At 62.6% G+C, this 132,875-nt stretch overlaps 2 protein-coding genes and 4 long non-coding RNA genes across 11 annotated transcripts; 3 read left to right on the top strand and 3 right to left on the bottom strand.

Moving 5' to 3' along the window:
* Positions 1-13,393: 13,393 nt before the first annotated feature.
* Positions 13,394-16,480, bottom strand: LOC124093288 (uncharacterized). 4 transcript variants are annotated; one of them, XR_006851906.2, is made up of 4 exons: positions 15,886-16,480; positions 15,105-15,639; positions 14,214-14,820; positions 13,394-13,857 (listed from the first exon to the last, which is right to left on the bottom strand). It is a non-coding gene; the product is annotated as an uncharacterized LOC124093288 (long non-coding RNA). The 4 variants fall into 4 exon arrangements; XR_006851905.2 differs by having other exon boundaries at positions 15,105-16,145; positions 16,239-16,480; XR_006851904.2 differs by having other exon boundaries at positions 15,105-16,480.
* Positions 16,481-35,087: 18,607 nt separating this feature from the next.
* Litaf (lipopolysaccharide induced TNF factor) lies at positions 35,088-65,669 on the top strand. The gene is made up of 4 exons (XM_046445671.2): positions 35,088-35,231; positions 58,907-59,128; positions 61,475-61,631; positions 64,968-65,669. Exons 2-4 carry the CDS (start codon positions 58,912-58,914, stop codon positions 65,074-65,076), a joined length of 483 nt encoding a protein of 160 aa, XP_046301627.1. The 5' UTR covers positions 35,088-35,231; positions 58,907-58,911; the 3' UTR covers positions 65,077-65,669.
* A 5,178-nt stretch (positions 65,670-70,847) lies between these two features.
* On the top strand, positions 70,848-72,874 carry LOC124093282 (uncharacterized). The gene is made up of 2 exons (XR_006851903.2): positions 70,848-71,971; positions 72,655-72,874. It is a non-coding gene; the product is annotated as an uncharacterized LOC124093282 (long non-coding RNA).
* A 6,782-nt stretch (positions 72,875-79,656) lies between these two features.
* Positions 79,657-81,716, top strand: LOC124080694 (uncharacterized). The gene is made up of 3 exons (XR_009225121.1): positions 79,657-80,392; positions 81,051-81,448; positions 81,622-81,716. It is a non-coding gene; the product is annotated as an uncharacterized LOC124080694 (long non-coding RNA).
* Positions 81,717-103,787: 22,071 nt separating this feature from the next.
* Positions 103,788-106,761, bottom strand: LOC131424240 (collagen alpha-1(II) chain-like). 3 transcript variants are annotated; one of them, XM_058579908.1, is made up of 3 exons: positions 105,318-106,761; positions 104,500-105,229; positions 103,788-104,364 (listed from the first exon to the last, which is right to left on the bottom strand). In XM_058579908.1, the coding sequence occupies exons 1-3, from the start codon at positions 105,610-105,612 to the stop codon at positions 103,959-103,961; spliced, it is 1,431 nt and encodes a 476-aa protein (XP_058435891.1). In that variant the 5' UTR covers positions 105,613-106,761; the 3' UTR covers positions 103,788-103,958. The 3 variants fall into 3 exon arrangements, with proteins under 3 accessions (XP_058435891.1, XP_058435892.1, XP_058435890.1); XM_058579909.1 differs by having other exon boundaries at positions 103,788-104,957; positions 105,150-105,229; XM_058579907.1 differs by having other exon boundaries at positions 103,788-105,229.
* Positions 106,762-123,747: 16,986 nt separating this feature from the next.
* LOC131424242 (uncharacterized) lies at positions 123,748-127,781 on the bottom strand. Its single transcript, XR_009226944.1, has 3 exons — positions 127,273-127,781; positions 125,499-126,674; positions 123,748-125,339 (listed from the first exon to the last, which is right to left on the bottom strand). It is a non-coding gene; the product is annotated as an uncharacterized LOC131424242 (long non-coding RNA).
* Between the last annotated feature and the right edge of the window lie 5,094 nt (positions 127,782-132,875).

Genomic DNA, 132,875 nt, shown 5'->3' with positions numbered 1-132,875 from the left:
TGTCCTCAGGCTCTACACCCGAAAGCCACTTGTGTCCCCTCTTTCTCTCCACCAGAATCCAGACCCCTGGCACAGGGACAGCAAGGGGCCCAGGAAGGCCTGGAAGTAGATATGGGGGAGTGGGAAGCAGCAGGATTTACCCCCAATTTCCCCTGGGGACCCTCCCTTTGACTCCAGAACTGAGAAGAGCCTGGGAGGGAAGGGGAGGCTGGGCCTCCTTCCACGGAATCCATCCAGCCTCCCCTCCAAAGGCAACTGCTGGGAGAGCGGAGATGAGCCCCAGGTCCCGGAGGGCCACCACCGGGAGTCCTGGGCTGCTCCCAAGGCCCAGTTCTCAGGGCTCTTATCCACAGCTGGGCCTGAGCACAAGGGGCCAGGGCTGGGGGCTCCCCACCGAGACGGAGCCACAGGCTCGCCCACCACCACAGACAGGAGCCGTAAGCTGCCCAACTCTGCCATCCCAGCTCTGCAACCTCGGGATACTCGATGACCCTCTCTGAGCCTCAATTTCCTTATTTGTAAAATGGGAATAACTGCCCTACTTTGTTAAGAGATCTAGAAGTGATTTACACAGGAGGCCGAGTGGTCTGTAGCTGGGCCTGATCTGGGGAGGTGCTGTTATAACCATTTGCTCTTTTGGTGACCCTGTCCAGGCCCTGCTGGGGATATGAAGATGGTGTGGTCCACCCCAGGAGCTTGCAGCCCCCGGAGGAGGCGGTTGACCCAAGCTTCTAGAGAGCCTCTGTGCTAAAGGTGGTTATTTAGACAACACGATTTACTAAACACCTACTGTGTGTCCAGCAAGCTGCAGTGTGATCAACCGTGACCCTGGGTCCACGGCAATCACAGTCCACTTCCAGGAAAAGCTAGAGCCACTGGCCTTGCCGGGAGGAGACCTCCCAGGGTCAGCTGCAGCGAGGCTGGGACACAAGCAGTGTGTCCAGCTCTGCGTCTGGCATGGGTGGGCAGGAAGGTGGGGCTCCTGTGCCCAGGTGCCTCCTTTGCCTGCAGGAAGGCCCTGTCCAAGGGACCCAGGTGCGAGTGGAACCCTGGGACTCGCTCAGACCCGAGTGTGACTTGGGGGTGTCATAGCCTCATATTGCTGCAAAACAGACTCCCTGGATGCCTGCAGTCCACCTGCAAGCATTTACTTCTCGGAGATTCTGCGGGGCAGGATCCAGGAGCAGCGTGCGGGTGGTTCTTGCTCAAGGTCTCTCAGACCAGACTGCAGTCACAGCTTGACTGCACCAGGGCCCGTGTCCCGCGTGGAGCCCCACGTGTCTCAAAATAAAAAGTAAAAAGGACTGGGATGTAGCTCAGCGCTGGGGCACCCCTGCGTTCAACCACCAGTACTGCAGGAAAGAGAGCAGAGAGACAGAGAGACAGAGAGAGAGGGGTGTGGCTTTTCTTTTATTTCTTGGTACTGGGGCTTGAACCCAGGGCTGCTTAACCATATCCTCAGCCCCTTTTATTTTGAGACAAGGCCTCGTAAGTTGCTTAGGGCTGTGCTAAATTGCTGAGGCTGGCTTTGAACTTGCAGTTCTCCCGCCTCAGCCTGGTGAGGCACTGGAATCGCAGGCGTGTGCATCCACTCCTGGCTATTTATTTTTAAATGGCAGGGTCTGGGAAGAATACTTTTCATAGAATTGATTCATTATTTGAGATGGGTCTCTATGTTGCCCGGGTTGATCTTGAACGGCTCGGCTTAAGCGATCCTCGCGCCTCAGCCTCCCAGCTGCTGGGATCACAGGTGTGTGTCACTCTGCCTGGCTCCCGTTCAGTCATCAGATATTCTTGAGCACTGACAGTCTGTGCCAGCCATTGTGTCAGGCCGAGAGGTCCAGTAGAAATGGCAGGAGAGCCACAGCGAACGTTGGCATTTTCACCAGGCATGGAGATGCACACCTATCACCCCAGCAATTCCAGAGACTGAGGCAGGAGGATCACAAGTTCAAGGTCAGCCTCAGCAAATTAGCAAGGTCCTGTCTCAAAATAAAAAATAAAAAGGACTGGGAATGTAGCTCAGTAGGAGAGCACCCCAGGGTTCAATCCCAGTACCTCCCATCAAAAAAAAAAAAAACAGAATTTACATTTTCCAGGGCCACAGTAAAAAAAAATCAAAATGAGATAGGTGAAATTAATTTTAATAATGCATTTTCCTTATCCCAGTATTTCAAACACAATATATGGAATCAATACAAAAATCATCATTCCTACCACTGCTGGGAACCCCGCGCCTTGCTATGCTAAGTAAGGCACCCTCTGTGTACAAGACTCTCAGTGAGGAATCCCACACCCTTTCTTGTCTGGTGTTCTGTGGTGGCCAAGAGAAAGCACCACCAACCAGGTGGCTCCGACACAGGAAGTCATTTTCTTTTTTTTTTTTTAATATTTATTTATTTTATTTTAGTTTTTTTCGGCAGACATAACATCTTTGTTTGTATGTGGTGCTGAGGATCGAACCTGGGCCGCACACATGCCAGGCGAGCGCGCTACCGCTTGAGCCACATCCCCAGCCCCTAGGAAGTCATTTTCTCACAGTCCTGGAGGCCGAGTCCAGGGTCAAGGGGTTGGCAGGGCTGGTTCCCCAGGCCTCGTCCTGGGCGTGCAGATGGGCACCTCCCGGGAGTTCTCACTTGGTCTCTGTGCACACGTGCCCGTGTCTCCTCCTCTTTCCATAAGGACACCAGTCACGTTGGGTCCATGGGGGCTCGTTTTACGTCAACCACCTTTAAGGACGTCACCTCTAAACACAGCGAGCGCCACCCGGAGGCCCAGGAGGTCAGGACCCAGTGGACACGTCTGGCGGGGTGAAGAACACACCTGGCCCACCCACCCGCGCCTTCCGACCTCCCAGGCCTCTTTCCTCTGAGGCCCTGCCTCCACGCTGACAGCCCCTCTGCTGTGCGCACACCACCTCTCGGTGGTCGCCGCGCCAGGCAGCGGGGTTCCAGCTGGAGGGTTAGAGGACAGCATGGACTGGCCTCCTGCCCTCTCCCAGAGCAGAGACGACCTCAGGAGGTGACCGGCACGGTGCCACCCACATTCGGGAGCAGAGCAGGGGGCCTGCTGTCCCCTCCTGCTGGGCTTCCGAGAGACGTGGGCGCACAGCCGGGTGGGAACGTTCCCGCCTTCCTCGCCTGCGTCTCTTGGAATTTATTCCTCATCGTTCCGCACAGATTTCAGATTTCCACGAATAATCTGAAGCACATGAAGGCCTAGAGCTGCCGAGTGGCAGAAGCTGGCGGTGAGCACCCACACCGGCCTCTGTGGCAGCCCTGGGCGGCGGGTGCTCATTTCCAAAACCACGTGGATGACAGGCAGGAGGTAAAAGCTACTATTTCAGAGAAATGGCAAGTCCTGGATTATGCTACTGCCAAGCGGTGGGTCGGGAAGATCTCCTTGTTAAGGTTAACATCATAATAAAAGGCTGATTATCCCGCTGGGTGTGGTGGTGCCCACCTGTAATCCCAGGAACTAGGGTGGCTGAGGCGGGAGGATCCCAAGTTCAAGACCAGCCTCAGCAACTTAAGGAGACCCTGCCCTAATAAAACTGAAACGGGCTGGGGTGCAGCTCAGCGGTGAAGCTCCCTGGGCTCAGTCTCCAGTTCAAAACAAAAAAAGACTGATATTCAGTCTTACTGTAACATCATATTAAAGTGCACTTGGGCTCGGTGGCCAAGTGCCCTAAGTTCAATGGCTGGTACCCCAAAAAATAAAAAATAAAAATAAAAATGAATAAAATAGCAAGAAAACAGATGTTTGAGAAAAGAGCTAGACTGGGAGTCGGCCAGAGCTTCCTCCCTCAGGAGTGGAGAGTGGGCAGCCCCAGGGCTGCTCCAGGTCTGTGCTCTGGGGGCTGGGGGTGTGGGCAGGACTCGGTGCCCTTGGATCTCTCTCTGGGCCACTCAGAAGAAGCCGCTGGACGGGAAGTCGGTGCCAGGGACTAAGATGGAGCCCTCCTGCCGCCTCCAGGGTGTGAGTCGTGAGGTGGACCAGGAGACACTCCTGGGGCACTGCCTCCAGAGCCCCTGTGTCCTGGCCAGCTGCGCCCTCCTGTGAGTGGCGTCCGGAGCCTTTGACGTTGGGGCCATGGGCAGCCAGCGCTCTGCTGTGGGCCCACGACTCTGCAGTGAGGCAGATCACAGGACACAGGGCCAGGGGCACCTCGGGGGGAGCCAGCTCTGTCCTGGACCAGCCCGCCCACCCGGGCAGCTCCTCGAGGAACTTGGCTCTGGGCTCTGAGCCGCCGTCCCTACCCAGGCCAGCTCCACCTGGGACCCACCTCTGCGTCTCAGTCCCCAGCCTTGGTGTGACTCCTGGGAGCTGGGCGCTGGCCTGGGGCTGTGGCTGGGCGGAGCGTGCAGGACAGGGGAACCAGTTCTGAGCAGAGTGGGCCCCTGGCCCACTGATCCTGTCCCTCAGAAAGACCCTCCTTCCCCTGGAGGGAAGGGACGCAGCCCTCCAGCAGGCCCTGAGCTGTCCTGGGCGCGGCTGAGGGGAGCGCGCGGCTGAGGCAGATCCGCCCTGGGTCCTCCTCCTCCTCCGCTCAGAGCCCTGGGACCACTGAGACCCTCAGCATCCTCAGCATCCAGGCTGCTGCCTCCCTCCAGGTGCCTTCTGCCGCCTCCTGCTCCTCCCTGGTCCAGTCCTGTGCAAGCTGTTCCCAAGGCCGGGGAGGGCGCCCTGCAACCCTGCGCTGTCTCCACCTCCTGCGCGGCTCCTGCCCTGCCCAGGTCTCACCCTGTGTCTGTGGTCCCCACCAGGCTACGCGACCCCCAAAACTAGGGCCAGACTATGGCAGCTCTGTACCCAGAGACCGCGGCTTCTCTGTGATCAAAAGCAAGTAGCTGAAAGCAGGCAGGCGGGACGAAGGGCCGGGGCCAGCCCCAGAGTCCCAACCTCTCTGGATGGGAGATGGTCACTTTCTGCATTGGCCATGCCCATAGTTGGCGTCAGCAGTGTGGCCCGGCCACTCCCGACAGGGACTTATGGTCCTTCCCCATGGTGGGTCAGGACCAGCCGGGGCCTCGGGAGCTTTTGCTGTGGAGACTCACCAGGAGGTGCCCAGGGCAGGCAGGACCCTGAACAGTGGGTACCGGACAAGCCTGGCCAGTCCAGCCCCGAAGTATGTAGGGACTGGGGCAGGGCACACAGTGCCCAGCAGCAGCAGGCCCCGGCTTTCTGGCTCCCTACCCCAGTGGGGAACTCGCCCACGTCACCCAGCAGGAGCCAGGCCACCCGGGCACCTCCGAGCCCCTGGCCACCACCACCTCTGATCAGCCCAGCTGCAGGCGAGCTCTGCCCTCTGACACCAGGGACCATCTCGGGGGCCCGGTGTCCTCCGGAGGCACCCGCCTCAAAGCCCAGGTCAGACACAGCCATCCAGGAGGCGTCTGCCACGTCCTGGGGGTGGGACCGGACGGTGACTAAGAGCAGATCCAGCCGTCACAGAGCTGGCTCTCCAGAGGGGAGGCCACAGGTCGGGAGACTCCAGAACTGAACGGTACCGTGAGGCGCCACAGAGTGGAGGGGCCTGCATTAGAGAGGAGGTCTGGGGGGCCCACCCTGGGGACGGAGCACTGAGGCCCGGACGGTGCCGAGGAGCCGGTCCTAGAGCACTGCATTCCACGGGAGGGGACTGTCCTGCCAAGACTTGGGGGCTGGGGTCACCAGGGGCAGGCCAAGCCTGAGACAGGGACCTGGAGAGTGTGCCCTGGTGAGCCACAGGGGCTTCTGAACAGGGCGGCTCTCAGTTCCCCAAACCCACAGAGTGTCCCTTTCCCCGCGCCCAGAAACCCCACCCGCTTCCTTGTCAGACCTTTCGGGGTCTTCCCAGGGTCTCTGTCCCCCTCAGCTCCGTGTCAGGGACTTTCTGGGCTGGAATTCCCCGTGGGTGTGACCAGGCTCTGCAGGAGAAGTCTCCATGCTGACCTGGGCTCCTCTCCCACAGTGGCCTGGGGGTGCAGCAGGCCCGCCCCTCACCCCCCCAGTCCTGTGAGGGCCACTTCACAGGCCAGGACACCAGGCCTGCCCCTCACTCAGGACCACAGGGCTCAGAAGGCAGGGCGGCCAGGCCAGCTCCTCATGGCCCCAAAGGCCGGTCAGGTCCTGCTGGGCCTCCTGAGGGTGGTGGGAAGGGGCTTGTGCAGCCTTCTGCCCTCCGGAGCAGCCCCTTTCCTCCCCCCCCCCGGTTCCAGGAGCACCACTACCTGCCCCTGTTGGCCTTGCAGCGACTTCCACACCCGCCCCATACCTCTCCTCCCCCCGGAGAGGAGGAGACCAGACTGTGGCGGGTGTCACTGATCAGGGGTCTGCGGCCTCTCTAGGACACACCTCACAGGACTGCAGTCCCTGCCGCGGATCTGAGAGCCAGACACCGGCCTCTGGGCCTGCCCCAGGAGCAGCGGCAGGGGATGGCCTCTGGCCCACACCTCTGCCCTGAGACAGTCCATGAGAAGGCTCGAGAGTGGGCCACCCTGCCCGCAGCGTTGGGGCGCACTCTGACATCGATGGCGAACCGCCTGAAAGGGGTGAATTGTATGGTAGCAAGTACCCAGATAGGCCTGTTAACACCACGTGGGCCCTGCGTCTACCCTCCAGAAGGTGGGGCTCAGACCTGCTCAGGTCAATAAAAAGTAAAACAGGAAATCCTGCAGACCCCCAAAGAGACCCCAGTGACAACAACCAGAGGTGCTGTTCCCTAGCGCTCTGGTGCGCTGGGCCCTGATCCAAGCGTCGGCCCCGCGGCCATCACCACTGCCCTGCCCAGCAGACAACACCCCCACACACCTGATGGATGGGGGAACTGAGGCACGTGGTGGGACCGTGACTTGCCAATGGTCACGGGAAGGAGGCATCAGGCAGGGCTTGAACCAGCAGTTTAGCTCGCCCTCTCCCCAGTTCACAGAAATCAGAACACGACGGTATGACCACTGACCAAGAGAGGGGGCCGCGCACATCCCAGTGGGATTCCCTCCGGGGTCAGCCCTGGTGTGGGCCCAGCAGAGCAAGAAGGGGGCGAGTTTGGTGCTGCCCGAGGCTCTGGGCCCCTGGCCACGGCCTCTGCCGAGCCCCGGAGGTTTCCTGTTTTCCCTTCCCACTTGGAGGCTGAAGGTCCCACGTTAGAGGAAGCGGTCAGAGAGGTCAACGGGGTCCAGCGGGAGACGCCTCAGTTCCAGCCCTGGCCCAGCACCTCCCAGGGCCCAGTGACTCCGTGTCCTTGCCTGTAAAACAAGCCCTGGCACACCCTCCCGCCAGGCTCCTCTGAGGACCAGCAAGCCTCAGTCCTCTTCCGAGTCCTCAGAACCCCGATCAGAACGAGTGGCAGCCTCTGCGCCCTGGTCCTCGATGTGACCTCCACTCTGCCACTTCTGTCGACTTGTCTTTCTGGGAGCTGGAGACTGAACCGGGGCCTCACACCCACCCGCCGGGCCAGCATCTCCACTGAGCTACACGCCCGCCCGCCGGTCTCCCCAGCTTCTGGAGGACAGCAGGCCTGAGGTCCTCACGTCCATTTCTACGTGGAACCGGCCATTTATCCCAGCAGCTCTGCGCCTTCTGGTGGTAGACGGGAGTTCGGGAACACAGTCCAGACAGCTGGTGCTCGCTGCTGCTGGGTTGTGATGGCAACTAGGGTGAAAGGTGGAAAAACGGATCGTTCTCCCATTTAAGATCACAAGGTTTTATTTACCTTCTTTGCTTTTCTTTTGTACACTTTTTTCCCTACACAGAAAACTGTAGTTTTTAACAGCTTTAGCACTTTTTTTTTTCTGATACCAGTGATTGAACCTAGAGATGCTTAACCACTGAGCCACATCGCCAACCTTTTTATTTTTTATTTAGAGAGGGGTCTTGCTGAGTTGCTGAGGCTGGCTTTAAACTCGTGATCCTCCTGCCTCAGCCTCCTGAGTTGCTGGGATCACAGGTGTGCGCCACAGCACCGGCTGCACAATTTCTTATTTATCTTGTGTTAGAAAGCTAAAGCTTCAACATAGCAGGACTAATATAGTCACTACTGATTAGAAGACTGCGTGCAGTTTGGGATTTCATTGTTTCGTGGAGATTCTGTGGTTCTTTGGGTCAAGTCCGTTAGGGATACAAAATCAAAATGCTGGGTTGTTTGTGCAGTGTTGGGATCCAACCCAGGGCCACGAGCACGCTAGGCAAATGCCCCACCACTGAGCCATGGCTCCAGTCCTTGCCTGAGTCCTTAGGGTGCGAATAAACCACCACCACACGCTGCGCTCCATGACCAGAAGGGGAGAGAGAGGACGTAAAGCAGGAAGAGGACCTGCCCTTTCCCTTAGAGGCGCCACAGGGAAGATGCACTCCCTTGACATCCCCTTTGGCAGATGCAATCACCTGCCACACCTAGGTGCGAGGGAGGCTGGGAAATGTCATCTGGACTCTGAGGGGCACGCTCGCCCGCAGCGGAGGTTCTGTCACTACGGAGGAAGGTGGGAGCGGACGCTGGGGACCATCAGTCTCTGCCGCTGGGGGAGTCTGGGGACGCAGGGGCAGGGCAGGGCGGTCTCGTCCCCAGTCCTCTTACCTGGGTGGGCCTGCTGTGCGGCAGGAGCAGGCGGGGCTCCCCCACTCCTCTCTCGTGTGCGCCAGGCAAGGATCCCACCTCTGGTCTGCACCCCCAGCCCCGGCTGTCTTTTTTGATCCTGTGCCACATAGTTTGGTGACCTGGCTTTTGTGCGCGGCGGAGGGAGCAGGGTTCAGGATTAGAGAAACTAAGGCTGAGAGAGAATCCAGCTCCCACTGATGAGAAAGACAGGGTGACTCCCTACTGTTCCCGGAGATAAGGGTGGGCTGGTCTGGCACCCGCGTCCACCTTCCCAGGAGGAGACTGCCTGCATTTCCCAGGCAGGACGTGGGTACCAGTGTCCAGCCTGCTGACTGACTGTGAGCCTCTCTGAGCCCTGGCTGGGGGGTCACCTCCTGCAGACCCGGGGAAGCCCAAATCTGGTTCAGACTTGAGACACTGACCTGGGTTCACATTCTAGCTCTGTCCTGTGACCTGGGACAAGTGGCACCACCTCTCTGAGCCTCAGCCTCTTCTGTGCGGTCGGGATGAGGCAGAAGCTGCCTTCTGCCTACTGTGGCGAGGAGCTGCGGGAGGCCGCCTGTGGTGCCCGCCCCGTCCCCGTCCTCGTGCAGAGTGGGCTCTCGGGAGAGCTGTCCCCAGCTGAGAATAGTCTCCCTGCTCCTCCCGGGAGGCCTGGTTCCTGCCTGCTGTGCGCTGCAGCAGCGGGGTGGCCGGACCCACACTGCCGGGGCATGTCTCAGGGGACGGCTAGGGGTGTCCGTCCCCAGGCACCACAGTGCGCTCCGCACTCCCGCCCGGGGCGCCTCGAGTGCCCAGCTCACCGTGTTGTTGGAGAATCGCTCCATGTGAAGACTCTGCCCAAGAGGACTTCTTTGTGCGGGAGCCAGGTTGAGGGGTGCCCACAAAATCCATTTGCTTGTGGATAGTCGGGGAACCCCCGGGCACAGGAGCCAGACCACTGGGCTCCACATCCTGAGTGTGCCGTTTCTGTCTGTTAAGTGGGGTCAGGGGACGGGGGAAAGTGAGCTCAGAATCCTGCCACTGTCAGGGCCGGCTGGACAGGTCAGCAGGGTTAAAGGGTGGGCAGGCGTGGCACCCCCAAGACAGCAGTCAAATGGGTGCTGCTGAAGATCATTTGTGAAAAGGTGAGTCTATGATCCGTGCACGTATAAGATGAACATGTCAAAGACTTTGGGGGAGTTTCCGGGGATAGAACTCGGGGCAGTTGACCCCTGAGCCGCATCCCCAGCTCTACGTTTTGGTACTTTATTTAGAGACAGGGTCTCGCCGAGTTGGTTAGCACCTTGCTTTTTGCTGAGGCTGGCTTTGAACTCATGATCCTCCGGCCTCGGCCTCCTGAGCTGCTGGGATGCAGGCGTGCACCACCACGCCTGGTGTGTCAAAGATTTTTGACTCATTAACTGGTGAGGAAACTAACAAGATGTCGCTGCCAAGTCAAAGACACTTGGAAACACGGCCATCGGGAGGACTGAAATGAGGCAGAAACAGCTGCAATCGACCGCATCTCCACAGATGCCTTCATCGGCCTTTTTCTGGACGAGCCTCTTTGGATTTACAACCAGTTCCCTCCAAGTTGAGGTGTTGTAAAATAGCCAAAGGTGCCAGAAGGCCCAGGAACTCAAAGGGTGCCCCAGGGAACAGGCCACGCAGCCCCGGGTCTGACGGCTGCAGCTGGGCCCCGTGGGTCCCCAGGGCCACAGTGGTGAGTGGGGGTCGGGCTGGGAGGGAGAGGCTGCTTGGGATGAAGCCGGCAGGTGCTGATGTGTGGGCCCGGGGAGCCCGACCTCGGGCAGGAGGGTCTGGGGACGCGGGAAGGCCAAGGCCAGCGCTCAGCCTGAGGGAGCCCCTTCGCCTGGGCCGGGTCCGCACAGGGAGCCGGGGGCTGGTGAAGACGGAGAGCAGGCCTGGGGTCCCTGCCGTGACCTCCCCGCTGGGCCACCTTGGACATGGTGTGTCCTGATCGTCCTTCCTCACGTCCTGTTACAAGGGCAACGCAGGGCGACCTAAACGGCCTCTGAACGTTTACCTGAGGCACCCAGAGGCCGGGCTGTGTGACATGGCGAGTGGCTTTTGCTTCTGTGGGCCTCAGTTTCCTCGTCTGGGTTTTCTACCAACCTCCTCGGGCCAGTGATGCTGACCGTGGGTCGACTCGGCTGGTCAGGGACGCCCAGAGAGCGAGTGAGAGGTCACCTGTGTGTGCCACGAGGGGGTGTCTGGAAGAGAAGAGCCTCTCCGTCAAGCTGAGCCAAGAGGCTCTGCCCTCCCCCACGTGGTGGGCCCCTCCAATCCAAAGGGGACGGGTACAAGGGGAAGCTGGCCTTCTGCTGCCCCTGGACACCGGGCTCCAGGACTCACACGGGGCCTCCTCCCCCTCCTGGCTCTCAGGCCCCGGCTCTGCCTGAATCGCACCCCTGCTTTCCCCGTCTCCGTCTTGCAGACTGCAGACCTTGTGACTTCTCAGCTTCCGTCATTGTGAGCCAGTTCCCATAAAAAACCTACTGGTTCTGTTTATCTGGAAATGAGACTCATAAGGGCTGACGTGCGGCTCAGACCAGATCATACTGGAAAAGGAACCTGGCATCCACTGGCACTCAATAAATGTTGGCCTCGTTGTCCTCAAGAACATCACAGTCGGTTCTGTATAGTGGTGCCCACCTGTGATCCCAGAGACTTAGGAGGCCAAGACAGGAGGATGGAAACTCGGAGGCCAGGCTCAGCAACATAGTGAGACTTTGTCTCACAACAAAATTTTAAAAAGGGCTGGGGATGCAGCTCAGTGGTAGAGCGTCGGCCTGGCCTGTGCATGGCCCTGGGCCAGCCCCAGCATCTGGAGAAGAAGAGAAGAGCACAGTCTTGGCGGTGTAGGGGGGGGGGGTCTGGGGCCAGGCAGGCCTCCTCGGTTTGGGTGACGGTCTGTTGCTGCCCCTTGCCAGGGACCTCGGAGGTGTCCCTCTGGAGCTCCAATGTGCTCATCAGCTTGATGGGGCCGCCCCTCCCCTTGGTCAAGTCCCCAGGAGTCCTCTAAGGGCGGCGGGGTGCAGGCCAGGGATGGGGGTGCTCTGGCTGAATCATGGCCCCCCCACACCAAGCCTCTTCCCTGGACCTGCAAGTGTTGTTCTCCCTGGCAAGAGACTCGCTGATACCGTCAGGGACCTGACTGAGGGGTCCCCGGGTATCCAGGTGGCCTGAGAGCCTAGGGGGGCCCAGCGGGTGAGGCCCCGGGGAGGCTGGGGCAGCGCCGCAGGTAAGACAGAGGGGACATGACGAAGCCACGCAGCCACCAAGGACGGCGGCCGCTCGAGGGTGGGGGAGGCTGGGACGGGTTCGCGGGAATTCCAGACAGAAGCAGGCCTGCCCACAGGGTGCTGCTAGACCCCGAGTGGACGTCTCATCTCAAGGACCGCACAGGGATGAGTGAGTGCTGTCTGAAGCCCCTGATCTGAGGTCACTTGTTACCGTGACCACATCGGGTGGAAATCCTGACTCCATCCTCCTGATCCCCAGCGGGAAATGGTCTTACCAAGTGGTGAGGAAGCGCGGTCAGGTCGATTAGGTCAGGGAGGGCCAGGGCCTGGGCGGGGCTGGGTGTGTGTGAGTGTGAGAAAGCAGCCACCACCCCCAACCCTCTGGGAACACACAGGGCCCCGCCCTGGGGCTCAAGAGCTCTGGGGCCACAGCAGACCTCAGGCCCTCCCTGACCCTTGGTTTCCTTGTCGGCCAGCCACAGAGGTTGGACTGGGGCCCCATGGGCCTCACCCCCCCCCGGGCCACGGCGCCAGGTGGCAGGCCCACCTGAGTGCTTGCCTACTAACTGTCCCTGGATCCCAGAGGCCAGTGCTGCGTCGGGGTCTGCGTGAGCTGGGCACCTTGCAGTGTGACCGAGCCACTCGGAGAGCTCTGGAACGGCAGCCCACGTCCTCCCCGTCCCTCTCCCCCGTCCCTCTCCAGCGCAGAGATGTTCCCGGGGGCAGCTACACTGAGCTCCATAACAGAGTGCTGAAGGAGGGGCGCTGTGTCCCAAGCCCCGACATTGTAAGAAGAGAAACGGACGCCACGGGAAGGCAAAGGACAGACCCCCAGGGAAGGCCACGTGAAGAAGGAGGCAGAGACGGGCGCGCGGTGGCCCAGCCAGGAGCACCTCAGCCACCGCAGAAGCGGGAAATGGGAAAGGAAGTGCCTCCCCTGGAGCCCCCTGGGGGTGGCCTGCCTGACCACGTGTGATTGTCCCTGCTGCCCCCTGAAAGTAACAAGAGGGGAAGGAGAGGGGAGTGGACATGCGAAGGCCTGACCCTGGGGCCTGAGGAGCTTCCCCTTGGGGACTGAACCCTGGGGCCCTTAACCACTGAGCCACAGCCCAACCCTTTTTAATTTTGTGTCTTGAGACAGATCTCACTAAGTTGCTTAGGGCCTTGCTAAGTTGCTGAGGCTGGCCTTGAACTGCATCCTCCTGCCTCAGCCTCCCGAGTCTCTGGGATGACAGACGTGCAGCACCACATCTGGCAAGGGGCTTCTTAAGGGGCAGAGGAGAGAGAGGAGGAGAGGAAATGAGACAAGTCCTGGCCAGGCTTTGATAAGTGCCAGGACTGTGCATTTGGGCCCTTGTTAGTGACCTCTGGGAGGAGAGAACAAGGGTGTCAGAATCTAGGGATCTGGCTATGTGTGGGGGTAGGACTAGAATAGCTACTCGGGGAGCACCGTGGGACTTTCCGTTATTTCCCTGGGAATTTCATGGGGTCTTTGTGGTGATTCATGGCCCTATGTACTTCAGAGGTGCACTCTTATTCTTTTCAGCAAGTTTTTATAAATAAATCTATATTTTATTTTTTAGTTGCAGCTGGACACATACCTTTATTCTACTTATTTAGTTTTATGAGGCTGAGGATGGGACCCAGGGCCGGCACGTGCCAGGCGGCGCTCCCCAGCAAGGGTTTTACGTCTCCACCAAAAGTATATTTTTTAAAAATTCACGTGCATTTTACAAATGACAAGCTTTGAACTAAAGTTTGAGGATTTCTGTAGACACTTGAGGCTCCCTGAGTAAGTGGTGGGGCTGAGAATGGAACCCAGGTCCACCTGAGCCCAGGGCCTGGCTCTGACCATCGGGACCCACTGCGAGCCGCCCTTCCCGAGATGGCCTGCAGGGGGAGGCAGAGAGCGAGGGAGGCGCTGAGAGGGCGTCCAGAGGCCCGCGGCCGGCAGGGGGCGCTGCTGTCGCAGGGCTGGGCGCTGGGCCGCCTGGGCTCGCTGAGCCGGTCCCGGTGGTACAGAGGGCTCCAGGTCTGGTGGCGAGAAGGGGGCTGGAGCGTCTCAGGACCCTCCCCGCCCTGTCCAGGGCTTCTGCAGGGAACCCGAGTTCTGTGGTCTGTGGGGCCCAGCACCCTGGAGAGGGACTGCCTTGGAGGCCAGAGGGCTGGGAACGTGGCGGGTGGCAGAGGCCTGCCACGCGGCTTAAGGCTCCAGGTTGGCCCCAGAGTGCCCTCAGAGCAGGTCCCAGATGTCAGCCCCTCCCCGCCCCCTCCCCAGGCGGGGTGACAGAGGCTGAGGGGTCCTGCAGGTCCGCCTGGCCCCGCGCTGCCTGACCTCGGCCCTGCCTCCCCAGGGGTGAGGCCCACTCAGGGCAACGACAGTCACTCACCATCCCAAGGGCCGTCACTCCCTCCCTGGGGGGATCTGGCCAGTCTTGGGGACGTGAAGTGTGTCCTTGAGGGGGTCGCTAGGTCAGGGAGCTTCCTTTGTTCCAACGTGTGTGGAAGGGGCCCTCTGGGACTAGGACTTCAGAGTGTCACCCGTGGAGAGCGGCCGCTGGGACTTCCCAGTCGGGACACCCCGGCTGCGGGACTTCAGGCGCTGGCGCGTCTGCGACCCGGTGCTGTATTTCCTTCCTTCTCTGTCGCCTGTCACTTTTGCTGTTGCTCTTGGTTCCGTGTCATTACCGGGCTGCAGGCCACCCGTGTAAAGAGCGTCTTCCTGTCTCCCCCTCCGACCCGCAGACACCGCTCGGCCTCACGGCACAGGCGACGCCGAGCCCATCCCAGAGTGCCCTCCGCAGGCCTCTGGTGCTGAGCCCGCCGGGCCCTGGGCAGAGGGCGTAGGGCTGGGCGCAGGTGGCCTCCTGACCGTCTGAGACCTGGAGGTTCTGGGGGCAGCCGTGGGTGCCTGTGAGGTGCTCCCCACGGCCTGGTGGTGTCCCCGGGGCACGATGGTGCTGGTGGCTGGGGCAGCAGCAGCTTTGGGGGGCACAGCTGGGGGCGGGGTGGGGGAGGGGAGGCAGGCGCTGGAGCCTCCGCTGCTCCCGGATGGACGGGTCCCCACGTGGCCTCTCTGAGATTCACCCCCCCCCCAGAGGGCTGAGCCTCCCTCCAGGGAGCGGCCTCCTGTGTGAAGGCAAAGTGCCACCAGGCCTGGCACACAGGGGGCCCTCTCCTCTGGCAGGTCACACGTGGCAGCCAGAATGTAGGGCTGGTGACACTTTTGCTTGGTTGTTTGTGTGATTGCAGATATCCTGAGCAGAGTTCCAATGACTCACCTGGCTCAGCCGGATGGTCAAGGTCAACTGGAACAGTCATGAGTCACCTGGAACACCTTGAGGTCTGTGGCCTCCACGTGACGTGCCGTGGCCATGGGAAGAACTCTCTGCCTCTCAGGTCCTCTCCAAACCATTACCCTGGTCACTAGGAGAACAAGCCAGGCCGGGCGCGTGGCACACAGGAGGCTGAGGCGGCAGGGTCTCAAGTTCGAGGCCAGCCTGGACTGCCCAGCCAGACCCCGTCTCAGAATAGAATGAAAAGGGCGGGGGATGTGGCCCAGAGGCGAGCGCCCCTGGGTTCCATCCGCGGGACTGCAAAAAATAAAGAACAAAGCAAAACACAAGAGGAATCCAGATGGAGACCCAGTCTCTAGGTGGGGTCTTAGAGCAGAGGGAGGGGAGCTTCTCGAGTTGGTGATCACGGAGGGCAGTGGCGGAAAGGTCCAGGTGACACTTCATCCCAGGACAGTCGAGGAGACAAGCAGAGCAGATTCACGGAATCAGAACCCCAGGTGACAGAGGGGGCTTCCAAAATCTAGAACCAAAGACGCGGAGGCAGCCGCCATTTTAATGCTCAGATTTGGTGACTGCTCAGCGGCTCCCGGGCCTCCCTGTGGGCCTCCTCCTCCTGGGCTTGGCGCAGGCCCCGGGCCCAGGGTCTGATCCTCTCCTGGCACACAGGGGGTGGGGCGCCCTCTCTGGCAGCTCCTCTGCAGGTTGGGAAGGTTGGAGGGGGGTCCCCGAGGCCGGCTTTGGGGAGGGGTCTGTTTCTCTGTCCCACCTTGTGGGTGCAGGAGACAGAAGGACAGGGTGGAGGCCAGAGAGACTGGGCCACCGAGGTCCTCTGGTGTCCTTCGGTGCAGAGTGTGCAGCATGCCAAGTGGCACACCCCGCGGCGTGGCTTTCTGTCCCCAGGTTACCGTGTTGGTTCATTAATTGTGCTAAGGCACCCAGCTCATGGGAGACGGCGTCATAGGGGAAGTTGGGGGACGGTGTGTGGGAACCTTCTACTACTGTCCCAGTTTCTCTGTGAACTTGAATCTATTACCAAAGTAAAAATTTGTTTAAAAAAGGGAGGGTGCTTAGGAGATGATTAACTTTTTATTTTAACCTGGGAAGACATTAAAACCTCACCAAGTGGAGTGCAGTGGGGCACGTGTGTAATCCCGGTGGCTTTGCGGCTGAGGCAGGAGGATTGAAAATTGGAGGCCAGCCTCATCAATTTAGCAAGGCCCTAAACAATTTACTGAGACCCTGTCTCAAAATCAAAAAATAAAAACAAAAAGGGCTGGGATTTGGCTCAGTGGTAAAGCACCCCTGGATTAAATCCCCAGTTCCAAAAAAAAAAGAAAAACCTCACCAAGCCACATCCCTTCTCCCAGTACCTCATAGAAGATGCTGGGAAGAGCAGCCAGGCCTCCATCAGGGAAGCAGGGTGGGTGAGCTGCTGGGTGGACTACTCAGACTCTCGCCTCTCATCTTCTGGAGGACCCAGGAGATAATAGCTCTGGAGAAGGTGGGCACAGAGAGAGACGGTTGGAAACCCAACGGAGCTCAGCAGGTGCACTCAGAGGTCGGTGCCCTCCATGGGGGAGCTCTGGAGCCTCGGGTGCTTGGGCCGGTGGTGATGGGCGGGTGGTGCCCTGCATAGATGACTCTCAGTTTTAAAACGGGTACAGCCTGGGACAACCCGACAGTGGATCACTCTACCCAGCCGGAGGGTCATAGGCCCCGGGGACCCTGGAGAGCACAGGCTGTCTGAAGGGGTGGCAGCAGCCTTCACAGCCCCCCAGCTCCTGGTCAGGAATGGGGGGCAGCGGGGGCACCCGGAGACATGGCACTGAGTGAAAGGAGCCAGGCACAAGGGACAGTTGCCGTGACCTCCTCCTGCGAGGAACCCCTGAGGGCAAACCTGCAGAGAGAGGCAGTTAAAGGTGCCCGGAGCTGGGGGACGAGCAGCCGGCGTCCTGCTCATGAGCCTCGGGGTTTTAGAGGCCATGGAATGTCCTAAACTTGACCTGGGGATGGTCATATCAATCTAGAGATAAGGTGGCACAGGCCTGTGATCCCAGAGATTCGGGAGGCTGAGGCAGGAGGATGGCAAGTTAGAGGCCAGCTTCAGCAATTTAGTGAGACTCTGTGTCAAAATAAAGAACAAAAAGGGCTGTGGATGTGGCTCAGTGGTGAAGTGCCCCTGGCTTCAAGCCTCAATCCCCAGGACCTAAAAAAAAAAAAAAAAAAAAAATCCCACAGGCAAAGGGCTCAGGTACCTTGTGCCAGCTCCGCCCCCTCTCCCTGTGCAGCCTGGAGCAAGGTGCTGGCCATCTCTGGGCCTCCACTTCCCACCGGGAGCCGTGGGTGATGAACCAGGCAGTGCCCAGCCAGGATGGCTGATGGTTCCATTACGACAGCCGGTCACATTTGCCCAGCCCGTCTGCTCACTGAGACTCGGAATGACATGTGCCAAGGATGGCCGTCAGGCAGGAGGCCTGACAGACTGTGGGGACAGCAGGAGCCAGGCCGATCCCAGCACAAACTCACAGAGGTCTGCAGCTGACCCCTGTCAACCTCAGTTAACAGAGGGCTTTCGTGGGCCCAGAGTCTGGGGTGCTTGTCCCCCTGCTTGCTGTGTGGTCTAGGGCCAGTCACTTCACCTCTCTGAGCTTTAGATTCTGCAGGTCTTAAAGGAAGGTGGTAAGACCTGTGTCACGGGATGGTCGCCAGGATTCAGATAACCGGGGAGACCTTGGTTGGTGCCAGCACAGGGCCTTGTGCATGCGAGGCAAGCGCTTCACCAGCCCAGCTAGATCCCCAGCCCGGCAACTGCTGATCCCTCCAGGCCTGTTTCCCGCCTGTGATGAGGGTGTAACGAGGCTGCTGCCGCCCAGCCCAGGGTGACTTTGTCCCCAGAAGACACTAGACATTTTGATAGGTCTGGTATCTGGGTCTTGGATGCTACTGGCACTTGGCGGGTAGCGGCCAGGGGCACTGCTGCCCGTCCCACAGCGCAGAGGCCAGGCCCGGACAGTGGTCCACCCGCAAGGGGCATCTGTCCACATGGTCACCACAAGGTGGAGGCTGAGAAGCCCTGGACGGACTCAGACCCTTGCCGGGGCTCCCGGCGGCTGTGGAGCGGTCGACCCTGGGAGGGGCGCGGTGACCGGGACCAGACCACACACCTGGCCTGCACCGCGGGCGGCACCCACCCTCGGGGTGCTCCAGGGAAACAGGCAGCTCTGACGGGGACCGCAGTGACGAGACCGTGACCGACACCTGCGCGTCCCCTGCCACAGGCTGCGGCTGGTGCTGGCCCTGTCTCCTCCTCCTGTTGCCTCCTACTTCGCAGGTGAGGACACGGCCCCGTCCAGCCGAGCAGCAGCTCCGTGCGCGAGTCACCAGCTGCAGGGCGGTCCTGTCCTTCGAGCTCCTGGATTGGCTCGGAGGTGGAGGCATGTGACCCGAGATGGGCCAATCAGAAGCCTTCCCTGGGATCGTGCCAGGTGGAGCCAGCTCCGCGGCGGGAGGTGGAGGCAGAGGTGGAGGCCCGGGTGGAGCCGCCCGGGGACGCGCAGGGTTGGGATCTTGACTGTCCTCCAAAGACCCGTGTGTTGGAGGTGCGTCCCCGGGTGGCGGGTTGGGGTTGGTGACAACTGTGAGGTGAGCCTGGAGGGAGGTCTCTGGGCACTGTTTGAAGGTACTGTGGGACTCCAGCCTCTGCCTCCTCCTTCCTCCTCCTGGCCCGAGCTGAGCTCTTCGGCCCTGCCCAGATGTGGCGCCTGCCACCGGCCCAGAGCAGCGGGCCACGGTGTCAGGGACTGAAACCTCCCCGAATGGTTATCTCCGGGTTTGTCATGGTGACAGAAAGCTGAGGGACACGGGGCCAGAGGCTGGGGACAATAACCAGAGAGAGACCTGGCGCCCAGTCCATCCCCGAGAGGGAGCTGGCCAGTCCCTTCCCTCTGCTTTGGTGGGAAGAGGAATGAGAAGAGAGTCCGGGAGCCATGGTAAGGTGTCAGGGGTCACGGTCTTGACCTACAAGTCTGCCCCTGGCCGAACCACCGCCAAGAACGAGGGGGAACAGAGAGGAGCCGGAAGGAGGCTCACAGGGGGGACAGGGCGTGCGCTCTGACCTGAGAAGTCACGGGCTTCCCGGGGTGAGCCTGTAGCTGGCCTCTTGCCCCGTTCCTGGGAGATGTCCCCAGCACCGCGCACTGTGGCTTAGCCGCCACGACAGGTGCCGTAAAGAGAGCTGTCATGTTCTCAGAGGCCGTGATCTAGGAGGACGTCCAGTCCCTGCTGAGAGGCCAGGTCAGCCCGAGGCTCTGGAGGGGACTTGGTGTCCCTGCATGACACTTCCGCACACCCCCCAGCCCTCACCACGTCTTCCCAGAAGAGCTGGGGACCTCCAAAGGCACCGCTCGCTCCCCCATGGCCGCGTCCTGGTCCTCACAGAGGCTCAGAAGGGGCGTGGGTGCCGGGCTTTACCCTGGCTCTCCCCTGGGTCACTGTGTGTACCTGACCGCTCCTGCCCATCATGGTGCCCAGCCCCCTGGCCCCGGGTCCGGGTCCCCTCCCTCCGGGATCTGCGTGGCCTCTTCTTCGGAGACACCCTCTCCTGTGACAGTGTCAGTGGCACTCCGGTCCCTCTCAGCCACAGGCGTCCTGGATGACCCCTTCCCGCCCCCAGCAGGACTCTGTGGGTGCGCACCTGGGAGGGCCTCCTGCCCCCTCTTCTTCACCGACCTCCTCCCTGGGGCTGATCCTCCCAGTGGACGAGGCCCTGGGGTCAAGGCCCGGGCCGCCTCTGCCTGGGAGCCCTGCCCTGCAGGCCCAGGGGGCACCGGGGCCACCTGGAGCCCAGGACGACAGAGCGGCCAGCAGGGCCCTGCGGTGGGTTCTGCTGTCGTGGCCGCCCAGCCCCCCACCCAGCGCCCGGCAGGAACCCGCCTCCCACACTGGCGCCAGGAGGTCTTTGTGGCCTCATCTACCTGCGGCTGCTGCGTACCCCCACCCCGCACTGGGGGGCGCAGGAGAGCAGCAGCGTCATCCTGGGCATCGGCCGGCTGCCAGGCGCTGCCCACTGCGTTCCCCCTCCTGGGCGCTGAGGCTGGGCGGCCTGGTGGCTGATGTGGGCAGCCGGCGGGGACCTGGCTGGGCTGTCAGGCAGACACACTCGTGTCCCCCGCCTGTGGCCAGGGCTTCCTCTCCACCCAGTGGCTGACTCCCAACCCTCAGTGACCCTGTATCCCAGATGGAGCCCGGGCCTCACCCCAGCCCCGCGTCCCTTCCCACCGTCACACAGCCGTGAACCTGGGCCAGCCTGGAGGCCCTCCAACCCTGACTCTCCAGGAGGAGCTCAGGTGCGAGTCGATGAGACGGGAGGGAAAGGGGACAGGGACACTGTCAGGAGAGGGGTCCTGTCAGAGAGGAGGAGGACGGGGCTCCCAGGGGACTTTCCAGGTCCTCCTCTTGGCTTCTGACAGGCAGCAGGGGACATCAGACTTCCAAGTCCCCACAGCCATGACAGCTCTAGGTCCCCGCGGCCCACGCCGACCAGTTCCAACCCGAATCTGTTCTGGCCGGGGTCAGAGGGAATTGTCCCTGTCTCCCTGGTTCCTTGCGTAAGGGTCACAACGTCCCCTGCCCCTTCAGGGCAACCTGTGTCCTCTTATCAGCCACATCTGAGCGTTGGGGGCTCATGTCTGCTGCAGGCGCTGCCTGGGGACAGTGGCATGTCCTGTTCAGCGAGCAGCAGGGAAGTCCCTGGGCTGGGATGTGGCTCAGCGGGAGAGCCCTCGCCTAGCGCCCGGACCCGGGTTCCATCCTCAGCACCACAGAAAAATAAAGGCGTTGTGCAGTGTCCATCTACACCTAAAAATAAATATTAAAAGAAAAGAGAGGTCCCCCAGCCCCCTGCTCCCACCACTCACGTCCGTCTGTCCCCTGTCCTAACCCTCACCCACACACGCCAGGCGCTGTGCTAAGCCTGGGCATCCAGCCGGGAGCACCCAGCGGGGTCCTGGTCCTCACAGAGTGGTCAGTCTAGTGGGAGGAGCATCAGCCAGAGTCATGGGGGAGGACCTCATCCAGATGGGGCCAGTGGCCTCCAGCTGAGGCTCGAAGGACTTCTGGCCGAGCTTCTAAAGGGAGAACATTCGGGCAGGGGGCAGCACAAGCAAAGGGCCTGAGGCAGGACAGGGCTTAGGAGTCAGAGCTCCAGGAGGGGGTGAGCCCGGGGCCAGGCCTATCTGTGTGTATACGAGTGTGTTTGCATCCACTGATGAAAAACTCACTTCAGGAGGCTGAGGCAGGAGGATCATGAGTTTGAGGCCAGCCTCAGCAACTTAGAGAGATGGGGATGTAGCCAGTCCTTGGTAGAGCCCGACTGGGTTCAGTCCCTAAGTGCCACAAAAAATAAATGAAACAGAAGAGTGTCTCTCCTGGTCTGGGGCGTAGCTCAATGGTGCAGTACTTGCTTGGTACCTGTGTGTCTCGGGTTGGATCCCCGTCACTGAAAAGAAGAGCCTCTCTCTGCCTCCGGGTTCTGCTCCTCTCTGTGCTGCCCCACTCCTGGCCGTCCCCTTCCTGATGGCTGCAAAGGTGGCCCCCGCAGTCCCAGCTGTACCCTGAATTCAGCTGAGCAATCCTGGCGGCCGGAGAACACTGATCTCCTAATAGTTCCAGCAAAAGTCCCATGACTCATGGGTCCAGTTGGGTGGCGCACTGACCCTTTGACCAATCACCGTGGTCACCACATGCCCACCCCGGAGTTGGAGAGGATCAGCGCTACCAGAGCGGCTGAGGCTGGCCTTCAACTTGGAATCCTCCTGCCCCAGCCTCCAGAGAGCTGGGATCCCAGGGGTGGCCCCGCGCTCAGCTGATTTCTCAACATCTGAGGCGCTCCTTCTCAGGGCGTCTCCCTGAGGGATCGCCCGCAGGAAGAATGCAAAACCTGCCCTTGGGCAGCAGGCGTGCTTGTCCCGGCCACCTGCCAGCCTGGAGGAGCCAGTGACCCTGCCTGCCCAGGACAGAAGGCAGAGCGGGCAACTCTGCGTTTTCAGCGCATCTGTGGTGGCTGTCCTTTAGTACGGAGCTCTGTCCTGGGAGACCCGGCTTGTCCCCTCCCGTCCTGGCTGTTACCCGTACTGTGGCCCCCCCCATTTCCTTCTTGGTTTTCCCTCCCTCTCCCTCCCGCTGGGCGTCGGAGCAGGCCTGCGCATCTCGCCTGCCTTCCACACTGTGCCCCACAGCCACCCCCTTCTTTTGGTGCTGGGGACGGAGCCCAGAGCCTCGGGCTGCCCTTTTCTCTTTTAAAAACATTTCTCCTCAATATTCTCTTGCGAAAATGTGCAAACCTACAGATAAAGCTGAAAAACTGTGTCATGAACATCCAGGGACCCACCCCCCATCCGTCCATCCACCACCCCTTCCTCTGTTCTCTGTCCCCCAACATCTACCCCCCTCCCCTCCCCTCCCCTCTCCCACCCCTCCCCCTTCCCTCCCCCTCTCCTCCCCCTCTCCTCCCCTCCCCCCTGCCCTCCCTCACCCCTCCCCTCCCCTCCCCCTCCCCTGCCCCACCCCTCCCCTCCTCTGCCCTCCCCCACACTCCCCACCCCTCCCCCACCCTCCCCACCCCTCCCCCTCCCCTCCCCCTCCTGCGAACCCTCCGCCATCCCCTTACCCAGCCTATTTCTACGCATTTCAAAGTTGCTGAGGTCAACACCCTTTTCCTTCAAGCACTTCATCCTGCACTTTAATAACTAAAGGGAATCTTTAGAATAATGTTTTCAATGCAAAACAACAACAACACACACACACACAAAGGAAGCAGCCCATGTGCATCTGGAAAGAGGCTGTGAGAGGTAAAAATATCTGTGATTTCTGTTGGTGACAAAGTCATAGATCCTGCTCACACTGCCATGGGTGTCGTGAATCAGAGTTGAAGCTAAACGCAAAAGGTCAGTTGCAGGTTAATGAAATGAAGGCTTTGGGGCCTGAGGACGTGGCTCAGTGGCAGAGCGCTTGTAGTGTGTGCAAGACCCTGGGTTCCATCCCTAGTACTGGGGAAAACGTATTTTTTTCATATCCGAATTCGTGGATCTTCTGATTTTTTATTTTTGGGTGTCAGGGGTTGAACCCAGGACTCCTTAACCACTGAGCCACCTCCCCAGCCCTTTTTTATTTTTTTATTTCTTGCTAAGTTGCTGAGATCGGCCTCAAACTTGAGATCTTCCTGTCTTGGGGCTGGGGATGTGGCTCAAGCGGTGGCGCGCTCGCCTGGCATGCGTGCGGCCCGGGGTTCGATCCTCAGCACCACATACAAACAAAGATGTTGTGTCCGCCGAGAACTAAAAAAATAAATTCTCTCTCTCTCCTCTCTCCTCTCTCTTTAAAAAAAAAAAGAGAGATCCTCCTGCCTCAGCCTCCTGAGCTTCTGGGACTACAGCCGCGTGCACCGTGCCTAGCTGGATCTTCTGATTCTGAGGACCCCTACCCAGTTCTTGTCTCATAAAAGCCAAACAAGTCAAAACATGAACAGTGGAGAATACTGAGCACTTGCTACGTGCGTTATCTCATTTAATCTTTGCAGCAAACCTACAGGGCTGCACTATTATTGCTTCCTTTTCACAGCTGAGAACACCAACTCCGAGCTGCAGCTGGTGGGTGACAGGTAACGGAGCTGTCAATGGTGTGAATGGCTGGCCCTGTCTCTTGGGCGCCCCTTGTGGCCAGACTCTGTGCTGCACCCGGCAGTGGGTGATTGCCTCCCGCCTTCCAGCAGGGGAGGAGGCCCGGGAGCAGGGGAGGAGGCCCAGGGCAGCGGAGGAGGCCAGGGAGCAGGGGAGGAGGCCCAGGGAGCAGGGGAGGAGGCCCGGGGGCAGGGGAGGAGGCCAGGGAGCAGGGGAGGAGGCCCAGGGAGCAGGGGAGGAGGCCAGGGAGCAGGGGAGGAGGCCAGGGAGCAGGGGAGGAGGCCCAGGGAGCAGGGGAGGAGGCCAGGGAGCAGGGGAGGAGGCCAGGGAGCAGGGGAGGAGGCCCAGGGAGCAGGGGAGGAGGCCAGGGAGCAGGGGAGGAGGCCAGGGAGCAGGGGAGGAGGCCCGGGAGCAGGGGAGGAGGCCCAGGGAGCAGGGGAGGAGGCCAGGGAGCAGGGGAGGAGGCCAGGGAGCAGGGGAGGAGGCCCAGGGAGCAGGGGAGGAGGCCCGGGGGCAGGGGAGGAGGCCCAGGGAGCAGGGGAGGAGGCCTGGGGCAGCGGAGGCACTTGGCCACTGAGGTGCTCAGCCCCAGCTGACGTGGGCTGGAAGAGCAAACTCGTGCCCGACACTGTCACCTGACCTCAGGCTGCAGCCCTGGAAGGTGGGGGAGCCCCTCCCCGTCCCCTGTGGCCACTTCTGTCTGGGGCCTGGCTCCAGGGACAGCGACAGGGCCAGAGGCTGCTGGGCCCAGGGCCACTGTCCTCTTGAAGTGGTGGCCTCAGGTGTTTGTGGTCAGATACACAGAACAGCCCCGGGCGAACCTGAGAGGTGACACAGGTGCCTGTCAAAGGACCAGGAAGGCCACTGTCCCCGCGTGGGGGGAGGGGCACAGGGCTGGCTCGGGCTGGAGGGTGTGAAGCTCATCTGCCCCGTGCTAGTGGGTGAGTGTGCGCTTTGCACACTCGCTGTGCCCCTCCATTCTTACATCTGGACGTGTGTCTGTGCACGCCTGTGTGTGACAGGGGCGTGTGTCTCTGCACGTGTGGGCACAGAGCTGCCGCCTCTTTGCTTGTGAGCATTTACTGGGAGCCTCTGCGCGAGCCTCCGCTGCCCGCAGCCTCCCTGGTGCAGCCGCGGGCGCGTGTCCGCCAGCTGGGCGTCCAGAGCTTCCGCGGAGCAGTCGGCCGTCTCTCAACCACCCTTGACGTGGCTGGGCTTTGTCTCAGTTGGCAGAGGAGAGGACCAAGGCACAGAGAGGACGAGTAACTGGACGGGGGGAGCGGTGAGGAGCCAGGCCTGGCCAACACAGAGGTGGACCCCGGGGCCCAGGCCGCCCTCCACCTGCTCCTGCTGGCCTGCTGTCAGCCCGGCCTGGGGCAGAAGGGCCAGCCCTGGCTCATGCGGAAGCCTGGTCAGCCTCCGCGGGGGCAAGTGCGTGGCGCGGGACACCCAGCCTTCCTGCTCCTGCACCTGGAGGCTGACACCTATCTCCCAGGAGCAGGCCGGTGACACCAGGACCTGCCCACCCAGATCTGCCCCACCTGGACCTCCCCACGTGGGCCTCCCCACCTGGACCTCCCCACACCGGCCTCCCCACCTGGACCTCCCACCTGGACCTCCCCACCCGGACCTCCCACCTGGACCTCCCCACCTGGACCTCCCACCTGGACCTCCCCACCTGGACCTCCCCACCCGGACCTCCCACCTGGACCTCCCACATGGACCTCCCCACCCGGACCTCCCACCTGGACCTCCCCACCTGGACCTCCCCACCTGGACCTCCCACCTGGACCTCCCCACCTGGACCTCCCCACCAGGACCTCCCCACCTGGAAGGGCAAAGCCTGGTTCTTCCCAGGCGGCTCTGGGAGGAGGAGCATTTGACACAGGTCACACCTTGTCTCTGTCCCCTCTTGTCACTGTGAGCTCTGCATGGAGGCCCTGAGGGACCCAGTCTGCCTGCCCCAAGCCCTGGGCGGCCACCACTGCGCTTCCCAGTCCCCCACTGACCCAGGGAAGGGCGGCTACCCTCACAGGTGTCCCTGTCCCCTCCCCCTCCCTGGGCCCAGGGGAAGGACAGCCCCCACCTGCAGCGGGACAGCTCTGTGGGGATCCTCGCGGCAGGCCCTGGGATGGGGCCCAGCCTCCCCCAGCGGGGTCACGGCCTGCTGACCGCCTTCCTCCCACCACCTCCTGGCTCCTCGCTCTTCTCCCCCGGGAGACACCCCTTTCCCAAAGACCACCTGCACTGACAGTCCCACCTCACATCCCGCTTCTGGGGCTGAGCCTACGTCACGGCTGCTGCCCGGGCTCCACTGCCCCCCTCAGCCTTTGCAGCTGTCCTCATCAGGTGACCTGGGGGCCCCTGGGGGGGCCAGCCAGGGCCTGGTGTGAGGGGCCAGGCCGCTCTCCCAGCCCAGCCGTCCGTGGGCCGCAGGCTGGGGGACACTCGCAGGGTCCCGCTGGAGCCCAGGGGAGACCAGCAGGCTCAGCCCTGCCTGGCTCCCTGGGCCGCCACCCGAGGGCTGCCTGGGACCCGGGGTGACCGAGGACAAAGGAGTGGGAATGTCCCCCTGCCTCGTGCCTCCCTCAAGAGCTGTTGGCTTCGGCCAGCCCAGACCCAGCCCAGAACCAGCCCAGACCCAGCCCAGACCCAGCCTCGATCAGGACGGTGATGGACTCCAACTGACACTGGCTCCTGTTGTTCTGAGCCACTGGGAGGCTGCAGTGCCCGAGGTGCAGGCATGGCTGGATCCAGGGCTCAGGCATGGCCGCCCGCGGGACTGCCTGGCTTGGTTCCCAGGTGGGCTCTGGCCACCTGGTGCCACCTGACGGCAGAGGCGGCACTTAGAAGCTGCAGGCCCCATCCCCCGCTCCCAGTAGGGAGATCCTCGGTGCAGGGTCTCCAGCCAGATGTGGGGAGCGGTCTCCTTGGCCCTGCCTGGGTCCCGTGCCCCTACTGAGGCCGTCCCTGAGGCTGGGTAAGCCGCAGTCCCTGGCCAGCCCGGTCGGTCACCTTCGAGGCACCCTGGAGCCTGGGAGGGGCGAGGACCCGTGGCCCTTCCGAGGTATTAGATGCTGTCCACAGCGGTCCCGAGGCGGACAGAACCCGACAGGAGGTGGCTGGTGGGAGGACTTGGGGGTCGACTTCTGAGGGGCAAAAGCCCCCCCAGGAGGAGTTTGATCCCGGCCTTGGCAGAGTTATAAACGTGATCTTTGTCACTGAGGAAGTCAGTGACACTTCAGCGTCACTGCCACTCACAGTGACACATCCTAGATGCTGGGACTTTCGTCCATCAGCCCACTCTGTGGAGCCCCTGAGGGAGTGACCAAAGGCACGGGATCTGGAGTCACCTCCTGGGTTGACATCTTCCCTCTGCCGCTGTGTGACCTCAGGCAGGTCACTCAATCCCTCTGTGCCCATGTTTCTTCATCTAAAAAATGGGATTGCGATGTTTCCTGCCTCCTAGGGCCGTGGGGGTGAGAGGAGGCTCCCCGAGGGCCACATCTTGGGGCTGCAGTTGGAACCGGCACTGGCAGCAGCTCGTTGGCCGTGGAGGGGTGAGTAGCCACAACCAGAGGGCCAGCTGCCAATACCCCTGAGCCCGGAGAGGGCACGTCTCCTCTGCTCCCTCGGCCACGGAGTTCCCGCAGCACCCGCTCGGAGTCCTCAGAATCCGTCTCAAACCCAGTTCCCCCAAACCAGGTCGAGAGCGAGGCTTTAGGTGCAGGCAGTTTGGGGGGGGCGTCCCCAGGACACTCCGTCTGGGTGCCTGACCACCCTGACCTTGGGCATTGCGGCCAGGCTCCCTCTCCAGGCTCAGGGCATTGGCAGTTGGCCCATCAGTGAGCGCCTTCAGGTCCTGGGGTGCAGGCATGTGATGCTCCAGGGGCTGTTGGCTTCCTCCCCTGCCTGTCTTGGGCAGCATGACCAGAGGGTCACAGTGGAACCCAGCCTCTTGGGCTCAGGCTCAGAATCTTCAGCGTCACTGCCCCTGCGTCCTCCTAATCAGTGTCACACTTACCAACCGGCCAGCCCAGTGGAGGTGTGAGGCAATGGCTTGTCTCCTGATGGCAGGGGTTGCAAAATACTGTGACCGAGTTTTCCAATCAATGACACACTCCTTCCTTAAGGCACTCGACGGCGTCTGTTGAAAATTTGTCTGGATAAATACACCAACCTACGGTGACAGTGAGTGCAAATAGAACCCCCTGGAGATGTGCAGTGCCCAACCTGTGCAACTGTCTCCACTGCCCTTTTAGGAGCATGGGACTCGGCTATTGTCACACTCGCTGCTGTGGAGGTGTGTGTGATTTTTTTTTTTTTTTTTTTTTTTTTTTAAAGAGAGAGAGAGAAAGAATTTTAATATTTATTTTTCAGTTTTCGGCAGACACAACATCTTTGTTTGTATGTGGTGCTGAGGATCGAACCCGGGCCGCACACATGCCAGGCGAGTGCGCTACCGCTTGAGCCACATCCCCAGCCCCGTGTGTGTGATTTTTTAATGCTCAGCTTCTGGCATCCCTTCTGGGGACAGTAACTATTCATCTCCACTTCTACTCGGGTGGGACTGATCTTCTCCAACCCCAGGGATGGGCAGTGGTCCCTAACTGTAGTGATTGGTCAAAGGGTCAGCAGGGGACCCGACTGGACCAATGGGATTCAATCTGAGGTTCTCCGTCAGCAGGATTGCTCAGCTGACGCGGGATACACCTAGTTCTACTGTCAGCCACCTTTGGCCAGGAGTAGGGCGTCACAAAGAGCAGAACGGAGAGATGGAGACAGACCGGGCACGTGGCACCTGTAATCCCAGCAACTCAGGAGGCTGAGGCAGGAGGATCACAGGTTTGAAGCCAGCCTCAGTAACTGAGCGGGGCTGTAAGCCACCCAGTGGGACCCTGATCAAAATAAAAAACAAAGCGGGGTCTGGGGATGTGGCTCAGGGGTAGAACCCTCCTGGCTCAGTCCAAAACAGCGCTGCCAGGAGCCCCTGTGCCCAGGTCAGACTCCAGCCGTCCCCGTCTCAGCCTCCCGAGGAGCCCCACAGTGACCGCCCAGGCAGCACTCCCCGCCACCCTTGCTTTCCTGGGCGCTCACCCTGTATCCAGGGACTGAACGTGGGGGCCCTCGGCCACTGAGCCACGTCCCAGCCCTATTTTGTATTTATTTAGAGACGGGTCCCACTGAGCTGCTTGGCTCTTTGCTTTTGCCGAGGCTGGCTTTGAACCGCAGTCCTCCTGCCTCAGCCTCCTGAGTGGCTGGGATGATGGCCTGAGCCACTGCGCCTGCCCGGACTCTGATTCCTGATTGACATTCTGAAGGGGGCTCAGGACAGCCCTAGCTCTAGGGCCCTGTGAAGATGCACAGCCCGTCTGGAGGGGCCTGGGCATTGTCCCTGCCTGAGGGCAGCGGGGAGAGGCCGCGGAGGCCGCAGCACGACCTCCATCTGCACCGCATTAAAGAGGTTCCCAGGCGGGGGTGGAGCAGTGGTCCCCCCGGGACTGCTGGCTCCTCCTCTGCTCTGGCCGCCCAGGTTTGTTGTCACTTGGCCTGAGCGGGCGGGCCCCCGGGATTTCTCCCTGCCCCGGTGGGCAGCAGGGAGGAGGCCAACGGCCTGGGGTCTGCGTGTTTGAAAAGCTGAGTGTTTCCTCTAGGTCTCCAGACGCCCGAGGAGGTGGCTCCCAGCTGGGGCCCTGAGCAGGTCAGGATGGCTAGGCCTGCGGGGGGCCTCCTGCAGGAGGTCCCCCCTGCCCCCCCCCCCGCCGGCTGCAGGGGCGTCTCCAGAGCCCCCCCACCCCGCCCTCTGCGTGGCTGCACCCACGGCTTCCGACGAGGACGGGCCGGGGGCCAGAGTGGGCCACTGACTGCCGGTTGGCTCCGTTTTCCGTCACTCGATACCGTTTGAGCTGGAAATTGCAGTTTGGAAGGTCGCACAGGAAACTCTGGGATCTGGGTTTTCTTTTGATAAAAATAAAAAATAGGATCGTCGGTCCCCCAGAGCCGGGCTGGCTTCCCACCCTGACCCTGACGGTGTTCGGGTCCTGTGGGGACCGAGTGTCAGTGGCCCCAGGGGCAGACCTGAGCCCGGGCCCTGGGCATGTGGGTGCAGGGGGAGCGGAGAGGGGGAGGCAGGGAAGGGCAGTGGTGCCCAGAGCCTGCCAGTAGGACCCTGGGCTGCAGCCCCCGGGGACATGTGCGGGACTCTGGGGCACGCGTGGCGCCCGCAGCCTCAGGACCAAGGGACTGGGACCTACTCCTGAGTGTCGCTGGCTCTCGGCCCCGGGGCCACCTGTGGGCCCTGCAGAAGGGCCAGTGACAGGGCGTCCAGCGGCTGCAGGGAGTGGGCCGGGTGCTCCCTCCCTCTCCTTCTCTGCAGCGCCCCCCCCCCCGCTGTCCACCGGTGGCAGGAGCCCGAGGTCGACTCCCTCTTGTCCCTAACTTGTGCCTCTGGTCCTCCGAGAGTGACCTTCCAAGTGGGACAGTGGGGCCTGGTCCCTTCCATCCGATCTGCGCTGGTGGACACAGCCTCGCGGCCCCCGGGCAGCACAGCACCCGGCGCCGGTCCTCCTCCCGCAGCCTCCGCGGAAGTGCCTGCCCCCCACGCGCAGGCCGGACCCGTCCCGGCAGCCGGAGCCCCCCCCACCCCGCGCGGGCCAGTGGTCACCGGTCACCGGCGCCAGAGGACAAAGGAGGGCGCAGTGCCCGCCGGCGCCGGCAGGGGGCGCGCGGCCCGGGCCCCACCGAGGAGGCTGCCTCGGCCCAGCGCAGCCCCGGGGCCTCTCCATCCCGGGTCGCGGGGACGCGGTGGCCGTCCAGCCCTCAGTAGCCACCCAGGGGTCTGGGTGCTGTGCCCGCGTCACTTCAGTCCCTGCTGCTGCTGTTATGTCAGGGCTGGGATCAAACCCGGGGCCTCACGCTCGTCGGCGTCGCTCTTCTTCTGCTAGTGGCCGGCCGTGTGTGTGTGTGTGTGTGTGTGTGTGTGTGTGTGTGTAAATAAGGGGCCTCTGATCAAAGCCGGGGCGTGGCGAGTGCAGTGGCACAGCCGCTGGTCCCAGCTGCTAGGGAGGCTGAGGCAGGAGGACGGCGGGTCCAAGCAGCCTCGGCGATTCAGAAGGCCCTGAGCGTCTCCAGATGAAAAGTAAAAAGGGGGTCTGGGGTCGGCCCAGAGGCAGCGCTGGCCTGGCACGCCCGAGGCTCTGGGTCCATCCTCAGCACCACATAAATGAAAAATAAAGACGCTGTGTCCACCCACAACTAAATAAATATTAAAAAAACAAGACAAAAGGACAAAAGGGGGCTGGGAAGTGGCTCAGTGCTAAGCACCTGGGTTCCGTCCCTAGGGCTGTGACACCACGGGGACTCTATCGCACACAGGTGCATTCGTGTGTTTGCGGCCTGTGCTGCGGTGACCTCGTGAACACACACCTGGTCTTCCTCTCGGTTCCCTGACAGAGCACGGTGGCAGGCATGGCCTTGGCTGGTCCCAGGAGCCCTTTCCACGGCACCTGAGTTCCCGAGAAGAGGTGACCTTGGAAGCAGAGGAATGGCCAGTGGCCAGTGATGGCTCAGCCGGGCCCAGGGGGTGCAGCCTCTGCAGACACGCTGACCAGGTGGAGGACACCGGGTGCTGACGTGTGGAAGTGCCCGGTGGGTGGCACACGGGGGGGGAGCTCCCACCCACCCAGTGCCCTGCCTCCTGGGCGTCCCGTCCGCGGCTCTTCCTGATTGACCCTTGATGACTGACCGAGCTCTGGTCTAACAAACCCAGAAGGGGTAGCCAGGGGCTCGGGAGCCCTGGTGGCCCGGGACGTGTGCTGGCATCTAAGTGGGGGCCTCTGGCACCGAGCCCCTGCCCGTGGGGTCTGGGGCCAGCTGTGGATAGTTAGGGTCAGCTCTGAGCTGCTCTGTGGGACCCGTGGCTGCTGTCCAGGGACGTGGGGACCATGCTGGTGGCCCAAGTGCTCTGTGGGCACAGTGCCTCAGGGGTGCCTCTGGGGTACCCTGTTTGCTCAACAGAACCCAGGAAAGTGCTGTGGTCACTATTAGTGTGTTGTGGAGGGTAAGAAGGGACACGGCGGGGGTCAGGAGGCGTCCTCAGGGCAAGGGCCCCTGTCCCCACTCCTAGCGTGTGACGTCCCGGCTATCAGGTGGTTTGACCAGACTGGTTCTTCCGCAGCCCTGAGAGATGAGCTGTGGCCAGTGGCTGCTGGACCCAGATGGGGGTGAGCTGCAGGTTCCCACCCTCCAGTCACAGGCTTGGGCTTCTGTCCCTCTGCCCCATTCCAAGGCCACCTGGTGTCCCCACACCCATGAGCCACCTCATTAGCATACAACAGAAAGTCACCAGGAACTGGGGGCACAGACCAGCCGCCTGCTGTCCGCCTGCTGTCCGCCTGCTGTCCTCCCACCCTGGACTTTGCCGGAGGCCCTGGGGACTCGGGTCCTCTCCGCCCACCCCCTGCACTCCCCTCCCCAGGGCTCCAGTGTCCTGCGGTGCCTCCCTCTTCTCCTTCGTCCCGGGGCCAGGGTACCGAGGGTCCACTGTGGCCACGGGCTGAGCTGGGGGCTGAGAAGCAGCTATTTCAGAGGCACGTGAAGGGGCCCCAACGTTTGTGCCCGGCTCCACCAGCAGCAGGTCCAGGGCCCGGAACCTGTGTGTCCACTGCCATGAGATGCCAAGGGACTCCCCGCTGTTTAGAGATCAGCTCCAACTCTGTGACGGGTGCCCCACTGGCCATTCAAACTCTCAGAAGATCCTCGCGGTGGCCAACAGGTGGAAACAAGAAGAGGTGACCTTGGAAGCAGAGGAATGGCCAGTGACCAGTGACGGGCTCAGTAATGCCTGGGCCACAGATCAGACCAGCAGTAGAATATTATTCAGCCATGAAAAGGAATGAAGTCCTACCCAAGCCACCACCAAGATGAACCTTAAAAACACCATGAGCGGGGGCTGGGGATGTGGCTCAAGAGGTAGCGCGCTCGCCTGGCATGCGTGCAGCCCGGGTTCCATCCTCAGCACCACATACAAACAAAGATGTTGTGTCTGCCGAAAACTAAAAAAATAAATAGTAAAATTCTCTCTCTCTCTCTCTCTCCCTCCCTCTCTCTTAAAAAAAAAAGATTTAAAAAAACAACACCATGAGGGTGACAGGGACAGCCAGATGTGGAAGGTGGGGACACATGAGGGTGACGGGGACAGACAGATGTGGAAGGTGGGGACACATGAGGGTGACGGGGACAGCCAGATGTGGAAGGTGGGACACCAGGCGGAGGACATAATTCTAGGAAACAGGCCCACTGGGCTGACGCCCACGTGCTTTCTTTTCTGAGAAGCAGTTTACCTGCCACCCCGCCTGGCCTGGGTGGACAGGACACGTCACATTCCTCTGCAAACTGCCTCTTCTCTGCAGAAGGGCAGGCCCCGAGTCACGTGGGCAAGAGGAGCCCAAGTTACCCTGAAGGGAGGGGCCTTCAGGGCCTTCAGACCAGATCCCTGCACTCAGGGAGATAAGGGTGACCCTCCTGACCACTGTAAGACTGTATGCGTAGGGTCCAATCAGAAGCCGGGTGCCGTGGCGCAGCCCGTCATCGCAGCGACCCCGGAGGCTGAGGCAGGAGGATCTTAAGTCGTAGGCCAGCCTCAGCCATCAGCGAGGCCCTGAGGAACTCAGCGATCCTCTTGCCTCAGCCTCCGAGGCCTGGGATCACAGGCAGGTCCACCACACCCCGCTAGGGGAAAGGGTCCTTTGGTTGAGCACACGGTCAACCCGGGGCACCGCGACTGCAGAAAGAGAAGGCTTTCCTGTCCGCTCACGGGCAGGGGGCCAGGAGCTGTGAGCTGGGCCCCGCCCTGCTGGGGCTGGGGGCCGGGAACTCAGGCGGAGAGGCCGAAGCGGAAGCTGCTCGACTGCGTGGCCCACCATGGCCACTTCACAGGTCACACGCTTCCTTTGGGGGCAGTTAAGAGATTTGGAGCTTGTGACGTCATTGGCCCAAGGGCCTGGCTGCTTCTGCCCAGGCGCGTCTTGAAGAGCCACTTCCACACCACAAGCACCGCTAGGGAAGGGCCTGGGGTCTCCCCTGAGGACTCCAAGGACCCTGAGGACGTTATGCCCATGTCCAGGCCTTGGGAGGTTTCAGCCTTTGCACATGTAACTAAGGATGTGTGTGTGTGTGTGTGTGTGTGTGTGTGTGTGTGGTCCTGCGCAATGAACCCAGGGCAGCACACATGCTGGACATGACCCCTGAGCCTCACCCCCAGCCCTTTACAAATTCATTTTGAGACAGGGTCTGGCTAGGTCGCCAAGGCTGGCCTCAAACTGGTGATCCTCCTGCCTCAGCCTCCCAAGTGGCTAGGATTATGGGCACGCACCATTCCGTCTGGCTTCAAGGTGCCCTTTCCCCACAGCCTTTTCTCCAGCCACCCCTCATGTCTGGGTCCCACCAGTTTGAAGCACCAAGAGGTCGCCTGGACCACACCTTGGATGTGAGGTCCCGGAGGCCATGCCCGGCCTGCTCCTCTCCCACCCCAGGGAGGGTTAGCCCTTCACAGCGGCAGAGGAAGCTGTGACTCAGGCACACCGTGTGGTGGGGCAGGTCTGGGCAGGCGCAACTACACCCAGACCCAGGTGTGACTGAGCTACCAGGGCATCAGGGCAGGGCGCCCGGGACTCGCCATTTCAAACAGTCACTCTATTGCTTTCTCCCGGGCTGGGTGACCCTGGGGGGCCATGTAAGTGACCTTTTCCATCCCCTGGGGACCCAAACCAGGGTTAAGAACCTGACAGGCTGGCCCTCCCCGGGAAGGGCACCCAGGCCCGGGGCACGGCCCACCGAGGCCCGCTTTTGCAGGGACGAAGCTCATGTCTGGACACGGAGACTCGGGGGTGAGGAAGAGGGGACGCGCAGGTCTTTAGGGCCAAGGGGAGGCCGGGGCTGCAGGTCCAGCACAGCTGGGAAGTGGACTCTCTGGAGAGGCTGACTCAGGCCCCAAACATCCCCTGCCTCCCAGGAGTCGGGCAGAGGGGGCTGGGCGGCGGCCGGGTCAGCTGGGCAGGACTGGGCAGGACGGTGACCTTCCACCAGCTCCTCCCCCGCCTGGCCACAGGCGCAGGTTCCTCTAAACACAGGTGTCCCCAGGAGAGGCCCCGAGGTTCCCACGGAAACGGGTCCCAGCCCTTCCTTCCCCGTCCCCTAGCGGCCTGCAGAGGCCGGGAGGGGAGGACAACGCCCTCCAGGAGGCCGGAGCCCCGGAGTCCGGCGTCACTGGCCTGGAAAGTCACCTGACGTGACTCACGGGAGTGGCCTTGCACAAGACGGTGTGGGCGGCGCCGAGCCCGGGGCTGTGCGACCCTCTTTCCAGCCTCCCGTGGACACCCCGGGCCAGGCGGTGACTTCGGGGACACGCCAGGCGGTGACTTCGGGGACACGCCAGGCGGTGACTTCGGGGACACGGGTGTCCCTGCGGGGCGGGGCTGGCAGGAAGCCACGGGGACGCGCTGGCTGGGTCCCTCTGACTCCGGGACCGGCCACTTCCCGGCGACGGTGGGGGTCGTGGGCGTGGCCTCCGGGGGCGGGGCGGCGCCCGCCAATCACAGCCCGGCCAGCGCGGACTCGGGGCGCAGGGCTGGAGCCCCTCCTCCCGGGCGCCCGCTGGGTCGGGCAGCTCGGGGTGCGGAGCCGGCGGAGTGATCCGACTGTGCCCATTTGTGGCTGGATCTGGTTTCCGTCCTCCACACACAGACTGAGTCATGCTCTCCCAGCCTCGTCCAAGAGGGGCCCTGGCCACACAAGCCGCCTGGTGCCCCTTCTGCTGCGTTGTGGCCCACCCTGAATGGGAGCAGAGCTCCTGCGCACTGGGACTCCATATTTGCGAAGCGCGGCCTCTGAGTTATGCAAGTGCACAACCAGGGCAACCCGACAGGATGTGCTGTTCCCACTTGTAGATTTTGGGTTGTTTTTTGTTGTTGTTGTTTTGCTTTGTTTTGTTTTGTTTTTGGTATTCGGGATTAAACTCAGGGGCGCTCCACTACTGAGTCACATCCCCAGCCCAATTTTTGTATTTTATTTAGAGACAGGGTCTCACTGAGTCGCTTCCAGCCTCACTGAGCTGCTTACAAGTCGCGATCCTCCTGCCTCCACCTCCCGAGCCGCTGGGATCGCAGGCGTGTGGCCTTGCGCCCGGCCCCACTCGTCCATTTTGGCAGTGGACGTGTTCTTTGTCTCTCTACCCCTCCCGCTGGGCTGCCCTGGGCGCCGTGGGGTCCTCACCTCCAGGGAGGGCCCTGGGTGGCCGAGGGCCCTGGACTTGCACAGAGGGGCTTTGATCCTGGGCCGAAGTCTGGGGGCCCAGTCCCCTCCCTCTGCCGGGCAGCAGGCTGGGGCAGGAGGAACCAGAGTGAAGATTCCCTGCCTGCCCACCCGTCCACCAGGTCCTCTCCCGATGCCGCCGCCAAGCCCCCGCCCGGGGTAATCCTAGAACCTAATAGAGCCGCTGGCTGCTGGCCGGCGCCCGGGCAGGTCCTGCAGAACACAGGCCTCTTTCTTCGGCCGAGCTGATAGAGATCCTCTGTTTTCCCGGGGACAGGTTTCTGAGGGGCCATTGTGTGTGGACAGCCACTTGCACACTTGCTTCTTTGTGGGGTCCCCTGCCACTCCGTCCTGTGGGGTGGATTATTTTGCAGGGTGACTGCCACATTCTCCTGAGGTCCCCAAATCCACATGGAGCAGTGGGGACTCGGGGAGGTGAAATGGATTCCAGGGCCCAGGTGTTGGTGGCCATGGGGACTCCTTTGCAGATCACTGGGGTCATCTGGTGTCTTGAAACTGGAAATGCCAGCTGGGACCCAGGCCTGGGACAGAAGACAGGACGGGACTCCTGCGTCCAGCACTGGGGCAAGGGGACAGTTGTGGTTTTCCTTCCCAGGCCAGGAGAGCCCTGACCTTTCAGATTTCGGGGAATCTCCCATCCCAGGACGGAGCCTTCTGGAGGGTTCTGGAGTGTGCAGGAAAGGTGGGCAGGGCAGAGAGTGCGGGCAGCACCGGGCACCCCCCTCCACCCACCCTGTGGCCCGAGCAGGCAGGGACACCTGGTGTAGCCATTTTGCAGAGAAGGAAATTGAGACAGAGGGTCCCAGTGGCGGGGCAGGGGGTGGCAGGGACTCCTTCTCTGCCTCCAAAGTCCTTCTTCCCCGACAGCTAAACTGAGCTGTGATTCCCACATCACCCTGTCCACCCCGGGGCCTTCAGCACCTGGACCTGGACCACAGGTGCCCGTGGTGGGTCCCAGCACAGCTGCCCCGTCTTGCAGACAGCCCTCTCCCTTCAGCCCCCGCCCTGCCTCCTGTCCTGCTCCGCGGGTTTGCCTGTCCCGAGCCTCCTTTTGTATCAACACAGCGGACAGTCACCTGTGGCCTTCGGGCCTCCCGCACCACGTGAGCTCCAGGTTCCGGCCGAGGTGGCCTGTGTCCGCCCCTGCTCACGCCCCACGGCACCTCATGCAGGTAGACAGGGTGTCTCCGATCTGAGGAAGGAGGATGGACGCTAGGCGTCTCTGCACCTGCCCTTGTGGACGGCGCTGCCACAGCCCCCACGAGCAGGTTTCCTGGGTCCTGCATTTTGGTCCTCTCTGTCCCCACTCTTCAGCCAGCGACTCAGATTCCCGCCTCCAGGCCCACTCTGCTGGTATATCCGGACCTGGGGACCCCCTCCTTCGCCTCCCCCGTAGAACCCCTCTTGTCCTTCCAGCCCGAGCCCCTGCCCCCTTCCTTTGGCTAAAGTTCTCCGCCGTGGAGACCGAGGTGCTCAGGCTGGCCGGCCTCCTGTGCTCTGTCCTCAGGATTGCTGTGTGGTGTAGGGCCACTGCTCAGCCTCTCTGAATCCTGTGCCCTCGTCTGTGATGTGGGAGTCTAGTTCTGACCCCGTGGAGCTGCTGTGAGCACCGGCAGCAAGAGAGCTGCGTGTCTGAGAGACGTCTCACTTCCCCCCAGAGTGATGCGGGTGGAGGGGCCAGCACCTGGCGGACTGCCACTATCTGTGGGGCCAACTTTGTCCGACAGCTGTGTGGCTGGGCCACGCCCTGGCACCGTCATGAACCACCCTTGTCCTGCCTCTCAGGAGCCAGGGACTCACTAAGTGGCCCAGGCCGCCCTGGAGCTTGTGACCTCCTGCCCAGCCTTGCTGTGGTGGGGTTCGGGAACGCCCCACTTTCCCTCTCATGTGGGGAGTGGTCCCCTGGGTGTCCCTGAGGTCACCAACACTGAGCTGTGTCCCCAACTGCCCCGTGCATATGCCCAACGGCACCGTGGGCCCTGTTTTTAAGGGAGCACCTGCAACCTGGGCAGTTAGTTCCCAGGAGAAAGCACCGTCCTGCAGCCTGGCTGGGCCACCGAGGGCCTGGTTCCAGGGTCCCCGGGTGGAGGGGCGAGCCCCTTCGGGGGACGGTCCCCTGGACCACCCTTGTGCTCAGGCCTGATTCCTGGGGCTGAGGGGAAGTCCCTCTCCTCCTCCCTCCCTCCTGTTCTGGGCACTTCCCACGAGCGTGACGCGGTGGCGCTGACCTCCGCACGGGCAAGTCCTTGGCAGGGCTGAGGCCTTCCCTCCTGGAGGCCGCTTGGCCTCTGCTCTTCTCCTCAGCAGACATCCTTCTGGGAACTGGCCCGAAGGAGATGACCCTGAAAAGGGAAACGGGGAGGCCCTGTCCAGAGGGACCTCCTGTGGCCTCTACAGGACACCAGGGCTCGGGGCGTGTCCGCGGCGGTCGGAGCGGATTCTTAGGGGGGGTCTGTAGAAAGGGGACACCCTTTGTCCACAGGGACACACTCAGGGACAGTGCTGAGGCCACATGCTGACACCCAAGGGGGAGTGAAGGCCAAGGGCCTCCCTGACCCCAGGCTGGCCTTCTTCTGTGCTCCACAGGAAACGCGCTGCTGGGTCCCCAGGGTCCTCCCAGTCCAGGGCTCCACTGGGCCTCGGCCTCGTTTTCCAGACTGAAGCCTGACACCTGAAGACGCATTTCCATTTGGGGCGATCTGTGGGTTCTGGAGCAAAGAGAAGGAAGTGGGAAGAAGGACGGGGAGGGAGGCGGCACTGGGAGGCAGAGCCCCGGGCAGGGAGTTGGTCTTTTTCAAATCAAAAGCCTGTTGGCAGCTCCAACAGCACAGCCCCTTCCCGGGACTGAGGCGGGGTGTTTATTTATCCTCCAAGTCTTTAAAAAGTTCTTTATTTTATTGCAAAAGCAATACACACTCGTTGTTTAAAACCAAACATCACAGAACTGTATAAACTGAAATCCCTGCCGCCCTCCTCCTCTCCGCCTTGGTTGTCTGTGTTTTTTTTCTTTTAGATATTTTCCACTTCAAAGTCCCCCCACAAAAAAAACCCAAAACTTTCCCCCCTTTTTGTAGCTACAGGATACAGTGAAAAATAAAATGTGTCCTGGGCACGGTGGGGCCCGCCTGTAACCCCAAGGCACTCAACAGGCTGAGGCCAGGACCCCACGTTCCAGGCCAGCCTGGGCCTCTCAGTGAGACCCTGTCGGGGATGGCTCAGCGGTAGGGCACCCCTGGGCCCGTCCCGGTACCTAACTTGGAGGCTGGATGGGCCAGCAGCCGTGGTCATATGGAAATCTCAGGCACTGGGGGCCGCCTGGGGCGCTCTGTTCCACCCCGTCCCCTTCCGTTCCATTTCATCACACAGAGGGTGGCCGTGGTGACTCAGTCCAGGGACCTTGTGCCCCTGCAGGGGACCTGTGGAGACCCGGGCTAGCTGCTGCAGGTACTCGCTGTTTTCTGATCTGGAACTCGGCTTTGCACTGAAGGTCTTCACGGCCATCTTCCCGTGGCGTTCCCAGCACCGGGCAGGCGGGCCGGAGCGGGTCATGCCATGTTCTTTGTGTGTGTGTGTGTGTGTGTGGGCACTAGGGACGGAACCAGGGACGCGCCCCACGACTGGCCCACGACTGGCCCACAACTGGCCCACGACTGGCCCCACGACTGGCCCCACGACTGACCCCACGACTGGCCCACGACTGGCCCACGACTGCCCCACGACTGGCCCACGACTACGCCCCACGACCGACCCCACGACTGGCCCACGACTGGCCCACGACCGGCCCCACGACTGGCCCACGACCGGCCCCACGACCGGCCCCACGACCGACCCCACGACCGGGCCCACGACTGACCCACGACTGGCCCACGACTACGCCCACGACTGGCCCCACGACTGACCCCACGACTACGCCCACGACTGGCCCACGACTGGCCCCACGACTGGCCCCACGACTGGCCCACGACTGGCCCCACGACTGACCCCACGACTGGCCCACGACTGACCCCACGACTGGCCCACGACTGGCCCACGACTGGCCCACGACTGACCCCACGACTGGCCCACGACTGGCCCCACGACTGGCCCCACGACTGGCCCCAGCACTTCTCACCGTATCGTGAGACAGGTTCCTGCTCACTGCCCAGGGGCCATGGCCTGTCCCTGGCCCAGCCACCAGGCGCTCTTCCTCCTGAGCAGGTTTCCGGGAGGTACCGCCTGCCCCTCCTGACCCGCAGCCCTTGGTCTGTCCTCTTTCTCCGCCTGCTGAGGGTCTGGCACAGGTCTGGGAGGGCTTTAGAAATGTCACTTCTCCTTTCTCTTCCTGTTTCGTCCCTTGAGGGCTTTGGGAAGGGGACCCTCCACACAGACTCCCTCCTTTCTTCTTCTTTTGCCTTTCTGGGTGCTGCGGAGCTCTGGAGACGGGACCCACCCCCAGCCCTGTTTTGCTTTATTTTGAGACCGGGCCTCACTAAGTTTCTCAGGGCCTTGCTAAGTTGCCGAGGCCGGCCTTGAACTTGCGACCCTCCTGCCTCAGCCTCCTGAGTGGCTGGCTACCATCGATGGTCATGAAGATGGATGAATTGGCCAAGAGTGGTGGGGCACGCCTGTAGCCCCAGCTATTAGGGAGGCTGAAGGCAGAGGGATCGCAAGTTGGAGGCCAGCCTCATCTACTTAATGAGAATGACTCAACAGTAAAATGGAAAGGGCAGGGGCAGCTCACGCGACAGCTCCTCCTGGCATGCGGGAGGCAACAGCCCCAGCCCAGAGCAGAGCAAGACAAAACCCCAACGCGATCCCGGACGGACGGAAAGCGGAAACCGGCTGGAGCCGGGGCTGGCTCGGAGGCCTGGCGGCTTTCCCTCTCTGTGCCAGCCGAGCTCAGAGCCCAGGGCCACAGGCTCGCGAAGAGCTCTGAATGAGGGCTGAGGCTGAGGCCCGGCTGTCAGGCCTCACCCCCGGCCCGAGTCCTGCCACCGGAGGGGACTTCCAGTGCCCATGTCACGGCCACTTCTTAGACCACTTTCTGGAATCGCAGGGACTGATCGCCCCCAGCTGCCCAGCCCTCAGGGGGCTGGGCATTCACAGGCGAGCGGCCCCAGACCCACCCTTCTCCACCAGGCCTTGGGGACAGAAACTGGCCCTGAACTGTGCGGGCAGCTGGTGCCGGTTTCCAGGCTGATGGACAAACACTGGTGTCCAGGTTCAAATTCCAGGAAACACACGCGGGCGCGCAGCCCGAGCCTGGGAGAAGACCCGAGGGGGGGTCCCTCGCGGCCCAGGGGAGGTGGGCCGCGCCCTGGAGACAGCGGGGCCTTGGTGAATGTCCCAGAGAGGCTGGAACCCAGAATGCTGGGGTCCGTCCCGACTCTGCCACTGGCTGGGGGGGGGGTCCGGCAGCTCCCAGCCCCTCTCGGGGCCTCAGCTGTGAAACTGGGGGAGGCTGGCAGAGTTCTCTTCACACGGGGAGGCAGGGGCTCCGCAGCTCACCCAGAACTGCTCTTTTCCTGTTCTGTGGATCGGCACTCTGGGTGAGACAGTGTTGGAGGGAAAAATCCTGAGGGTCTATGGCCTGAGAGACAAGGTCCCGGCCATACAGAACGCTCCTGGTGGCTGAGCATGGACTTGGAGACAGATGTCCGGTTTCAAATCCCATTGGTAGCTGTGTGATCTTGGACAACTTGCTTAACCTCTCTGGGCCTCCATTGCCAAATCTATAAAGTGGAGCTGATCATATTTCCCTGACAGGGCTGTTGGGAGAACAGTGTCTGCTGGACCCTGTGACTGTTTGCTGGATTGCAAGTTCAAGGCCAGCCTGGGCAACTCAGCGAGACCCTGTCTCAAAATACAAAAATAAAAATGGGCTGGGGATGCAATTCAGTGGTAGCGCAGCCCTGGGCTCAAGCCCCAGTACCACAGAGCAAGCCAGCAACATGCCGGCTTGCACTTGACCCCTGAGGCCTGCACAAGGACCACTGGACTCAGCATTCAGGGTCAGCACCCCATCTGGAGAACAGCAGCTAATGGGGCTCACTCAGCAGGCCGGGACAGGCTCAGCCTGCGTCTGCCTGGGCTGTTCTCCTGGGCCAGGTGAAGATGGAGGCCGACTGCCTGCTGTCTTAGACCTCCTCCCTTGGTCGGAAGCAGGTCTCAGGCAGTCCTGGGAATAAGCATGGGGTGGGTGCCCAGTTCCCCGTGAGCTTCAGATAAACCAGAAGCAAATGTCAAGTTTAAGACTATGCCAGGCAACCACACTGGGGACACATTACGATTCTGCTGCATGGAGGGTGTATTTTACTAAGCAATCGTTTGACGTTTATCTGAAATTCGAATTTACCTGGGTGCCCTGTATGCAGCAGCCCTACCTGAGGCCTCCCTCTGCCCCATTTCAGCTCCAATTTGGCAGCAGCAGAAGCAAAGCCTTTGGCCATGAGCAGGGCCAGGACCGGGCGTCGGGTCTGGGGACAGGGTGGACCTGCACCACCCCAGCAAGCCTCTGTCATGCTGGCTGGGTTTCCCGGTCTTCCGCAAAAGTCTGCCGCCTGAGTCTGCTGAGAAGGGATTGTGCGATGTGTGGGGAGCATGTTTTGGAAATGGAAAGGTGTTTTGGAAACACTAGTTTCCAGATTTGGTTGTTAATGGGCAACACAGACCAGTCAGTGGAGGGTGCTTCTGGCAACTGGATTCCTTTTTTGAAAATTAGTTTTTTAAACTAGCAATTTGTGTTTGTGCATGAAACATAAGAAACCAGGGGGGGAAATCCCTGATTCCATCACTTGGAGACAACTGTTTGTAGCATTCTTGAGAAAGGTGGCGCTTTCTTCTGTATCTCCAGGTGTGCGTGTGCTTCCCTTCTTCTCAACAAGGACACAGGCTCCCTTCTACCTTCTCTTAGGAGGCCCGCTTTCCTCTGAGTGTCGTTGTGGGCCTCTCTGCTGGTGGGAAGACGGGAGCCCACTGCGGGGGTACCCACTGGGGCAGACGCTGAGGCAGGGGCCACTGACTTCCAGGGTTCTCAGGGAGGGACTGAGAAGGGACTCTGTGGTCACCGGCCACAAAGAAGCGAGGCACCTCCTGCCCTGCTGGGGCTGGACCAGGCAAGGCCACAGCACAGCGCCACGGGGCCCACCCCGGCCCCTCGGGGCCCAAGGCGCCCTCATGGGCGCAGTCACCTCCCAGATCTGGAGGCCCACTTTCCAGACGGGGAGGGGAGCCGAGCGCAGAGGTGACTTGCCCCAGGCGCAGGGCCGTCTTTACGGAACTCAGCTGCGGGCGGGAGGGCGGCGCGGGACGCGGCCTGGGGCTGGGGGCTCCGTGGGGTCTGCAGGAGGCCGGCGGGGGGCGGGGTGCCAGGGGCACAGGGTGGGGACTCGCGCCGGGGCAGAATCGGACGCGGGAGAACCAGGACCAGCGAGTGGGGGTCTCGGAGGTCCGCGCGAGGGCATCTGGGGTGCAACGGGGGGGGGGGTTCGACTGGCTGCGACCTGGGGGTGTCGCCAGAGCAGTGAGCTATCGGAGGGCTCAGGGAAGGGCCTGTGGTGCGGACAGGGGTACGGGGAGCGTGTAGGTGCGGAGATGGGTGCGAGGGCCCACCCGCGCCGCAGCTGTGCGACAGGGACCCTGGCGGGGCGGCTCCTGGCGGCGCGCGGAGGCGGGAGAAGCCGGAAGCCGGCGAGCGCCCTAGCCCCGCCCCGCCCCCGACAGGGCCCGCCCCCCGACAGGGCCCGCCCCGAAGGCCCCGCCCACACCAGGCCCCGCCCACGACAGGCCCCGCCCCCTCCCGCGCGCCCTCCTCCCGGCCGACCGCGCGCCAGCTCAGAGCTCCCGGCTCCTCGGCGGTGCAGGCGGTGAGTGCGGCGCGGGCGGGGAGCCGGGCGCGGGGGCAGCGGGCGGGAGCGGGGTCCCCGCGGCGGCCGCACCTGCCAGGAGCCCCGGGGCGCGGCGCCGTCGGTGGCCGGCTGCCCGAGGGTCGCGGGGCGCGTGTGGGATCGAGCCGGTGGGGGACGCGGGGGTCGGCCGCGCGGGGTCCGGCTGCCTCGCCGCGGTCCGTGGTGTCCCGAGTTGGGCTGGGGCCCGGCGGCCCGGAGCGCGGCGAGCGGCCCCCCGAGGGCGCGGCCTGCCTGCCCCGTGCCCCTCTCCCGAGAGGAAGCCCCGGGGCCTTTCAGGAAAAGGCGCGATTGGCCGTCGGGGCGCGGACTCGGAGCTGGGTTTCCAGCACCGTCTCCCGCGGCTTCGGAGAGAAAAGCCAACCGGAGCCGGCGGGTTTCCCACGCCCGGGACTTCTCGGACGGCCGGCTTCCGCGCCCGAGGGCGGTGTGCCCGCAGGCCCCTCCTGGCGGGGCCATCTGAACGCGCCCAGCGCCGCCCACCGCCCCGGGGTAGATGCTGGTGGGACCGGAGGGGCACAGGTTGTCAGGTCACCAGCTGTCCTCCCCTCTGGTTTCCAGGTCAGCGTGGATCTGGGTAGTTTGTGTTCTACTCGCAGCTCCTAAGGGTCAGGGGGAGGCGAGGGGGACAAGGAAGGGCCATGCTTCAGGGGTCAGGCCGCTGGACCTTTGCCGGTCCTCTGGCTTCCTCATTTTTCCGGATCATGGAGCTGATGTCATTGACTGTTGGATCAAGCTGTCGTCGTTGGGAAATCCACTTTCAGGAAGCTGCCCACAAGGGGTACATCCTTCCCCTGGGTGGGGAGTTGGCTTCCTGGAACCCAGGTTGGGTCCTTTTCAGTAAAATGATGATTTGCATGACTGCGAGCCCAGCCCCTCCCCTGCCCCCACCCTCTGCCCAGCCTTCTCAGAGTGGTGTTTTAAAAACAGGACCAACCCAGGGCCTGCACCCAAGGTGGTATGTGGAATGACTCCCGCGTTTGGTTTTATCAGGTTGGATCAGGATCCAGAGGGCATCTGATTGCCTTACCTGTCATGGAGTGCCACCCCTTGGCCTGTCACCTAAATGTGGACCCAAGTCTCTAAGAAACATTTATTGTAGTTCACCTTGGGAGAGGCCCATCTTTCTCTTTCCTGTTACTTGAAGGCATTAATAATGGATGCTTTCATTCACATTTGAAAAAGTGTCTTGTTGTAATGTTTTCGTGGATTAAGTGACTCAGTGATTGATCTAAGATGTAGGATCAATTTCTTAAGTCTCTAAGACACTAGATTGAAGTAGTTCCCTGTTGTTGGCAAACACATTTCCCTTTGTTCTTCCTCTCATGGCTTTCCTGAGCTGGCCATGGGGAATAAAAAGTGCTCGGTGCACAGTGCTCCTGGGAGGTTCCTGGTCCTGAAGCTCAGGCCAGGGATGGAAGGTAGGAGTGCACTGAAGATCCAGGGCTCGAGGAGAGGAGGGAGGGGAGGGAGGTTTCTTCCTGGTGGGTCTGAACCTGTGTGCACTTGGTGCAAACAAGCAGAAGAGTCTCAGCAGAGCTGCAGAGGAGCTGCCCACCAGCCCAGGGTCAAAGACAGTAAAAGGGGAACCTCACAGAGGAGGGAGCTGGGAGCCATTTCCAGGCTAAATTAATTTTCAAGATGGACAGGGCTTGCTCTGCTGCCGATAATCCAATCCTCCTTGCTGCCCGAGGAATGAGTAATGCTGCTTTGAAATTGGGCTGCTGCTTCTCGGGGACTTCAGATTCTCCCTGAAGAAGAGTTTTCCCCCAAGCCCCAGTGAGGGTGCAGAGAAAGGGATCCCTGAGAGGAAGCCCTGAGAGTCCTGGCACTGTGCCTTGTCCTGTGTTTGGTTTTGCTGTGACTGCCACGAAGGTACCCAGGGAGCCAGGTGGTCTCAGGCAGACAGATGTCCTTAGCCCTGCTTCTTGAGGTTTCCGGAGCCGTTGGCCACCCGTTGGTATTTACTTGCTGCAGAAAGTTATTTGAGGTCAAGTGGCACTTTGGTGGGTCGTCATGATTTCATCTTCTTGTTTGAGCTGTCATCGAGTGACACTGGGCACGGGCCACAGCAGCTTTGGAGCTAATGAAGATGACCCTTGGCTGCAGGTCCCTTCAGTAGAAGAATTCTGTCTAATTGCTTTGGGCTTCGGCCTCCCCATCCTAAGGGGACAGAAGACAAGTTAGAGAAAGCATCACAGGTTCATGGATCAAAACTTTATGTGACAGGAGGCTTCTGAAGTCCAGAACCAAAGACCCAGGGATGACTGTCCGTTTTTGTGCTTATATTGGAGAAGAGATGGACAGGTTCGCAGGAACATGACTGGACAGGGGGTCCTGGCATCTCTTGCAGACGGGAGGCGGGGGATTCCTGTCTGGCCAGCTCTTTGCAGGTTGGGAAGGTGATAGTGGTGTCCTAGGTCCTAGGGTAGCTGGCTTTGGGGGAGGGGTCTGGTTTCCCTGACCCACCTTGGGGACCTGCCTGGTGTGGGGGGAGCTGAGGAAGGAGGACTGGACACTGGGCCTGGAGGGGGGAGACTGTGTTGCAGGCCCCTCCCCTGTCCTTCAGGCCAAAGTCCACAGCAGGTCTGTGTGCCACGCCTTCCTGGCAGAAGGGGAGGGGTGCTAGAGATAGTGTCTGGGTGGTGACAGTTCTCTGTTCACTGTCCCTCGGGGAGTTCATTCATTAGGATCCAGAGCCTGAGGCTTCAGGGAGAATAATGATGAGAATTCAAGCTATTTAGCTCCAGGAGCCTTAGAATTGAAAGTGTTCTGGGGTAGAGAGCTTCATGTTGACCGTCTTAGGTCTTAACGCTGAACCCAGCAAGATCAAGATCATTCCTGGTTTTTTTTTGGTGGTAGTGCAGATTGAACCCAGGGGTGCTCTACCACTGAGCTGCACCCCCATCCCTTTTTATTTTGAGACAGGGTCTTCCTAAGTTGCCCAGGCTGGCCTTAAACTGGCAATCCTCCTGTTTCAGCTTCCTGAGACCCTGGAATCACAGGCATGTGCCACCATTCCCGGCCCCTGGCTTCATGTACCAATATTAAAAAAAAAAAAAAAAAAAATCACATTTAAAACTCAGGAGGCTGAGGCAGGAGGTGGGCAAGTTCACGGCCTGGGCAACTTTGGGAGACCTTGTCTCAAAAGAAAATGAGAAAGGCCAGGGAAGTAGCTCAGTGGTAGAAGATGACTCTGGCATGCTCAAGCCCTGGTGGGAACAATCCAGAAATATTCCCCCAAGTGTGGAAGGAACTGAGGAAAGTCAAGCCTACTCTCACCACGTGCATGAGACGGCACCGCTCCCTTATTGGGTGGCTTCTGCCTTTTGTCTCTGTGCTTGTTTTCCATGTAACTGTCACCAGGGTATGCAGGGTCGTACTGCTGCAGGCTGACTCATGTTTCATCAGAAGCCATCATCTACGTGCAAAGGGGGGTGTGGTTTCACCAGGAATCCAGAGGGAAGCGGCCCACTCGGATTGTAGGAGCAGCTCCGTGGCCCCGGTTTCCACTCCACAGATCAGGGTGATCTGTAGTTGGGCCACGCTGGAGCCCGGCTTTAAGCTTGGCCCTGCGGAAAGGCACCGAATTCTCTGAAGGATTTCACTGTGAGGTCCATGTTTTTGCCATCGATACTGAATTTGAATCTGTTTAGGGTCAGGTAAGCAGTGTCTCTCTCCCTTCCCCAGAGAAGACGGGCAGCCCCATTTCCCCTTGGTGTTGGTCCTTCCTCCTTCTCCTTCAGGGTCAGTGTCTTTCACTCCCTGGACGTCCCTGGAACCAGACGCAGGTTGAATTCCATTGCAGAAATCTGTGTGTTTTCGAGATCACCAGCCAGCGGCCCTGGGCTGCAGAATTTTAGACCCTATTTGATTTCACTCTGCACAATATGGAGATGCCCAGGGTTCATCCTAGCCGGGATCCATCTGCTCACATTGTTGTAAGAACTTGCTTCTCCCTGAAAGATCCTGAAAGACCAGACCTTGGTGGCCTCCCCAGCATCCTCCTCCTTGTTTACAAAGGAGGCTGTTTTCTGAGCGCTGACCGCTTGCCTGGGGGTGTCTTCCTTTTGCCCAGGGCCTCCCTCTCCTGGGGTCATGCCTGTCATCTGCATATTCATGGACTCTGCCTGGGGTTTCTTTTCTGGGGCTGGGGGGCAGCAGGGCCCAGTGGAACTGAATCATTCTTTTTCTTTCTGGGAGAATTGATCTTAGAGGATTAAGTTGGTGGTTAAAAAGCTGCTTTATCTCCCCGAAGGCCTTGGCCTTTTTGTGTGTTGATCTGATATCTGAATCTAGAAGGCAGCAGGGGCTGTATTTATAGAAGCATTTACCACCCACATGTGGCCACAGCGACTTTGTGGGGGTTTTGACTGAGAGTTTGTGGGGGAACGGAAATGGGTGATGTCCCCAGCTTTGGAGGGTCCTTGGAAACCCTGCCTTTTGGCTGAAATTCTGGGTTTTCTTTTTCTTTCTTTTTTTTTTACTTCCTCAATCACAAAAGTTAGAATCCTTCCCTTCCTCCCCCACTTAATCTTTGGCATCTAACCAAAGTATACTTTTAAAATACTGAGGGCAGGGGACAGAGCTCAGTTGGTAGAGGGCTTGCCTCACATGCATAAGGCCCTGGGTTCTTTAAGTTTTCATTTTTCGTTGAGCTTGAATGCCTTTGGATGAGAGCAGTCTCTTCCAGTTCACCTTATTGTTTCCAGTGTTTAGAAGTGTGACCCTGGAGGTAGTCAAAGTCTTGCTTATTTATCTGGCACTGCAGATTCAACCCAGGGGTGCTGTATCATCAACCACGTCCCCAGCCCTTTTAACTTTTTATTTTGAGACAGGGCCTCGCTCAATTGCTGAGGCTGTCCTCCAGCTTGCAGTCCTCCTGCCGTAGCCTCCTGTGTGCTGTGACCACAGGTGTACACTGCCACGCCCGGCAACAAACTTTTTTTAAAAAATATTTATTTATTTTTTAGTTTTTGGCCAACACAGCATCTTTGTTTGTGTGTGGTGCTGAGGATCGAACCCAGGCCGCACGCATGCCAGGCGAGCGCGCCACCGCTTGAGCCACATCCCCAGCCCCCGGCAACAAAGTTTTAACGCTGGGATAGTTTTCACTTCTGTACAGTGAATACAGAGAGGACCTCCTGCCCCACGCACTTCCCAGTGTTCATTTCTGTTTTTCTGTGCCAGAGTCCTGTCCGGGAACCGCAGGGCCTTTGGTTATTCTGTCTCCCAGTTTCTGTGGCCGTGACTGTTTCTGTTCTTCTCTGTTCTTCATGACCATGACAGTTTGGGGAGTATTGATGAGGGCTGTCCCTCAAATTTGGGTTGTATGATTTGTTTTGTTTGGGGTATGGGGGAATTGAACCCAGGGGTGCTTTACCACTGAGCCATGACCCCAGCCCTTTTTATTTTGGGACAGAATCTCGATAAGTTGCATAGGGCCTTGCTAAATTGCTGAGGCTGGCCTCCAACTTGCAATCCTCCTGACTTGGCCTCCTGCGCCAGGTCACCACTGTACCCAGCTGTCTTCTGTTTCTTCTCCTGAGTACACTGGGGTTGAGTGCTGGGGATGAAGACCACAGAGGTGAGATCCCCTTCTTTCCCCACCCATGAGAGGGGACAGGATAGTGATGTGCACAAGGCATCACCAGGGACTTTGCCTTCCTTACCAGGGTAAGGTGGCCTTGGCCAGTTTCTCCATCATAGGACTCCCCCTGTCCCTTTTCATAGGTGATTTTCTTGTAAGAGCCACTTAGTCCAGCCTGGTCTCCAGAGGGAGGCAAGAGATTGGTGAGAGATCCCGTTCCCTCTGGTGGAGGGCTAGCCACACAGATGATTCAGTCGGTCTTTGAGGAAGAGTTGTTTTCCCCTCCATTAAAAACTAGACACTTTTTTCTGTACTGGAGATTGAACCCAGGGGCACGTAACCACTGAGCCCCCCCAGCCCCCCCCTTTTTAAATTTTCTTTAGAGACAAGTTCTCTTTGAGTTGCTGAGGCTGGCTTTGAACTCCTGATCCTCCTGCCTGCAGAGCTGCTGGGAGACCGGCCACTGCGCCCTGCGGACACTGTCCTTTCCTGTGCTGGGCCTTGAACCCAGGGCCTTGTGCCTGCCCGAACGTGGGGCGTGGACGTCGCGGGGCACCTGGAGCCCCTCTGTCCCGTGTGCAGCGCCACACGCGGAGTGCGACCCTTCCCGGGGGACGTGGTGGGGGGGACGTGGTCGGGAAGGGAAGCCGGCTGCCCCGCGGGAAGCAATCGGAGCCGGGTGGGCGGGGCCTGCCCCTCCAGGTCCCCCTGCCCCCTCCAGGTCCTCCTGCCCCCTCCTGGTCCTTCTGCCCCCCCCTCCTGCCCCTGCCCTCCTCCTGCCCCCCCTGCCCCCTCCCGGTCCTCCTGCCCCCTCCTGGTCCTCCTGCCCCCTCCTGGTCCTTCTGCCCCCCCCCATCCTTCTGCCCCCCCCTCCTGCCCCCTCCCCCCTCCCGGTCTCGGTCTCGCAGGTCCTTAAGTCTCCTGGTCCTCCTCCCCCCTCCCGGTCCCTGCCTCCCTGCCCCCCCCCCGCCCCTCCGTCCTCCTGCCCCCTCCTGGTCCTTCTGCCCCCCCCTCGTCCTTCTGACCCCCCCCTCCTGCCCCCTGCCCCCTCCCGGTCTCGCAGGTCCTTAAGTCTTGCTGAGGGCAAAGCTCTTTTCCATCGTTTTCAAAGCTGCCCCAGGGGACTGCCCGTGGTCACGTGGAATTCGGCCCAGCTGTGGAAGTCAGCAGATGCTCCTGCTGGGCGCAGACTCCCTGGCCTGCTGACCTCCCTCTCAGGAGGCAGGACGTGGTCCAGGGTCTATACCTCGAGCATCAGGCAGAGCCGCAGGGGACAGTCTGCAGGCTTAGGATGAGCAGGGGGAGGGTCCCAGCAGCCCTCCGAGATCTAGAAACTTGTGCGACCTCGGGGCAGGGGCAGTGGCAGCTTAGGGGGAGCGATTTTGGGGAGCTGGTGGGCCTAAAGAGCAGGTGACAGCCCGTGACAAAGTCCTTCTGCATGTGGTGTTGACCTTTGGTCCACTTCTGTGATGACATCTCCTTGATGTCATCTCCTGGATGATGAGGTTCCTGGGAAGGGGTCCCGGGTCTCTGAGTGTTTCTGGAGACTCCAGGCAGAGAGAGCCTCTCCCCGGGCCTCCAGGGAGCCAGCAGGCAGGAGGCGGTCAGAGAGGCCCTGGGTCTCTTCTGAGCCCAACACTGTGGCTCACACTGTCCATGGAACCTCTATCCCTGGGTTCTGTTGGGGTCCAAGTCCTCTGAGGCTTTGTAGAGCAGGTTGGGGTGGGGCGGCCCCTGGCCCCTGGCTGGATGCTGAGGAGCCAGGGATGGGACAGACCACAAAAGGCAGAGCCAGCGGCTCTTCCTCCTCCTCCCTCCTTGTCTCTCTCTCCATCTCTCTGTCTGTCTCAGAGAGAAATGTGGGCTGATCTCAGAAGGTCAGAGGCTTTGGGGTAGTGTTTGCAGGGTCCGTGGTCTGCAGGTGGGGGGACTGGGCGCCCAGTGCTGAGCCCTTCTGGAGGGCACCCAGCCGTGGCCCAGCCTTGATGTGTGTTTCCCTGCCGCGCTGCTGGGTGCCTTTGCTGTGGGTGGTTTCTCTGGGTCTGGAGGCTTATTTTTAGGCTCTGAGCTCCCCTTCTTGGCAGGAGCGAGTGCTTTTTTGGGGGGTGGTTTCAAGTTGCTCTTCAGCTGCTGGTTCTTGGGTTGGACTAGAATCCTTCTGGGGTCTCCCAAGGCTTCTGGCCCCAGAGGACTGGTGTGCCGCCTCTGGGCCTCTGCCCTGGGGCTCCCTGCCTCCCTCTGCCCTGGGCCTCCAGCGCTCTTACTACTGACCCAGTTTCCCCTTGGTGGCCCTTCCATGCCTTCCTGTCAGCTCACTGCTCCCCACATGGCTCCCACATCCCAGGTGGCCCAAAGCATGAGAAGAAGAGCTTTGTGTTGATAACGGGGCGCTGCAGTGCAGATTTGGGGTGCTGCCTGCAGTGGGAATGGTAGAACGCGCTCCTTCTAGCAGACAGAGCGGTCCCCCCCCCCTGTATCCCCAGGGGGTGGGTTCCAGGACCCCTCAGGTACCCAAGGCCATTGGCACTCAAGTCCCTTATATAAAATGGCCTGGAATCCCAGCTACTCTGGAGGCTGGGGCAGGGTGGAAAGTTCAAGGCCAGCCTGGGTAGCTTAGTGAGACCCTGTCTCTAAATAAAAAGTAAAAAGAACTAGGGCTCTGGAGGCTGAGGCAGGAGGATCGCAGGTTCAAAGCCAGCCTCAGCAACTTAGCAGGGTCCTAAGTAACTCAGTGAGGCCTTGTCTCTGAATAAAATATAAAGAAGGACTGGGGATGTGGCTGAGTGTTAGGGCACCCCTGGGAAAATAACTAAGTAAAATGACAAAGTATTTACATATAACCTACGCACACTCCTGTCTGCCCTAAATCAGCTCTAGATCGCTATAATGAAGGTGATTATAATAGGTAATCAATGCAAAATCAAGGTAAATAGCTTTATGCTGCATTGTTTTGGGAATAATTGACCAAAAAGCCTGAACACATTGAGTACCGATTTTTTTTTTCTTCCCAAATATTTTCAATTCTCGGTTGGTTGGCTCTGCGGATGTGGAACCAGTTAGGACCCGGAAGGCCAGCTGTGATTAGAAGCTTTAGTCACTCTGCAAACAGGGAGGTACCCAGGCCAGGTGCCGGGTAGGGACATAAGACCCAGCCATGGGACGAAGGGCTGTGGTGACCTCACTTTCACCAGGGCCAGGAAGGATCTAGAGGGAGGGCGGGGCAGTGGGTGTCCTTGGTCTTCCTGGCTCCTGAGCCCGGCGCCATCTCCTGTGTCTCGGGGTGTTGCACACCTGTCCTATAGAGCCGCGCAGGGCACACAGGGTGGGTGTCCCCACACTGTTGGAGTTTCCAGGGGACGGCCTGCAGGAGGGACCGCCTCTGCCTGGAGCAGTTCTTCGTGCTCCACTCTTCCTTGTTCGCGGGGTCAGCTGACCGGCCGGCCCTGCTGAAGGACAGTGGCCTCCAGTCTTCTGTTATCAGCAGCCTCGCCCAGCGCCCAGCACTGTGTCAGGCACTGTGTCACTGCCCCCGGCTTGGGTCACCTTCGGTGCAGATTGCTGGAGGGGAGCTCTGGGGCCAGAGGACTTGTGGCACCTCCCACTAGCCCTGGGGGAGGCCTGTGTGCTCCATCTGCACCCCCAGCTGCAGATGTGGGGTTCTTCCACAGGAACGGATGAAAAATGGGATCACGAGCTGGGCACAGTGGCACCTGTCTCCATCCCAGCAGCTCGGGAGGCTGAGGCAGGAGGATTGCGAGTTCAGAGCCAGCCTCAGCCACTTAGCAAGGCACTTAGCAACTCAGTGAGACCCTGTCTGTAAATAAAACATTTTAAAAAAAGGCCGGGGGACTGGGGCTCAGAGGTAGAGCGCTCGCCTAGCAATGTGTGAGGCACTGGGTTCGATCCTCAGCACCACACAGAAATAAAATAAAGATATCGTGTCCACCTATAATCAAAAAAATAGATATTTAAAAAAAAAAAAGGCTGGGGATGTGGCTCAGTGGTCGAGCACCCCTGGGTTCCATCCTCAGTACCAAAAAAATATATATATATACATCACAAGGTTGGTTGTGGTTTTTTAGAATCTTTAATTTCATAATAGTTTTGAATTTATAGGAAAGTTATAGATTAAAATTAGTACAGAAAGTTCTGCATAACCTGAGTCTGTCTTTCTTTTTTGTCTTTGGTACTGGGATTGAACCCAGGGACACTCTACAAGAGAGCTAAGGTCCTGCTAAGTTGCTGAGGCTGACCTTGAACTCAGTCCTCGGCCTGAGCTCTGGAGTAGCTGGGATCACAGCTGCCACCCGGCCCTGCCACCAGACGGCAGGGAGGTAGATGACCTGAAAGAACTTGGTGAATGTCCACGCCTGGTTGATCCAGGCTCCTGTTTAGGAGGAGGCCATTTAGAATCGCAAAGCGCCCAGTGACCACCTGGGAGGTCTTTTTAGTCCCCTCTGTCCAGGGCGCGTGGAAGCCTGCGGTGAACGCGTCTCCTGTGTGTTGGGAGGCGGTGAGCGGGGAGGCCTGGACTTGAAAGGTGGGCTTCGCTCACTCCTGGTTCCCTCTGGAGTCTGACCTGGGGGGCTTACGTGCTGGGCTGCCTGCCCACTGTGGCGGACCCCCCGGAGGCGCTCTGGTGAGTGGGTGTGGGTACCAGCTGCAGCCTTCTCACGTTCCGCGTGACACTGGACCAGAAGCTCGGCCTCTCTGAGCCCCAGTTCTGTCACTTGTCAGTGGAGGTGATCATAGTGAGTCCTGTCTCGGTGACTTGCCGTGGGGGTGACGACACGGCCCCTCGGGGTGAAGTAGGGGCCCTTTAAGTTTCATTTTAGTGCGTTGGAGGATCCAGGGAGCAGAGAAAGGGGTGGCCAGAAGATCTGCCCAGGCCAGCACCTCGGAGTCAGACAGGTGCCTGGTGAGGTGGCCGGCCGCACGGTGCCGCCCAGCTTGCCTCACGTCTTCCCGGCTGGTGCCCAGGACCTGGCCTGCAGGATGGGCTCCTGGTGGTGACACCAAGGCGTGACCCAGCGACAGAGTGGACGTGGACAGAGCCAGCCCCAGCTGTGGTTGGCCCCAGGACAGCAGAGGGGACGGTCCCTGCTGCTCCCTGTAGACTCCTGAGGTTGTCATGGAAAGACTGGAGGTGCCCGGAGAAGAATGTCCACAGGTAGGGGACACCAGGTGGCGTCCATGAAAGGTCAGGGAGAATCCAGGAGAAGGCGCCCCGGCGGGGATCCCAGGGAGTGCAGGGGTGCCTGGACAGTGGGCGACGTGGACAGAGTCTTGACGGTGACGGTGACGGTGGCGTGTGGCCCTCCCAAACTCAGCTCTCCCCAGCAAAATCTGATTTCTAGGTATTTCATTTCTCTTGTGGGGCAGAAATCAAGTTATATTTAAATTAATTAATTAAATTTAAATTGGAATTTGATTTTCTCCTTGGGGCGTGGCAGCTGGCCCACAGGCTGAGGACACTGCTGGGACCAGGATCCGGGAGCCACTCGCCCCCAGATGTCCCCCAGGGCCTGGGATGAGCCCGTCACCACCCACGACAGGGCCCTTCCTTGCGCAGATGGCCCAGGCTGGAATGGGGAAGGTTTGCCTAGAAGGCCCTCAGCATTCCAAGCTCCGCCTCGGCAGATGGGAAAGTGCGGCTGGCCGGCGGCAGGTCAAAGTCCAGCTCTGCGGGTCACCAGGGCCTCCTCTTCCGCAGCGGAGGTCCCCAACCTCTGGGTCTAAGGCATCTTGGAAATGTGGCCCTGGGCTGAGAAAGTCCCACCAGCGCAGGCCCCAGCTAGGCAGCTGCCCAGGTCACATGCCCGGGGCCACGGCTTGGGGTCCCTCTGGTCCCGTTTCCCATATCGAAAAAATAGATCTGGAATGTCTCTCTCCAAATTTGGAAATGGCTAATAAAAGAGTCGCCCAGAAACGGAGAAGACAGACTCTCTTACCCTTTTTATGTTCTCTCCCACTTTGGGGAGGGGTGGGGAGGCGGGGTGGGGAGGCTGGGCACGGAGTCTGTTCTTTAGGTGGACAGTGGAGGGCCACCTCAGGGTCCTAATGACAAAGGCAGACAACTGGGATGGGCGGAGGAGACCCTTGTTCCTTTATTCCCCCACGAGGCTCCCGTAACTGTGGCCACCTGGACTCCACCTGGACTCCACAGGGACTGCCCTGCCGCTGGGCCACCAAAGGGAGTCCCGGGGCTGCATGTGCGTGTGGCAGGACTGTGGCTGTGCTGTTCCGTTCCGAGGCCTTCTCCAGTCTGTCCTGAAAAGGGGCAGCCATTACCCAGCTGTGCAGGGCCCTGGGCCTGGGCCGGCCTGAACCTGGGCCTCAGGGCTTTGGGTGGTGACTGCGGGAACCTGGGAGCCTGGGGAGGGCCTGGGGACGATGGCCTGGCCGAGGGCTTGAGCAGGTCCTTCTGGGGCTGGGAGAGGGTGAGTAGGTGGCCTCCCGTCCCCTGGGGGAAGCCAAATTAAAACGACCGTGGTGGTGGCCGGGGACAGGCAGGACAGCGGTTCCTAGCTTCGGGGCCTGGGCGGAGGAAGGCTGTGGAATTCATTTAGAAAGCTTTTAAACCAGCCGAGGCCTGCGGGCGGGTGTTCACAGCTCTGGCTGTGGCCCTTTTTTTCTGGAATCGTAAGTGCATCTGCTGCCAAAGCTGAGCTGGGAAGGGCCGGGGTCTCGGAGATCCAGAGAGAGGTGGGACGGGGTGGGGGTGCTCGGGGCAGGAAGCCGAGCGCCGTCCGCCTTCACCCTGCCTTCACCCACACCTGGGTGTCACACAGTGGTGGCCGGGTCCCCTCCTCCTGGCGGCCTGCGCAGCTGGGAGCCTGTTGACCCGCCGTCTGCACAGCCTGGTCGCGGGGACCCTGTCCCCTCCTGCAGCCGCAGCCACAGTGATATTTTAGGCACACGCTGGCCTTATCTGCCCTTGTCATTTTGTACATGACTCAGTGCTCGTCAGTCGCGTGGGCTGGTGTGGGCCTGCCTTCCTGTGACAGGAAGGGACGCGCATCCTGCACGGCTCTGAGCGCTAGGGAGGTGGCCGCTGACCTGCTCCTGGGCTGGGAACTTGAGCGAGGCCGTCGCTGGGAGCGTGGTGCTGGGGCCACCGGGAGCTGCGCCCGCTGGGACATGGCTCTGGGGCGGGTGGCTGTGCTCCCGGTTGGGCGAGCCGCCACCCGCCTCCCCTGTGGTCTTGTGGAAGTCCCCCTCTGCCCTCTGCCGTCTTCCTCTGCGGACCCGAGGCCCGTCGCCCCGTCTACACCCGGGCTGGGGGCCTCCCTGCCTCTCTCACAGACCTGGCCATCTGCCTCCCAGGCTGAGTCCCTCTGTGACCTCCATGGCTCCCGTGGCTCTTAGCACTCTTGTGAACAGACACGACGGTGACGCGACGTGTTTAACAGGCGCTTTGTAAAGAGGCCCCGGGAAGAGGTGAGGTTGACAGTATGTCTCACAGACCTCCGTGGACCTACACTAGGGTCCAACACAAAGCATCATCGTCCTCCGGTACTGGGGATCGAACAGAGGCGCTGCACCGCCGCGCCACATCCCAGCCCCTGGGTCTTTCCTCTGGGGACTGGGTCTCACTGAGCCGCCCAGGCCGACCTGGAACTTGGGATCCTCCCGCCTTAGCTTCCCAAGTCACTGGGTCTGCTACACCAACTTGTGGAGTTCAGAGCCCAGGTGTGATCTACGTCGACACCCCACGTCAAGTTGGAGCTTTTGGCCTGTGCTCAAGCGTTCACCAGACTTATTTAATTTCTATTTTTCAACATTTATTTAGTGAAGGTGAATGCACAGTGTCTTATTTATTTATGGGTGGTGCTGAGGATCGAACCCCGTGCCCCACCCGCAAGGCGAGCGCTTCCCCCTGAGCGCCAGCCCAGCCCCGAGTTCCCCAGACTCCCTGTTGAGAACCAGCTCGCCCACCCAGGTTGTCCAGACTGAGGTGAGGAGCTTTCCGAGGGTTGAGTACTACGTTGGGTGTTTGGTGCCGGGTTCCCTTAGGTTGATCCTGTACCACGGAGCTACACCCGCAGCCCCAGTTTTTAAATTTAAATCACTCAAACTCAGATGCACTGGCCGCGTCTCGGGCACACGTACACACCTTGTGGCTGCCACTGCACCAGCCAGCACAGCTGGAGATGATGCAGGTCCTGGAGCAGGAGGCTCCTCCAGGATTCTCCCCCTCCCCCTGGGCTTCCCGAGACTGGGGGGAGGCGCAGGCTTGCCCCGCGCCCAGGCGCCCGCCCTCCGCTCCCGTCTCTCCTGAGACACGTTTGAATGGCTCTTCTCACACAGCGCCCTGGGCCCTGCCCGGCTGGGAGAACAGCCACACAAAGGCCAGCACTGTCCCCTCCAGCTGCCACACACCCTGGCCCAGGGGTGTCATTCTAGGCGGCAGCCGCTCTGCCAGGGTGGGAGACCGTTTTTTTTTTTGCCCTCACAGCTGCCCGGGGCTTGCTTCCCTGAGTGGACCTGGCGCGGGCGTGTCGGCTTTTTCAAAACCCACGTGCAGAATAGGGCGGGCACGCGTCGCCTGGCACAGCCTGAATCTGCACCAGCAAACCTGAGTCGCCCCAGGACTCCCTTCCACCTCCGTAGACTGTCAGCGCGCCCACGGGTCCCCCCACGGGTCCCCGTCTCCTGGGCACCGTGCACTTGGGACATGGGCCTTCTGCTCGGCACTCTGACCTGGAGAGTCTGCGGCTGGTGTTTGGAAGACTTGAAAGAATTAGTGGGAACCACGGGGTTAAAAGAAGAAATGGGGGCTGGGTCTCAGAGGCCGGGCCCTCGCTTCGACGTGCGGGCCCTGGGTCCTTCCTCAGCACCACATAAAATAAAAAAATAAAGTCACTGTGTCCACTACAAAAAATAGATAAGAAGAAACGGCCAGGCGCGGTGGAGCACGCCTGTCATCCCAGAGGCCCAGGAGGCTGAGGCAGGAGGATCATGAGTTCAAAGCCAGCCTCAGCAAAAAGTGAGGCTCTGAGCAACTCAGTGAGACCCTGTCTCCAAGTAAAATGAAAGTAGGCTGGGGTCGTGGCTCCGTGGTGCGTGCCCCTGGGTTCAGTCCCTGGTGCCAGGTGTGGACGGCGACCTCTCATGGCGGGTGGTCTGTGGTCATGGTCGCGGAGGCTCTCATGCTGACTTTGCTCTTGCCTCTGGAGGCCCTCGTGGAGAGCGTGGGTCTTGCAGGGACACTGCCCCTGCTCTTGGACAAGGCTGGACACGTCACTTCTTCATAGCATGGGGACGGCCCTTGAACTTCTCACCTGGTGTCTTCTGTTTGTGTTTTAGATAAGATGTCGGTTCCAGGACCTTACCAGGCAGCCCCTGGGCCCTCGGCACCAACCGCACCCCCGTCCTACGAAGAGACGGTGGCTGTTAATGGCTACTACCCAACGCCTCCTGCGCCCGTGCCTGGGCCGACCACGGGGCTGGTGGCCGGCCCGGATGGGAAGGGCATGAGTCCGCCTTCGTATTACACCCAGCCCGGGCCCGTCCCCAACGCCAACGCAAGTACGTGGCCCCCTTGCTGTCCCGAGCTCTCCCCCCGGCCTGTGGCCTAGGATCAGGAGGGTCAGAGTGCAGTGCTGGGCAGGTGACTCCGTCCCCGACCCCGAGAGGTCACGTGGGGTTTCAGACCCACGCTGCGAGGCCCCTGGGTTTTGAACTGGGGTGGAACCCAGGGGCGCGCAGCCACCGAGCCACACCCCAGCCCTGTTTTTCTTTTTATGTTTATTTTTTAGTTGTAGGTGGGCACAATACCTTGATTCTGTTTCTGTGGTGCGCTGAGGATCGACCCGGTGCCCCCGTGCCAGGTGGGCGCTCTACCTCAGAGCCCAGCCCAGCCCTCCCCTCTCTACGTGGTAGTCAGGGCCTCAGCCTCCCCAGGCCCAGGAGTTCTCCGACCTGCCCCCGCACCAGCCACCCCAGGGGGATTTGGGAACGGGAGCTTGTGGTTAAGGACCCACTCTTCCTGCTGGGGCTTGAGAGCCCCCTCCCCTAGGCCAGACTGTCCCCTAGGCCAGGGTGTCCCTAGGCCGGCGCGTGGGAAGGAGCAAGGCTGAGGTGGCCCAGGAGAGGCGGGTGGGCAGCACCCTCCTCCGCTGCCCTGCAGGGCTCCCTGCGCCAGGTCTGATCCAGGGAGCGGGAGGGGAGGGTCAGCCTGCCCAGGTCACTGAACGTTGTCAGCTGCTCATTTGTAGGGCAGCGTTGGCAAGTGTCCACCTCAGTGGGATGTTAGGAAGGAAATAAGGGTCCTGAGCCCAGGGAGAGCCTTTACCTGTGCATCAGGCAGCTGTACTGGGGAAGAGGACAAGTGACCACTGTAGGCGATCAGTACACCGTGATGAGCGGGCACGGTGGCACACACCTGTCCTCCCAGCAGCTTGGGAGGCTCAGGCGGGAGGATGGAAAATTCCAGGCCAGCCTCAGCAACTTAGCAAGCTCCTGTATCAGGACTGAAGAAACGGACTGGGGTGTCACTTGGTGGTAGAGCACACCTGGGTCCAATCCCTGTGCCACCAAAAATGAGTAAAGGAACAGATTTTGTGGTGATGATAAATAACTTATTCCCGAACCAAAAAAATAGTGAGTCGTCTTGGCAGGCTTCAGCGCTCTCTTCTGGGAGGAGGACCTCGCTCTAGGTCAGTGCTCTCTGGGCAGTCCTTAAGTCCCCCCGAGCAGCCTCACCCGTGGCCTCCTAAGGATATAAAAAGGAGAAGAAGAAGTCACTTGACCAGAGAGTCGGGCCTGATAACTTGAGTGCGTAGCAGTTCCCTTCCCAGAGCCGTCTTCTGACGGCCACGTGCGTGTGCATGTGTCCCTTACGTTACCTCAGACGCTCCCCTCGTGACCCGGGCTGCAGCCCCCCCCAGAGCTGGGTGCATGGTCCCTGCTCTAACGACTGCCCCGTCATCGACCCTTGGACTCCCATCAAGGGTCTGTGAGGCCCGGCCTGGTGGCACACGCCTGTCGGGGGGTGCTCCCGTGCACTGCATCGGGCGGACCTGGGGCAGGGCCCGGGATCCCGCCGTTCTCGGGGACTCTGTGGACAGGTCAGTGGGAGGACCTGCGGTCTCGTCTCCTGGTGAGGCCTTGAGAGCCCTGGAGTGAGGTCCTAGGCGCTGCCCCATCCCTCTACCGCCTCCTTACGTTTTGTGTGTGTGGCACCTGGGACTGGAGCGGGTGCTCTCCCCCCCAGCCCCCCCAGCCCTTTTTATTTTTTATTTTGAGGCAGGTCCACTCGGTTGCTGAGGGCCTGGATGAGTTGCTCAGGGTGGTCCTGAGCCTCTACCTCTCGGCCTCTGGGATTGCAGGTGTGGCCACTGCCCGCTGTCTCCTCCTTTACTGTGAAATCTCCACGACACAAAATCCTTGACCTTTAGGAGGCAGCTCTGTGGCCTCAGGTAGAGTTGTGCGGCCATCCAGACCACCTGTGTCCAGACTGGTCATCTCCACAAACCGAAATGCCCCCTGGACACTAATATTTATTGTCCTGCCCGAGGGGCCCTGGCGACGGCCGAGCCTCGCTTCTGTATTTGACTGCCCTGGGACCTCCTATAAGTAGAATCACGACATTTTGTCGTGGCTGGCTCGTGCCACCTTGCCCGATGTCCTGGAGGTCATCCACGTTGTGGCCAGCGAACGTGGGAGTCTCCTTTTTTGAAGCTGATGTCCACCACGTGGACTGACCACGTTTAGCTGATCCGATTGCAAGCGGACAGACCCCCCAGCCTCCGGGGTGGGCCAGGTGTGAGGGCGTGGCTCTGGGCGTGGCCAGCTGCGTCTCCGCCTCTGGGGCGTGGCCAGCTGTGTGGGCCGCCCTGGAGCCCAGCCAAGGTGTCTCCCTCCTCCCCACAGTTGCCGTGCAGACCGTCTACGTGCAGCAGCCCGTGACCTTCTTCGACCGTCCGGTCCAGATGTGCTGCCCGTCGTGCAGCAAGATGATCGTGACCCAGCTGTCCTACAACGCGGGCGCCCTCACCTGGCTCTCCTGCGGGAGCCTGTGCCTGCTGGGGTGAGTCCTGCGCGGGGCCGGCCGCGGCTGCGGTGGACCCAGGGCCTGGCCCCGTAGGCCGTCGCTCCTCCCCTGGGCTGCACCCACCCCGTGGGAAACGGGGTGCAGACCCCGCCGGCTGGGAGCCCCGCACCTGAGCGTCCGCCCCTCCTGCAGTAGGGACCCACGGGCTCCTGAGCGTCCGCCCCTCCTGCAGTAGGGACCCACCAGGGACCCACGGGCTCCTGAGCGTCCGCCCCTCCTGCAGTAGGGACCTACTAGGACCCACGGGCTCCTGAGCGTCCGCCCCTCCTGCAGTAGGGACCCACTAGGACGCACGGGCTCCTGAGCGTCCGCCCCTCCTGCAGTAGGGACCCACTAGGACGCACGGGCTCCTGAGCGTCCGCCCCTCCTGCAGTAGGGACCCACTAGGACGCACGGGCTCCTGAGCGTCCGCCCCTCCTGCAGTAGGGACCCACTAGGACGCACGGGCTCCTGAGCGTCCGCCCCTCCTGCAGTAGGGACCCACCAGGGACCCACGGGCTCCTGAGCGTCCGCCCCTCCTGCAGTAGGGACCCACTAGGGACCCACGGGCTCCTGAGCGTCCGCCCCTCCTGCAGTAGGGACCCACTAGGACCCACGGGCTCCTGAGCGTCCGCCCCTCCTGCAGTAGGGACCCACCAGGGACCCACGGGCTCCTGAGCGTCCGCCCCTCCTGCAGTAGGGACCCACCAGGGACCCACGGGCTCCTGAGCGTCCGCCCCTCCTGCAGTAGGGACCCACTAGGACCCACGGGCTCCTGAGCGTCCGCCCCTCCTGCAGTAGGGACCCACTAGGACCCACGGGCTCCTGAGCGTCCGCCCCTCCTGCAGTAGGGACCCACTAGGACCCACGGGCTCCTGAGGGTCCGCCCCTCCTGCAGTAGGGACCCACTAGGACCCACGGGCTCCTGAGCGTCCGCCCCTCCTGCAGTAGGGACCCAGCAGTGCTCACATCTGCGCAGGGTGAGGCCCTTAGGGTTTCTGATTCTTCTAGAACTTCACGACCCACCTGATAGTGGGTCTGCTGACTCTGAGAAGCTCTAAGGGTCTCCGCACTAACCCAGGTCTAGTGGCCTTCAGAACTCTGTCCCTCCACCACCTGGCCACTCTTCCCGCTGCCTCTGCGGGGGATTAGTGAGCACTCCGCCTGCTCCGAGGGCGTCGTATCTGAAGATCCTTGTGTCTGTTCTTGGAGAGGAATTGGAGGGAACACGTGAACCCCACCCAGCAGGTACCGGGCCTCTTCCCGGCCACGGGGGCTCTTGGGAAACCACCGCCGTGTTTTCCCCTGAAGGAGTGTGGTAGGAGTTGCTCTCAGGAGCCCTCTGCTCTTGGGCAACTGCCACGTTCCTCATCGTGTGCTTGTGACATTAGGGCAGGAAGGAACAGTATTTCTCTTCCTTATTTCAAAGAGGGGCTCGCAGCCCCAAGAGCTTACTGCCTTCCTTGAGCTCATGCCCTGCTGGGAGACCAGCCTGACCCTTGCCATCTGATCCCCCGCCTGCCCATCGCTCCCCCATTGCCTGTGGGTTTCCCTCCCTGGACAGAAAATGCTACAAAGTCCATTACCTCGGGGTGTTTGTGTAAAATGAAACTTTGCCGGCACGGCACGGTGGTGCGTGCCTGTGATCCCAGTGACCGGAGGCTGAGGCAGGAGGTCAAGGGCAGCCTCAGCAACTTAGTGAGGTTTGAACAGTTTAGAGAGACCCTGTAGCTCAGGGTGGTAAGGCTCCCTTGAGTCCAGTGCCAGTCCCCACACAAACAAAGCCAAAACCCCTAAAATAAACAAAAAACCTCTGAAATATCATCTTTAAAAACAGGAAGACACAGAATAGAAATGAAGATTGCAAGTCAGCCTCTGTGATCTCGCTTTCGAGATTGACACCGACTTTCTGTTCCTCCCTCTGTTTTCTTCTTAAATGTGGCAGAGTAGGGCCAGACCCCTTCACACCAGCTGTGTGACAGTGGGCAGGTGACTGTGCCTCTCTGTGCTGGCTTTCCCCATCTGTAAGCTTGCCTTGCGATGTGTGGTAGCGTAACCTCCAAGTGGTGTGGCTGCCTGGATTTGAACTTTGTATTCTGAGGCAGGGAGGAAAGAGGAAGAGTCTTTCACAAGACGGTTTCCTCCTCGGAACGTTTCTAGAACCCGGCTCTGCCTTCCTGCCAAGGGTTGAATTTTATCGACATTTTTGGTGACTTGGCAACTGCCTTTCTATCCTCTGCCTCTAAATGTGACCACCGCGTTGACCACCGCAGCAGAATCACACAGTGTTTGTCTTTTCGTGATTGGCAGTGACCGGGTTGGTTCCAAGGCTGCAGGAGTCCTGCTGTGTGTGTGGACGGTGGTCACCTGCGGTCACCTGGGCTGCGAGGTGGTATTGGGATCTTGGTTTGGTTGCTGTGTGAAGAGATGGATGGGACCTGGGCCTGGAAATGGGCCCACGTCTGTCTGAAGGCAGCCAGCCTCACTTGTTCGGAGATTCCCTACGGCAGTTTTCTTGCTCCAGAGCCGAGTTGAGTCACTGGGTGTCACCGTGCAGGCCTGTAGTCCCAGTGACTTGGGAGCCTGAGGCAGGAGGATCACAAGTTTGAGGCTAGCCTCAGTAACTTAGCAAGACGCTGCCTCAAAATAAAATAGAGAGGGCTGGATGTGGCTCAGTGGCAGAGCACCCCGGGGTTCAAGCCCTAGTACCATGAACAAACAAAAAGTCCCCAACACCTACTGTGTGCTTTTTACAAAAACAAAAACAGATCACCGACCTCCCATCTGAGATTTTGAAAGATGCTGAATGCTCCCAGATTTGGAAATTGGCCCCGGGGAGGCGTGGTGTGGCTTGATGTAGGAGTCTCCTGACCCCCACAGACCCTTAAACTACTCTCTCACGATCCCGGAGGCCGAAAGCCCAGAGTCAAGATGGCAGTAGGGCACGCTGCCTCCAGCCACTCTTGGGGAAGAGCTGCCCCCGCCGCCCCCCGTTTCTGGTGGCCCAGGTGCTCCTGGCTGTGGCTGCTACACTCCAGGCTCGGCCTCCACTGTTGGAGTCGGGCCTTTGTGTCTCTTGGCCTTTCTTCTCTGCTGAATTGCTGAGGCTGGCCTTGAACTTGTGATCCTCCTGCCTCAGCCTCCCGAGTCTGGGCTTACAGGAGTGCCACCGCGCCGTTGAGCCTTTCCTCTTCCCAGGAGGCCCGTCACTGGGTTTGAGGGCCCATTCGGATGACCCCCTTTCTTAGTGCCCCCAGGTTCCCAGGTGTCAGGACGCCGGGCACCACCCCACCTGCCGCGGCTGCTGACGTGTGGCTCCTTTTGTCTCCCCAGGTGCGTGGCCGGCTGCTGCTTCATCCCCTTCTGTGTGGACGCCCTGCAGGATGTGGACCACTACTGTCCCAACTGCAAAGCCCTCCTGGGCACCTACAAGCGCTTGTAGGACTTGGGCACCCTGGAGAGCGTGCGCTGTGCCGCAGGAGGCCACCCTGGGAGAGGCTGCCCGGCCTCCTCTCCGCAGAGTCCACCTTTGATTCTTCTTTTGGGGGGAAAACGTCACAAAAGTCCAGATCTCCAGACCCCAGAAACTGCTGCTTGGAGTCCGCCCAGGACAGGCAAAGACGGTGACCTGGAGCTGGCTGGTCCCAGGGAGCCCGCGACCCCAGGTCGTCCCGAATGGCTGTGACCGCCGGCCGCCCGCCATCCCTTGGTGATCTGCCACCGGCTGGCTCCTCCTCCTGCCTCAGTGACCTTTCTGGCGGTGGCTGCAACTCCGAAGCCCGCCTGCCTTACCTGAGAGACTGTCCTGCCCGCTCCGTGCCCAGTGCCCAGCGGCCTCCCCTCCTCGAGGACAGGATCTTGCCTTACAACTTCATGGCTTGGCTTTTAGGTTCCGTAATCGCAGACTCCTTTACAGTCAACTCACTTTAATTCCTTAATCTTTTGTTGTTAAGTGCAAGGAAAGGCCATTGACGCCCACCAGGCACACCGCGAGGCCCCAAATGCAAAATAAAAGAAAAACGAGGCTTTCCTGTCCTGCCGTGCCGTGTCTTGGTGCAGATCTTGGTGCACACACGTCGTAGGAGGGTCCCGTGGCGTGGTTTGATCGTAGTGATGGTTTTCAACCTCCCTGGACTTCCCACACTTTGAACCTGACTTTTGTGGGGAGAGCACTGGGGGTTGAACCCAGGGGCACTGACCACTCAGCCCCGTCCCCAGCCCTACTTTCTATTTTATTTAGAGACGGGGTCCCACTGAGTTGCTGAGCGCCTCACTTTTGCTGAGGCTGCCTTTGAGCTCACGATCCTCCTGTCCCAGCCTCCTCAGCCCCTGGGAGGCAGGTGTGCGCCACGGGGCCTGGTTGAACCTGATCCTGAAGGAGGGTTTATAGAACCATTTTCTGTAACTATGTGATGGCATGATTTCCAGAGGGGGTGCCCCTGGTTCTGGTTCTGAGACCGGGTGTCCCTGGGTTGCCCCGCTGGCCTTGAACTGCTGCCTCAGCGTCCTGCCTCACCTCCGAGCCGGGACCAGGGCGTGAACCACCTCTTTCTGATAAACAGACAAAGAAGGGGTCGTCTTCTCCACTGTCTACGGGCTTCCTGTGGTTGGGGCCCCCTCTGGGGTTCCCCGTGGTGTGGCCGACATGCAGGAAGGCCACGTGGCACAGGCCCGTGCTGCCGGGCTGAGACCTCGGGCCCGGGATGTGGACACCATTTCTCACATCGGGGGATGTGGTTTGAGCGGCAGGTCAGAGTGGGCCTCCGTGTCATCCTTGTGGTGCACACCTTGAGGCAGAGGGGGTCATTTCTCAGGCCCCGGGTCCCCTCCCGTGACTGGCACCCGGAGAGCAAACCGAGGCCTGGAGGGACATCTGCCTCGGTGGACAGTCAGCGTGACATGGCTCTGTGTGTGTGTGAATTCTGAGCGTGCAGGAATCGCCACGCTGTTCTCAGCGAGCACCGGCCCCCACGTCGCTCCCTGTGCTCTCGGCTTTCAATGCAATAAAGTCTCTGGTTCGTCCGTGAACTGCCATCGGTTCCTCTGGGAAGGGAAAGTGCCTGTGGGTCTCCGGGGGCTGCCGCAGAGAGCCCTGGTGTGCTCTGTGACGGCGGAAAAGTCCTCGGGAACCGCACTTGAGACTGGCTGGATGTCCCCGCGTCAAGATGGGGGGGGCCGGGTGCCAGCGCGTCAGGCTGGACGTTGGCCACGATGGCAGCCAGCCGTGGCTCTGGGTTTAATGAGATGCACACGGAGAGCCGTCTGCATTCAGCCCTGAACAGAAGACGCTTTGTCAGTTGATCTGGGTGGTGAGACCCTGGAGGCGGGCCCTGGACCGGCCAGCCCGTGGCCACCACCCCCACTCCCTTTCCTACCTGAGTCGTTCTGGAAGGGGCAGGGAAATGATGGCATCTGGGTGTGGCTCAGTTGTCATCAAGACCCCGACTCCCGGTTCTGGAGAACGGCTGCTCCCCAGGCCCCATGTGCCGGTGTGGCCTTGGGTTGGACAGAATTTGGGGCTCGCAGAGTTGGCTGTTCCCCTCACGGTGCCCAGGTGACCTCACGGTGCCCAGGTGACCTCCAGCCGACTCACACCAGGCGGCGTCCTCAGATCAGGAGCTGCCTCGAGGCTCCGCGAGGCCTCAGGGGGGCCCTGGGCCTGAGTGTGAGGTCCCCCCACCGGTCGTGGTTATGTATCTGGGGATCAAAATGCCCCCCGGCCGGCCACCATTTCTTGGGGACCTTAGGGTCAGTCCGATGCCAACACCGGGTCACAGTCAACTTACCTACTGGGACCTCAAAGAAGAATTCTGCCTTTTCATCCACAAGTGGCCGTCACCTGTCACCCCCACGGCACGGCCAGGAAAATGCCTTCTCTGGGACAACTGGTTTCCCGTCGCCACACGTTGCTCAACTCTTTATGACCGTGGCCTCGCAGCCTCCCGGGCTTGGCCTCCGAGCTTGGCCTCCGTCCGCACAGAGGGAGCCTGGCAGAGGGAGCCTGGCGTGGCCTTCCCCGAGGCCTGCTCAGGGGTGACCAGAGGGACACAAGGAATTGGAAAGGATCCAGCGAGGGCCGGGAGTGGGTTCAGGGTTTTATTTGTTTAATCTCAGAATTTTAAAGGAACGAGATTTAGAGCAATTAAAAAGAAACAAACCAGTTCACAGCCCAAGGAGCAGCCCGGCAGGGTCCCTCATGTCTAGGAAGGTGTCCCCTATCTAAGGACTTGCCCCCTTTTTGGTGTGGGGTGGGACCCAGGCCTGTGCATGGTACCCTGCGCCCAGCACTCACCCGCCAGCCTCTTCCCTTTCAACAGACGGTGAACCCTGTCCCCACTCAGGGACTGCACCCCACTGCCCACAGCCCCACGGCTTGTTCCTCTACAGCTGCTGACCCTGCATGGACATGTGGCTGTCACATGTCATCCAGAAGTGACAGTTAGGTCACATACTGTCCACCCATCTGAAGCCCGTGGCTGGCCTTAGGGTTGAGCCTGGGTGTGTGTCCTGTGGGTGTGACATGCTCCCTGCCCTGAAGACCCTCCACTCTGCCGTCCGTCCCCCTTCTCCAGTTCCCGGCCACCGGGGACCTCGCTGTCTCCAGCTCGGCCTTTTCCAGAAGGTCCCACGCTGTGCTGGGGTGACACGGGAGCCCGGCAGGAGGAGCCAAGGCCAAGGTCAACCAGTCTCCTGGCTCAGGTGGTCCTTGGTTGGCCTGTCCGCCCGGCTTCAGATACAGCAGGGACTGGGCAGCTGGTGGGGGACGGGGAGGGACTCCCAAAGCCAGAAGCCCCCCGGGGGGGGGCGCAACGCAGGGACACCGCAGGGACACCGTGAGTGGTAGCCGGCTGGAGGCTCCTCACCCTCCATGCGTCCTTCATCCTTGGAGATGGCCTCGGTGTCCACGCAGAGGAGTCTCGAAGGCTGACCATCAGGGCAGGCTGTCCCTGGCGGCGTCTGATTGCGTCTCTCCCTCTCCGACTGGGGTCATGGCCTCTCTCTGAGGAGTGGCAGCTGGCAGAGGTACCGTGACAGGTGATCTCAGGGGCGAGTGACTCCACGGGCCGCAGCGGGAGTCCCACCCGCCCGGTCTCCTCCTCTGCCCGGAGGGTCTCGGTTTCTCCCATGTGTGCCCTGGAGGGTGAAGACCCCCTCTGGAACTCCCGGGAGCATGGTGACCTCGCCATCCCCAATGGGGACATTTTGGAAAAACAGGAAGTGGTGGCACTTGGCAGCCGCTTCATGGGAGGGTGGGTGTCACTGCGGGACGGTTCCAGGGCGTAAAACAGGGCGGAGGCGAGAACACAAACAGCTTTTTCTAAATCTTGAGACCTCCAAGTTGCCCGGGCCTTGAACTTGAGGTCCTCCTGCCTCAGCCTCCGAGCCGCTGGGATCACAGGCACAAAGGCTTCCTAAAGTCGTCCCCTAAGGGGCTGGACTGGCTCAGCACCAGGAAAACGAGGGCGTTGTGCTGTGTCCACCTACACCTGGAAGTCGATGTTGACAAGTATTTAGATAAGGGAGTCGCTCCTGTGACTTCAAGTTCGTGTCTGAAACCAAAGCTGAAGGACCACCCCCCCTTCCAGGAGGGACCTGGTGGGCTGGGCTTCGCGCTTCTGCCCAGGAACCCTGACCCTGGACAGCACAGCCCTCTGAGCCTAGCGAGTGACATCCGCGTCACCGCCACGGTGGCATTGGATCTGCGGGCTGCAGCATCGCGAGGGAGATTGCAGGGAGCGCCCGTCCAGGGACAGCCCCAGGGACAGCCCTCTTGGCAGCTGACCTGCTCCGACCTGGTCTTCTCTCTGTCCTCCCTGTTTTGTGGGGAGCCTCCTCTGTCTCAAGTCTCCGGTCGGGTCGTTTGATCAGGGAGCAGGTGGTGAGCACACAGGTGGCACGTGCCGGCTGGGCGTCCCCACGGGGTCGGAGTGGGGGGACGGGTATCTTCCCGGATAAGGGGGTGTGCCTGCGAGGGGTGTCTGCGGGTGTCTGTTTTGGGGTGGCCCTGTCCCCGGAAGCCCCGGACCTCCAGCGTGGTCACCGTCCAGGGGCCCTCGGGCCATCCTGTGGGGAAATCAGTGAGTCACCGGCAGGTGGCGGGTCTCGTGGGTGTCAGGGTGTCCCTTCTCCTTGCTGGGCTAAGCAGCTGGCCCGGCCTCCCCGCCCACGGCGGCTTCAGGCAGGTGAAGCCAGTGGGGAAAGACTGCTCCGCCTCAGGGGCGCGAGAACCCCCCTCGCTGGGCCTCGTCCCGACCCGGGTCAGCCCAGGTGCCAGGGGGCAGGGGCTCGCCTGTGCCCAGGGCAGCCTGCAGGGACCTGGCACCGCACCGCGGGCGGGAACGGTGGGCGGAGCCCGGGCTGTGCCCGCCTGCCACTGCTCTGTCCCCAGCTCCAGCCCTAGACCCTTTTGCATCCCGGGTCACTGGGTCACCAGAGTGTGCCACCACCACTGCACGGGGCAGGTGACGATTTTTGCACTGATGCAGCCGAAGGCCTTCTCTTTGGGTCCTGGGTAAGAGGAATGAGTGCCTGGGAGGGTCAGAGTCCCCAAGAGCGTGTTGATGAGCCCGCTGCTGTGGTGGCCCTCGCCTGCCGCCCAGCCACTGGGGAGGTGGAGGCAGGAGGACCCCAAGTTCCAGGCCACCTCAGCACAATCGAAGGCCCAGACGGTGTTCAGTGAAGAGAGAGAAGCACTCTTGCGCTGGTTAGCTGTAACCCCCTGTCTGCCCCACCCCACCGCTGTGTTCTGTCCACTTTATGCCAATGGAATCGTGCGGTGATGTCCTCGCGTGTGGTCCCAGCCGCAGCCTGAATCAGGGCTGCGTCCTTTTTGACGCCCAGGTAGTATTCCACTCAGCTGTGGGTGGTCACGCCTCTAACAAGGCCCGGCTTGGGGGGGAAAAGCCGCCGTTCTCCAGTTGCTGTTCATTAGTTGTTCAAAAGTAAATAACGGTATTTGTCACTAAGACTTTCTGTTGTTATACAGCTTCTATATTCTTTTTAAAGTCACGTGATAAACCCAGGTAGGAGCTTTTGAAGATGAAGGGGGGTGTTATCAAGGACTTTGGGGACACCAGGCCGGCCCAGGCACACCTGGGGTGCCCACGCCCCTCCCCTGGGCCAGGTGGGAACAATGAGCGGCCGGGGGCGGGTGGGTCGGGGAGGGCCTTTCCAATAAAGCCTGCCCGGGATTCGAGGGCAGATCCTGGCGGTGGGGAAGACTGGCCTCTGGGAAGCGGCTCTCCTTACTCCAGGTGGGTGCACAGTCGGGCTGCGGGGCGAGGCTCAGGCCCAAACTGCCTGGCTGCGCCCCTAGTTCTGGTGCCGACGACCCTAGGTCCACCTTTTATGGGGGGAAGAGAAGAACACCCCCTGGGCCCCTGCCCTCTCTGGCCCAGCAAGTGCCCCTCCCCCTACAAAACGGCCCGGGCCCTTGGCGGGTTGCGGGAGGCAGCCCAGCGCCCCCTGCAGGCTGCCAAGTGCCCTACGCTGGCTGCACCCTGCCTCTTTATCTTTGGAGACTGGTCTGGCCCGGAGCTTGGATCCTCCTGGCTCAGTGCCTCGGATCCTGGTGCCCCTCTGTCCCCCACTTCCCGAGCCGTTTACTTGGGGTTCCCCAACAGTGAGCCCTGCGCCTCTGGAGAGCCCACCTGACCCTCCAGGGCCGCCGTCCCAGCCCCAGCCCCCTGCTTGCCCTGGTGGTGAGTGGTCACAGGCTGGCGCCTGCCTCTGGGCGTGCTCCTGGGGGCGTCCCCTGGAGCTCAGCCGCGTCCTGGGTCCTTGATCTTTGAGAAATGTCCGCCAGGAATTAGTCAATTAGTAAGCGGGTCTGCGGGTGCCCGGGGCAGTGGCCCGTGTTTATGGGTCACCATCATGGCAGAGTGGCAGAGAGGGTCAAATGGAACACCTCCCATGGCCATTTAATCCCCCAGTGAGCCCTTCCTGGGATGTTCCCAAGTCTTGCTCCTTTTCATGGCTGTGTCGTGTTCTGCTGCATGGATGAACCTTACTTGGTTTATCCCGTCGGTGGGTGTTTGGGCTGTTTCCATCTCTGAGCAAATACAAACTGAAGCGGCTGTGAATGCCCCCTCAGGAGTCCCTGTGCACCCGCTTTCTCTTGGGCAAAAACCTCAGGGAGACTGGAGCAAACGGTAGGTGTGTTCGGCCTTTGAAGCAGCACATTGGTTGCTCTAATTTGCATTTCCTTTATTCCTAGGGCTGAGCCTCTTCTAGCACGAAGCAAATCCATTTTTCTGTGAAGGATGCTCCTGAGCTTCCTTATTGAATGGTGTGTCTCAAGGATGCGCCTCGCTGTTGCCGTTCCATCACGTGATGACGTACGCGCACTTGGTTTCTCTCTGCCTCTTTATTGCTACTTGCAGGTTATGTGGAGCCGAAAGACACTTTGCCTGTAATTTCCACCCGTTTTATTCTGCCAGTGAGGACTCGGGGTGGCGCTCAGTGGTAGAGTGCTTGCTTAGCATACAGAAGGCCCTGGGTCCGATCGCCAGCACTGCAAAGAAATCATCCCTATTTTTTCCCCAATCAGTGAATAAGCCAGAGAGCTCAAGAACGTTTCTGAGGTCACACAGCTAACTGAACAAGGAAGCAAAGAGCCAGTCCTCACTGGCTTCCCCAGGGCTTTCCAACGCTGTGACAACAGCCCATTAGGAGCAGCTTTCTCCCTGTCAGAGGTGCAGAAGGGCCAGCCCTGGGCTGAGACCTTCCCCTGCACAGCGGCTGGCTCTGCCCCTGCTGGCCAGCTCTTCTCTGCCCAGGGGCCATGGCGCTCTCTCCCACGTCCCTAGCTCTGCACCATGGCCATCCCTCACGCTTCAAGGCTTCTCTGCTCTGAAAAGGCCCCGTCCGTCTGTGCTGCCCCGAATGTTCTGGACAAGGCGAGGCCCTCAGGGCAGTGGCTGCCCGTTTGGGGAGGGAGGGTGACCGGGGCGGCCTTGGGTCCTGGTAGGCCCGTGACACTCCTGTCACACCTGTCACACCCACTCTTCCACATTCTTAGGACCTCCAACCTGAAGAGCAAGTCCCGGTGGAGACCCTGGACCTGGGTGAGCCCCACTCTGGACGGAGGAGATGAGGGATGGCCGGGCCTCCCGCGTGCTAGGAGCGCTCCACCCACCCAGCCACTCCCCAGCCTCCGTTCTTTCCTCTTGATTCTCCTGAGAACTTAAAGTGGCTCTTAAAATGAATCTCAGAAATAAAGGGCTTCCTCATCCCGCGGACCGTGGCCTGTGCGTGATGGCCAGCCCAGGGCCTGCCCCAGGAGGGACAGGACACTAGCTGTGGCCTGGGAAACAGGGGGGAGAGTACCGGCGCATCTCCGAGGGCCTGGCTGCGAGTCCTGGTGCTGCGTGACCCCGAGTCCCGGAGTCCCTGTGGCCCTGCCGTGGGGGTCCTTGTCTGGCCGGCCCGGGCAGCCTCGGGGATGTGACCCCAGCAGGCAGCGGGGTGGCCCGGAGGACGTGGCCTCCCCCACTTCCAGACCTCAGACCTGGGACTGCGTGGAGGGCTCCCCTGGGATGCGACTCTGTTGTCTGAAGACGGTGACAGCAAGACGGCCAGGATTTGGCTCAGTGAGACTGGATGGTGGAGGGACTCGGGCCTTGGGCAGAGACGGGGGAGAAGATGGAGGGGAAACCGTGACCTCTGAGCAACCTCCAGAGTTAAGAGCAGGCACTCTGGAACCAGGCTGGGTCAGGATCCCCATGAGCTGTGTGTCTGTGGGCAAGTGGCCTACCCTCTCTGTCTCTCCACTTTGTCTACCCTGGGATGACGCTCACTTCACCTCGCACGGTTGTTGCTGGGGAGTGAGTTGCATGGCTTCGCGCACAGGGGGGCTTTCCCCATGTTTGAGACAGTCTCCTGATGGCAGCGCCATTATCATATGGTGATTTTTATTTTTCAGTCACAAGGAAATCTCTCCTTCGTCAACTGCTTCCAGAGATTCCCAGGCACAGTGACCGTTCCTTTCTGACCCGGGCTGTCCTGGAGCCCTGGACGGCTTCTGCCTGTGAAATGCATTTCATTTCCCCCCTGGCTCCTGGCTCCTCTGGAGGCCCCCAAGCAGGTGGGCCCAGGCGGCTTCTAAGTTTCCAGCCCGACCGTGAAGGTGTCTGAGCTGGGAGCAGGTGTTATTGGTTTCAAAACCAATAAGGGCTGGGGTATCGCTGGGTTGGCAGAGCCGTCCCTCAAGTGCACAAGGCCCAGCACCGCCCCCCCCCCACCCCCAGAGCCCAGCTGAAATGCATCAGCCATGGACGTCCCCCAGGCCAGTGCGTCTAGCTGACTGAGAAAGTTCCTTCCCTGGACACAGCGGTCAGCCTGCACTCCCAGGAACCCAGGGGGCTGAGGCTGGAGGATCACAATTCAAAGTAGCCTCAGCAATTCAGTGGGATCCTGTCAACAAAACGGAAAGGGCTAGGATGTGGCTCAGTGCTGAATGCCCTGGGCTCCACCTCTGGTCCCCCAAAGGCTGTTTATCAGGCACGTTTATTTGGGGGGCGGGCAGAGAAGGAGGCTAGTACCTGAGCCCTGCAGGAGCTCCTAGGTCACCACCACGGGGACTGAGAACCCCGAGTTCAGTAACGGAGGTGCAGGGTGGGGAGTGCTGGAGGTGAGGGAAGTCCTGGGGGGGGGTGCTGGAGGTGAGGGAAGTCCTGGGGGGGGAGTGCTGGAGGTGAGGCAAGTCCTGGGGGGGGAGTGCTGGAGGTGAGGGAAGTCCTGGGGGGGGGAGTGCTGGAGGTGAGGGAAGTCCTGGGGGGGGAGTGCTGGAGGTGAGGGAAGTCCTGGGGGGGGAGTGCTGGAGGTGAGGTAAGTCCTGGGGGGGGAGTGCTGGAGGTGAGGGAAGTCCTGGGGGGGGAGTGCTGGAGGTGAGGGAAGTCCTGGGGGGGGAGTGCTGGAGGTGAGGGAAGTCCTGGGGGGGGGAGTGCTGGAGGTGAGGGAAGTCCTGGGGGGGGAGTGCTGGAGGTGAGGTAAGTCCTGGGGGGGGAGTGCTGGAGGTGAGGGAAGTCCTGGGGGGGGGGAGTGCTGGAGGTGAGGGAAGTCCTGGGGGGGAGTGCTGGAGGTGAGGGAAGTCCTGGGGGGGGAGTGGTGGGGGTGAGGGAAGTCCTGGGGGGGGGAGTGCTGGAGGTGAGGGAAGTCCTGGGGGGGGGAGTGCTGGAGGTGAGGGAAGTCCTGGGGGGGGAGTGCTGGAGGTGAGGGAAGTCCTGGGGGGGGGAGTGCTGGAGGTGAGGGAAGTCCTGGGGGGGGAGTGCTGGAGGTGAGGGAAGTCCTGGGGGGGGAGTGCTGGAGGTGAGGGAAGTCCTGGGGGGGGGAGTGCTGGAGGTGAGGGAAGTCCTGGGGGGGGGGAGTGCTGGAGGTGAGGGAAGTCCTGGGGGGGGAGTGCTGGAGGTGAGGGAAGTCCTGGGGGGGGGAGTGCTGGAGGTGAGGGAAGTCCTGGGGGGGGGAGTGCTGGAGGTGAGGGAAGTCCTGGGGGGGGGGGAGTGCTGGAGGTGAGGGAAGTCCTGGGGGGGGGAGTGCTGGAGGTGAGGGAAGTCCTGGGGGGGGAGTGCTGGAGGTGAGGGAAGTCCTGGGGGGGGGAGTGCTGGAGGTGAGGGAAGTCCTGGGGGGGGGAGTGCTGGAGGTGAGGGAAGTCCTGGGGGGGGGAGTGCTGGAGGTGAGGGAAGTCCTGGGGGGGGGAGTGCTGGAGGTGAGGGAAGTCCTGGGGGGGGGGAGTGCTGGAGGTGAGGGAAGTCCTGGGGGGGGGAGTGCTGGAGGTGAGGGAAGTCCTGGGGGGGGAGTGCTGGAGGTGAGGGAAATCCTGGGGGGGGGAGTGCTGGAGGTGAGGGAAGTCCTGGGGGGGGAGTCCTGGGGGGGAGTGCTGGAGGTGAGGGAAGTCCTGGGGGGGGAGTGCTGGAGGTGAGGGAAGTCCTGGGGGGGGAGTGCTGGAGGTGAGGCAAGTCCTGGGGGGGCCTGGGGAGGGTGCCAGCAGGTGCCAGCAGACCCCTGGCCTCCAGCCCCTCACCCCCATTCTCTGAGGACTTGGGCCTGCAGTTTTGGAGACCCCCACCTCTGGGAGGGTGCCCCCCCCCCCGCCGTCCCCCCCCAGCGGAGGGAACAGGCCTGAGCAGAGAGCTGGCTGGTGGCCTGGAGGCACATAGCAGGACTCTGGGTGCCACCGAATGGGACACTCTAACATGCCGATGGGCAACTGTGTGTTCCGATGTCGCAGATTTAGAAAACCAGGGCCGCACGGTGGCCCTCTGCCCCGGGGACAGGGAAGCGGCTCCCTTCTCCAGGGGGGATCCCCCTCGCTCCCTGGGGTGGGGACAGCACTGCGCTGGGCGCTTCTGATTGGCTGGAGCTTTGCCCTGGAGCCTCCCCTCACCCACGGGCTGAGCGCTGTGGGGGGGAGCGGCCGGAGGGTGAGGCTGGGGGTCGCCCACGGTTGGGTTGGGGCTGCGCTGCTCTGGGCGCTGGCGGGAGGGAGCCACCCCGGGTAAGGACGCCTGGCTGTCGCCTGCCCGGAGCAGCAGCACCCCGTGCCCTTTCACCTCCCGCCGGAGCTGGGTGTCGGGGGTCAGAGCTCACGGTGGAGCCTCCTTCCTGCATCCTCCGCGGACTGGGGCGCTGCGGGACCCGCTCTCCAGCCTGGCGCGGGCAGAGGGGCGCAAGGGGCGTGCCCAGCGCCCGAGGGTCTCCTCCGTGGGGCGTGCCCAGGGCCCGAGGGTCTCCTCCATGGGGGAGCTCCCGAGGGTCTCCTCCGCAGGGCCCCTGAGGGTCACCTCCGTGGGGCGTGCCCAGCGCCGAGGGTCTCCTCCGTGGGGCGTGCCCAGCGCCCGAGGGTCTCCTCCGTGGGGCGAGGGGAGCTCCCGAGGGTCTCCTCCGTGGAGCGCGCCCAGCGCCCGAGGGTCTCCTCCGCAGGGCCCCCGAGGGTCTCCTCCGTGGAGCGTGCCCAGGGCCCGAGGGTCTCCTCCGAGGGGAGCTCCCGAGGGTCTCCTCCGCGGGGCCAGGCTGCGCGCGAACCTGCCCGGGTCTATTTACTGCTGTGGTCTCCGGGGCCACCTCGCAGCGCCCGGCGAGCTGCACCCCTGAGCCACAGCCCTGGCCCCTTTCCTGGTTCTAAAACTGTAAAAGGAAGAAGTTGACTTTCATTTATTGGGGCGCTGCGGGTTTAACCCGGGGGCTCTGTCGCTGTGAGGTGGCCGCCCTCGCCCGTTGCCCAGGCTGGACTGGAACTTCTGATCCTCCTGCCTCGGCCCTGAATGGCTGGAGATGAATTTTTAGAGGGTGTTCAACCTGATGGGGATGTGATCACAAGGAGGACCTGAGGGGCCTCTGGCCTTTGAGGTTCACTTGCATTTCATCCTGAAGCACATCTAAACTGAAGGCTGTATCTTCACTGTAAGTCTCCCTCTGCCTTTAGGTGTCCCCCATCCGGTGTAGACGGGGTCCGGGTTGTTCTGAACACGTTGGGTTTTCCCACAGCTGACTGACCTCCAGTTTCCATAGGAGTCAGGGTGAGATGACCACTGGCCCTGGCACTAGCAATATTTCAAAGGCTCAAGAAGCCCCATGTGGCTGCGGCTGGACAGGGCAGGCTGCTGGAGGGCTCCTCATATTTCAGCATCTGATGCTGCCCGGCGCGCAGTAGGCAGTGGGCTGAGTAAGTGAGTGAACCCTCACCAGAATGGACACCTGCAGAAGTGGACCTGAGTCTTGTTTCGTCTCCTGGCTGCAGAGATGACCTTGATTTCAGTCCCTTCCCCATCTCTCCTTACAAGTCAGCAAGAGGACGGTGAAGACGGACCACCCCCAACCCCGTGGGCTCCGCGCCTCGCTTAATCCACCAGGGATCCATCATGAAATGGCCTTTGTTTTCCTGAAACTCTTTATAAAATTAAAATGTGCTTCTTAAGGGCTTGAGAATGGAGGGCACAGACCTGGTTCGGGCAGATGGCTCTTGGGACAGGTCCCCTCCGAGAGGTCTTGGCAGGTCCAGGCTTTGGCTTTGGCCCTAAACCAGAGGCAGCGGTCCCCACCGAGCAGAGGCCGCACCTGTGCTTCGATTGTCGATTTGGTTCCCAGGGGCTGCGCGGTCAGACGCTGAAGGGAAGCGGGAAGAGGATTGGGCCGAGTGTGACTGAAACGCGGTTCTATCTATTGATACTTGAACGCAAAGAGGGTTTTGTTCCCTGAGCCAAAGTATCAGGGAGAGAGGAATTCCTGCCCGAGATCACGCCTCGCTCAGTGTTTCCCAGGGTCCAGGTGAGATGGCAAGGGATGCTCCCCCAGGGTGGGGAGGGGCCCAACAGGCTGGCGCAGGCTGGGCGCTTGGGAGGAGGGAAGCTGTCGCTGAAGAGCCCTGGTGTGGACAGGCTGCGCTGACCAGCCGTGAGTCCCCCGGCAAGCTGCTCAGGGTCTCGGTGACTTTGTCTGTAAAAGGGGAGTAATGACGGCACTTCCTCGGGGACTGTGCCGTCATTACTCCCCTTAATGAGAGATTGTGAGGCGCAGGGCCAGGGCCACGTGGCTGGGTCACTCGTACCCTTTCAGCCCTTCTCGTCTCCGTGGGACCAGGTTCTCTCCCAGAAGCTGGAGGATGAACAAGTCAGCTTAGATAATCTGTTCTTATTCTTTACTGATTTTTGTGCTGGGATTGAACCCAGGGCCTTGAGCCTGCAGCCAAGCCCTCCACCAACTGAGCCGCGTCCCCAGCCCTAATGACAGCTTTTGACAAGGGCTCCAGAGGGGTGCCGAGCTGGACAGGCGGGGGCCTCCTCCGGACACGGTGGGCACCCTGGGGAGACAGGCTTGTGCCCTGGCTTGTGTCACCCGGGACGCGGGCAGCGGGGGGATGGGCCTGGGGCGGGCAGAGCTGCCCTCCTTGGCGGGAGGGCGAGAGTCTCGGGGTGTGGCCGGGCAGGCAGAGGCCAGTTCGTGGCGGGGACTTGGTGGGGCATGTGGAAGACGGGCGGCTCGGCAGCCAAGCTGGGAGCAGTGGGGCCTTGCGTGTGTCGCACGGGGGTGAACCCAGGGGTGCCCTCCCACTCCCCAGCCCGCTGCGTTTTTGAGACGGCCTCTCGGTCAGTTTCTGGGACTGGCCTTGGATTCGTGACCCTCCTGCCCCAACCTCTTCAGTCCCCGGGGTTACGTGGGCCTCTGGGGCTCGGGGTGCAGCTCGGGGGCAGAGCCCTTCCTACATTCAGGAGGCCCCGGGTCCCGTCTCCAGCACCGGGGGGACCCCATCTGGCTGCTGGGGGGTGCCTCATGGACACAGAGGGTAGGTGGGAGGGACTGCAGCTGTCCAGGTCAGAGAGGAGGTACGCTGCCTGGGCCCACGGCCACGGAGGTAGAGGTGTGTGAGTGGACAGGTGGGTGGGCAAATGGATGAGTGGACGGAGCGAGGGAGGGCAGGAAGGGCCCGTGGGCAGAGGGCGGGAGGCCCGCGTTGCTGGGGGCCCTGAGGACGGGCGCAGAGGGAGGAGGGCCACAGACGCCCAGGTCACCGGTGGAGCTACGAGGAAGTGGGGCCAGCAGCCAAGACGGGGACGAAGGCTGGGCCAGGCGTAGAGGGCACTTCTGCCCCTGTGAGAGCCTGCGTAGCTGGTGTCACCTCTTGTCCCTCGGTCCCCTGGGTCCTTAATGTTCTCTTCCAGGAGCAGGTTGGTGGCCCTTAGGGCACGGTCCCTGCCTTTCTGGCCTCGCCTGGTTGCAGACCGTGGGCTGGACGGGTGCCTCCTGCATGGATGGTGTTGGCGCGGGCAGGTGATGCAGCCTCCAGGGACGCCTGGTCCCACCTGTGTCCAGGAGCCTGACCCAGGAAGGGCAGGGGGCGTGGGGGAGGGCAGCTCTGCAGGGGGTGACCCGGGGCACCTCAGGGCCGGCCAGCTCCCAGGGAGCCGAGCTGGGAGGGGCCAGGGCTGGCCGGCAGGGCCTACAGGAGCAAAGGACAGACCCAGCGCCTCGAGCCACCCCAGGCCCAGGCTCGGTCCTCGGTCCTCGGTCCTCGGGGCTGCAGGTGGACAGCCCCTCACCAGCCGGGGACACGGGGCATCTTAGGGCAGGTGAGAGAACCTCCCCGGGCGGATTCCTCCGACGGAAGCCTCTCTGAGGTGTGGTCACGTCTCGGTGAAACTGAGGTGAACGTCCGTCCGGCCCAAGTCTGCAAAGGGTGGCCCCCCAGTCGGGTTTCACTGTGCTCTCCCGGCCCCAGCAGATTCTGGCCCCTCTATCTCCCAAGTCGGCTCTTCCCCCGAGCAACCTCTAGCTGGCCAGCTTCAGGCTTTGTCCTCTACAAGGGTCGGGGACTAGCCCCACTCCTGGTGCATGCCCAGCAGGCAGTGTGTGAGGAGCCAGACTCCCAAGGTTCGAATGCTGGCTGTGTGATCTTGGGTCCATTAGTCAACCTCTCTGAGCCCCAGTTGCCTCCTCTGTAAAGTGAGGAAAATAAGGACTACCTACTTCCAAACTGGTTACGAGGTGTGAGTGAGTCAACGTAGATCAGTGGTTCTCAGCCTGGATAGTTGACCCCCTCCTGAGGGACATTTGGTCCTCCTGGATGCATTTTTGATTGTCACAACGGGGATACGTACTGGGACGCAGTGGTAAGGCCGGAGAAGCTGCTGAACCTTCCTACGTGCAGAGCAGCCCTACAACAGACCCCCGAGGTAGTAAAGCGCCCCGACTGAGAAACCTGGTGTGTAAAGCGCTCGCTCGGAAGGGGCCCAGCCCAGACGGCACTGGCCAACACCCGTCTCCTGGTACGACGTCGGGGTGCTAAGCCGGGGACCCAGTGGGAGCAGGGAGGTGGGAACCAGGGAGCCTACGGACAGGGCAGGTGCCGTTGGGGGCCCTCCAGGGTCAGCTGGACCCCCTCCCGTGGGCACCGGATACGCCTGCCCCTTTCCCCCCAGCACCAGCCTGCAGGGGCCCTGCGGAGGGAGGCGGGCGGGGCCTCCAGGCTTGGTCATCCTGGACGTGCTTGGCCCGTGCCAGACGGCCTTACGGGAGGGTGTTCCGGGGCATCTGGGAGGCCACCTTGACAGTGGGGAGGCCAAGGGGAGGCCACAGCCCTCAGAATTTCCAATCTGTTAACCCAGAGAGGAGTCCCCCGAGGGGACTGGTGCTCAGCAGGTGAGGACCCCAGAGAAGATGGGCGAGTGGCGCCGTTTGGGCTGTCGGAGGTGCCTTGGTGGGTCCAGCAGGGGGACAGGAAGCCTCAGGAGGGGGTCAGGCCGCTCCAAGGACAGACGGGGTCAGATCTGCAGGTCCGTGGGGTGGGAAGTTCACACCAAGGTCCCTGGACAAAGAGGTGGTCAGGGCTGGAAGCACAAGACCTGGCCACTGGCCCTTGTGTACGGGTGAGGTGCTGGGTGCTGGTCTGGAGGAATGTGGGCCGACTCGCTGGGGGCTCCCCAGGGCTCCCGACGTCCTTCCACGTGGAAGTGCCCACCATGTTCTTCTGTCCACTCTGACGACGGTCCAGTGTTTCTTGGGCGAAGCCTCGCGCCCCACAGAAATGGCCTTCTGGTTTGCCTGAGGTCTGTTTGGAGCACTGGCTGATCAGAGGCTCTGAAAAGGTTTTGTGTTTCCGCGTAGAGCGTGGGATGGGGTCTTCCTGGCGGCTCTGAGTTGCCTTGGGGGTTTTAATTTTAATAGTTTGCAGTACTGAACCATGGGCTTGTGCACCCGGCTACATCCCTGGCCCTTTTGATTTTGAGACGGGGTCTTGCTAAATTGCCAGGGCTGGCCTCAAACTTGTGATCCTCCTGCCTCAGCCTCCTGAGTAAAGACATGGCTTCTAAGCAAGAATTCAGGTAAGAAGTGGTCCTGGTGATGTTGAGAGGGAGTCATTGTCCGGGAGGACTTTGTGTGTGGTGTGGAAGATGGAACCCAGGGCCTGGGGCGTGCGAGGCAGGCTCTCTACCAGGGAGCCTCACCCCTATCCCTGGGAAACATCTTGATGCCAAACAGAACTGTGTCGCCCCAGGACTCCCAGCAGGGTGACGGGGACCATCGCTGGTCTGGACCCTAGCAGAGGAATTGGATTTTGGACAAGGTGAGTGACCATCGGCCACTGTGAACACATGAAGCCGTGGAGCAGTGGTTCTGTGTGACACTCGGGTGGCCACAGGACGTCATGCATGAGTGTAGACACCCAAAGTGGCCCCCATGCAAACCTCGCACGTGGCGTGACAGTGATGCGCCATCACTGTGGGGTCACTGATGATGACAGTCGGCCACTCTGGGAGGTGTAGGCCAGGGAGGGGTTTGGGTGAGGGCACAGGGAGGCGCGTGGGGAGTCTCTTGACTTCTGCTCTGTTGGCTGTAAAAACTAAATGCTGTAAAAAACGGTCACTTTTTCTTTTTGTGTGGAACCCAGGGCGCCACGTGCTGGGCAGAGCTCTCCCGCGGAGCTGCATCCCTGGCCCTCAACTAAGTTTTTAAGAAGCTGCGTTGGCTGTTGGCTGTGTAGGACGGCGAGCGAGCGCCCGCGCCCGCCTGCCCGGCAGGAGTGCTTCTGTCTGCAGAGTCTTTTGTCGCAGTGACCCGGTCCCCAGCGCGTTGACCTGAGGCCTCTGAGGCTTCTCATTGGCGGTGCCGCTTACCGCTCGCTGACAAGCCTCGCCATCTGTCTGTAGTGGGCGGTCAACCAGACTTCCAGGGCTTTTTGGGCAAACACAGACTGTCCACGCCTCCTGTGGGGACTGTGGCACCTGGGTGTCGGCCATCTGCTGTTGGAGACGCCGGCATCCAACATGAGGACCTAGAACCTTCTGTGTGTGGGGAGGGTTCTCCTGCCTGGCACCGACCTGGGCCCCAGAACTGGTCTGCGGGTGGGTGCCGGTGAGGTCCTGGGCTGTCCCGAGTGGCCACCTGCTCACGTGCTCTCTGCCTCAGCTCGGGGACTTCCAGGTGACGTCTGTCCCGGGGTCCCAGGTGGAGGTCCTGACAGAGTCGGAGGTGAGGACGGCTGGCCGGGGGCCGGGTGTGTGGACCCTGCAGTGTCTTCTGAGGGCTGCTGGGCTCTGGGGGCTCCCAGTTGGATGACCCCCGCAGCGGGGCGGCACCATCTTGGACTGAAGCTCAGAGAAGTGCAGCTGTGGTGTGGCTTGTCCAGCACCAGACCCGACGCGGAGGAGTCGTGTCCACGCTTCCCACCTGTCCCCCCACCTGTCCAGACTTCACGTCCACCACTGGCCCCTTGGACGTCACCCTTGAGAAGGTTCTGGAAGGCCCACGCGGGCTTGTGGTCTCCCCTCCCCCGGCCGGCGAGGGCCTGAGACCCTGTCCTCTCCCGCTCCCAGCGAAGCCCTCCTCTGGCCGTTCCCAGGCCTCCCGGACAGTGGGCAGCCGCAGCCTGGAGACCACCCCGTCTCCCCAGGTCCCTCTTCCTTTCTGATTGCAGATTCATTTGTTAAAAAATAAAGGCTTTGTCCGGGAAGACTGGGAAGGGGAGCCGCCAGGGGCAGACGGATCCGCTGAGAGGCTCAGGGAGCGTCCCCTCCCAGGGAACTATTGTCCCCAGCCCCTCATCAGAAATGCTAAGTCGGTGTCGCTCGGAGGAGGCCACGCGACACTGCTGGGCTAGAGGGGCCGGGGACTACCTGGGGAAGGACAGGGACCGCCCAGGGGTGGAAGTGGGCACCTCTGCCTCCCGGGGTTCTGCCTTGCCAGCCAGTGGGGTGGGGGCCTGAGCAGCCCCCTGTCTGGGAACATCTGGGAACATCTGGCTCTTGCTCCATCAGGGTGCGGCCCCCTCCCCTCCCGTCCAGATGGTGACAGGACTTCTTCCCGGGGCCATGAAGGCTCTGGGCGGATCCTGGTCCCAGCTCCTCCCCCGGCTTGTCTGGTGACCTCCATGAGTGGCTCCCCACCTCTGGACAGGACCCCTCCCCTGTGTGGTGGTGACTGGCCTGCCGGGTCCCGTCTCCTCCTAATGAGGGGGGCGCGGGGCGCCGGGCACTCCCTGTGGGTCTGCAGGGCAGAGAGCCTGGCCGTCCACCTCGGGGTTCCCTATGAAATGAACAGGTGTCCACTGCTGTGTCCTGCTCAGGGAGTGACTTGGGAAAAGGAGTGAGCCCCCTCGGTGGCTGAGGGGGCCCGAGGCAAGGCAGGGAGAGCGGATGGGGGGGGGCCCCCCGGGGAGACGTGGGGACAGGACGAGGGGGGGACCCTCCTGGGGAGACGTGGGGACGGGACGACGGGGGCGGGGGGACCCTCCTGGGGAGACGTGGGGACGGGAGGGGGTCCCTCCTGGGGAGATGTGGGGAGACGTGGGGACCGGGTCGGGGGTCCCTCCCGGGGAGACGTGGGGACCGGATCAGGGGTCCCTCCCGGGGAGACGTGGGGACCGCGTGGTTTGGGACGGAGCTTGTCTGGGTGTGCTGTGACTCGCCACCTCGCAGGTTAACCTCTGGATGACCCGCTAGGGAGGGCGCTGGTGACCAGCCTGCTCCTCTTGGAGGACCTGTCTCTAGGCAGATGGGGGAGTCCAGGGGGAGCCTGGCCCAGCCTCCATGACTCTCTGGTGCCTTCAGTTCAAAGCAGTCAGTAGAGCAGGTGTCCAGGGTGGCCTGGCGGGGACGCTGGGGACCTGTGGAATGTGGGGGTCCTAGGAAGCTGTTTTGTCCCAGTGGTGACAAGTCTGGGGAGGCTCTGAGCAGTCGGCTGCTTCCCTGCCCAATTGAGGAGGGGGACACAGCGATTTGGGCGCAGTGGGCTGCCGGTGCTCCCTAGGGCTCGCTGCCTCGGGGTCACGGCGGTCTGTGCCCCTGGGGTCTGCCGTCTGTGCCACTGGGAGGTGGGGACACTGCAGGGCGGGCCGCCACGTGTGCCTCCCAGGTCCGTGTGCAGAGGAGGCTGGGGTGAGCCCTGGGGGCTCTGATGGAGCCGGTTCTTATTTCCGGGCGTGGAGCGCGGGAGGCTGCTCCGGGAGGCTTAGGGGCTGGTGGCCTGGGTTCGAGTCTTGCCCTGCCACATGCCCGTGTGTGACCCTCAGCCTGACTTTAGTGCTCTGTCCCCTACCTTCCTTGGCCAAGGGGACGGTGACGGCCCTCCTCGGGGCAACAGAGGCTCACGCGGAGTCACTAGGCTCGTGCAGGGAGGTCCTGGCTGGCCCTCGCGGCTGTTTGGCCGTCCCCCTCCCTGGTCTCACTTTCCAGTTTGTTTCCTGTGGTCAGCCAGAGTCCAAAAATAGACAGCGGAAAATTCCAGAAACCAACAATTGGTAAGTCGTCAGCTGTGTCCTGTCCTGAGTGGGCAGGATGCGACCTCACGCGTCCCGCTGGGCACGGGAGCGGTCCCCTGGCCCGGCAGGTCCACACTGTACGGTGGAAGGCTGCCCAGGTTCTACTTGAGTCCGACAGGTTCACCTTCTAGGAGCCGGGCCTAGTCTTAAAGATGCTTTTGGGCACTGAGGATGGCACCGGGCACTTTACCACGGAGCTGTGTCCCCCGCCAGTCCTCTCCTTTATTTCTTAATTCGGCCCAGGACCTCACTACGTTGCTAAGACTGGCCTCGAACTTGTGATCCTCCCGTCTCAGCCTCCTGAGTCGCTGGGCTGCCGCACCTGGCCTGTGCTTGATTTACAAGTCAAACTTAGAGCCCATCTGTGGTTTCCAGCCTCCGCTGGGGTCCTGGGGTGTCCCTGGTGGACGAGGATTGTTTGTGCGTGACCTGGCGATGGCGTCTTACCCAGGACCTCGGCGGAAGCCCAGCTCTGCCTCTTTCCCTGGCCTCCCTCCCTCCCTGGCCTCCCTCCCTCCCTGACCTCCCTGACCTCCCTGACCTCCCTGACCTCCCTCACCTCCCTCTCTCCCTGACCTCCCTGACCTCCCTGACCTCCCTCCCTCCCTGACCTCCCTCCCTCCCTGACCTTCCTCCCTCCCTGACCTCCCTGACCTCCCTGACCTCCCTGACCTCCCTGACCTCCCTCCCTCCGTGACCTTCCTCCCTCCCTGACCTCCCTCCCTGACCTCCCTCCCTCCCTGACCTCCCTCCCTGACCTCCCTCCCTCCCTGACCTCCCTCCCTGACCTCCCTGACCTCCCTGACCTCCCTCCCTCCCTGACCTCCCTCCCTCCCTGACCTCCCTCCCTCCCTGACCTCCCTGACCTCCCTCCCTCCCTGACCTCCCTGACCTCCCTGACCTCCCTCCCTCCCTGACCTCCCTGACCTCCCTGACCTCCCTCCCTCCCTGACCTCCCTGACCTCCCTCCCTCCCTGGCCTCCCTCCCTCCCTGACCTCCCTCCCTCCCTGACCTCCCTCCCTCCCTGACCTTCCTCCCTGACCTCCCTCCCTCCCTGACCTCCCTCTCCCTGACCTCCCTGACCTCCCTGACCTTCCTCCCTCCCTGACCTCCCTGACCTCCCTCCCTCCCTCCCTGACCTCCCTCCCTCCCTCCCTCCCTGACCTCCCTCCCTCCCTGACCTTCCTCCCTCCCTGACCTCCCTCCCTCCCTGACCTCCCTCCCTCCCTGCCCTCCCTCCCTGGCCTCCCTCCCTCCCTGGCCTCCCTCCCTCCCTGACCTCCCTGACCTCCCTGACCTCCCTCCCTCCCTGACCTCCCTGACCTCCCTGACCTCCCTCCCTCCCTGACCTCCCTCCCTCCCTGACCTTCCTCCCTCCCTGACCTCCCTGACCTCCCTGACCTCCCTGACCTCCCTCCCTCCCTGACCTCCCTCCCTCCCTGACCTCCCTGACCTCCCTGACCTCCCTCCCTCCCTGACCTCCCTCCCTCCCTGACCTCCCTGACCTCCCTCCCTCCCTGACCTCCCTCCTTCCCTGACCTCCCTGACCTCCCTCCCTCCCTCCCTCCCTGCCCTCCCTGACCTCCCTCCCTCCCTGACCTTCCTCCCTCCCTGACCTCCCTCCCTCCCTGACCTCCCTCCCTCCCTGACCTCCCTGACCTCCCTGACCTCCCTCCCTCCCTGACCTTCCTCCCTCCCTGACCTTCCTCCCTCCCTGACCTCCCTCCCTCCCTGACCTCCCTGACCTCCCTCCCTCCCTGACCTCCCTCCCTCCCTGACCTTCCTCCCTCCCTGACCTCCCTCCCTCCCTGACCTCCCTCCCTCCCTGCCCTCCCTCCCTCCCTGACCTCCCTGACCTCCCTCCCTCCCTGACCTTCCTCCCTCCCTGACCTCCCTCCCTCCCTGACCTCCCTCCCTGACCTCCCTCCCTCCCTGACCTCCCTTCCTCCCTCCCTCCCTCCCTCCCTGACCTCCCTCCCTCCCTCCCTCCCCCCTCCCTGCTGACGGTACCGGGCTGAGCTGCCGTGACCCTCTGCCGTCCCTGGCTCCGAGGCGCAGGGCGAGTGGGCACGTAGACCCCGCTCCCTCAGGTGGGCAGTGTGATGTGGGTGCAGCGTTCTGAGCTCCGAGAACCCTGGGCCACCGGCTCTGGGGGCAGTGGCCACCACCCGAGGGGGGCAGTCGGCCAGCCCCAGGAGGGTCCTCGGTGGCTGCCCTCACGTGGAGCTGGAGAGGGCCCTGAGGTCGCCAGCAGTGGGGGCAGCTGCGATGGTGGCCGGCGGCCTAGGCCAGGGACTGGCCACGGGCCCTGCCCTCAGAAGGCGCCGGTGGGCAGCTGCCTATACCCTGAGGTCAGATATCCTGGCCCCTGGGGCTTCGCAGGCCGCGTCTTGCTGACACCAGGTGCGTGAGGTGACTTGGTGGCGGCCACGTGGAGTTGAGAAGACCCAGCTGGGGGCAGGTCCCCGTCAGTGGACCCCTGGCCGGGTGGGCGGTGGTCCCCCCTGGGCCCGGCTCCAGGTTGGCACAACTGCAGCAGGAAGCTGGCCTGGCTGGGCTCCCACCCCACTGCCCTTTCTGTGGCTTTGGGTTCAGGCCACCGCAGCCAGCCTGAGACAAACGGGACCCCGGGAGGGAGGCCGGGAGGTCTCCAGCCCAACAGCCAACCCAAACACGGAACCCGAGGGCCGCGCCCTGAATACCGCCCTTTGTTTCCTTGTGAGTTTGTGGACACGGGGCCCCCAAGCTTGTCGGACCTTCAGGCAAGGGCAGAAAAAGCCCCCAATACCCTTTATTGGCCATCGCTATTAAAGTCCCAGCCACTCAGGAGGCTGAGGCAGGAGGATTGGAAGTTGGAGGCTAGCCTCAGCACCTTAATGAACGTGTCTCAAGATGAAGTCGGGAGTGGAGCTCGGTGGCAGAGCACTTGTCTGACTCGTGGAAGGCTCTGGGCTCCGTCCCTTGCGTTGGGAGAGACACACATGCCAGTCAGTGCCAGGAGCTGGGACTTCAGTGGGAGAAACTGGACACCATCTTCCTGGGTCCTGTGACACCTCAGGAGCAGGTCCTCTGGTTGTCCCACCTCCTCTGTGACTGCCTGGAGTCAGGGTGGGCGAGGTGACCCCGCGGTCCCCCTGTGCGGGGTGCCTCACGTCCTGCTCTTATCCCAGACCTCAGAACTGTTGGTGGCCTGGTGGCCTGGTGGCCGGGGTCCAGGGCCTTCGTGGGAGGAGCTGAGGGCTCTGGCCACGCTGTGCCCTTCAGAGTCCCGGAACTGCTCAGGGCCCTGCTTGCTGGCTGGCGCTCGGGGCGGGGCAGGGCGGTCTTGCGGCTGCCCCAGGTCCCCCGTGAGGGATGGATGATGGTGCCTCATTCTGTTTCTGTGATGGTGACTTGTCCCGTGGGGGGGAGGGGGACAAGTGCCAAGGAGGAGATTAAGTGGGGAGGCTGCAGTTTCCCACGAGGCAGAGCAGACAAAGAGGCCGTTGTTCCTCCCAGACGCACTGGGGCTGGCGTTCTAGGCGAGGTCCCCTGGAGCCCTCCTGGCGGGGGCTGAGGCCAGGTGCTGAGGCCGGGTGCTGAGGCTGGGGGCTGAGGCCAGGTGCTGGGAAGGGCGGGAGTCCCACTGCTGCGAGGACGTGAGGAGCCACCTCCAGGTCCCCGAGAGAGACCTGCAGGCCTGTGGGCTTTTCCAAGGCTCTTAAAACTCTGGGACCTGACAGAGTCGCTCAGGGCCTCGATAATGTGCCGAGGCTGGCCTTGAACTTGCGATCCTGCCGACCTCCGCCTCGGCCTCCTGAGTCACTGGGATCATGGGTGTGGTCCACCGTGCCGCCTCCGTCAGTTCTTATGGGCTTGAACATCAGTGACTCCTGACGGGGCGTCCGCGTCGGTGTGGCGCTGCCTGACAAGAAGCCCGTGAGGTTTCCCAGAGCCCCCGTCCCATGTCCATCGGGGCCTCAGGAGTCGGGAGGGAGAAGAGCCTTCCCCACTCTGGAGGCTTCCGAGAGCTGGTGCTCGGAGAGTTCTGCCCTGGCCACCCCCTCCGTCTCTACCTGGAGCCTGGTGCCCAGATGGGCCAGGGCTCAAGGTCATGAGAAGGACAGGCCCGTCCTGGTCACCCTGGGACGGTGCTGTCACCAGCACTGTATGGACGAGCAAGCTGAGGTCACGGCCACTGACAGATGGGGTGGGAGTCGGGGGTGGGGGCCCAGTCCACCCCCTGGACCAGGGGCTGCCTTTGGCCCTGAGCCCCAGGGGCCCTCGCTTGCGGCTCTGACGAGGGGACCACCCCTCCCATCACCGTTTCCCACTGCAGACAAGGGACGGCTCCGCTAAGTTCTTGACCTGGGCAGGTGGCACTGGCCTGTAATGCCAGCAACTCGGGAGGCCGAGGCTGGAGATCCCAAGTTGCAGGGCAGCCTCAGCAGCTCAGTGAGACCCTGTCTCAGAACACAAAGGCGGGGGTGTAGCTCGGCGACAGCTGGCCTGGCCTGCGGAGGGACCTGGGTTCCCCTCCTGGGGCCACAAGATTAAAATCACAAAACGGAAGCCCCTCCGTGTGCAGGGCCGGGGGTTAGAGGCTCCAGCTGGAGGCCACTGGCTGCAGTCGGACGCCTCCTGCCTTCAGGGCGTCCTCAGCCGCGTGTTGGCCTCCCTGCGTTTTGGTGGGGCCCGTGGGAGCTCGCTGGGTGTCCTGGTCACTGTGCAGGCTCCGTCTGGGGCCCTGCGTTGTCCTCCCCTGGTGCGTCCGGGCCGCCCTGTGCCTCGCCTTGCATTCCTCGGGGCATCTGGAGGCCGTCAGGATGAGGCTCGAGGCCTCGGAGCCCCGGGTCACCTTGGTGATGCCTCCGGCAGCCCCTGGATGGTGTCCTGTGAGCGAAATCCTCATTTTGGTGACATGCAGCTTGTCTTTCTGGCCGGTGCCTTTGGTCCCCAGGGTCACTGTGCCTCTGCCTGCCGCAGCTCTGCATCCTCAGCTCTGAACTGAAGCTGACCGGCTGGGTCAAGGCCTCCAAGTCTTGAGGAGGAGGCTGCTCTGCTGGCCCTGCAGGGCCCCTGGGCGGCTAGGGCACCAGCCAGGGCCCGGGCCGTCCTGCAGGGCCGAGGGGCTTCTGCCCTCCTGGGCGCAGCAGTGGGCGGGGCCTCTGGTCGGTTGGGGGCTTCTCTGCACCCCTCCCTGCCCCCCCAGCTGGGCCCCGTCCTCCCTGCTCCCAAGGAGGGAAACAAGTCTATCTTCTTTTTGCCAAATACAGGAAAACACGGTGGAATCTGCTTTTCCCAGGGACGCTGGCTCCTCTGCCCTTCACAAGGGGACACGTGGAGAGACCAGGGCTCGTCACACCCTGAGGCGTGTGTGCACCCAGAGGCCCTGCACACTCAGGCTGCGAGGGACACGGTGCCCGGGATGTGCACACTCAGGAACACGCGTACACAGTGCAGCTCGCTCACAGGGACACGCAGACCACGGACCACGGATACGCTCATGGCGAAGCCAGCCTTCCCGCCACGCGCACAGGACCTGAGGGACAGGGACCTGTGAGGGTGGCCACCTGCTGGACATGTGCACACGCGTGCTGGCTGCAGTGGGGCGGGTCGGACCCACAGGCAGGAGACGCACGTCCATCCCCGGGGCTGCGAGCGCCCCAAGTGGACTGTTCACTGGTCCCAAAGAAGGAACGTGGGGACTCAGCAGAGGGCTCGGGGACACTGTCTTTCTAACCGCTGTTTTTCACGTGGTGCTGAGGATGGACCCAGTGCCTCGGGCGCGCTGGGCGGGGGTCCTACCACTGAGCCCCGTGGGCTCAGAATTCGCGTCTGGAGAATCGTTCGGAGCCTGGCCTGGGAGCTGGGCTCCAGGTGGAGTCCAGGCCCCTCCACCTGCCACCGGGGTGACCCGAGGTACCATCACCTCCCCTCTCTGTCCCGTCTGCCAGATGGAAACGGGATAAGGGGGCGATGGGCGTCGACAGCGGAGGGCGGTCAGGAGGGCCTGCAGCCTGGCTGGGAGCTGGGGCCGCCCCGGGTGGCGCGAGACCTGTTTAAAAGTGACCAGCTTGCCGTGGAGAGACGTTGAGATCCCAGGTGGGCCACCCGCCCCTTCCTGTCCCTGACCCCTCTGGTGACTTCTGCTGCCGGTGGCCTGTCACTCCTGACAAGCCGGAGCCTCTCCACCCGGCCAGCCTGGGCCCCTCTGCCGACGGCTCAGCGGAGATGCTGCTGGGGGAACGGCTGGCTTGGGGGGCAGGCCCCGCAGGTGTGGCCCAGCTCCCCTGGGATTCGACCCCCCTGCGGCCCACAGAGGGACTGGTCACCCGTCCCAGGACAGACAGCTGCAGGCGGAGCAGAGGGGGTGGCCGGGAAGCGGGCCCCTCGCGGGTCAGTCGGTTGTGAAGAAAACTCTGGTTTTGCTCCTGCTCGTCTCGTCGTCCTGGGAGTGGGTGGACCCTTGTTCCAGGGTCTCCACTGGGTTGTCCTTGGGACCCACCTGCTCTCCCTCATGGTGGCTCAGCCTGGGCAGTTGGCCTCTGGGGCTGGGGACTGTCCCAGGTACCGGTGTCTCCGTGGCTCCCTGCTAGCTCCAGTGCCCTCTGTCCCTCTAGCGTGACACCAGAACGTCCCCAGGTCTTCCCGTGTGTCCCCCTTTGGCCTGAGGGTGCGGGTCCCGGTCCTGGGGGCACAGGGTGGCCCCAACGCGCCTGCCTGGCACGTGCTGGGGTTGGGCACGGGGTGGGCCGCGGTGTTTTACTAGTGCCCCAGGTGAGTCTTGGGCAGCCCGGCCTGGGAGAGGCCACTTACTGACCTTCTCCTTTGGGACGGGCCCTGCCTGTCCCCAGCCACTGCTGCCGTCCCCCGGGGCCAGCCCCGATGCCTTCCTTGGCATCTCAGCCCTGGTGTATAACTGTGGGCAGCTCTGGACGGGCCTGCGGGCGGCTGCCCGTGTCGGCTCCCTCGTGAGGATCCTGGAGAGGCCTTGGGTGTGGACCGTACCTTCCAGAGGTCCTTGGACACCCATCAGATGAGGACGGCCAGCGGCCAGGCCCTGCTCCGGGCCTGAGCCAGGCAGGCGAGTGGGTGGGGCTGGTGCCCCTCGGTTCAGCTGCAGCCGGTGCTGAAGGCCATTGGCCACGTGGGCCTGGCTGCTGCAGCCCTCACCCCTGGGCAGTGGCCGAGATCCGGTGGCGGCCATCCAGGCCTTCCCGAGGGTCCCCTGCTCGGCAGACGTGAGCTCCTGGGCGCTCTGGGGTTTGGGGTTGGCAGGGGTCTCGCGACTCACTGCTGTGTTTGCTCCTTCAGCCTTTGCTGTCTACTGAACACCTACTATGTGCTGGGCACCAAGTAGGTACTGGCGTGAACGGCGTCCAGGTCTCTGTTCTCGCGGAGCCCGTCTGGGGTGGAGGTAGATCATTCACAGAACACACAAGTGACATCTACCAAGATCATCGGGCGCGTCACGCCCTCCAGTGCGGGGCTCGGGGCGCGGGCTGGAACCCGGCCTGCCGTCTCTTATTTTGGCACCAAGGACGGATCCCAGGGACACACTACCACTGAGCCACGTCCCGGCCTTGTTACTGTTGGAGGCAGGGTCTTGCTAAGTGGCCGAGGCCGGCCTTGAACTTACGGCTCTCCTGCCTCAGCCTCCCAGGTTGCTGGGGTCAGGGGCTGGTGTGCCTGCGCGGCTCCGCTGAGCGTCTGTAAATGAAGTTTCTGGCGTGGGCTGGGCCCCGCTGAGGGCTGTCTGCGGCTGCTGCACACGGAGCAGAGTCCACTGGGCAGAGCTGGCCTTAGCAGGATCCTCTGCTGCCACTTCAGGGGTCGCCTGGAGTCCAAACCCACAGTGGCTGCGGCCGAGCGCTCGCTGGTGCGTGTGCAGCCCTGGGTTGGCGCCTCGGCACCGCACACAAACAAACGAGATCCATCACCACAGAAAACACTGAAGGGAACCTACCAGTGGCTACTGGTGCCTCCACTCAGCCAAGGTCAGAGCTCTCCCAGTGACCTCCTGAGTCTCTGAACTGACCCTTGACCTCGGAGACCTGTGGCCTCACTACTACTGTCACCCTGTGCCTTTCCCAGCCACATTGTCACCCTGCCTCCGGCCCCCTTTCTTGGCCCCAGATGTCCCGGGGCCACTCCTCCACCTACAGGGTCTGCGAGGACTCCTCGGCTGTGACCTGAGCCCCAGGTCCCCGGGCCCGAGTCCTGCCTTCCTCTTTCCCTGATGGTCTTATCATGTGGTCAGCCTGCTCAGTGTCTCACCTGGGAATCTCGGCGGCTGTGCTGCAGCCTCGACGGGCCTGGCTCCTCTTGTGCCCAGCACAGTGGGCGCACACAGTAGGTGCTCAGTGAACACCTGTGTGTGCAGACGGCTGTGCTCTGAGGGTGCCAAGAGGTGCCTGGGGGTGGCCGCGCCCTCACCCTCCTGGAGGTAGGAGCCGGCTGTGGGGTCCCCAGGGCCTGTCCTGGACTCCATCTGTCCATCCGTCCGCCTACGCGCAGACAGCCAGCCATAGCTCTGTCCACCGCCTCCTCCCTCCACCAGCCACCCACTGCCCTGCCTGCCTGGGGGCCTCGGGGAGTCCGACCCTGGGCAGCTGCACGTCCCGTCTGTCGAGGGAGAAGCAGAACTTTCTGAAACACTCACGGGTGGCCGGCCAGCGCGCCTTTCCCTTCTGTCCCTCGGTAGCTTCAACCCTTTGTTTAGAAGCTGTCACGTGGCCGCGGCAGCGTGGCCAGGCCCGCTGCCGGCCATCCCCAGCGGGAGGTGTGGGGTCCCCACCCCGGGTCCCCACGTTCCCTCTTTGCTCAGGGCTGGTGAGTGCAGGTCCTGGGGAGCTGGCCACCCTTGTCCCCTTGTCCCCTTGTCCCCACAGTGCTGCTGGAGAAGGTGGTGGAGGCGCGGCTGCAGGCGACGGCCCCGGGGCCAGCTGCTCCTGCGGGGGCTGCGGGGGCTGCACGTCCAGGGCCTGCAGCAGCAGTGGGCGGCCTCTGGAGCCGCTCCCTGAGGATCACCTACGGCCCCCGGGTAGGCGCTGCTGCCCCTCGGCCCTGTACAGGGGCCTGGCGCTGGGGGCCACCTCCCCCGGGGGTGGGGGCCACCTGTTGCTCCACGGGCCGCCCGTGGTCCTGCTCTGTGTGGGTGGCAGTTCCCCTGTTCTGAAGGCCTGCGTTGGTGACAGGCCAGCGGGGCGGACCCTCCCCTCTCGCAGCCGGGTGGCACCTAGCAGTGGCGGCCGGGTCTCTGGTTGGTCCACCCACAGGTCAGGAGGAAGAGCTGGCCACAAGTGCAGCACCAGCCAGAGGCTGCGGAGGACGGAGAGCAGCGTCCAGGGCGTCCGCCTGCTGGAGCTGGCCCACGAGGGTCATTGTAGCCGGTCCCCGCGCTCAGCCACAGGGGGCACCCTGGGCGAGGGGGACGACTGGAGCCCCCGGCCCTGACCTTGGACAGACGGCAGCTGGGGAGAGACGCTGGGTCCAGACTTCAGCCTCAGCCGTCCATCTATTCAGGCAGCTGAGCTTCATTAACCACCTACTGTATACCCAGCCTCGGGGCGAGAGCACCGGCCCGTGCATCCTACTGTGGGCAGAGGCAGGGGTGGAAGAAGAATCAGATGGCGGGAGCGTGAGTGCCGCGGATGGTGAACGGAGCAGAGGCCAGGGCTGCCCTCGCCCCAGGGTGGGACTCAGCTTCTGAGTCCTGGGTACCTGGTGCCCAGGGGGACATCGGTCACCTCCTTGGTATCCACAAAGTGTGCTCCAGGAACTCGGGGGCTGAGACCTGGTCTGTAGCTGCTGTCTGCAGAGCGGGGGTCTCGGGCCGCCAGGAGAGAAGGGGTGGGAGTCGGGGTCACACGGAGCTGATGGGGCATGTCCCCTGGTCCTGGCTTGGCTCCTGGCCTTTCAAACCCTTTGAAAAGCATTGACTCGGGGAAGGCAAGTGAGGCATCCCCTGCACCCCAAATTACAGGGGGCGCCCAAGACTCGGCCATCCAAATGAACCTGTCTCCTACGCAATATTTAAAAAAATCAACCCCCCCCAGACAACCCCCAGACAACCCCCCAAGCCCCCCCCACAACCCTGTAAGGTGCTGTCTCCGGGAGAGCAGGCTGAGCCCCTCTGGGGAGCCGGCAGGAGGCCGGGGCTGGGCAGGCAGGGCCGTGTGTCCTGCTGTGGGTCCCCAGGTCCGGCTCCTGCACCAGGAGGCCCGGCCACCTGCGCTCCCAGCTGGAGGTGACCTACGGGAGGCAGGGGCCAGGGCCGCGCCTCGGCCAGACCTGCAGGGCGGCTCCGAGCAGGCACTTCCTGGAGGTGAGCTGGCCCCTGCGCAGAGCCAGCCTCGTCCAGCCAGGGTGCAGCATGGGGAGTCCCTGCGCTCCCTGCAGGCGTTGGCCGCAGGGCTGGGCAGCCGGAGCGCAGGTCCCCGTCCCTGGGTGGCGGGCTGGGGTGGCCTTCAGCAAAGGAGCCCCAGCTGCCCCCTGGCTGGGGTGGCAGGCTCTGATGGGCACCTCGGGGTGGGCGTCCCCGGCTCGTCCCACAGGTGCCACTGCAGCCTCCGTCAGCCCCACGTGGAGGCCAGCTCCCACCTGAGGGTGCAGCTCAGCGGGCGGCAGCCCTTGGTAGCAGGCCTGCGAGGAAGGACTCGTCCAGGGCCACCTGTGGAGCTGGGGAGGTGAGTGTCACCCCGGGGCCCTGCGGCGGGCATGTCTGACCTTCAGGGCTTCGGCTGAGCCGCGGCCACCACCTGGGCCAGCCTTTCTATGCTCTGGGCTTGAGACTCGGCCTTTCCTGGGTCCTGCGGCAGTGACCGCTCCTGACTGCTCCCCTTGCCAGTCAAACTCGAGGACACCAGGCCTTGTCCCCAGCTCCATCTCACGGGCCCCCTCTGCCTCCCGCCCTGCAGCCCTCAGAACTCTTTCCTCTTCCCCAGGGCCTTTGAACTTGCCGTCCCTTTTCTCTAGAACACGTACTTATTCTCACAAATGTATTCACTGTAGTTCATTCCTGGATTAATTATCAAAATCCTTCTCTATTTAAGTAACACAAAGTCGTCAGTGAATCAGGCCACAAGTTGGTAATGGCTGAAGCTGGGTTAAGACTGCTTGGGGCTCGTTAGATCACGCTCCGCTGGTACGTGCAAGGATGTGTCTGAACACGTCTTAAACACTCGCGTCTGTAGGACAAAGGACTCCTGTTCCGCACATTTTCCGTTTTCAAGTCTTGCTTAAACACAACCATCATGCAGACTTTGAGCTGTTCCTTGAACTTGGGCTTACTCCTCGACTTTTCTGGTTCGGGCATCTCTGGGTTTCTTACTAGAGGGGGATGCAAGCCCTTTTCAGATACGGGTTTGCCTTCATCCTCTTAAAAGACCAATAGCGTCACATTCCCTTTATATCAGAGGCCCTTTGTGACTGTCCTCCGGCTCTGAAACGTCCGTGCCGTGGACATTGCTTTTCGGTTTTCCTGGAGTTAGAGTCGCCTTCCCCTCGGTTAGATTGGTCTCTATTTTCTTCCTGTCACTTATTCCAATAATTTTTACAACGTTGCAAAAAACTCTTTTCCAAACGATTCGACGTCCATCGTCTCTTATTTTCTTTTTCTGGTCCTGGAGGTTGAACCCAGGAGTGTTTTTCCACTCAGCTGCGTCCCAGCCCTTTTAATCTTGTTGAGATGGGGCCTCACTGAGGTGCTAAGGCTGGCCTCAACTCGCTCTCTCTGCCTCCGTCCTAGGCATTGCCATCACGGCCTGCCGCCTGCGCCCTGCACCCGGCTGAGCGGGTCGCGGGGCTCATTAGCTGCGGTGACGCCTGTTCCTGGAGTCTCTGTGGTCCGGGGACCGCCCTTCACCATCGGCCGGGAATTCCTTCCGTTTCTACTTGGATTCCGCGTCTATATTTATTGATTCAAGATCCCCCTGTCCCCCCCGTCCCCCCACGACCACAAGTTCCACGGAGGTGGCAGCTGTGCCTCGGGCTGCACTGCCCAGGTCCACTGTTCTGAGCGGCACTTACTGGGTTAGCTCCTGAGGGTTTGTCGGGCAGGAGCTGGCTCTGACGAGCCGGTCAGTCTGCAGGGGCTGACGGTGCTGTCCAGGGGCAGCGTGTCGGTGATGGTGGCCGCGGTGGGACTTCCACTTCCTGATGAGAGTGTCCTTTGTCCTGCTGCCCGGCAGTCGGGGCTCTCCGCCCTCCTCATGGCTGGCTCCGTGGCCGGGCTCCGTATGCCCAGCTGCCCTGCCCTGCACGGGGGACACGTGGCCTCCGGGGATCCCAGCTCCCACCCTCTCTTTCCCCCACATTTTATTCTGGAAAAGTCTCAAACAGAGAAGCTGAAGGAATCGTGCGGTGAGCCCTGGCCCTGGCCTCTGCCGTGGCCGCGTTACGCTCCTGCCCGATGGCACATCTGTCCGCCTGTCGGTCCTCCTGCGGGAAGGTCCAGGCGTGGGGACATCTCTCCTGGACACTGAAGCATGCGTCGCGGTCACCAGGGGAAATGCGCGGTCCCCGGGTACGTTGAGAGTCGGACAGGCGCAGAGGCTCACGCCATCCAAGTCCCTGTCGAGATCACAGCGTCACGCTGTCCTGGAGAGTTCCATCCCAGTCATCGCGGGTGTTGAGATGGGGCCATGTGGCCACGAGGAGGCCGCGGGCCTCTGAGAGCCGCTCCTGCCCCTCCTGGCCCGTTCTCCCTCTGCCCTCCCAGGCGACCTGCGCCTGGCCAGCCCCGGGGTCGTGGTCTCCGCCGCTCCCAGGAGCTGACCCTGGGCAAGCTCTGGACCCTCCAGCACCTGGTGGTCAGCGTGGCCTGCAGGAGCCAGGGCCAGGATGGTGAGGGCAAGGTCCAGGTCTACACCCCGACACCATCCACCTCCGGGTGAGCGGGGCCCCTGAGCTCGGGCGTGACCACGCCGCGCGGGAGCCCACCCCGCCAGGCCCCTTCCTCTGCGGGGGTCCAGGGACTGGGGCCGCTCAGGAGCACGCGCTCTACGGTGGCTTCAATCCTCCCCGTCAGTCACGTAAACTTGGGAGAGGACACCCCAAATCTGGAGTCCCCATGTCCTTAGCACCTCGTGGGAGTGAAATCCAAAAGGGGGTCCCAAGGTACCGCGGGGCGTGAGGCTTCTGCCTGCAGCCAGGTCGGGAACCTCAAGGACGTGGGTCAGCTGTGTCCAGGGGGGAGGGCCCCACAGTGTCCTCAGGGTCTGCTCCAGGGAGCCTGGCCCGCAGCCCTCCCCGCTCTGGGCCACACGGGGACGTGGAGGGGCAGCCCGGTCCCTTCTGAGGCCAGGGCTGGGTGGAGCCGGCAGGGGGCCATTCCTGGTGACCCTGGGGACCAGGAGGAGGCCGCTGGGTGGCAGGCAGAACCAGGACAGACCTGCAGAGTCCCACGGCGTGGTGGCTTGGCGGGCGCGTGCTGGCTCTGGAGCTGCAGGGCGCGGTGATGGGTGGGCAGTGGGTGGGGGACGCTTGACTCTGGGGTTTGTCCCGAGCCACTGGGTGGAAGGAAGTGCCACTTACTGAACTGGGACACTGTGGCAGGGACAGGTGGAGCGGGGTGTCCCTCGGGTCTAGCGTTCGCTGGGGACACGGCAACGCCAAGCCATCGTGGCTCTGCCCCCCTGCCCTGTGAGCCCTGGAAGACCGTGTGGACCTGGGAGGGTGGCCGGCAGGATGGTGGTCCCAGGGGTCCCCCTCACCAGCCCCAACTCAAGAAGGGCACTCGGTGTTCCCAGGACCCTGAAGGCCACAGGGTGCTGCTGGGAAGGCTGCCTTCCAGAGCAGCCCCCGCCTGCGGGCAGTGGTGGCCCAGAGGCCACAGGTCCCCGCCAGCTGACCGGAGGCCACAGGGAAGCTTCCTCCTTCCCCAGGGCCCGTAGGGAGCGGCCAGGCCCCGGCAGGACAGGCGGCGCTGCAGGGAGAGGCTGGGACGGCTGGCGAGGAGCTCGCCGACCAGAGGCGCGGGCATCTGCGGGGAGGCCGAGGCGCTCAGAGGCCTGGGTGCCCTCTGCCTCCACAGGTCTCCACGGGACCACCTGGGCGCCAGGCCTCACGGCAAGAGCAGCCTGGGCCACGGGGTCCTGCCTGCTGGCTGAAGGGCGCCCAGCGGGAGCTGACCCTGACCGGAGCCTACGGGCGTGTGGCGTGGGCAAGTGGCCAGGGAGCCCAAGTCCTCCACCTGGCCCCCCACCTTGGCCCCCCACCTTGGCCCCCCTCCTTGGCCCCCCCACCTTGGCCCCCCCACCTTGGCCCCCCTCCTTGGCCCCCCACCTTGGCCCCCCCTCCTTGGCCCCCCCACCTTGGCCCCCCCACCTTGGCCCCCCCTCCTTGGCCCCCCTCCTTGGCCCCCCCTCCTTGGCCCCCCTCCTTGGCCCCCCTCCTTGGCCCCCCACCTTGGCCCCCCTCCTTGGCCCCCCACCTTGGCCCCCCCACCTTGGCCCCCCACCTTGGCCCCCCACCTTGGCCCCGGGGAAGAGCTTTGTGCCACTGGCTTGACCTGTGACTTTGGGCCTCCTTGAACCTCAGTTTCTTTTTCTTTATTCATCCCTCTTTCCGTCTTTTCTCCTGGTTTGGGGATTGAGCCTTGGGTCTGGGCTCTGCCCCCGGCTGAGCCTCATTTTCTTGATCCACAAGGTGGGTCCAGCCACAGTACCAGAGCCCCACCTTGAGCCCCGGGCCCCCTCCTCTGTCCCTTGCTCAGCAGGCCTGGCGTGGGGGCGAGCCCCGGGACCCGAGGCTGGTGGGTGGAGGCTGCAGCCCAGCCGGGCAGCCGTCCTCAGGTGGTCCTTCCCTGGGTGATGGGCAGTGGAGGGCTGCCCTTGTCCTCCGGAGGCCAGGTGGTCAGCCTGAGGCCCTCGGGCCCAGCCTCCTCTCAGCCTGTTCTCGTTGCAGCCCTGGGGACCGAGGCTCGGGCCAGCCACGCAGCCCGCAGCTGGAGGGTCAGCTGGAGGAGCTACAGTGAGCAGGACATTGCACCAAAAGGGGGGGACCCTGCTCCTCAGGTGGCGTCCCCTGCTCCTGGGTCCCCCTGCCCCTGGCCTTATGGTCCTAGACCTTTGGCTCCCCGCACCGTCCCTGGTTCTGCCTGTTGGAGCCGTGATGGTTCCGCTCCCGCCTTCTGACCCTGGTAGCCCTCGGGCAAAGTAGGTGCTTAACGAATCGGTGCTGCCTGTGGGCCCTGTGAGGTCGGCGGGCGCCTGACCCAGAGCAGAGGCCAGGACCACATGTGAAGGATCGGGCAGCTGGGCCCAGCCTTGGGGGCCTCGGCTCTGCACGGCGCTCAGCTCTGCCGTGTGGGCTGGGCTCCGTGGGCAACGGCTGGCCGGGGGCACGCCCGTGACCCAGTAGGACTCTAAGGTCAGTCCAGGTTGGGCCACGCTGGTCTGCCCGCCCTTGACTTGCGAGGTCCTGGCAGTGGCCTCCGGGGAGGCCAGTCTGTGAGACGGGGACAGCGGGGCTTATTGTGCAGAGGCTGAGAATTGAAGCCACTGATCCCCTCCCCTGAGGACTTAAGGTGTGGCCACCAGGGCTCATCAGAATCCTCCTGACCCCTTGAGAGGAGTGACCGGGAGAGCACCGCACTCCCCGGCGTGCATCCCTCCATCACTTGGCTGTTCCGTCCCCCTCCCCTGGGAGACGGCTGCCTGCTGGAAGGGATATGGGGGTGGGGGCCTCCTCCCGCTTCACTTCCTGCAGGTGGCTCCCCGGGGGCTGGACATCCTTGGAGCTTCTGAGGGGAAAGGAAGGACAGGCTGACAAGCCAGACACCTGCAGCCATGGCTCCCCTGGGGACCATGTCCTGGACCGGAGGCTGCCTCGTGGCGCCTGGGCCCAGCCGGACCTGCAGCTGTGTTTTCTTTAGCCTGCGTTCATTTACGTTCTATTTAAATTGCTAACATTGGAAATAAGATTCTGGGTAAGATCCAGATTTCTGCTGTTTATAAGAGAAAAATCAGCTCTGCCCACACCGGGCCTCCCGTCCCAGATGACAACTCACGCTGGAACCGAGAGATGGGGACCCCTTAATTGAACGCAGCTTGTCGGTCTGTTCTCCTAAACTTCTTCGTTTATTTAGGGACAGCGTTGTCCCCTCGGGTCCTTAGGTTCTCCCCCGTCGTGATTCTAAAACAGATCCTCTATTCCCTCACGTGGGGCTGCCCTGGGCCGGGGCCTTTAGCTTAGTCCAGCGGGAAGGTGGCCAGAGGTGGGCTGTGAGCTGGCCGTGGCCATGGTGCCTGGTGAAGGGCCACCGTGGAACTTCGCACCTTCTTTCCTATTGTCCGGTTACAAATTGCTACAAACTCAGCGGCTTGAAGCAACAGAAATGTGTCCAACGCTTCTCGGGGTCACCGTTCCAGACTGGGCCTCGCGCGGCTAACGGAAGGCGGCGGCAGGTTCTTCTGGGGGCTGCAGGAGACCTCTTCCCACTTCTAGAAGCCCCTTCCCTCTCCTAATCCACGAGGGGAGACCTTCCAACCCCACTGCAGCCCTCCTCTCCCTCTTAAGGGCCACCGGGCCACCTGGGCAAGATCCCTCACCCAGCCACGTCCCCACAGTCCCTTTTGTCACGGGCGGTGACATTTGTGGTGCAGGTGTCCTTGGGGCAGGAGTCGAGCTTTCTTCTGGGGTGGCCTTGACCTGGGGTGGCCGGTAGGAGGACGGACTCTGCATCTGTCCGCCGTTCCTTGAGCACCTACTCTGTGCCGGGAGCTGAGCGCTAGGAATAGCGCAGTAGGAACACAGACAGGCCCGGACCCTGGGGAGGAGACAGACTCGCCACGTCCATCCGGCCCACCCCACAACCCCCCCGTTGGCCCTGCGTGTGCCTGAAGCCACTTCCTGTGAGTAGGAGGAGTGTAGACCCCGGGTCCTGGGTTCCGCGGGCGGCTCGGCCAGCACAGAGGTGGGAGTGACCTCTGTGCCTCTGGTTCTCTCTCACCCAGGCTGAGGGAGGGCCATCGAGGCCACTGTGAGAGTGACCGGAAGGTCAAGCTGCACCGAAGGGGTTTAACCAGGACAGCCCTCGGCACAGAGATCCCGCCGCAGCATGGCCTGGATCAGCCCGTCCTCGCAGGTCCCCATCCAGGTCTGGACACGCTGGCTCTGCCCTCCTGGAGCCCAGCTCTTTGGTCTCCCTGGGCCTGAGCCTGGGTGGGAACAGGGTCTTCCACGGCGTCCCCGGGAGCCCTGACTTGGGTGTGGATGCAGGAGCTGCCGCTGACCCCCACCAGTCCCAGGGCAGGAGCTGGACTGTCCATTGCTGGGGGAAGAAGGCTCTTGGTGTTAGAGTGAAGGTGCCCGGGAGAGCCGACAGCACGGCCCTGATCTTGCGTGGTTTGCTAGTGACCCGTCAGGCTGCGCTGACGGAGGTGACGCTTGCTGCCTGGTCAGGTCCTGCTTCAGCATGGCTCTGTCTCCCCCCACCCTGGGCGCCCGGGGATCCAGGCTCTGTCCCCCCCCACCCTGGGCGCCCGGGGATCCAGGCTCTGTACCCCCCACCCTGGGCGCCCGGGGATCCAGGCTCTGTCCCCCCTGGGGCACCTGAGGATCCAGGCTCTGTCCCCCCTGGGGCACCTGGGGATCCAGGCTCTGCTCCCCCTGGGGCACCTGGGGATCCAGGCTCTGCTCCCCCTGGGGCACCTGGGGATCCAGGCTCTGCTCCCCCTGGGGCACCTGGGGATCCAGGCTCTGCTCCCCCTGGGGCACCTGGGGATCCAGGCTCTGCTCGCCCTGGGGCACCTGGGGATCCAGGCTCTGCTCGCCCTGGGCAGCTGGGGATCCAGGCTCTGCTCCCCCTGGGGCAGCTGGGGATCCAGGCTCTGCTCCCCTGGGGCACCTGGGGATCCAGGCTCTGCTCCCCTGGGGCACCTGGGGATCCAGGCTCTGCTCCCCCTGGGGCACCTGGGGATCCAGGCTCTGCTCCCCCTGGGGCACCTGGGGATCCAGGCTCTGCTCCCCCTGGGGCACCTGGGGATCCAGGCTCTGCTCCCCCTGGGGCACCTGGGGATCCAGGCTCTGCTCCCCCTGGGGCACCTGGGGATCCAGGCTCTGCTCCCCCTGGGGCACCTGGGGATCCAGGCTCTGCTCCCCCTGGGGCACCTGGGGATCCAGGCTCTGCTCCCCCTGGGGCACCTGGGGATCCAGGCTCTGCTCCCCCTGGGGCACCTGGGGATCCAGGCTCTGCTCCCCCTGGGGCACCTGGGGATCCAGGCTCTGCTCCCCCTGGGGCACCTGGGGATCCAGGCTCTGCTCCCCCTGGGGCACCTGGGGATCCAGGCTCTGCTCCCCCTGGGGCACCTGGGGATCCAGGCTCTGCTCCCCCTGGGGCACCTGGGGATCCAGGCTCTGCTCCCCCTGGGGCACCTGGGGATCCAGGCTCTGCTCCCCCTGGGGCACCTGGGGATCCAGGCTCTGCTCCCCCTGGGGCACCTGGGGATCCAGGCTCTGCTCCCCCTGGGGCACCTGGGGATCCAGGCTCTGCTCCCCCTGGGGCACCTGGGGATCCAGGCTCTGCTCCCCCTGGGGCACCTGGGGATCCAGGCTCTGCTCCCCCTGGGGCACCTGGGGATCCAGGCTCTGCTCCCCCTGGGGCACCTGGGGATCCAGGCTCTGCTCCCCCTGGGGCACCTGGGGATCCAGGCTCTGCTCCCCCTGGGGCACCTGGGGATCCAGGCTCTGCTCCCCCTGGGGCACCTGGGGATCCAGGCTCTGCTCCCCCTGGGGCACCTGGGGATCCAGGCTCTGCTCCCCCTGGGGCACCTGAGGATCCAGGCTCTGCTCCCCCTGGGGCACCTGGGGATCCAGGCTCTGCTCCCCCTGGGGCACCTGGGGATCCAGGCTCTGCTCCCCCTGGGGCACCTGGGGATCCAGGCTCTGCTCCCCCTGGGGCACCTGGGGATCCAGGCTCTGTCCCCCCCACCCTGGGCTCCCGGGGATCCAGGCTCTGCTCCCCCCCACCCCCACGGTGCTCAGGATCCAGGCAGCTGTGTGGACAGAGGGTGGAGAATTTTGCAGACATGTCTGTGGACCAGGCCTGTCCCCTGCACATGTCACTTGGCCCGTATTCTCCTGAGCAGACTCATCCGAGGGCTCTGCCTCGTGCAGGGGCCTGGGGAGGGTAGCTTAGCCGCGTGTCCTGAAGGACAAGGGGATTGGGTGGGGGAGTGGACACAGCCCCCCCAGGTTGCCCATGGGTCCTCCGCACACACAGTGGGTCTGCTGCACGCCCAGCTCTGCTAGGTGCAGGGGGTGCGCAGGTGACGCGGTCTCTGTCCCTGTCTCCCAGGGGTCTCAAGCTCGTGGGCATTCGGCGTGGTGCACGTGCATGTTCACATCCCGCTGCCGCTGCTAAGTGGCGGGGTGAACTCCGGGTAAAATGGGGAGCCCCCAGGCCTCCCTTCGCTGACTTGGAAGTGGGGAGGGTTTTAGCTGCAGGAGCAGGTGCCTGGTTCACGGTCAGGGGAGGAGGCCCAACGGCAGGGAGCCTGGGGTCCTGGGCGGTCAGGGGAGGGGGCCCAACGGCAGGGAGCCTGGGGTCCTGGGCGGTCAGGGGAGGGGGCCCAACGGCAGGGAGCCTGGGGTCCTGGGCGGTCAGGGGAGGGGGCCCAACGGCAGGGAGCCTGGGGTCCTGGGCTGTCCCCCAGCCCCAAGTCTGGGACCTCCTTCCAGGTGGCTCTGCCTGAGGAAGAGGAGCGGGAGGACAGGATCTTCTGCCCTCTGAGGGGACAAGCACTGACAACCCTGGAGTGACTTGTCCCTCTTGGTGCCTGGCCAGCACCTCCCCTGCTCCCTCTGACCCCTCTTCCTCGGCCCCCCACAGGTCTCCCTGCAGCTGAATGGCCTGGTTCCCACCTGGCGTCCTCCCCCATCCCGGCCTCCCCTCCCGGCCGCGGCCGTCTCGGTTTTCCGCAGACTCACGGGTGGGGCCGGCTCCCTCTCGCCCGCCAAGTGCTCTCTGGGATGGGGCGGAAGGAAGGGAGGCCACTGGACGAGGCTCTGCTGAGCAGAGTGGCCCCTGGGGAGTTGGAACAGATGGCGGAGGCTCCCGGGGGTCACTTGGAAGGAAGTGGTCGGTTCCCTGGGGGAGAAGCCGGTATCGGGTTTCCCCTTCCAAAATGGAGGGGACAGTCCCTTCCTCCAAGCCCTGTCCTGGGGGTTGGAGAAGCCACGTGATCCTGCTAGAGCCCCGAGGTTCTGCCCAGCGAGGGTGGAAGGCCCAGCTGGCCTGGTGGGGAAGGCCTCTGTCCCCAGGCCCAGACCCTAGGAGCACCTGTGACCAAGGAGGTTCAAGTTCACGTTCCAGTGGTGAGAACGAGGCTGTCACGTCCCCACGGGCCTCGGTTCTTCTGGCTGGAGAAGGGGGACACGCGCTGCTCTGTGAGGTGACCACAGCCGAGCAGGAGCCCCCGCCGCCCCCCGCCCACACGCAGGTCTCCACCAGTTTTCCGGCCGCGTCTCTCTCGCTGACTCCCCCGAAGCACAGGGGACGTCTCTCTCCTGATTGTCTCCCACCAGGACGTCCTAACTCCGCAGGGACGTCTCGGCGCCCACTCAGGGCCGCACACTCCCCGGGAGTCGGGGAGACGGGTGCAGCCCAGAGCCCTCAGCCCAGCTGCCCCTGGACTCCCCTGGGCAGGTGGGGGGCCTTCCTGGGTCCAGGGGAGGGGTGTCCCCAGGCCTAGTTGGCACTGGGGATGAGGCCGGGGGGCACTGCCACAGAGCCACACCCCCATTTGAAGGTGGGTTCTCGCCGAGTGGCCCAGGCTGGCCTCAAACTTGGGGTCCTCCTGCCTCAGCCTCCGAGGAGCAGTGGTCACGGCCACCCCGGCCAGCTACAGCCTTCCCTCCTTGAGGCCAGCGAGAGGTCTGTGGAAACGAGAGCAGGACGGCTCTGCCCCAAGGTGGCCGTGACTGTTGGCACACACTGGACCCTCAAGGGGTCACCCCGTAAGTATCCCGTGTCGACTGAAAACTTCCTGAATGAAGAAAACTTGCGGACAGCGGAGAGCTCCGTCCCCTCCCTCCCCAGCCGCTGACACCCGCGTTGACGTGGGACGTTTGTCAGGTCCTCGTCCTCGATGATGGGACCCAACGTCGCCTTGCGAGTCACGTGCCTTGTGTGTTCCGTGGGCTGTCCCAGGGCGTGGTGGCATGCCTCTGCCATCTCAGTGTCACAGAGGGGCCTTCACGGCCCTCGGTGTCCTCCGTGTGCCCGTTTGTCCCTGTCCCCAGCAGCCACCCCTCTCTTCACTCTGGACTCTTCCTTCCCAGCAGGGTGACGTCGGGTGGCCTCGGGAAGCAGTGGCCCTCGCAGCTCCTGGCTTCACTTGGTCAAGATTCGAGGGTCCCGTGGCTGCCCACGGCCCGATGGCGCATTTCCTCTTGGTGCTGAGTGAGTCTGTCGCGTGGCTCTGCCACGGTCTCTGCCAGCCACGGAGGGGACCCATGGAGGGACGGGCGTGGGCCTCCCGTGACTGGGCACACGGCCTGAGCACCACAGGGCCACAGCAGCGCACCTCGCAGACGGGGAGGCCGAGGCCCAGGTCAGGGGAGCAGGGGAGGCCCAGGGCCACCCCTGTGTGCGGAGACTCCTTGGCCTTTGAGCCCCACGGGTCGGGGCCTCTGGTCCAGGGACACGGTTGGCACTGTCCTCTGCTGGGGCTGCGTCGTACAGGGGACATGTTCCCGTCCCCCTCCCCCCTCTAAGGTGTCACCCAGGGTGCAGGGCGAGGCAGGCTCCGCTTCCCCGTCTGTGAGCTGGACACGGTGGACAGGGCCAGGCAGCCTTTCTCTGCCCACTGCTCAGCTGCTGGGTGCGAGTTCAGAGCTGGGGGCCAGGGGGGCTTCCTGGAGCCGGCACCCACAGGCCCCTCCCACCTGCTCCCCAGGCACCCCCCCCTGCTCCCCAGGCCCCTCCCCCCCGCCTGCTCCCCAGACCCCTCCCACCTGCTCCCCAGGCACCCCCCCCCCGCCTGCTCCCCAGGGGCAGGGGCCCTCCGGTTGGTCGCTGAGGTTGGCTTCAGATCCCCCTCCTCAGCCTCCTGAGCCGCTGGGGTGACAGGCGCGCACCACGGTGCCCTGCCCAAGCATATCTTTTTCTGACACGGGTCGAGTGGCCTAGAAGTCCCGGAATGTTGCAGATTTCACTTCAGAATTCGGGGACCCCCGCATAGATCTTACCAGCTGAGTGTCCCTGGTCCCAAGGCTCAGATGTCTGGAACTGGACACTTTTGTCTCAGTGTTGGATTTTGGGGTGCTCTGGGTTTTCGGATCAGGTCTCACCCCTGAGGTACGTCCTGCGTCAGCCTCAGGGATCCTCAGCAGCCCCGTGTCTGTGGCTGAAAGGTCAATGCGCCTGGGGCCAGCGTGAGGGACAAGTGACTTATTGTGGAACGCTTCCACCCTTGTCCCTCAAGTCACTGCCCCAGGAAAGAGCCTGTGTCCCTCAGGGTGCTTTGTCCAGGGGTGGCCGGCTGGACAAGTGACATGTGTCCACCCCACTGTGCCCTCAACTCCCTCCAGTTACCAGGAGGAAAGGGTGTTGGAGGCTGGTGGCCAGGAGCCGCGAGGGCCTTAACCCGCCTGGCTCACACTGCTCCCCGCGTGGCCAGCGCTCCAGGAGTGCCCACTCCGGCACTCGGGCAGCCTCACAGAGGATCACAGGACTTGTCCCAGTGCCCACCCCAGGAGAAGAGCAGCGCCCTGCAGGGTGACGCCCGCCCAGGCCTCCCGCCCGCTCACCTCCGTCCCTTGGGCTCAGGAGCGTGGCCTTCCCCGGTTGCCACCTTCTCTCTTCCAGGATGACATCCTCGCCCTGCTTTATTTTGAAACAGGGTCTTGGTAATTGCTGAGGCTGTCCTCCAACTCACAATCCTCCTGCCTCAGCCTCCTGAGCTGCTGGGATCCCAGGCGTGGCCGCTTGTTGGACTCCAGTGTTGAGATGACGCCGAGTGGCAGCTAATTTTATCACTTTTAAAATTTATTAGGGGGGGAGGAGAAGGAGGAGGAGGGGACAGCAGGAGGAGGAGGAGGGGACAGCAGGAGGAGGAGGGGACAGGAGTTGTGGGTGGGAGAGCCTCCTGGGTCATTGGGGGCCCCAGGCATCACAGTGGCTGCCTGTCCCCCGTGTCCTTCCTCTAGTGTGTCCCTGACCTGGGGGAGGTGACCCGAGTCCCCAGGGGCCTGTGTCCTTCTCTCCCTCTAGAGACCCAGACCTGGGCCTGTGTGGCTGTCCACGGCGGGGATGGCGGGGCCAGGTGGACGCGACAGCCCAGGGGTCTTGGCCGCTGCGCAGCGCTGGAGCTGACGTGGAGGCCAGCCACCGGGTGCCCGCTCTGCCAGGGCTGGGCTGCCCTTCAGCAGCCAGGTGAGGCGGGGGCTGCAGGTGGTGTCGCCTGTCCAGCGCCCAGTGTGCAGTGGCCGGCTCTGGGCATGACGGCAGTCCACCGTGCCCTGTAGCGGTCGCCAAGGCTTCCTTAATGGTACAGCTGCCACCCGCGTCTGCTGGGCAGCCCACGTTGCGGCCCGGCAGCCTGGACCCTGGTCCCAGCCCTGACTGCAGGCCACTGGCCCTGCTGCCCGTCGAGCCCAGCACCCGCTCCGGGCCGGGGGCTCCACCTGGCGAGAGTCCTGCTGGGTGATCACAGCTGCCTCAGGGGCCTGGGGTCAGGGTGTCCTGCGCTTGACCACAGCTGGTGTCCCCAGCTGGCCTCCCCCTGCTCCGCCCGCTCCCTCCTCAGCTCGGGTTCCAGGCGCTCTGGGCAGCGGTGGCCAGCTCCTCACTGCAGCTGACCGGTGGTTCTCAAGACATCTTGGTCCTCCTGGTCTGTGGACAGAACCCAGTGGTCAGGTGAGGGCTCTGGGGGTCAGTGGCAGGGAGAGGACCAGGGTGGGGGTATAGCCATGGGCAGGGACCCACGGTGTACCGACTGGACAGAGTGCTGCTGTCCAGATGCAGAATGGGAGGCTCAGAGAGGCACAGCTCCTTTCCCAGGGTGGCACAGCTGTAGGAGATCTCTGACCCCCGAGGGCAGCTCCCATGTGCCCTCCTCAGCCTCCCAGGGCTCCCTGCTTATCAGTGGCCACTCTAAGGCTGTGGAGCCGGCTTGATGGCGCCTGCGGGGTCCAGTCAGCCCCCAGCCTGGCTCCACTCGGCCCCCCTTGAGGAAGGTGAATGGCCACTTGTGAAAGGTGGGGCCACAGTGACCCTCACCTGGGGGAGTCTGTCCCCAGGGACACTGGGCAGTTTCTGGTACTCACAGCTGGAAGGAGGAGGTGCTGGGCTCTGCTGATGGGGCGCAGGTCACCCCAGATGTAGTGGCGCCCATGCCAGGGGCTCCCGGGCGAGAAGCTTAAGGGGGTCATCTCCAGGGTGAGAGTCCACGCTGACCTGCGTGGGAGGGACGGGCCTCCCCGAGTCTCTGAGGCTGGCCTCAAACTTGAGGCCCTCCCGCGTGGCTGGGCCAGGACAGCGAGCTTGTGCTCAGGCTCCCCCCGCACCCTCCATACCGTCACTGCTGAGCCGGCTGGGGTGGGGCCGGCAGCTGGATGCCCACCTCGCTGTGTGTCTTTGGGTGGCTCACGTCGCCTCTCTGAACCTCCGTTTCCATGTGTGGGACAGAGGCCGGTCGGCCAGGCCGAGCAGGCAGCATGCAAGCAAAGGGATGAGTAGAACCAGCCAGACGTTGCCCTGAGCAGGGGGAGAGGGGGCTGGGATGGGTGACCTGGGAGGGCCTCCTGGGGGAGGGGCAGCGAGTGCAGACGCAGAAGATGAGGACAGGTGACAAGGGAGAGGGCCATGGGCTGGGGGGCTCCCCTTTTGTCTTTGGAGATGAGGAGTCTGGGGTCAAGGGGGTTCCCCCAGACACTCCTAGGGTCCCAGTCTGGGCTCCGAGCTCGTGCAGAGAAGGGCGGGAGGTGGCCCGTCTGTCCCGAGTCCCCTGCTCTGGCTCCCCAGGGTGGGGTGTCAGCCCTCCTCCTCTTACCCTCCATGCAGGGGCCACTCGCCTGGAGCAGGGGACAAGCTGTGACCCTGGGCTCTCCTGGGCGCGGCCTCCCTGGGGCAGGAAGGTGCTGGCCGCCTGCTCGGGCCTCCACGCTGGCCCAGCCTCCGCGCCCCCCTCTTCCTTGTCCGCTGCAGGAGACCTGGAGCCCGCGGGGCCCTAACCTGGAGCCCAGCCGTGCGCAGGGAGTGGCTCCATGTGTCCTGGGGCAGCAGAACAGGACGCGGGAGGTGAGGCCAGGGCCCTGCCCACTGCAGAGCGCACCCAGCTGGGCGCCGTGGGGTCCTCTGCTTCTGTCTCCGGGGAGCAGAGCCTGGGCCGGCTGGGCTCCTGTTGCGGTCCCTCTGTCGGCTGGGCCTGGCCCTGGGCGCTGGCCTGCACCCTGGCCTGAGCCTCCACGACCACAGCAGGCCCTCTGCCCCTGACTTCCCTGGGGCCCTGGAGGCGAGTGGCCAGGCCCGGCTGCCTGTCCAGCAGGAAGATGCCCGTGTCCTTTCCCACTCTCCCTGGACAGTGGGCGGCGGCGCCCTCTGGTGGCCAGCCATGGAAGCTCAGGCCAGGGCTTCCTAGAGGAGGCCTGCTGACTGGCCACCCGCCTACCTGGCCTCCGCCCAGCCCCCTCAGCTCCCCCCTGGAGTGGGCTGAGGACTGCCCCGTCCTGCCTCCCGGGGACCACACGCGGGCACTGACCTTGGTGCGTGCAGGCTGCTGTGGCACCTGCCGTGTCTGGTGGCTCGACTCCAGCTGAGGGCGGGGGGAGGAGCGGAGCTCGGTTCTGGTGCCATTTCGTCCCCAGCTGGCGGAGGGAGGGTCTGGGGAAGGGTCCCCTCTGAGCCTTCCTTTTCTGGGCGAGGGGTCAGATATTTCACAAGGTGGGTTCAGAGCCCCCCTTCTCCCACAGAGCACAGGTGCGTCCTCAGTGCTGCCACCTGCCGCTCTGTCTCCCCGGCTGGTGACCTTGGCCTAGGACTGTCCCTCTGAGCCTCCGTCTTCCCCTGTCCAGCTGGGTAGGGGAACCGCCTTCGCTCAGCGCCTGCAGGAGGTGGGTGTGGGGTGGGCAGAGGGCAGGCCCCAGGTCCACTCAGCCCTCCACCCGCAGCTCCAGGGCCCCAGGGCTTGGTGGGCCAGCCTCCGAGGCCAGGTCTCCACCTGGGCTGCTCACAGCCTGGCCTGGCCGGAGGGGAGCGTGGACATGAGGTGGGAGCCAGTGCGGCTGTCCTTGTCCCAGCCCCTGTGGCCCACATGGAGGGTAAGTGAAGGGTGGCCGGGTCCCACTGGTCTGAGATGGGACAGGGATGGGTCCTGCCGGGACCTCCCAGGACCCCTGCTCGGGGTGGCCATGTGTGTCCCGTTGCCACCTACCTGTCCTGACTGCGCCAGGCCAGGTGCAGCTGGGGGTCTGGTTGGGCCAGCAGAGGTGAGGGACAGGAGGCTGATTGGGGGGCAGCTGCCGGGGGCAGCGGGCAGCGGTGGCTACACCACGGGTCCCTTCCAGGCCCAGGGCGCAGAGACGAGAGAGTGGTGCTGCGAGCCTGCGTCCAGGGGCGGATGGCAGAGGCCCAGGCCCTGCTCCAGGACAGTGGGCAGCCCGTCCAGCCCCTGGGACACCTGACCCTGCAGGCGGCCAACCACAGCCGACGCCTGACTGGGCCACGTGGAGGTGAGGGGCCCTGGGGGCCGAGGCCAGCGAGCGAGGAGCCCTCGGTCTGCAGCGGTGCCCAGGACACAGCACCTGTCCGCAGGCCCCTGCTGCTGGCCCCGAGACCCCTCCCTCCCCCGTTCCTGGGGGGCCTCGCGGCAGCCCCCACCCTGCTCCTCCCCCGGGTCGTCCAGGATGGGCAGCAGCTGGAGGTGGAGATCCGGGACTTGGACGACTCCGTGAGGAGGTCCAGCCCCTGGGGGGTAGACCGTGGGGAGAGCAGGAAGCGCCTGTAGAGGGCCCCAGGACTGGGCCTTGTCCCTCCCCAGGCCTGAGGGTCTGCAGTGACCTTTCATGGTGACCGCGCTTTGGTTTCCCCAACTAGGTGTGGCCCCTGGACAGCCCAGCAGGCCTCCTCCCCCAGTTTTCCCAGGCAGGGCTGGCGGCCGGGCAGTGGCCACCACATGTGGACAGAGCCAGGCACTGACCCGTCACCTGCCACTCCACCTGGAAGGGCTGAAGAGGAACTGGAGCAGCCGCGGAGGGGCCTGGCCCGTGACCCCTCATGCCTGCCGCCCAGCTGTCCCCATGCCCCGCGCCCTCGTCCTGGGGACCTGAAGCTCTCGGTCCTTGCGGGTGGCATCCCTGATGGCCGATGCCCAGGTTCCCTCGTCCACAGGAGGCGCTCTGCTCTGCCGCGGGGCTCCAGGGCCTCGTCCTGGTGGGGGGACGGGCACCCGCCTGGCTGGGCCCCTGCCCTCCGGGGCCCTGGGGCTGGGCTAAGTGACGTCTCACCGTTCACGGCTGGGCTGGGCCCCACAGCCACCCTCGGGCAGCGATGGGCTAGAAAGACGCAGTCGCATCCCTGGCATCGTGGGTGACCAGGGAAGGCCTGGGGCAGGGGCACCGAGTCCTCCCGAGCGTGGACCCAGGGCGCGTGGGAAATGACGCCCACCAGGAGGCCTGGAGAGCAGCACCCGGGGTCCTGCAGCAGGGCTGGCCCCGCCTCCCGGGCTGCGCTCGGCCTGCGCCGGCTGCTCCAAGTCGAGGTGTGGGGAGCCCCGCCTGGCAGTGCTGGGGTGGTGGGCGGCACGGTCGAGGGCCAGCCTCCGGGGCAGGGCTGCGAGCTCAGCTGCAGGCCCCAGGGCCCCTCCTCATCCCGGCCTTATTCCAGGGGGCTGGCCTGCTGCCTGCGGTCAGGAGCCCCAGGGCTCACGTGGGCACTGGCTGCTGTTGCAGGGCCCCTGGACGAGGTGTGGCTGAGTGGGCGGAGGTGGCAGGTGGGGGCCGAGGCTCACTGGGGCAGCCCTGGGGGCTGTGAAGGGCATCCCGGAGCTGGGGCGGAGGGGGCCCAGCTAGGCGAGGGGGACCCGATGGCTCCCCAGTCCCCTGCTCCCCAGCTGCTGCCCTGGGCTGAAGCCGCCACCATCGCCCAGGTGGCAAGGCAGCTCTGCGACCCGGCTGCACCTGTCCAGCTTCTCGGCCAGTACCGCGAGGTGGGCTGACCTCCCCCGTGTCTACTGCACACAGGCTGCACCTGTCCAGCTTCTCGGCCAGTACCGCGAGGTGGGCTGACCTCCCCCGTGTCTACTGCACACAGGCTGCACCTGTCCAGCTTCTCAGCCAGTACCGCGAGGTGGGCTGACCTCCCCCGTGTCTACTGCACACAGGCAGGGTCAGGAAGGTCGGAATGCAGAGCCCTGGTGGCCACGTGAGGGTCTGGGACTTGGGGTCACAGGCTGGCTTGCCCCAGGGGAGGCCAGGAGCCTGCCTCTGCGTGTCCATCTGACGAGCCCCCGTGGCCACTGGCTCCCTGGGCTGCCGCCCCCCCTGAGAGTGACTGAAGGAACAGCCTTGGCACCAGCTGGGCAGGTGCCACCTTCCTCCCTCACAGCCTGCAGGTGCCCTGCTACGGCCGGGGCCGCGCGGAGCCTCCAGGGTTGGGGACGTCGAGCTCCGATCTCGGCCTGAATCCGTTCCGCCTCGAGCCCGGCTCCCCAGGATGGGCTGCAGGCCTCGGTTTCCCCACCAGGAGGACGGGGACGTGGTCCCTGGTGGAGTCCTGCCCTGGCAGTGCCAACAGGAGGGTCCCATCCCCGCGTGGGGCACAGGAAAGGGTGCAGGAAGCCGAGGGGCTGAGGCCGCCTCCCAGAGGGTGGTAGGGTCCCCGCCCCAACCCTCCTGCAGCTGGGGCCTCCCTCAGATCCCAGGCCGCACCCCGGGCGGGTCCTGAACTTGTAGTCTCCCTGGGCCAGTCTCCACGGTGGACGCTCCAGCTGCCCTTGCACACCCTGACGCAGTGCCAGGCGAGGCCTTGTCCCCCCTTGGTGGCCTCACTTCAAGCCCCTCGTGTGAACACAGAATGTCCCTAAGGCCAGGGCAGTCCCTTCTCCCCCAGCCTTGCCCCCCACTTTAGGGCGAGTGCCCAGAGACGGGTCACGTGCTCCATGCAAAGAGAACGGGGTCTCAGGTGGACAGTGACGCGCTGGCTCCTGTGTGTTCCCTCCAGGAACCACTCCGTGGTGGTGACACTGCCACTCCTGCCCACGGGGGGAGAGCCCCAGGTGACCAGCTACCTCGTGGGGGACCAGCTGCTGTGGCCCTGCAGCTGTACCAGGCCACCACCTGCTGGGGAGCCCCGAGCGAGTCCCCGGGCCAGCTCCTCCCCTCCAGGGTCCCGAGGCAGCCCTGGCCCTCCCACGGTCACCTGGGGATACAGATCCTGATCCACGTCCAGAACCTAGGGCCCGAGCCCAGGGCGGGCAGCGGGGCACACAGAGAGGCGGAGGGCTCCAGGCCCGCCCGGGACTAATCGAGTCCAGACTTGCTGGGCGGGCAGCGCCTCGGCTCAGGGCTGTGCTGGGGCCCTGTGCGAGGCTCCCGACCCGCGCCTCGGTCCCTGTCCTGCCCTGGGGTGGCACCGTGGCTGCCTGGGTGGGCCGAGGGACTTGCTGCTCACCTCAGGCCTTGACGCAGGGCAGGGGCGGCTCGTGGGGGGGGGGCGTGTCCTGGTGTGGGGGTGTGTTGTGACCGGGCAGCACGTGGCCACTCTAGGAACGGCCGGGGGGCAGAGCTGGCCTGCTCAGTCTGCCTGAGCCTCTCTCCTCCAGACCACGCGGTGGTAGCCGGGGCCCGGCCTATGGTGACCTTCAACGGTCGGGTGGGGGGGCCTCAACGCCCACTGTGACGGCCTCCTGCTGGCCAGGACTTTGCTCAAGGCACCTTCTCGCTGATACTGGGCCGAGTGGGCTCGGTGCCCAGAGCCCTGTACGTGGAGCTGACCCACACGACCCTCGTCCTCCACCCCAGTCTGAAGGTGCGAGTGTTTGAGGGAGGGGGACGGACTCCCGGGACCCACGTCCACCTGGCATGTTGGCTGGGGCGGCCCTGGTGAGCTGGATCTCATGGTCAGGCCCGTCTGGCCCACAGGCTGCACGACTCCTCCCTGGCTGGGGACAGTTGTCCCGACCTCCAGCTGCCCCCAGCCAAGATGGAAAGGGCCGTGCCCAGGACCGAGCTGACCAGTGAGGACGGCGTCTCGGTCTCCCATGATGTACAAGCTGGCCTCTGCAGCCTGGCGCTGGGCCTCGGGCACCACGGCCTCGAACACAGCCAGCCCCCACCTCCCCTGTCCTGTCCAGACCCCAGGCCCCTTGGGGACACACGGCCCACGTGGCTCAGAGGTGTCTGCACCCACTGCTCCCCTCGGGTGGCAGCAAGGAGGGGCGCGGTGACCCTACCCTGGGTCCTCGTCGGGTTTGCAGATGACCTGTGGATCACCCAGGGCTGCCTAGCACCGAGCCATGTCCCCAGTTCTTTGTGATTCACTTTGAGGCCAGGTCTCATGAAATTGCCAAGGCTGGCCTTGAACTTGCGCTCCTCCTGCCTCGGCCTCCTCAGAGCACGTCGGATTACAAGCTGGCCTGGCAGGTTCTCGATGCGCTATTCTTGACACAGAAAGCACCTAGATCTGGATAAGGAGGTCCCCAGAGGCTCAGGTCCCCAAGGCAGCAGCGTGCCGAGGCGGGGCTCACCAGGGCTCTGACCTCAGCAGTGGACGGTCTGTCGATGGATTCAGCTGAGGGCAGGGTGGGGAGCTGGGGTCTGGCTGGAGGAAGCAGGGACCTGGGGGACATCCTGGGATGCGGCACCTCGTCCTGACCACCGAGGGCTGAGCGGCTCCCTCTGCCCCGCCACTGCCGCCCGGGCCAGGGGACCAGGAAGGAGACCTCGGACCCCAGACCAGATCTTCCAAGTCCTGTTTCTTGGGTATGTGGTCCCAGCAAGGGAGAGGTGGCTAGTGTTAGCGACTCATGAACGTCGACCTCCCAGATGTCGAGGTGGACGTCGCCCCAACCCTGCTCGTGACCACGCAGCAGCAGCAGCAGCGTCTGTCCTAGGTCTCGACAACCCCGGGGCCCCCCACCACAGCCATAAAAAGGTGCAGAGTGTCACACAAGCCACGTACAAGTGTGATGTCGAGTGACACTAGCCAATCTCAAAGGCCACACGCCACCGATGATGTGAGATTCTTCAACGACAGACTGGGTGCAGAGGTCAGGGTGGTGAGGAGGGAGGACCCTGTAGTGCAGGAGGAACGATCTTGATCCCCGTGGTGGCCACAGTCATCTAAATGTCACAGGACTCCACACACAGGGATCCTACCAACGTCACCCTCTGGGTTCTGACACCGTTCTGTAGTTATGGAGCTGGACGACAGATGCCCATGACCTCTGTCCTACAAAGCCAGTTCCTGTGAATCACACTCCCACATAAGTCCAGGAATCAAGTGGGGTGTGGAGTCCTGTGATCAGCGGTGCTGGAGGCCGAGGCAGGAGGATGGGAATTTCAAGCCTCAGCAACTTAGCAAGACCCTGCCTCAAAAAGGCCTGGGGACGTGGCTCCGTGGTTAAGGGCCCGAGTTCAGTCCCTGGTACAAAACAACTCCAGGCCCAGGCCCTTTAGAGGCGTTTCGTGATAACTTACCACAACTGTCCCACGACGACGAAACAAAACCTTGCTGCCTAGAAGGAACCCATGCCCTGCAGCTGGGGACCCAAAGACAGCACCAGACGAGACAGACTCGGTCAAAAACTGGGACGCCCGGCCTGCGTGGTGCGCACGCCTGGGATCCAGCACCTCGGGAGGGAGGCAGGAGGATGCAAGTTCAAAGCCAGCCTCAGCCACGTGGTGACCGTGTCTCCAGGGATAACAAGGCTGGGGCTCGATGGTAGAGCAGCCTGGGTTCCATCCTTGCCATAGGGGGTCACTGTCCCTTCTTGGTTACCGGTCACACACGTTCCTCAGCAAACATGGGCAGGCTGGAAGGAAAGAGCAGAGACGTCAGTCCTTCACTTGAGGGGTGGACTCACCGCTGGGCAGAAGGCCAGGCGGGAATCCGCGGGCTGGGACGAGGCCGTCCGCCAGCCCCTCCACCCAGCCGCAGCAGGACGCGAGTCTTCCACAGAACACAGGAGCCTTCTCCAGGAGGGGGCGCCGTCAGGCCCTGAGGCAAGACTTGGTGCATTCAGACGATGTGTCATAATAGAAGGAAAAATGGAAAGTCCACAAACTGGAGACTCAACAGCACACCCCAGGACACCATGGGGCCAATCAAACATCTCGAGACGATGCAAACCTACACAGCGTGCCCAGACCCAGGGGGTCCACAGCGTGCCCAGACCCAGGGGATCCACAGCGTGCCCAGACCCGGGCCAGGGGGGCCACAGTGTGCCCAAACCCAGGGGGTCCACAGTGTGCCCAGACCCGGGCCAGGGGGGCCACAGTGTGCCCAGACCCGGGCCAGGGGGGCCACAGCGTGCCCAGACCCAGGGGGGCCACAGCGTGCCCAGACCCGGGCCAGGGGGGCCACAGTGTGCCCAGACCCAGGGGGTCCACAGCGTGCCCAGACCCAGGGGGTCCACAGTGTGCCCAGGCCCAGGGGGTCCACAGTGTGCCCAGACCCGGGGGGTCCACAGTGTGCCCAGACCCAGGCCAGGGGGGCCACAGCGTGCCCAGACCCAGGCCAGGGGGGCCACAGCGTGCCCAGACCCAGGGGGTCCACAGCGTGCCCAGACCCGGGGGGTCCACAGCGTGCCCAGACCCAGGCCAGGGGGTCCACAGTGTGCCCAGACCCAGGGGGTCCACAGTGTGCCCAGACCCGGGCCAGGGGGGCCACAGTGTGCCCAAACCCAGGGGGGCCACAGTGTGCCCAGACCCGGGCCAGGGGGGCCACAGTGTGCCCAGACCCAGGGGGTCCACAGCGTGCCCAGACCCAGGGGGGCCACAGCGTGCCCAGACCCGGGCCAGGGGGGCCACAGCGTGCCCAGACCCAGGAGGTCCACAGCGTGCCCAGACCCGGGGGGTCCACAGCGTGCCCAGACCCAGGCCAGGGGGGCCACAGTGTGCCCAGACCCAGGCCAGGGGGGCCACAGTGTGCCCAGACCCGGGCCAGGGGGTCCACAGCGTGCCCAGACCTGGGGGGTCCACAGCGTGCCCAGACCCAGGGGGGCCACAGCGTGCCCAGACCCAGGCCAGGGGGGCCACAGTGTGCCCAGACCCGGAGGGTCCACAGCGTGCCCAGACCCGGGGGGTCCACAGCGTGCCCAGACCCGGGCCAGGGGGGCCACAGCGTGCCCAGACCCGGAGGGTCCACAGCGTGCCCAGACCCGGGCCAGGGGGGCCACAGTGTGCCCAGACCCAGGCCAGGGGGGCCACAGTGTGCCCAGACCCGGGGGGTCCACAGCGTGTCCAGACCCGGGCCAGGGGGGCCACAGTGTGCCCAGACCCAGGGGGTCCACAGCGTGCCCAGACCCGGGGGGTCCACAGCGTGCCCAGACCCGGGCCAGGGGGGCCACAGCATGCCCAGACCCGGGGGGTCCACAGTGTGCCCAGACCTGGGCCAGGGGGGCCACAGCGTGCCCAGACCCGGGGGGTCCACAGCGTGTCCAGACCCGGGCCAGGGGGGCCACAGTGTGCCCAGACCCAGGGGGTCCACAGCGTGCCCAGACCCGGGGGGTCCACAGCGTGCCCAGACCCGGGCCAGGGGGGCCACAGCATGCCCAGACCCGGGGGGTCCACAGCGTGCCCAGACCCGGGCCAGGGGGGCCACAGCATGCCCAGACCCGGGGGGTCCACAGTGTGCCCAGACCTGGGCCAGGGGGGCCACAGTGTGCCCAGACCCAGGGGGTCCACAGCGTGCCCAGACCCAGGCCAGGGGGGCCACAGTGTGCCCAGACCCGGGCCAGGGGGTCCACAGCGTGCCCAGACCCGGGGGGTCCACAGCGTGCCCAGACCTGGGCCAGGGGGGCCACAGCGTGCCCAGACCCGGGGGGTCCACAGCGTGCCCAGACCCAGGCCAGGGGGTCCACAGTGTGCCCAGGCCAGGGGGGCCACAGTGTGCCCAGACCCAGGGGCACATTAAAGACGAGACCGGCTGGGCACACCAGCGCACACCAGCCATCAACCGTAGCACTGGGGAGGCTGAGGCAGGAGGATGGCAAGTTCACGGTATCCTCAGCAACTCAGTGAGGCCCCATCTCAAACACTAAAGAGGGCTGGGGCAGACTGACTAAAGAAGAAAAATCAGAAATGAGAAAGGAGCGTGATGATTGACACCAAGTCGGAGAAGTAGTGACTTCCCAGAAAGACCAGCTTGCTGGACCCCGAAGAAGCAGAAAGCGTGACAGACCTAGGACACCAGGAGGTCCAGTGGTCCTCGGAACCCAGCCTCAGGGTTACAGGGCAGACGACACATTTAAGGAATCAGCTCCAACCCTTTCAAACTCTTCCCCAAAACTAAAGAGCCAGGGAAACCTCCCCACTCATCCTACGGCCAGCAAACTGCCCGACACCAAAGCCAAGCAGACCAGGAAAGTACAGGCCAGTGTAAGTGGGGCGAGTGGAAAAGTTGGGCACAGTCAGAGGGCTCTGCTGTGACGCAGGGGGACTCACCTGGAATGAAGGAGGGGTCAGTGGACAAAAGTCACTCCAGCAGAATGCAGGGGAGAGGCGAGGGCGGCCCAACCGGTCACTTCAGCGCCCTGCACTGACTAAACGGCCCAGAAGGAAGCGGCTCAGCATAGTCAAGGCCGTAGGAGAAAAGCCCCAACTCACGTCCCTCCACAGTGAAGGGCGGCCACAAGTTCAGGAAGAAGACATCCCTCCTGCCACCTCTGTTCAACACCACACTGGGGTCCACCAAGAAAAAAGGCTCTCGATTGGAAAGAAGTGAACACATCGCTGTACGCAGACGGCATCTTCCAAAACTAGAGGACTCCCCCCCCACAAAAAAAGAAGAAGAAAAATCTGTTTGAAAACTTATTTAAAAGTTTATTTCAAGTTGAGAGCTCCCAGCAACAGCAAGAGACTTCAGGTGCTCGGTTTGAAGAGTGGACAGACCGCGAGGCGGAAGGTCAGGCAGGCATCCGCGGGCTTGGACAAAAAACCAACCCAAACAAAAAACCACCACACGGAGACCAGCCGGGCCGGGCGGTGGCGCAGCCTGCCATCACAGGCGCTCGGGAGGCCGGGGCAGGAGGATCGCGAGTTCAAGGCCAGCCGGGCCATTTAGGGAGATCCTGTCTCAACATAAAAAGGACGGGGTGTGGCTCAGTGGCGGACACACCTGGGTTCAGTCCCCAGTACCACACACCCCGAGTTCAGTCGTCACCGAGGGCCTCCCCGCTGGACGTGGTGACCAGGAGCGGCCCTGCGGTCATGAAGACCCCAGGCTCCCGGGGGGCAGGATTCCCAGCCCAGGACCAGCTCAGGCAGCGGGCAGACTGCCCACCTGGCGGGAGCAGAAGGCTTCCAGGTGGGGAGGACGCAGGTGAATAGAAGGAGGTGGCGGGGAGGTGACGGTGACAGGCCCTGAAGCTCCCGCTCCATCTTTAAACTGTTCCTTAGCAAATGAGGGTGGGACGAAGGTGCGTCTGCTGGGCAGCCAGGGGTCTGCTGGGGACCCTCGGGCGTCAGCCTCGACGGGGGAAGGGACAAGACCACAAGCTCCCCTGCTGACAGTGGCCGTCTAGAGTGTCCACCCCGGGTCTGTGACCCTTTAGTGGACGGGTATGTGCTGCGTCAGTGGGCACCTGGGCCCCCAGGGGCAGGGCTGGCCGTCTCTGACGGTGGGAAGACATCAGGTGGAGGAGCGGGTGTTCTGGAACCATCCCAAGCCTGGGCCGCCCTGTGGCCAGGAGACCCGGCTTTGCCCTGGGAATTGGCCCTGTGGACCCCCTTTCTCCACTGCGTTGGCCCAGGCTGCCCTCCAGCTTGGCCCCCCCTTCAGGTGGGGACCGTGTCTTGTCTTTCCTGGGTCCCCTTTGCTCCTAGGCGGGCCGGACACCGAGGGGACAGACGTTCAGTTCCGCCGGCCTCAGTGGGCCAGCCCCGCACCTGCTGCCCACAACGTCCCACAGAGCAGGCAGCCGCGGACCCACGCCCGCGGCGCTCACAGCATGGGGAGGGGTGACAGGGAGGCTGGGCCACCAGGGGGCCCGTTCCAGGAGCCCACTGCTCCCCACCCAGCACAGCTGGAACCCAGCCCAGACGACTCCAAGCTGCAGAGGTCCACGGTCGGCCTGCACCCCCACCCGGCTCCTCAGCGAGGTCGAGGTTCCTGGCTGGGAGGGACCGACAGCAGCAGACGCCAGGAGGCTCAGAAGCCCCCACACTCCCTGCCCCGGCTTTCAGGGTGCTTCTGAGGACCGTCAGCTCCCGACCCGCCTGGGAAATCCGTCCCTTCCCCAGGAAGCAGCCTGGCAGGGCCCCACCTCCAGGTCCGAGTCCCGCAACCCGGCTTGCCCCACAGCCGTTTCGTGGCCATCCCGGCCACTGCAGGCTGGACAGAAGCTGGGTCCGAGCTGCGCGGTGCTGCTGTCCCCCGTCCACCTGAGTCTCACATGCATGAGGAACCTCGAGGGGAGCTGGGGTCTTGGTCCTTAACCAGAAGCCTGGTTGGGAGCATCCTCCTTGGGGTGGATAATGCCTCAGGGAACACGGGCACCTGGGAACCCAGGCTGCCCGTCCGTAGCGTTCGAGGACTTCTGCTTTCTCTGGGGAGCAGGCCAAGGCTGGCAGAACCCAGGGGTGGTCTGTCGGATGGTGGGGCCGACCGCGCACCCAGAGAAGGGGGGCTCGGGTGGGTGTGAAATCCTTCCCGCCAGCAGGGGGTGCCCGTGAACCCCCTCCCCCCACGGAGCTGCCCCCTCCCCACGGAGCTGCTCTCCTGGTGCCGGGGATGGGACCAGGGCCTTGGGCGTGCGGGGCTGGCCTGCCGCTCCACCAGTGGCTACACCCCAGCCCTACCCCGAGCCTTTGCCAGAGCTGGTGGGGTCCAGAGCAAAGGGCCAGGTGTCCACCAGGAGGAGTGGGCAGTGGAAGGGCAGATGCCCGACTCAGTTGTCCCTGGTCTTCTGCACTCCGACCCTGGTGCACAGCAGCCAAGGACCTCCAGAGTGGACGGAGAGAGGGCAGCGGGTCCTGCCCAGGCCACACCCAGAAGGAGAGGGCGGGGCAGCTGCTCTGACGGACAGCACCTGCCTCTCCAGCTTTCCCCCCGTCCGGGAAGTGCTCGAGTGCCCTGAGAGGCGTTTGGTCCTCCTCGGACCTCAGGACAGTCCATGGGAAGGCTCACTCCATTTAAGGGAAGAGGCAGAGGCTCGAGGAGTCGGGAGACTTACCCAGGTCACGGCAAATGCCCAGGAAGGCACCGACCCAAGCCTGTGGCCCCCCGGCCACCCAGGCCCCCTCACCATGGCTTCTGCGGCAGCCACAGGTCCTCCCACGACCCTGGGAGCGAGAGTCGGGTCCTCGTGTGGGCGTGCGGCCTCCATGAGCTCGTGAGGGACTCCAGGGAGGACGGAAGGGCACCTCACAGTGGCAGGAAGGCACTGGACGCAGCCCCCAACCCCAGGCTTCGGCCTCACGTGCCCAGTTTGCAGTCGCGGACCTGCTGGCCTGTGCACATGGTTAGCGGATCGATCAGCGCTTTCCAGGGCAGCCCCCCACCCCGGCTCTGTCATCACGGATCTCCCAGAGCACAGCCCAGGACACCCACGGGCAGGGAAACAGGTCTCTGCTGTCAAAGCGGGTCCCACAGCACAGCACTGCACACTGGGTGCTGCTGGGGTGGCAGGCAGGGAGTTCTTTTTTAATTCACAGAAAAATGGGGAATGACTTCATCCCAAAGGCCGACCAAGCTGGGCCCGGTGGTTTGAGCCCATGACCCCAGCTCCATGGGAGGCTGGGCAGGAATGGCTCGAGCCCAGGAGTCTGGGAACCCCATCTCAAAGAATAGATAAATATCCACATCTAGAGCAAATAAAAGACAGACACAAGTTTTAAACAAGTTCGAGTCTCCATGAGATGATCCTCTGGCAAAGGATCTGAACAGACAATTCAAAAGAAATGAGATACAGCCGAGGTGCCGACATGTAGGGGAACTCACCGGTGATCAGTGAGTAGAGTGACCATGGCCTCCTCATCCTGCCAGGTCAGCACCTGAGCAAAACCCGGAGCTGGCCAGGCCCCAGCAAGACTACACCACCGAGCTGTGTACACGGGCACTTCAATTAGTGTCGAGAGTCTGAAGACCATTCCTTCCCTTGACTCCAAAGTCCACTCCTAGGACTTTACCCAAAGTGAGGGAGGGTGGGGCGGAAAGAAAAGATCCCCCAAAATTTCAGAATAATTTCACTTTTCAAAATGATGAAAAATGACTAAGAGCCAACTGGGAAGTGGTTTTTTAAAGTTGTGATATATTAATTTGATGCATTATCTTGAACTCATTTGTCAAAAAGTCCAACTTGAAGCAGTGTTTCAACAGGATCAAGCTACAGACAGCACAGAAAAAGGAGGCGAGAAAACCTGCTTGAAGAGTGGCTGCAGCCAGCGCAGTGCTCACACCTGCATCCCAGGGGCTCCGGAGGCTGAGGCGGGAGGATCACAAGTTCAAGTTCATGGTCAGTGAGCGCCTGCCTCAGAAAATATAAAGGGAGCCAGACATGGTGGTGCACACCTGCAGTCCCAGCAGCTCAGGAGGCTGGGCAGGAGGATGGCAAGTTCAAAGCCAGCCTCAGCAACTGAGGGAGGCCCTAAGCAAACTAGACAAACGAGACCCCGTCTCAAAGTTGAAAAATCGTATTAAAAAAAGAGAGAGAGAGAGAGAAAGGCTGGGATGTGGCTCAGGGGTTGAGTGCCTCCGACTTCAGTCCCCAGCACCAAAATAAATAAAGACAACAGTGATTTATTAAAATTGACAAAAGACATCAACCCAGATTCAAAAAGTGAGCAACCCCAAAACAGGATTGATAAAGAATACCCCACCCAGGCACATCGCGATCAGACCAAAGGAACCGGTGAGGGCAGGCAGAGGGCAGAGCACCGCAGAGCCTCTCGAGGAAGCGATGGAGCCCAGTGAGACGAGGGAGGGGAGGGGCCGTCAGCGAGTGAGCGTCCCGCCACGGGGAGCGAGGCCACGGGGTGTGAAGCCGAGGCCAGCCGTGGCAACTTAGCGAGACTCAAAAACCAAAAGGTCAGCTGGGTGTGGTGGCACACCTCTGTGACCCCAGTGGCTCGGGAGGCTGAGGCAGGAGGATCCCAAGTTCAAGCAGCCTCAGCAACTTAGAAGAGGTCCTGAGCAACGTGGCAAGACCCCGTCCCAAAACAGGAGACCTAAAGGGCTGGGGTGCGGCTCAGGGGTAAAGTGCACAAGATAAATACATAAGAAGGTGATGGGAAGCCCTGGGTGTGGCTCGGTGGCAGAAGCCTGCCCAGCACACGTGAGGCCCTGGGTGGGGAAGGAAGCCGTGGGCCGGGTTCCCGCGGGATCAGCGGTGAGGTTTGACAGGGTCTGGGGACACAATCCTACCCCAAACACACACCCTTCAGGTGTGAAGATGACGCTGTCAGTGTCCTCAGAGCTGTGCCCGTCTCCTCGGCCGACTCCAGCACACTCACCCCACAGGGAGCCGGCCGCGTCCTCGCCCCCCAGGCTGCCCTCCGCCCTCCCTGCGGGTTGCCTGCTGGGCCTTCACGTAAGGGAATCGCTCGCGTGGGCCCTCGTCCGTCGTCACCACACAGACTCGGGAGGGGACGTGGGCAGGGGACGTGGGCAGGGGCGCCTTCCCCCGTTGCTGGGAGCCTCAGTGAGTACCACCACAGGGACAGGGCTTAGGCCTGGGGCCACGTGGCCCAGCGGAGCCCTCCTCGGTGGCTATCCTGAGGGTCTAAAGCCGTGTGCGTGCGACAGCGACCACGCGTGCCACGTTTACAGCAGCACATTCACAACAGCCCGTCTCCAGAACCTCCTGGGTGTCCACGGCAGAGGAGGGGACAGGGAACCGTGCAGTACACAGTCACGAAGGAGGGATCGCGTCATTCGCAGCAGAGCGCTGGGACTGCAGACCGTGATATTAAGAAAATGGAGGTGAGAGGGGAAAAAGGAAAAGGGGGTGTGGGGTGTGGGGTGGGGGGAGGTCTCATGAAAATCGAGGGGAAATCAGTAGAGGAAAGGGGCAGGAGGGGAGGGAGGGAAATACCGGGGCCAGACTCTACAGTGCCCCAGGCCCGCGAGGCCCGCGTCCCCCCTTACGCACATTCCTGTGGCGGTTCCGGGCCTCACCCCCATCAGCACCTCCTTTCCCTCCCTGTGGCCAGATCCACCACACAACACACTCTTCTGAGATGAACCGGGTGTTGTGATCCTCGAAGAGCACCAAAGAAAACAGCGCAGCCCAGAGGGTGACCAGAAGCCACAGAGACAGATAGGGGACGAGGGGCCGGAGGTGATGAAGTGTCCTGGGGCTGGTGGTGACATCTGTGAAGCCCACGAGTAGAGGGTACAGTGAGTTTACACCCTCAAGGGCTGTGCTTCACGGTGTGTGAATCACACTGACTCGTGGGAGAAGGAGAGCACAACCATATTTTGGCTTTGTCATCCGCCACCCAGCCACCCGCCGGGACCAAAGCTTCCTACCCCAGGATCGGAGCTCCTGCTGGTTCTGGAATCGGTGCCAGTGCTGGCAGGCAAAGCGCAAAGGAGCCCAGTACAGGGGGAAGGAGCAGAGAGTGGTGCACACCCGTCATCCTAGCCACCTGGGAGGCTGAGGCAGGAGGATCGCAAGTTGGCCAGCCTCAGCCACTTAGCAAGACCCTGCCTCAAAGTTGAGGAATAAATAAACTTTAAAAGGACTGGGGTGCCGCGCAGTGGTGAAGCAGTCCTGGTCCCGTCCCCAGTACCACAACCAGATGGGGATGGAGAGGAGTCCCGCATCACCTGACCTCCTGTGCTCCAGAGCTGACTGCACCCAGCAACATCTGGGTGGGAACAGGAGGGCACCCATTTCTCTTTCACCAATGATCTGTGTAAGCCAAACTGTGCACACCGCGCTTTCCCTACAGCCCAATCCATTCTCTCCAGATAAGCACTGCTCTCCAGGGCGGGGTGTGGCGCGGTGGTAGCGGGCTTGCCTAGCCGTGGGCGGCCCTGGGTCAGGGTCAGGGTCAGGGTTAGCGCCTCACAAATGAATGAATAGAGGTCCATCAGTAACTCTTAAAATTGAAGAAAGCCTGCTCCCAGCTGTGGGCGGTCCTCTGGGACAGCTTACTTTGGGAAGTCAAGGTCCCCACCAAGGGTCAGCAGGAAGACCAGGCTGAAGTTCAAAGGCAGAGAGAACAAGGAGAAGACTCTTGCCCCTGGTGAGCTCAGCCAGGTCACCCTGAAGGTCACCGCTCAGGCAGCTCCCTCCAAGTGACAAAGGACACCTGATCCACACCAGAGAGAGACCCGGAAACGTTGCCTTGGGCAGTGGCAGTGCTGATCACCTGGGGTCCTGGGCTTCACTCTGAACCCGGGACAGGGGATCAAGTCGGGGGACAAGCTTGGGGACCTCCTCCTACAGGATCTGCTTCCTGGAGCGTCTGTCACGGCCTGTCACAGCGCCCACACCTCAGCCCAGGTCAGAGCTCGCAGCTCACTCCTCAGCCCCGCCCAGGCCAGCTGCCCGCCTCGCGCTCTCCCCTGACCGGCCCGTCTCACTCGGGGCCTGTGCCCAGGAGGACCTCACGCTGCATCCTTGCAGGACCCGGCCGCCATCGCCGCCTTCGCCGCCTTGCACCTGGGTTTGGAGCAGGTCTCCATGTTGGGCTGGCCCTGTAAGGACACCCCTGCTTCAGAGCCCCTCATGCCGGTCCCCAGGTGGCCGGAGCAGTTCAGGGTCTCCACAAAACCAGGGACTGGACGCCACCCAGCCACGGAGCCTCGTGCATGGCTCTAGGATGACCAGGCGCGAGCCTCTTCCTCCCAGCGGACCCTGCCACGGCCTGGCACCACCCTGGCTGCCTCAGCACCGGCACCCCTCTCCTCCCGAGCAGGCCCACGTCCTGCGATTCCTTAGACCTCTGTCCCTCTAGGAGGCCAGGCCACCGAAGACCGCCGTGCTAAGCAGTCCAAGACCTGACAGTGCTCCTCGACCCCTCAGAGCACCTCCCGGGAGTGAGCGCTGCTGCGTTTCAGGAGGGCTGGTGGCCCCTAGCAGCGGGCCAGCTGAGCCTCGGTGGCCCTGGTGGTTCAAGGCCACCAGCCAGTCAGGCACCCTGGCTGCCAAGCAGCCCAGCCAACGGCCCGGCCACTCCCAGCTCCACCGGGGATCCAAGGGCCTCCTTTCGCGTGAAGCCTCTTTGGGGTCTCAGGAAGGAAGTGGAGAGCGCGAGAGGAAACCCTGACCTCAGAGCTCCAAGAGCAGGCTCACCTCTTGGTCCCCGGGTGGTGGGGGGTCCAAGCCCGGCACTTCATCTCCAGGCAGGGACCTGGGGGTGCTCCCACAGCCCAGAGAGCCGGAGCCGGGGCTGTTCTGCAGAGCCCCGGCCAGAGGCGCCAGGGCACAGCAGGAGCCTCGCTGCCGCCCAGAGCGGCCTCCCAAGGATGCTGGCGGGGCCGAGGCCACCAGAGCTTCTGCCCCAGGAAGGGGATGGAAGACGGGGCCATCCACGTCCACCCCTGAGAAGGGCAGGCGGGGGTAGAGCCCGGCGCAGAGGCCCAGGGCCAGGGCGTCCCCGCTGCCAGCAGGTCCCTTTTCCGGCCTGAGCCCAAAGCGCCTCCAGAACCTCTGGCAGACTTCAATCCAGGACAAATGCTCGCCACCGCGACCCTCCCTGGGCCCAGCCAGGAGAGGTCCTTGGAGGCAGGCCCTGTGTCACCTGGCGACCACCTGGGGCTGACCAGGAACAGTGGAGGCGGAGGGAGGCGGAGGGAGGCGGCGGGAGGCGGCGGGAGGCGGCGGGAGGCGGCGGGAGGCGGCGGGAGGCGGCGGGAGGCGGAGGTCGGGTGGCAGTAAAGAGGATGAAGTCGAGGAGGAGGAACATGTTTTTCCAATTAGTCACAAACCACCCAAGCGGAGCTTCTCAAAACTGGCCAGTGGTTTCCCCATTACCAAAAATTCCTCTCCCTTTCTTTCTCCATAAAGAATTTCACCAGGTTTTTCAAGCGGCTTTGGCACTAACAGGCCATACGCACAGAATACACAGAATGCCCCCGGCCCACGCCCCGTCCAGCCGGCCGGCCAGGGGGCTGGGCTCCACTGCTCTCCTGCCAGGCCTGATTCGGAGGGAGCAGGGGACGGGGTGGGGGCGGGGCGGGGGCAGGGTGGGGGTGGGTTAGGGGGGCCTCCCCGAGTCCCCTCCCCAGGCTCGCGCCCTGTCCTCAGCAGCAGAGCGCACATTTTACAAGGCCCCTCCCATGGCTCTTCTGGGCCAAGTTGGGGAGACCAGGACCCTGGGCCAGCGGTCACTCTCCTTAAAGGCCACACCAGCAGCCGGGAAGGCAGAGGACGCGGAGAAGCAGGGAAAGGCCGTCCTTAGGCCTACACACAAAGCAGGGTAGCTGGGTCCGAGAGCAGGAGTGCAGTGGCAGCCACTGTGTCCACGCGGGACGGGAGAACAAGACGGGGCGGGGGAACCGAGCCTCAGAGGCCTGTGCTGTGCCTGGACCCACCTGCGGGCTGCCCCACCTGGCAGGTCCCTGTGAAGGCCAACTTCCAAGACACCCTCCACCCAGAGACCCCCACCCTGAGGAGACGCCAGGCCAGAACCCAAGCCCTTGACCCTACGTGATGAGGTGGGGTCTCTCCTTTATGCTTCCCACCTGGGCCCAGAGGGCAGGCAGGACCGCAGACGGGCAGCCCGGGAGGTTCCAGTTATTCCCGCTGTGAGGAGACGGAGCTGGGCACTGCGACCTCGCTCTGCAACCCCCAGGACACCGGCTTCTTCCCGGGCCTCCTGGAGAGGGCTCCGCCCAGCGAGGCCTTGGGCAGACAGCCCAGGCCCCCGGCTGTCGGTGCAGTTCGTCATTCACACGAGGTCTCTGCCACTGGTCTCACGTGCCAGTACCTACTGCGGTCGCAGTGTCCTCACATGCGGTCACCTCAGGCTTCCAAGGGACCCCTGGAGTACTGTCCCTACAAGGGCCAGGTGAGTGGTCAGAGGACTGATCTTGGAACGAGAAGATGGCAAGTCCCAGCCGCCAGGCCTCAGGCTCTGACCCAGGTGCAGGACTCCCCTGCTGCCCTCTGGGCTGAGCAGGCCAAGTCTATCCTGGTCACCTGGCGGAGGCAGGCTGTCAGGTCTCCCCACCCAGGGTCACTCTGTCGCCCCTCTCCACGGCCCACCCCAGGCAGCGGCAGAAGGCACCCTGGAGCGCACTGAACAATTCTGGCCACACCAGCCCCATTTCAAGCACTACACCCCGCAAGGCCAGCAGCCACCCTGTCGGCACAGCTGTTCCAGGATGGCAGGCAACGCCATCCGCCCGCGACATGCCGGTCCCTCTGGTACCAGCCATTAGTATCTTTAAATAGACTCACCTGAGGAGGCGGCCGGTCTCGCTCCAGTAGCCCACCCTGTCCACGGTGGCTGGGACCGGTGGCCTCCTCTGAGGCCTGTGGGGTGAGTGACCGCCCTGCACCTTAGGACTGCAGGGTCCCTCCGGGGGGCTGCGGCTCAGTAGCTCCATCCTGACTGACTCTTAAATGCCCGGCTCTGCAGGCCCACGTGGGTGCCAGGGAGAGATGGCGCAGGCCAGGTGAGCTGGTAAACCAGCTGCCTCTGATGATCCCGGGCAACGTGAGAAAGTCCTGAGGCCTCGGCACGCAAGGGGCCCAAACGCACTCGGACAGGCACCTGAGTATGCTCAGGATGGGTGGTGCCTCGCCGGGTGCAGACCATGAGGGCCGGGTGACATTTTTGGACGTGGAGCTGCTGCTGCAGTGGGCGAGGGGCTTGGCGACCTTAGATGGACGGACATCTGGGGCGGGAGGGCAGGCGGGGTGGGCAGGAGGCCCTGAGCCCGGACCTGTGAGTGTTGCTGCAGGAGCAAGGATTTTGCAGGTTTAATTAAATAAAGAGCCTCAGGATGGGGGAGTAGGCCAGAGAAGACCCACCCAGCGCGGGGTGCAACCTTGCATCTGTTCCCTGGGTGTGTCCCAGGCTGGGACCGGCAGGCGCTCAGGAGCGCGGTGACCAAAGGCCCACAGAGCCAACGTGCTTCCTGGCACTTGCTCAGACCACCTGGATTCTGGTCAGCAGCTTTGGGGACAGTGACCTGACCTCTCAGACCCCATCATCCTCACTCGAGGCCACCCAGTCACAGGGCAGATGGGGGCCCGTGTCAGGCCCACTGACACCCTCTGTCCCCAACCCAGCCACCTGCCCCCTCCTGGTTTTCCCACAGGGAGCCAGATCCCAGGGTGCGGAGCTGTCAACTCTCAGGCCCCGCTTTGTGGCTTGGTATTCTGTCAGGGGCTGCCGTCCCACTTCCGAGGGCTCGGGCCAGCCACAGGGGTCGGGTGCAGGACCGACCAGCAGGGGGTGCTGGTGGTTCAAGACAGCCAGCCCCAGCCGTTCCCGGAGGACTCCCATCTCTGTGACACTCAACCCTCCTGGGGGCTCCGCGGCCTTCCCTCCCGCCCGGTGCTTCCCAGCAGCCCCACACTCTGGCCACCCGCAGGCCCTCGCCAACCGCCAAACTGCCCAACCGCCCGGGGTGCTAGATTCCAAAGGACTGAGGGGCTCACCTTCCAGCCCCACCAGCCAGGCTGCCTTTACTGACGGGCGGGAATGTCATGCTGGGCAGGGGTGCAGGGACGAATCAGGCACAGCCCTGTCCCTGGGGCCTCCGACAGAGACCCCAGATGGGTCCCATGATTTCAGAACGAGCGTGCCAACCCACAGAGACCCCTACTCAGAGGGGTGTCTACTCCAGTCCCCAAGAACCCGTCAGCAGCCTCCCGCGAAGGAAGCTGACCTCCAGGCCGAGGCCAGACAGGAGGGGCAGGACCAGGTGGGCCTCGAGGCCTGGCCCTCTGCCCTCCTCAGCCCGAGCAGGTTGGGGCCCTGGTGGTGCCCTTCTTCCTGGGCTCCAGGACGCCGCTACATGCTCATAAAGAAGATGCCCCGGGCTGGGACACAGCTCAGATGGCACCAGCCCTGGGTTCAGTCCCCAGCACCACACACACACACACACACACACACACACACACACACACGCAGCATTCTCTGCCCTGACACCTGAGATTTAGCAATACCACCCATGGGTGACCTGACAGGTCTCCTGCTGCGACCCTGGAATCTGGTCCTTTTCCCTTGATCAATGGATCAGACACAGACCCATGGGGAGAAAGGCCCAGCATTTCCCGGGCCGTGGCCTCCGCTTCTGCCTCACCTGACGCGGAAGCCTTTTGCGGTAAGGCTTCGGCTTTACAGGAACATGCAACAGAAAGAATAGGAACTCAGGGGCTCCGACCAGCTCCATGAGGGTTTCCTATTGTTTTGTCATGTTAAGCAGTTCCAAGAAAAGTGAAGTCACAGCCGGCTGCTCCTTTTCAGTTCTTAGAACAGAGCTGATTTCAAAAGGGAAGCTGTGCGGCCCTCGCACACGCCCAGGGCTCCTGAGCTGGCTTTGATTTGGCACCCAAAACTGAAGCCTCCGGATGCGTTTTCATCTGGTGATATCAAGGAGGAAACGTCCTGTTGAGAGACTGCACAGCGCGGCTGTTGCGCCCAGCGGGCCGCCACCAGCCCTGGGGCCACCAGCTGTTTGGGGGACAGTTGGAAAAGACAGAACCCTCCTTCCTCCACCCCACACTCTCAGCTACAGTGCCCAGGCATCGGTGCCACCCACCAGCACGTTCTCATTGGGGGTTGGCACTGCAGGTCAGGTGGCGACCAGGGCAGGACGCGGCTCAGGAGGTTCTCAGCAGCTCGGCCACTTTTCTAGCAGAAAAGCAGGTTTCAGATAAGGAGGAACACGGCGGGCGGGCTGCAGGGGAGGGCCACTGTGGGTGAAAACCAGGAGTTCTGTGACCAAGATCTACTCAGTCACATCTCTGGCTGGGTGCAGTGGCGCCTGCCAAGTCACCTGCCATCCCAGCAACTCGGGAGGTCAAGGCGGGAGGATCACAAGGTCGAGGTCTCAGACACTTAGTGAGATCCTGTGACACAGTAAGAAATAAAAAGAACTGGGTTGTGGCTCAGTGGTACGGTGCCCTGGGTTGGATCCTCAGTACCAGACTAACAACACAGACGTGTGCGTACCCACACCTACACATGTGTGCATTTCTGGCTGGGAGTCTAGCTTCATGGGAGAGCACTTACTTCCCTACTAAGTGTGCGGCCCTGGCCGTAATGACGATAACAGCACTGCACCTAATAATAAAACCCAAAGGGAGCCAAAGCAATCCAGTGCTCAGGCAGGGAAACCTAGGAGTCACAATGACCAGATGCAACGTGTGTCCTGGTGGGGCTCTGGGAACACTGAGGCAGGAGGATCGAGAGTTCAAAGCCAGCTTCAGAGACTTAGGGGCTAAGCCACTCAGTGAGACCTGTCTGTCGATAAAATATATATATGTTGAAAGAAAAAGGGAGCAGGGGCTGCGGCTGAGTGCTTAGGTACCCCAGGTTCAATCCTGGAACCAAAAATAAAACAAAATAAGATGTTAGGAAAAAAAATCTGAATAAACTATATCCTTAAGATTAAAAGCATGTCAACCCGGGTCATTAATTATAATGATGTGCCACACTTAATGAGATGTTAATGAGGAAAGCTAGATGCAGAAATATAGAAACTCTGTACAATTTTTGCAATTTTTCTGTAGATCTAAGTTTCTTTTTAAAAATGCACACACATGGCTGGGGCTGGGTGGCAGGGCACTTGCCTTGCACACGTGAGGCACTGGGTGTGATCCTCAGCACCACGTAAAATACTAAATAAAGTCATTAAAAACATGTTGTAAAATCTAAAAAAAATGCTCAGATACCTTACAGGCAACTGATGAATGTAAGCAAACACTTATTGCTGCTG

Source organism: Marmota monax, unplaced genomic scaffold, assembly GCF_021218885.2.
Source record: "Marmota monax isolate L192 unplaced genomic scaffold, Marmota_monax_Labrador192_F-V1.1 WCK01_AAM20220418_F8-fsc00035, whole genome shotgun sequence".
Taxonomy (NCBI): Eukaryota; Metazoa; Chordata; class Mammalia; order Rodentia; family Sciuridae; genus Marmota; species Marmota monax.
This window is presented reverse-complemented; position numbering and strand designations above follow the sequence as displayed.

Coding starts and splice junctions, on each gene's coding strand:
- LOC131424240 (XM_058579907.1), bottom strand. CDS start 105,612: ATGGGGGTGTGGCTCTGTGGCAGTGCCCCCCGGCCTCATCCCCAGTGC. Junction 105,230..105,317: donor GAGACGCGGCCGGAAAACTG/GTGGAGACCTGC, acceptor CCCCTTCTCCAG/CCAGAAGAACCGAGGCCCGT.
- Litaf (XM_046445671.2), top strand. CDS start 58,912: ATGTCGGTTCCAGGACCTTACCAGGCAGCCCCTGGGCCCTCGGCACCA. Junction 59,129..61,474: donor CGTCCCCAACGCCAACGCAA/GTACGTGGCCCC, acceptor TCCTCCCCACAG/TTGCCGTGCAGACCGTCTAC. Junction 61,632..64,967: donor GGGAGCCTGTGCCTGCTGGG/GTGAGTCCTGCG, acceptor TTGTCTCCCCAG/GTGCGTGGCCGGCTGCTGCT.